Source organism: Mastigoproctus giganteus, chromosome 5, assembly GCF_048544385.1.
Source record: "Mastigoproctus giganteus isolate SK-2022 chromosome 5, ASM4854438v1, whole genome shotgun sequence".
Lineage (NCBI taxonomy): Eukaryota > Metazoa > Arthropoda > Arachnida > Uropygi > Thelyphonidae > Mastigoproctus > Mastigoproctus giganteus.
The window spans coordinates 200,984,904-201,119,460 of record NC_143579.1 but is presented as its reverse complement, the minus strand read 5'-3'; the positions used below and the strand labels follow the sequence as shown (position 1 = coordinate 201,119,460).

General features: G+C 36.9%; 1 protein-coding gene across 1 annotated transcript; it reads left to right on the top strand.

Moving 5' to 3' along the window:
- Window positions 1-67,556: 67,556 nt before the first annotated feature.
- Window positions 67,557-125,819, top strand: LOC150086006 (GTP-binding nuclear protein Ran-like). The gene is made up of 6 exons (XM_090374767.1): window positions 67,557-67,652; window positions 72,566-72,650; window positions 94,781-94,906; window positions 107,523-107,710; window positions 119,861-120,031; window positions 125,488-125,819. Exons 1-6 carry the CDS (start codon window positions 67,557-67,559, stop codon window positions 125,533-125,535), a joined length of 714 nt encoding a protein of 237 aa, XP_090230893.1. The 3' UTR covers window positions 125,536-125,819.
- The last annotated feature ends 8,738 nt before the right edge of the window (window positions 125,820-134,557 follow it).

Below are 134,557 nucleotides of genomic sequence, written 5' to 3'. Positions count from 1 at the left end.
GACAAAGTCATAACATTGATGCTAAACTCTGGTTTTATTTCACTAGAAATAAAGGGAACCTTGAGATATGTATAATTGGCATTATTTTGTAGTGTTCAGAGAGTGAACTGGCCATTGTCTTTCAGAAGATATGTCGAGGCATTTGTTGGCAGCAATTCGAATCTAGTGGACATACGTCTGATCAGGGTCTCCATAATGTGGAATTGATATAGAAACATTTTTAGGATTAGACAGGCAAAGCCTTGTCTGATAGATGGGTCTGGGTGCTAACACAGGCATTGTTTTACACTATAACATTTGCTGATACCTTAGTTTCACACTTTTTTACCTGATGCAAGTGTAGCCCATTTCTAAGATTATAAAAGAGCATAGTCTAACATATATCCTATGCATGCATGCATCAACTTTTTGGCATTACTAACCAGTTATAGTTTCATGATCTTTGCATTCCTCATGATTCTCTATGTAGTATTGAATAACTGATGGAATGTTATACTTGGAATCTGCATTTAATAAATATCCTTATTACTTCAATTATGTACAAATCGTGAGCATGAACATTGGCATAAATGAATTAAATACTGCACACGGATGTAAGAAAAAATGGATGCAAAAAAAAATTCAATGATTTTCTTCTACCAATAAAATTCTACAAACTAATTTAAACTCAGATTTCTAAGAACTTGTTAATGAGCATTCAGGCTTAACTAAACAATATTAAATATTTACTCATTCGGAAGTTAATATACTAGGTTAAGACAGTGAAGAGAAATTAATTCGTGGTCAGGATACAATTTATTAATAATTTTAAAAGTGGGTATAAGAAAATCTGTGAAGCACAGCAGCATTGAAAAAGAAACACTAAGGGGGGCTTCCTTGTGGTATTCTTGTGTGGAGGATAGCCAGGTTAATTTCTGCCACTCATAGGAAATATGCCAGGTGTGTTTAAAGTATGTGATAGTAATAAGTGACTTTACATGCAATAAGGTTATATGGTCCATAACCTGGGTTATATATGGCTCTTCTGGATATTGTAAACTGGCTTTAAAAAAGTTAAAGATTTTAAGATTAAATTGTGTAGCATTGTTGGTAATGTTTGGACACATCTCATAATTAGTAGTCTGTCAGAAATATGCACAAGATACTGTTTTACTGGCCAGATACTTTTCAAATCACTTGCAGTATTGTAGGCTCTGGCATTTTGCTTTTAATGTGATCACCTGTCAGTGGAGTTGAAAGGCAAGATTTAGATCTTCCCTTGTTATAGACACACACTGATTTGTGTGAGGGTTTGGTGGAAAACTCGAGCCACATGACAAAGCTTGTAGATTCAAAATGAATACATGATTATTATAATTCCCTGAATAACTGACGAAAATAGTTATTGGTACTTCCATATTAGCAAGTGACTTCTTGTAAAAGCAGTACCCTCAAATTTAAAGTTACCTTAAGTTTGAAGTACTGGTTTATTTAAAACAGCCTCTGTCCTGTGGAATGCCTGTAGAAACAGTTCTAGACAGAGTAGCTGGAAAACAGACTGGGGGCTCCATTTTATGATTTTGAGGTAAAATGGAGAATGTTCCAGTAAATGCCATTGTAGACTGGGAGACTGGTGCAGAGTTGCAAACAAACATGTTGCATGATTCTCGCATGTTTGCTTGCCATTTATTTAGACTAATAGGATTAATGGTACCAAAGGTGGGAAGTATAGTCTATTTATTTTTTCAAAAAGATACATGTACTGAATGATGTACAGGGCATACCACTCCACTCATTTAACATACTGCATTATTGCAAAAAAATAAATTGCACAGTTCTATTTCTTGAAATGCAAAATAGGTGGCATCATAAAATGTATAGTTCTAAACTATTTTTTGCCTTTATTCCAAAATAAATAGATACCATACAATGTACATCAGGCATGCCAAACTAGTGGCTTGTGACAGTTCGTTGTATGGCTGCAAGTGTTGTGTTAACTTTTAGAAGTTTATATCATTAAATGTAATGATAGTGAATAAACAACAAAGGTAGTGTTAAATGGTGATAAACCATGAGAGTAATGGTAAATGGTGGTATTGGAGATAAATTAAATTTAAATAATTTATGAAAAGTGCCTTTTTGTAGTGTGAAAAACTCTCAAGCAAGAGAGGTGTTAAATTCCACTCTCTTCCGGTTTGGAAGAGAGTGGAAAATTATAGATGCTAATTCAGATGAACAGTGCCCATGGAAGTATCTATAGAAAAGACATGTAACTGTACATGTCTTTTCTATTCAGGAAGATTGTTCCAGAAAACAGAAGTTGAAGAGAAAAAAAAAAAAGTTGGTTCCCTGAGTTGGGAATTTATCAGTGAATGGATGCTGACTGTTTGAGGCACCGGTTTGGAAGAGAGTGGAAAATTAGATGCTAATTCAGATGAACAGTGCCCATGGAAGTATCTATAGAAAAGACATGTAACTGTACACCGAGACACAATGGAGAGAATTTGTAAGAAACAGATCATTAATTTTGTTGCCTTTGTTTGAATAGAGTACAGAAGCTTGTGAGAGGTTTTGGGAGCATCACCACCGGATGTGGGAACAATATTCCCTAGTGGGGCAGATTTGAGATCTGTGTAGAGTGAATAGTTTAGAAGAAAAGTAATGCCAAGAGAACCCAGTTTTTTGATGAAGGGGAAACAATATTTGAGAGAGGGTTGGAAAATCAGGGTAGTACCTAATAGAGATGCGATCTGACCTGATCTAGAAATCTGGGTCATCAAACATGAGCATTAGATCAGTTGGCTTTTTTGTAAGAAATAAGACAACTAAAGTGTTATGAGGATTGAAGTTAGCCAAGTTCTTTTCTTGCCTCATTTCACAAATGGTGGGAGATAGTATACGAGGAGTTGAGGCTGCTTTTGCATGTCAAGGTTTTTCAAACTGGAAGGTGGAGTGTATGGTTAAGGTTCCAAAAAAAGCCTTAGAAATTGACTTGAGTTTTATCAGATTTTTCTATTGAATTCGTCCAAAGATGAGTAACATAAACAATATTGATGTAATGCTGAACAAGTGGCTGAGGTGAGCACTTTGGATTTACTTTCAACAATGTGATAATTGAGGCAGATGTGTTATCCTTTTTACTAACTGGCTGGGAATTTTCAAGAAATTTCCAAGCGGAGAGGGAAACACCAATGGGTTTGAGAACAAATGTAGAAGTGCCACCAGGAACTGGAGCCTTACTTTCAACAATGTGATAATTGAGGCAGATGTGTTATCCTTTTTACTAACTGGCTGGGAATTTTCAAGAAGTTTCCAAGCGGAGAGGGAAACACCAATGGGTTTGAGAACAAATGTAGAAGTGCCACCAGGAACTGGAGCCTTCTTGCTATCAAAACTGTTTAGAATTCTAACAACCTTCTGTTGGAAGACCATGGGAGTCATTGAGTATAATGGATTGGATGTGACTGGAAGTGGTTTACCAAGATTGCCAATACAAGAGTAAGAATTAAAAAACAAAACAAAACAATGCTTTATCTGAGGATGCAATAGAACTGTTGGTTTTAACACAGATGGGAGTATTGGACAGAAGTTGTATCTGCTAAAGAGCAAAATTCTTAACTGCCATTTGGACAAGAAAAAGTTTTTCCTGCTCTTTCAAAATCAAATTGCTTTGATTCCACTAGTGTTCCCCAAATGGTCTCCCTTCTTTACCAATACTGTGTGATAACCTTTACTTTATTTTCTGATATCTCCAAATATTTCTAGCATTCGTAATTCCAAAGATCCATGAGCATAAAGACTTTGGAATCTGTTTTACTGAGAAATTCCTCTTTTAATATGGCTCTGAAGTTGTACTGCCATTCCAATCTGAAAAACTTTCTAGCAGTAGAAAATCAGCTCCTAAATTTGTCCTGAAACTTGATTTTCCTGGTCTCACTCTGAAATCTCTACCTCTGCTAAATTATATAGCCCAGAAATACTCCACACCTCTTAATTGGAGCAGAATCAGGTAGTATATTCCCCTAGTATTTCTAGGGGAATATGCCAGTCAGTATAGAAGATACTAGCCATGACCAATTCTTAACCTTATTAAGGTAAGATAATGATAAAAAGTACAAAACCAAATCATCCACAAAATTTGCACTGAAATAATTGATACTTTTTCATATATATATCATTTCATTTCATGTTTTAGCATAGCTCTCTAATGGGCAGACCATAACATTTAATTCCATAACTCTTTGCATATAATATAATGTTTTGCATAAAAAGTAAAAATTGCAAACTGTTCCTGTTACAAATTTATTTGGCTAATTGCATATAATGCTATTCTGCATACCCAAGCTGAGTCAAATTTTGCATTTTCTAACACATTTTGTAATGGTTAATTAAACAATGGTTTTTTTTTTTTTTTTTTCTAAAAATATGTTTTTCTTTACTTTTCTCTTGCACAGAAATTACAATTGTACTGTTTTCCTACAAGCTGGTAACATTTTTAATTTTTCTGTTTTAAATTCTGTTCAATATTTTTATTTTGCTGGTTCTTGAAGAAGTTTTCTATATGTAGATAGAAATACAATGTAATACATATAATGTATCTGTGTTCCCACGTTACATACTGTATTTCCCCATGTATATAAGACGCACCCTTTTTTGAAAAATTCGGGGTCTAAAAACTGGGTGCATCTTATACAGTGGTTGTAGGTTTTTTTTATTTGTATTTCCAGCTTTTCACGCTTGTTGTCTTTGCGTTCTCTTTTTTCTTTTTTTTTTTTTTTTGTAGTTGTTGGCGCATAGGCTTCTGTGGCCATAATGCACCTCCCAAGGTTTTTGCAGTACTTTGATCCAAGCCCGAGGCGGGAATCGAACCCGCGACCTTTGGGTTGCCAGACAGGCATTTTACCCACCCGGCTAGCCCGGTCGGCTCTTTGCACTCATTGTTTCGCACTTGTTACCGGTATATTAGGTTACGTTTTGCCACGTTCTGTCCAGAAATGGCTCAGAAAAGATTTTCGTACAGTGCTGAATTCAAGTTAAAAGTGAATGGAAATCGTGCTGCTGAACATAAGTTTGGTCCTCCTCCAACTGAGAAAACAATCCAAGACTGGCTATGGGAAGAAGAAACCCTACTGAAAACGCCACGGCAGAAGGCCATGAGAGGCAAGTCGGCAAAATGGCCTGATTTAGAGAGGGAATTGAAGATTGAAGAGCAAAGGCCAATTGGAATTCCTTTGTCCACAAAGATGGTTCAGCATGAGGCGAGAAGAAGAATTGCTGATGAAAAAGAAGTTACTGATTTCAAAGGAGGACACAGTTGGTGCTTCAGGTTCATGAAACGGAATGGACTAGTAAGCATGCACGCACCAGACTTGCCAGTGCATAGCGCACGCTTCCTGATTAGACCGGGGTTCAAGCCCGTCACCACCAAATACAGTGGATGCGGAAAGGTCGGGGAATGACCACCGCATATTCCCGGAGCAATATGGCCTTAGTTGCTAATGCTCCTAAAAACCAAACAACAACAACAACAACCAGACTTGCCCAAAAGATGCCTGAAAGCTATGAGCAGAAGGTCCTTGAATTTCATCGTTTTGTCATTCGATGTCGGAAGACACAGTTTGAGTTGGGACAGATTGCAAATATGGGAGAAGTCCCTCTTCAATTTGATGTCCCAAGTAACAGAACTGTTACTTGGGACATTAAATGCAAAACAATGTCAAAAGAAGACATTCCTCGAGGAGTGATTGTCCACGTTCGTGACAAGGGTTGGATGGATCAGGATAGGATCTGGTTTGAGAAAGTTTGGAGTAGGAGACCAGGTGGGCTCTTACACAAACCTGCCCTATTGGTACTTGATCAGTTCAGAGCACACAGAACAAAAAACACAAAGAAGATTGCCGCAGAGCAAAAAACAAAACTTGCTGTCATACATGGAGGCTTGACATCCCAGCTCCAACCACTTGATGTCAGCATTAACAAACCTTTGAAAGCTGCCATGAGAGACGAATGGAACCAATGGATGAAGTTTTCTGGGTACAATTTGACACCAGCAGGAAGAGTGAAGAACCAACTATAGGAGAAGTTTGGACCTGGGTGAAAAGATCCTGGGATAATATTAAGATTGAGATCGTTGTCAAGTCATTTAAGAAGTGTGACATTTCAAATGCCATAGATGGAACTGAGGGCAAGGCAATATATGAAGACAGTGATTAGGAGTTGTATGAATTTTATGATGAATAAAACTTGAGTTCAATAACTTTATGTAATACATTTTTTTTTTTTTTTTTTTTTTTTCAAATTTTGGGCCCAAAATTAAGGTCTTATACATGAGGAATTAAGGTAAGTACATGTTGTAACAGGGTAATTCCTTGTGTTGTAAAACAGCTGTGTGTAGCCTACGGTCAGTAACATTTTTTTTGAATGAAAAACAGTTTGTCAGTTAAAGCATATTTTAAGCATTTTATTTTACCAGTCATATAGTTCCCTGAGGAGCTGTTGTGGCCACCAACTGCATCGATCGTGTGCTATATGAGCAGCATCGCAAGGTGTCATGCCCAGAAGTTCACTGATCCCATCCTTCCACCTAGTTGCAGGTCTTCCTCTTCCCCTCAGTTTTTCCTTCCATTATATTCTTCAACAGAAAGTTTTCCCTTCTTACTATATGACCAAAAAAACTTTTCTTTTGTTGATGCTATGAAGAAGAATTTTAGGCCTGCCAATTTATTCAATACCCACTCATTTGTTCTTCGATCCAAGTAAGAAATACGCACCATTCTCCTGTAACACCACATTTCAAATGCCTCAATTTTCTTCCTGTCAACTCTTTTCAGATTCCATCCTTCACATCTATAAGTGGCAACTGGAAAAATTAACGAATCAATGATTCTCAGTTTCGTCTCTAGGGGCAGATCATGATCTCTCCATAATTTTATCAGATCATCAACCACTGTTTTAGCAATTGCCTGTAGTCACTTTACATTGTTTGAGCAATCAATTTTTACCTAGTGATGTCAAAAAAAGAGGAGTTATAGTTATTGTAAAGTATTTGCATTTTTGTGTGTTTTTTCTTCAATAAACAAAAAAAAATTTGAAAAATTCCCTTATTTATGTTATCAATTTATTAATGCAGTGGATTCCGGTTATTTGGGCCGCCTGTAATCGGGGCAGCCGTTTATTTGGGGCAAATCTTAAAAAACAGAAACCAATCAAGAAAATAGCCAGGGTTTACTTTGCTTAATTGGGACAAGATGCCGTTTATTCGGGGCAGGAGACTGCAGCACTGGAAATTACGATTGTCTCCGACATTACCACGTGGTTCGGTCGAAATTCTGGAGGTCACAACCATAAAACAATTAAGTCACCTGTTTATTGGGCTTTTCTGTTAGTGAAATCTATCGGACAGTATACTTGATCTTACTGAATTACACTTCCATGAAATCTTCAATCATATAAAAAAATTAATTTTCAGATCTTTTCTTCATTCTTTTTTTTTTTAAAGCTTTGTAACTTGTTACTCCGTTCTCACTTGCACGTATCGTGTTACTTGCAATTTGTGTGTGTGTGCCGTGTTCTTTGTTATTGATTACTTATCTTTTTACTGTTTTAAATTTTAACGTCCCCCCCACAAATGTCAGTGACTAGAAATGTCAACTAGTTCGTATGTACATATTACAATACATATTAATTATTCCGATTTTCACATATCATTTAATTGGTAAGGTAATAAAGGGTAAATTTGTGCTTAATATATCTTTACTTTTATAGCCTGTGGATAATATTCCTCATATTTTCTCTAATTAGAATCGCTGTTTAATAGAATTAAAATTCAATTCACAAACGTGATCATAATGACTACACATTATGATCGGCGCTTACTACACATTGTATAGTGAACTGTACTTACTATGGTGAGTTTGTTGTAATATGATTTGATTGTACAATGAACTAATTGTAAAGGAGGGTACATTATTTTTTAACTATTTACGTGAAACTTCGGATAATTGGGGCAGCCGCTTAATCTGGCCAAAATTCACTAGTCCCGATGGGTCCCAAATAACCGGAATGGACTGTATGTCATTACATAAACAAATCACTACATGCATATGAAAAATTCCTACTGCCAAAGCCATGCTGCTTTGGCACCATGGCAACTCTCCACCAGTAATTTTGTAAGGTCTGTCCCAATAATTGCATATTTTACTTTGAAATTATTACTGTACAATTATGTGTTACAATTGTGTATTAACTCTGTTTAAGTACAGTATTTTTATATTTCAAGTGTTTCAATTAAAAGACACAGGCAATCTAACTTATTTTTGGGTTCATTCAAAGTTAACTTTTTTGTCATATTTGGGCTGAATTATTTGAATTTGATGTTAAAATTGAACTATCTTACTGTTTACATTTAAATATTGCCTAAAAAGCCACTTCTTTTCTCACACTCATGGAAAAGTTGTTTCCCTTCATTGATCTAAAGAGATATTGGTCTACCTCCAAAATGGACTTAGTCCAGTTTTAATTTGAAGGAGGGGAAAATGAACAACAGTTGTATAGTTCAGAGGTGGCCAACTTAATTTGTGATGCAATCAACTTTTGTTCTTCAAAGTGTGCCAGGATCTACCATCTCAAGAATTTCATTGCACATGGTTAAAAAAGTTAATCAACACACATATTGAAAAATGTTTATAAATTTCAGAATTATTAATTTAAATTCATACATGCTTAAAATTTTAATTTATGCGAAGTTTTTGTCTTCCTGTCATCTGCCAAGCTTTCAGAATTGGAGATAGTAGTAGTAGTAGTAGTAGTGGCACATGATGCAAGAAAGCAAGTGTAGGAGCTTATGCAGCATCAGCCAAAAAAAAAAAAAAAAAAAAATCATCACGCCATTCCCTCCAAATGCCTGTCCAGTTCCTCCTTAAATTTATTTAACCTATCAACTTCCACAACGACAGATGGAAGTTTGTTCCAGCAATTAACCACCCGCTGGCTAAAGGCAAATTTCCGCACATCTATTCTACATCTGTCCTTTCTTAATTTGAACTTATGTCCCCGTAGGTTCGTAATCTGAACAAGTGGAAGGATCCCATCAGAATTCAGCGTGCTCAACCCATTCAAGGCCTTATAGACCTCAATCAGATCACCGCGCAGGTGCCTAGTCTCCAGCCACTGCAATTTGCAGAACTTAAGCCTCTCTTGGTAAGAGAATCCCTTCATTCCCCTCACCAATCGTGTTGCTCTTCTCTGTACACGCTCAAGCAAATCTACATCCTTCCTAAAATGAGGCCTCCAGACCTGTACGCAGTACTCAAGGCGTGGCCTGACCATTGCCTTATACAGAGGGACAATCACCTCCTTTTCCCTGCTAGCAAAATTCCTATATATCATTGACAAAACCCCATGACCTGCCCTAGCAGCCTGTCTGCATTGCTCAGAAAACTTCATATCTGACTGCACAATTACTCCCAGGTCTTTTTCATTTTCTACCACCTTAAGTGTAGTACCACACAGTTGGTACGTTTCTCTGGGGTTACTTCTACCCATATGCAGTACTTTGCATTTGTCAAGGTTGAACTTCAGTTGCCACTTCTTAGCCCATCTGCCCAAATTATCTAGATCCTGTTGCAGTAGCACACTGCCATTACTGTCATTAACAACCCTGCCAACCTTTGTGTCATCTGCAAACTTCGACATTAAGCCTGATATACCTTCATCAATATCATTGATAAATACACAAAACAACAGTGGACCCAACACCGAACCCTGTGGGACTCCACTAATAACATTAGTCCATGAAGAGCAGCACCCATTGATTACCACCCTCTGTCTTCTCCCACTTAACCATCCTTTTATCCATTGTAGCAACTTACCCTTAATACCATTCTGCTCCAATTTGTACAGTAGTCTTCCATGCGCAACAGTGTCAAAAGCTTTCCTGAAATCCAAGTATATGATATCAAAATTATTTTTCGCATCCAGTTCCTTTGTGACCACATCATAATAACCAATCAAATTTGTCAGACAAGACTTTCCCTTAACAAACCCATGCTGTGTTTGAATTATTGCTGCAGTCTTGTCTAGATGATCCTGCAATGCATCTTTAACCAGTGACTCCATTATTTTACCCGGAACAGAAGTTAAACTAACTGGTCTGTAATTACTCGTGTCACCCTTCGATCCACCTTTGTGAATTGGGGACACATTTGCACATCTCCAGTCCGTGGGAACCTCCCCTGAGTCCAAGGATGCTCTCATAATTATGGCTAAGGGTTTGCTTAGTTGCTTTGCCGCCTCCTTTAAAATAACTGGATAGATCCCATCCACCCCAGGTGCCTTTCTTATGTTTAACTTCAACAATTTCTCCTCCACTTTGCTCTCAGTTATTACAAAATCATTAAGCACACTGCTACAATTTGATAACCTTCTACTGATATACTTTCCGGTTGGCCTTATCACAGATATACTGTGATAAGGCCAACCGGAAAGAATCTTCTGTATGCAAGTCCGTAAGAGTAGAGCAGTTCTTTGTCTTCCTGTCAAATATGAAAAGGCTGATTCATTATCATTATTAGCCATATGGTGCAAGGGAGCCTGAGGCTTTTGCTGCACCAGGCAAAAAAAAAATTTGAGTTACCCTGAAAGAGAGAGGGGGGGGGCATCACCAAGAAAGAGAAGAATGATGATATCCAGCTTAGGACCCTGGGTGTGCCAAACCCATACCAGATATGAGCCCCTTATGTGGAACCATAACAGGAATTTAAAAGTTTCTGCATTTTCTTTTCTGCAATTTGTTACGTATCTAAATCGACATTAAATGGATAAGAAATATACCGAACAATGTCTTCAATTGTTTTAAAATCACTGAATTTGATAATCATATTTTTCACTATTAAACTCAAAAACAAGATATTTTTGCAAATGATATTGCATATTTGCAAAATGATCGGATTTTTTTTCCTTTGAGATCCTTAGCCATTTCCAAAAATTGATATTTATATGCATATCAGAAATGCTGCTAATCAGTGCCTTTCAAAATTTCCTTTTTTGGGTATGGCCATGGAAGCATTTCAAATGAAACAACATTTTTCTTTTATCATTACAAAAAAGTATTCTGGTTCCCACTTGATGAAAATAATACGTTTTGCTCTTTTTCGTAGTATTCATTTTAAATCAAAGGTTATTAAATTAACGTTAAATACTGTCCAGTTATTAATATTTAGTAAGCTAAATGAGAATTCGGCGCTCACTACTCTACACAACGTTAACTGCGTGAATTTTCACTAGACAGCCTATCGGCTGCTCGGCAAACAAGAGTAGTCACATAGTTCAACGGATTTGTAATAAGTGTATGCAGTGGAGCACATAATGATGATATTTAGATTTTAACTAATCAATTTTTTATATATATTTAAAATTCATCGTGATCGACTTGTTGGCCACCCCTGGTATAGATGTTTGCTTTTCAGTATGCATATTCAGCTGCACAAGCTGTACAGTTGCATCTCCTTGTGCCACAGCTTATCGTATAAGCTAGTGTTTCTCAACTTTTTTGTTGTTGCAGCACACTGCAATTTTTGGTGGGTATATTTAATAATATACTTATTATTTGTTTTAAATGCTTTTAATGTTTCATTTTTGAACATATGAATTGCATGAAATTTAACAGAAAATACATAAAAAATTAACATTAGTAAATAAATAAGAGGAGTTAACCTCAATATAGTACGTGGAACACTTCCGTATGATACCCTCCAGAAATTAAAACGGAAAAAACGAAAAAATCGACAACTTACCGGAACATTAAAGTAAAATATAAATAATTAAATAATCAATTTAACACAATTCAAAATCAATTTAAAACAATTAAAATTCAAATTAACGCAATTAAAAGAATCTAACGAAAATATTCAAAACGATTTTCCTTCCTGAAGCTGACAATGCTTTTCGACCGACTGTCGTGATCACAGGAACGAAAATTTCAGAAATTTTCGTTCCTGTGATCACGACAGTCGGTCGAAAAGCATTGTCAGCTTCAGGAAGGAAAATCGTTTTGAATATTTTCGTTAGATTCTTTTAATTGCGTTAATTTGAATTTTAATTGTTTTAAATTGATTTTGAATTGTGTTAAATTGATTATTTAATTATTTATATTTTACTTTAATGTTCCGGTAAGTTGTCGATTTTTTCGTTTTTTCCGTTTTAATTTCTGGAGGGTATCATACGGAAGTGTTCCACGTACTATATTGAGGTTAACTCCTCTTATTTATTTACTAATACAGTAATACCCCGAAGTTACGCGATAGGTGGGTCCGACGAAAATCGCGTAAGTCGGGGTACAACTTTGCATATAAATACATATAAATTTTGCTTAATTGGGACCAAGGACTAACAAAAACACTAGTTTAGAAGAAAAATATTAATAAAATTGCAGTTCTTTATACATATTAATACAAAATATGTATTAAAAAAACAAATGACTTCCGTTAAAAAGTTATTTCGATGGCTTCATAAAATCTAACAAATTCGTCTGACGACACAGCGCGTTCCTTTTTTTCACGCAGAATTTCTTCGTAGCAAGCTAATAATTTTTTTATTCCTTGCTTTGTAGCTATAACGCGTTCTTCGTTGGAGTCTATGTTTTCTAAAATTTTTAAGCCCTTTACAATTGAGATCTTTTCAATTTTCAATCTGTCAAGTTTGCAATTGTCATGTGCTTTTCGCCGTTGCTTCATTTAGGCCTGTAGCACGTGCAATATCACATGGTCTTTCATTTCGCTCAAAGCGTTTCGACAGAGGCGGACTGGCCATAAGCCTTACCGGGGAAACCCCCCGGTGGGCCAGTGTGATTTTGGCCATAAACCATAGTGTGAGGCCACTATAAATTTTCCCGGGTAAGAATTTTTGATCCAGTCCGCCTCTGTTTATCGATAATTGCTTTTCTTTTTCTCTCTGAATCTGCAGTGTCTTCACCAGGACGCTTCCTTTTCACACCTTTTAATTAAGTATTTTACTAATTTTTAGGGAATAAAGCACAATTACAAAACGAGGAGCACGCTTGATACGCATAAACAAAGCTGCGCGCATGTAGCAACTGAATAAACAACACCATAAAGGCAGAGATACACTATTAACACCTCACATTTCTAGGGGTTACTACCATAAAACAATAAAAATCCAGTTGCGTTTCTGCTAGTGAAATCTGTTATAAACTGGTAGTAAACTCGATCTAATTGCATTTGCGATTATACCGATAGCTGGAATTGTGTTGGTTTTTACGTTATTATGGTGAAATGTGTTTCCCCTTCACTGATATAAAAAACATAAAAGCAGCAAAGTTTGAATTTTGTTCATCTTTCGCTCTCAATCTCCGCCGTCGCACTGGATATCGATAACATATGAAAAACGACCTTGAAGATAGTGGGCGGCAGCGTTGCCAAACGAAAAAATCAAGAACCGCGTAACTCCGAGTTCGCGTAAGTCGGGGTATTACTGTATTATTATCAACGTAGAACATATTGAGTTATTACAACTCTGATTCATACTATATAAAAAATTAACATAATTATATAAAAACAAAGTGTACAATTATAACTTTTTAATCGGTGAGACAGTTGGGTTTGATGGGAGGCACACATTTTTTAATCCGATGATTTGTGGATAGGCTTACTCTCAGCTCCTCATCTACTGACTTTAGTCTGTGTTTAATCTTGTTTAAACCAGAAAACATTGTTTTGCACAAGCAGGAAGTGGGAAACAGTAATAAAATTCTAATTGCCTTTTCCGAAATTCATTTTGAATTTTGATCCAAAATTTGCTAATATTAATGTTAGGTGAATTTCCAGTGGTCACTACAGAGTTGAGCTAATTCTTCTTCCTCTTGCAAGTTCTAACGTTGGAAGGTTTCTTGTTGCAAATGGTTCTCTTGCCCACAAATGGGCCTTGAGGGTTGGATCAAGGACCAATGATCCTCGATCTCAGAGGTTGTCGCAAACGTTCTCAGATATGCCAGTCAAGCTGTACTTACTACCTGGGAGTCTACAACACTGATGGAACTGTGGGTGACCACCCAGATGTTAACATAAGTAAGCAGGGGTTCAGGTGTGGCACCCACACCATATGGAGGAATGCTGCCACTCTGTGTTAAATGGCAATACTAGTGGCTCTCATCAACCTGTGCAATACCACCACTTTGCTTATTGGAAGTTGAAGTGGTGGAATCCATGAGCTAAGTTCTGGTTAACCCTTCCTATTTCTTCATCATGTAGTATGTCATCATTCATAATGATGACTTTTGAGGTTATAATGGACATCATGGCGGGATCCGATCTTCCTTATATTTCGAGGGTACAGTTCTAAAATAGTATTTGCAGGCCAGCCGCTAGTTAGTACACCGGACCAAACCTATTGGTAACTCTAGGAGGCTTCCGGATCAGCTAGTGTATAATCTTGCTACCTCTACTCTGCTAGATAGTGACTGGAGCAAGTCTGAGTAGTGTATGTGGAGGGCATTGTTGAGGCCACGTTATGTCAAGGATCTGGGTATATTACAGTGTGTACGCCATGTCCAAAAATTTCATTACTTCATGTAGCGTGTCCCCCCCCCCCTTTTTTTTTCTTACTATTGAATACATCATGAATTGTCAAACTAATAAGAGTAAGCTTATCTGTGAAAAGATATAAACCTCCCAAACACTTCCTAGTTCATTTCACAAATATATGTGGTCTCAATGATGTCCATTTCCACTTGCAGTCTGCAAAACCCCATGTACTTTTTCTGACAGAATCTCAGTTATCGGTTGATTCAACTACTGCTCATCTCAGTTGCCCAAATTATTCACTGTATGATTCCTTTTGCCTCAAAGGTGGTACTTGTGCATATGTCCGTTCCAATATTCCCTGTCAGAGACCTGGTAATTTGGAATCTCCTCTTTTCGATCTTCTCTGGCTTAAAATCTCTCTACCTCATTGTGTCAAATTCATGTTTTCTCTACTGTTCTCCCAACTCCACTGATCACTTGGAGCTCTTTTACTTCCTCTCTTTGCAACTTGACTTTGTCCAGTCCAACTTTCCTAACAGTGAGGTAATTTTCCTTGGTGATTTTAATGTTCACAACTCCAGCTGGTTTCCATTTTCTAGTCACACAGACCCAGCTGGTCGAGATGCAGAGGCTTTTGCAATTACTAATGACCTCACACAGATTTTTCATTTACCTACCAGAATACTGGACAATACTAACCATGCAGCCAACACACTCAATCTTTTTCTCACAGACAACCTTCTAAGTACATGGTCGAATTAAATGGTCCTTTAGGAGATTTATTTTCTTTTATTACTGGATTACTGTTTCAAAACTTCTGATGTCAACGTTTGCTGAGATTGTGTCAGTCAAATTATTCTTGTAAGAATGAAATCCTTTATTCCACACTCCACTTTAATATCTCGTCTTTATCTAAACCTTGGTTTTTCAATAAATGTGCTAAGGCGGTTCAAGAGAAGAATGTTGCATATCGTAATTGCCTTGTTTTCAGTTCTTCAGTTTCATTTTCTGCCTACACCAAAGCTCGCAACAATTATAAAGCAGTTATTAATCAGTCCAGACTAGATTTTGAACAAGCTAAGAGTACAACACTTGCTTCTTGCCCTAATGGTAGCCAAACATTTTGATCTCTTGCCAGAGCTAATAGTCGCAAGTTTTGCCCACCTTTGTCAAAACCAGATGGTTCTATTGTCACTTCAGCCAAGGATAAAACTGACCTGCTAGCATCCCATTTTTCTTCCAACTCGTATTGATGATCTTAGTAAAACACCTCCCTCCATTCAATGGCTCCTGTGGTCTTCCGTCAAAAGGATGTCAGAAGGATTTTGACGAAACTTGATGCTCAGAAAGCTCCAGGTCCTAATGGTATTTTTCAACTTGTTCTCAAAACCTGTTCTCCTGAACTTTCTTCTGTTCTTTTCCACCTTTTTCAATTTCTTATTCCAGTGGCGTTTTTCCTTCTGCTTGGAAATTTGCTCATGTACAGCCAGTTCCTAAACAGGGTGACAAATCCCTCCCATCCAGTTGTCGCATTTCAATTACTTCTACTCTTTCTAAAGTAATGGAGAAATCAATTAACTGTCAACTCCTAAACTATCTTGGAACCTTCCATCTGATCAACGATCGTCAGTGTCAATCCAATGTTGATATTCTGGCTTATGTTAACCATTTATGGACAAATTCAATGGAAAAGTTTGGTGAAACATAAGGCAGTGGCTCTTGACATCTCAAAGGCTTTCAATCTTGTTTGGCATAAAGGTCTTCTAAACAAGCTTCCATCTTACGGTTTGCCAATGGTTTTTTGTAATTGGTTATCCAGTTTTCTCTCTCAGCGATGGTAGATTGCTCTCTGTCCACTAATGCTGGTGTCCCTCAAGGTTCAGTTCTTGACCCCCATTCTTTTCCTTTTTTATATTAATGACCTTCCAGTGACTGGAAATCTTGTCCATAGCTTTGCCGATGATAGCACATTTCATTCCGCTTTCCAGTTTGAGAAACATTGGCCTGCTCAATCAGCTTCAACTTCTCGAATATCCGCTACCAATTCCTTGAATGCCGATCTCCAGTGGGGAAAAGACAAGTTGATTCCAATCCTTTCAAAACTAGTCTTGTCTTATATCTTGCAAAAAGGATTCCTCTGCTTCTATGCTTATCTTTGGTGGCGTCTCCGTAGCCAGGAAGACAGGAGCAGCAGTGCATAGCACATGCTTCTTGATTAGACCGGGGTTCGAGCCTGTGCCCCCAAAATACGGAGGATGCGGAAAGGTCAGGGAATGACCACCGCATATCCTCAGAGCAATATGGCCTTAGTTGCTAATGTTCCTAAAAAAAAAACCAAATAATAAATAGCTTATCTTTGGTGACACTCCAATTTCTAGGCAAGGTTGATATATCCCTTTTGGGGATTACCTTGACTTCTAATCTCTTTTGGCACAAACACATTACAAATATTGCTTTCGGTGTCTCTTTTCTTCCAAACAACTGTTCACTCTGTACAAACCGCAAATCTGCGCTACCATGGAATATTGTTCCCACATCTGGGGTGGTACCCCCAAAACCTCTCGTGCTTCTAGATTCCATTCAGAAGAGAGCAGTTAGGTTAATTAATGACTTGTCTCTAACAGATTCTCTCCACTTGCTGTCTCACAGATGTACTGTTTCTTCTGCATGCCTTTTCTACAGATACTTCCATGGGCACTGTTCTTCTGAATTGGCTTTATAATTCCCGCTCTCTCTCTCTTTCAAAACAGTCGGAACACGTGCCGCCACCAGTCAACATCCATTTACTGACCAACTTCAAACTCACAGAACCAACTTCATTTTCCTCGTTGATTCATTCAGCTGCTGTTTTCTGGAACAACCTTCCTTCTTGGGTATTTCCTGAAAATTACAGTCTACAGACGTTCAAGTCTAATTTCAACAAATATTTCGTCTTCTCAACCTCCAACCCCAGCACGGCACTAAGTACTATAGGTTCTAACACCTCTCGTTTGGTATATATGCATAAGTACGTTATTTTCTTTCGATAGCCACCCAACCTCAGTATGCATTATTAAAGAAAATTGATCAGATTCCGGTTTTTTGGAAAATTCGAATAATTTTCCAAAAAATACGTATTATTTGTGGCCTGTTTTTGATATAATTGATTATTTTAACCTCTTGATCAAGTACAAGTTGTAAATCAGGTGCAACTGTCTTCACTACAAGAACTTCTTTCTGTATAAAACAGTGTGTTGTAATAAAATTCGAATTGTGTCGTTTTACTAATTTTACAAATCCGTTTAATGCTCCTTTCATCGTGTTAGCACTGTCGGTACAAGTGCCAAAACATTTCCATAAAATACCATACTTTTATAAATAATTATTCATTACTTCAAAAATATCTTGGCCAGTTGTTCTTTCAGTTCTTTACAAAAAAAAAAAATATTGATTAATAATTGTCGTTTTTGATAAACCTGACAAATGCTATTAATTGTGCTTTCCCACTAATATCTGTGGAATTATCTACTTGCAGTATAACCAGTCACCCAAAATTATTAATATGTTGAACAGCTTGTTCTGTTTGAAAGCAGTACGTAATTTTTTTTTTTTTTTTTTTCCTTCTTCCCCTCTTCCAAAATACTTTTCACAATTAACTGACATGCTGGTAAAGTGTCAGACTCTGCAATCTGGTGAGGTTTTTTTTTTTTCTTTTTTTTTTTTTTTTTTTGCCACCAGTTCAGCTACTAAATAGCTAGCTTCTTGCACTTTATCAGATACTTTAGCCATATTATAAAATTCTGTACATTGTTTTCTAGTAGTCTTATAAAATATTCCATAGTTTTGGATGATAAATTCTCGTGTTTTGTAGAAAATGACTGCAATTTACTTGGCATCATTGATTCATTCGACAATTTTAAACCACACAAAGGTTGAAGGCAATCTTGGGTACCAGTATAAGAAAATCCCATCACCAAATAATAATCATATTTATGACATGTTTTCTTCTTTTTTGATGTTGATGGTTGCTTGTTTTTGTCATTTTCTCTAAGCTCATTATCAAGTTACCTCTTCTGATTTTCTTTCACTAAATATTTATCTATCGCTAATAATTTCTAAAAAAAATTAAAATTACCTCTAGAAACTAATACAGTTTTGAAAATATCTGTTCTATACAAATTAACTGAATGAGGTTTTAGAGATGAAAACACAAAGGAAATTTTGGACTGTGCTGCTTACGAGCTGCCCTTAATTCATAGTCCTTTGCTTTATGCACATAGATACAACTGCGAAATGCACTGTGGGGTGCTTGGGAGAGACCCTCAAGTGATAAGAATGGCAGAATAAAGGTGAACACTTCTAGTACTAGGAATTAAACGTGTCACATTGACCGCCAGAAGTAACTGATTGACCCAGCATATATTTATATTAATAAACATTTTTTATTTGAATTAAGTTTTATTATAAAACTAATTTATTAAATTTTATTTGCATTTTCCGCGGCACTTGTAGCTTACTCATGGCACACAGGTTGAGAAACACTGGTATAAGCATTGCATAAGGTATAAGCAAACGGCCTCCGTAGCCGAGTGGGCAGGAGCGGGAGTGCAGTCGTACACGCTCTTTGAGTAGACCGGGGTTCAAGCCCCTGACTGCTGAATACGGTCGATCTGCCAACCCGCACTGGACCAGCGTGGCAGATTATGGTCCATTTCCCTCAGCATGAATTGTTGAGGAGGCTTCCACCCTGCAGTGGGTTGATAATGGCTGCACTTTACTTTTTTTTTTTAAGCATTGCATATAAGAAATTCAGTTCATATAAAATATTTTTGATTTTTCATACGTGAACTGAATTTTAAACCGTAAATTGTCTATAATGAAGACTGATAATAGTACAAACATTGTATTCTCTTAATTTGAATTTTTTAAATTATATTGAATTTGCATGAAATCATGTCTCAGACCAGAGCAGTAAAGCAAAGGGATCAAGGTAACGGTAGTGTTGGGCTTGTGGAGAGAACTGGAGAGGGAGGCGGTTGTCCTCTGAATCATTAAAAAAACATTCAAAGTACATAGTGAAAGTCAGTGGTCCTCTTGGTGCCTCAGATAACAACTTGGTTGATGGTCACTTCTCCAGTGGAGCCTTTCTCTTATGTCTATTCCCAGTCTTGTATTGTTTGGCATTACAACAATGTGAAATGGAATGATTTAAGAAGTTCCTATTCCTCTCTTCCTTGGGTGGATTACTGTTTTAAATCTTCTGATACCAATGTTTGCTCAGATCATGTCACTGAAATTATTCTTGTAGTATATATATTCTTGTATATAATATATATAATCCTTGGTTTTGCAATAAATGTGCCAAGGCTTTTCTAGATAAGAACTTTGCATTCCTCAGTTGTATCACATCCAAATCTTCCCTTTCATTTTCTGTCTATACCAAAGCCCAACAATTGTAAAGCAGTTATTAATCTAACTAAACTACATTTTGAACTAAGTGTAAAAAACTTTTCTTGTCCAAACAATAGTTGAATTCTGTTGCCTTTGCCAAAGCTATTGACTGCAGCTTTTTACCATCTGTATTACCACCTCTATTAAAACTGTTTCTATTGCTGTCTCAGTTAAAGATAAAGCCGAGTGACCAGTGTTCTTTTCTTCTAACTCTTGCATTCGTGATGTTGAGAATGTAGAAGGTGGTTACCTTCTACATTTTCAGTGTGCTCCAATTGGTGCTGCCTGTAATCTTCCATCAAAAGGATGTCAGCAGAATTTTAAGCAGTCTTAATGCCAAGAACAATATAAGTCCTGAAGTCATTTCTCTAGTTTTGTGTCACCTGGAATTTTTTCTTTTGCTTGAAAATTTTTTTGCATCTAACTAATTTCTAAAATGGCTGGCATCTCTCCCATCCAATTATTGCCCCATTACACTTACCGCTACTCTTTCCAGAGTAATGGAAAAATCAATTAACTGCTGACTTCTAAACTATCTTGGAACCTCTTATCTGATTAATTGCCAGATTGTGACAGTGTTGTTCCACTGGGGATATGTTGGCTTATATTACTCATCTGTCGATAAATTCAATGAAAAATTCTCAAACGCAGTTGGTCTTCACATTTCTAAGGCTTTTGATCGTGTTTGGCATAAAGGTCTTCTAAACAAAAACAAACTTTTGTTTTGTGGATGGTTGCTGGTTGTTTTTTGCAATTGTGTATCCATCCAGTTTTACTCCGACTGCTTGCTACTGGTGATGGCCAGTCTTCTAACTTTTCACTAATGCTGGTGTTCCCTCAGGCTCAGGTCTTTTTTTGCACTCTTTTCCTCTTATATATTAATGTCCTTCCATTGACTGGAAATCCTATCTATTGTTTTGCTGATTATCACAATCTGTTCTGCCTTCCAATTCGAGAAACCTTGCCCTGCACAAACAGATTATCCAGTTTAACAAATTGGCAGTGGATATATCTGAATCATCACCAGCTGTTTTCAATCCACTGCAGGATGAAGACCTTTCCAGTTTCTTCTGTTTTGTGCAGTGGCCATCCATTTACTGCCCACAGACTTGAATTTCATCTGTCCATATTCGTTGTCTTCCAGGTTCTCTTTTAGCTCCTTGGGTACCATTCTGTTATTTTATTAGTCCATCTATCATGTCTTCAAGCTTGTGTCCTGTCCAAGTCCATTTCAGTTCTTTAGTTTTGATAAGAGTGTCCTTTACTTGGGTTTGCTTCCTAATCACTTTGTTTCTTTTTTTATCCAACAGTCTGATTCCTAATATAAATCATTCCATTCTTTTGGTGAGTGCCCAAGTTTCACTTACAACCCTGGGGGGGCTCACATCTGGTGAGTATGGGCTTGGCACACACCCAGGATCCTGAGCTGGATATCATCATTCTTCTCTTTCTTGATGATTCCTTTCTAATTTTGACACACACACACTTTTTTTTTTTTTTTTTTTGCTGGTGCAGCAAAAACTTCAGATTTCCTTGCACCATATGGTTAATAATAAGTCGTGGTGGGGAGTATATATACACTGGTTCATTATTTTACGTTTCAGACAAATTGGGATATTGCTCCTCGATATGTGACTATATTTCCTGAATGCTATCGATCCAAAATTTATTCTTCTCTTGACTTACAGCCATTTATCAGGACTTGTCCAAGATAAGTATATGAATCCACCTTTTCAATTTCTGTTCCTTCAGTGATTATAGCTCCTTCTGTGGCATACTTGTTCGTTATTACTTTTGTTTTAATGATAATCTTTAGTCCAAAATCCTCACTAGCTCTGCATGACCGATTAAGATTTTCCTCTAATTCTTTGGAATCGTGGCTTATGATCTCAATGTCATCTGTAAATCATAAATATTTTAGGTAATCTCCATTCACATTGACTCTTTTCTGCGACCAGTCTAAATCTTTGAAAGTTTCTTCAAGGGCAGCAGTAAACAACTTCGGAGATATTGTCTCCCCTTGTCGAACTCCTTTCTCAATTTTAAGTTTGCTACTGTCTTTTTCTAGTCTAATAAAGGAAGTAGCGTTCTCGTATATTTTTTTCAAAATCATAATGTGCGGTGTCTATGCGTAGTCTTTCCAGTGTCCAAAACATTGTATTATGCTGTATGGAGTCAAATGCCATTTCATAATCCATACGTGCCGGGCATAATGGTGTTTTATATTCATTCGCTTTCTCCATTAGCTGTGATATTACGTGAAGGTGAATGTTGTCCTAAAGCCAGCTTGCTCTTTCGGTTGATTCTCATCAAGTATTCTTTCTAAACTGTTAGTAATGACCCTAGTACAACTTGTAGATATGGGATAACAAGCTAATTGGCCTATAATTTCCAATTACTGATTTATCTCCTTTCTTATGCAGCAAAACTGATTGCATTATTCTACTCCTTAGGTATCACACCTAAGCAGTGGAATAATGCAGTTTTCTAATGCATTTTGCCATTTCAAATGTCATCTGTTCCTCCCAATTTTAACAACTCTACAATAACTTCATCTTCCCCTGGGGCTTTTTGATTCTTTGTTTCCTTCAGTGCATGTTCTACTTCATCAGGAAGCATATCGGATATGTTGTATACGTTGCTAATTTGTGATCCGTCTTTCCCGCATATACAGTAAACCCTCGCTATTCGCGATCGCTGATTTAATATAAAACGAAACCTAAAAAAAATGTGAATTTTAAAGTGCCGTGAATATTTTCCGTCATAAAAAAACATGGGCGTGGCTAAAATTATCTTTCCCGGTCAAAACAGCGCTCAGTGGGTGGGGGAGAGGGGTGACAAAATCGTGAGCGTGGATGTTTCTTGCTAATCCTTGTTCAGTATGTGTTATGCACTTGTCATGGAAGGTTTCGTCGTTTGCTTTTAATTTATATGCTTATAAATTGATATGCTTACAAAATTGATAAATCTACCATTTTGCAGTGTAAAACAGACTTTTTCGAGTGTGTTAACGGAAGAAAGTGACTTTATTGTGGACAAGTTCTTTCTAACCCGTACAAAAATATAGCTACGAATAACAAGGGAAATGTGAAAAGATCAAAGGTGATATATTAGCGAATAAAATTGAGTTATTAGTTAAAATTTCTAATGGTGAAAGTGTCTCCTCAGTGGCAAAACATTATAAAATCAATGAGTCAATGGTACGATCAAAAAATCGGAAGAAAAAATCCGCCGTAGTGTCCGTGAAAACGCGCTAATTGCTTCAAAAATTTTCTCTGTAACTCGTGATGTTAAATTATAAAAAATGGAAAAGGCTTTAAATCTGTGGATAGAAGACCGAACTCAAAATAAAATTCCGTTAAGTTCACTCATCATTCGTGAAAAGGCAAAACTCCTTTATCAACACTTTAGCGAAATTGGTGATAGCACTCACGTGATAAGGTTTTTTAGCTAGCAAAGGCGCTGGTTTGAAAGATTTGTTTGAAATTTCTAATAAATATTACATTTAATATTAAATTGTTTCTTATTTTCATTTTGATGCCATATGCTTGCATTTCACTATGTAATGTCTATGTACATAGTCATATTATGAAGGTACATATAATACATACATAGACAAAATTTTAGACTAGTTTTTCTTATATATTATATACTTTGGAAAGGAACCCCTTTATTACTATGGGAGCCATAACTCAGTATTCGCAACATTTCTCAGGAATGTAACCCCCACGAATAGCAGGGGTTTACTCTACTTTATAGTAGTCTTCTGCTATTTATAAGTACGCCATCACTATTCTTCACATTCAGTATCATTTGTCTTTCACTATTACTGCTCGCGACTGCTGATTTAAGTAATTTGTTTCCCCTTAATGCTTGTTCTACTTTTCTTGTGGTAAATCTTATGTTCCCTCTGAGTCTTTCTAATAGCTTTGTATAACTCCATGTACTCTATTTTGTCTTTGCCAGTGTTTATCTTGCTTTTCATTGCTGTTCATCATGACAAGTTTTTCTTTGGATTTCTTTATACCTATAGGTTTCTTGGGTTTTGTCAATTTCAGAAAGTTGTATTTATCATCGATATCTTGGTTGTGAAAGGCTTATACAGTGGTACCTTGGATTGCGAGTAACTTGGTCTACGAGTGTTTTGCAAGATGTGCAAAAATTTTTAATAAATTTTAACTTGATAAATGAGCAAGGTGTTGCAATACGAGTACAGTTAGTCCTCGTATAACACATGTTCACACTACACAAATTTGATCATACACGATTTATAAATACGCGAACGATAGCTTATATAACACGAACCGAATTCGCTTATGCATGATTCGCCTTTGTGTTTACAAGAAATGGCAGTCGAACGCAGAATCACCCCAACCGAACGCAACACGATAGGAATGAAGAGAAGATTCTGAAAATGTATTTTTTTTTATATCAGTGAAGGGGAAACACATTTCACCATAACAACGTAAAAACCAACACGATTTCAGCTATCAGTATAATTGCAAATGCAATTAGATCGAGTTTACTACCAGTTTATAACAGATTCCACTAGCAGGAACATAACTGGAAATTGTTTTTATCGTTTTATGGTAGTAACCCCTAGAAATGTGCTTTAGTAAAATGTGAGGTGTTAATAGTGTATCTCTGCCTTTATGGTGTTGTTTATTCAATTGCTACACGCGCGCAGCTTTGTTTATGTGTATCAAGCGTGCCTCCTCATTTTGTAATAGTGCGAGCGATGAATCTGTCTAACGACAATGCAATGTCATATTTCCGTGAAATCCTCAAGAGGAGGCAAGTGTCATTGGAGAGGTTCCTTGTTAAAGTCGCACAAAAAGAGAGTCAACAGATAACAGTGATTCCGTTAGTGAGAGTTAAAGTCGTCCTAACATAAATTCGATTGCTTTATGTATATTAAATTTAAATATCAAAAATATGAAAAGGTATGTATTTTGTATTAATCATTTTTACAGTATATGAATATTTTTGAGTTTTGGAACAAATCATCTGGGTTTCCATGATTTCTTATGGGAAAATTCGCTTTGATATAAGAGTGCTTTGGATTACGAGCACGTTTCCGGAACGAATTATGCTCACACACCAAGGTACCACTGTATCTATATCAAGTGTGCAGTTTACCTTTCTGTGATTACTTCTAACATTTATCTTGTTCAGGACAGCAACATTGTTCCCAATATATCTTCTGTTAATGAGGATGACGTCAGGTTCATTAGTTGTTAATCCATTTGGGCTTTTCCAAGTCCACTTTCTGTTCACCCTTTTTCTTGAAAAAAGTGTTCATTACTGACATTCCTCTAGATTCTGTAAATTCCACAAGTCTTGTTTCTTTCACCATTCCAAATTTTCCTACAGTTCCCCTTTCTGTGCTGTTTGGTCTCTTTCCAACCTTAGCATTGAAGTTTTCCATAATGGTGGTGTAGTGAGTTTTCTGTTCATCCAGAAGTTTCATGGCTCGATGTTGGTGCATATATCATTATAACCTCTAGTTTCTACCTCTTAGAAATCCTGAATTTTAGTCTAGACACCCTTGATGATGTACTTTTGAATTCCAAAATGTTTTTAATATCTTTACAGACCAGAAAGCCAACTCCACCTTCACTCTTTCTGCTGTTTCCATTGGTGTACAGCAGATTTTCACTTGATAAACTTGTTATTCATTTCTTCTTGTTGTTGTTTTATTGCTTAAATAAATTCCAGGCAGAACTAGACAAACATTTGGAGTGAATGGAAAGTGGGTTTTTTTTTTTTTTTTTTTTGCTGATGTTGTATAAGCTTGCTTTCTTGCATCATATGCTTCTGCTAATGTTTCAGCCAAGCCACTGATATTCCAATTCACATTTTCCAGTTTTTTTTTTTTTTTTTTTTTTTTTTTCAGCTCTAATGTCCTGTCTTGGCCGATGAGCAATCTTACGTTGTAACGGGCCAAGTTCAGTTTCAATGCATGGGAGCCTGGTCATACCCAGAGATTCTTTGCACTTTCTGCTTCCACTCTGATCCTCTCACTGCCTTAAGAGTAAGAGCTGCTGGGGACTGAAGGCCGTTTGTCTCATCGTGTTGTCATTTAATATATTTCTGGATGATTTGGTCTTTTCCTCTCCATGCTGACCAGTCATCTTGAAGAGAACCACTACGCGTTCATTGCCACCAAAGCGGCGTAACAGGGCTTACCAATGAGAAGGTGTGCATGAGTAGAATTTAGGGAGGCAGGCCAACTGGACTTCTGCTAAATCTTCCAAAATAGAAAGATATTGGATCCATCAGTGTTTTAGACTGAATGTCTGATAACACAAAGAATGCCTGTTCTCCTCTAAGCCCCTATATTTGAATACCCACCGCCAATTCCTTAAACGATTGTTATTAGTAGTAGTAGCATAATGCAAGCTTATAAATTCATTGGCCAAAATCATCCCCTCTGATAATTTGTGTAGTTCTTTCATGAATTTATGCAAACTGCCCACTTTTATACATCATATGGAAGTTTGCTCTAACAACCAACCACCTGCTGGCTGAAGCAAACCTCTATTCATCTATCCTGCAACCATCCTTCCTCTTTGAATTTATGCCCCCTCGGTGTGTAGTTAAATGATGATCACCAGGTAATTCTCCAATGTGGCAAAGATAATTTCAATCCTAAAATTCAGTCCTGTCTTATATCTTGCAAGAAAGGTATCTGCTGTTTTTGGCGACACCAAAGATCTCTAGGCAAGAGCACTTTAAGACAACTACTCACTCTGTACAAATCCACCCTTCCATGGAATATTGTTCCACCATCTGTAATAGTGATCTACAAAACATTTCTCTGGCTTGTAGACTCCATTCAAAAGAGGGCAGTCAGGTTAATTAATAACCCATCTCTTATATAGTTAGTCTGCCTGTCTATTGCATTCCTTTTCTGTGAATACTTCCATGGGCACTGGTCTTCTGAATTGATATCTAATCTCTTCCTCTCCTCCAAACCTGTCCAATCATGGGTAGCAACCCATCAGCATCTGCTTACTATCCATCTTGAAACTCATAGAACTAACTTTTCTTCTTTCTCATTTATTACTTCAACTTTTTTTTTCTGGAACAACCTTCCTTCACATGTATTTCCTGTAAAGTACAGAAATTGAAGTGTAATGTTAAAAGTACCTTCCATGTTTGAGGTATTCATATATTTAAAAAATTGTCACGAGGACAGTTATCTTCATTAATGAGAATATGGTTCATTGATATACTTTTGGGGACAATTCCATCAATCTTTCAGAAACTTAAAACTTTTCATTGTAAGAGGACATGAAAAATTGCCAATGAAAGGAAATATTTGCATGTTCACATACCTGTGCTGTTTTTAATTGTTCGCTCATTTTGTGTATTATGTTGTTATTGCACAGAGAGAGAACTCTTTCACTTTTTCACTACTGCTGTTGCACTGCATGTTGGAGAGTTTGAGAACTTGACAACCAAATACTGGGGGAAGATATAACAGCAAAAAATATGAAGTAATATATGGTAAAAAATTTTAAAGGGCCAATTTTGGTTACTTCAGTTTAGTTACCAAGGCTTATAAGTGATAATCTGAGTAAAGAAAATAAAACTTTTGAAGAAAATAAAATAGTTTTGTCTATTTGTGATGTTTGAGGGTGGGCAATAGAGTGATATCATATAAAATGATAATGTAGAGGCTATGACATGAACTCTGAAGCAAGTCACAGTAAATATTATGCTTACCACTGTATGTGAATTACCCCATTGCAAGTTTTTTTCACCTCCATAATTATTTTAATAATGTGCTTAAAAATAAAGTTATGGGGGAATAATTCTGTCAACCTTATGTATACAAGAATTTAAAGTTCAAATTGTTTTAATCAGTTTATCTAAAAGAAATGTGTTATTCATCCAAGATGAAATAATTAAATAGCAGTAACTTTGTTGATGGCTAACCTAAGCAAGTTGTACTTTGTATAGCACAAGCTTTGGAAATGTAAAGGAATATACTATAAATTGGTGGGTTTAAAACCGACCTTTCTGGCAACTTGCTGGGGAAGGAACAGGAAAAGGCAAACTCATTGTAGTTTATTTTTCTTTTCTCTAATTTTAAGAGCTATTATTTAATGTTGAAACATTGTAAGACAATATATAGTGTAAAAAAAGGTAATGCTATCTTTTTATTTGAATAGTTCTTCAGAAATATATTTTTGTTTTCTTTAACATAATTTACTTTGCAAACTCAGTCAACCATTTTTCTAATGAGGTTTCATGTTTTAGATCTGTGTAGGTGGGAATCCTGCATGGCCACATAGGAACAGAGAAATATTAAATAGTTGAATTAATTTTAAATCAAGGTGCTCTAATTTGGAAATACCTAATAAGTTGTAACTGTTCTTTGCAAGTGATTGCTGCTGCTACTTCCTTCCTTGTTATGATATCTTTTATTCCAGGAGATGGGCGTAGGCCAATCATTGCATATTTCCTGAATTTTATTTGCACAGCATGTCCCCAGTATTCAGTAGCACATGGTGATAGACAGCATCCCTGGTGTACTTACAGATAGTATTGGCAGCAATGTTTTCATTGAAGATTCACTGATATTTGTTGACACCCTCACCTGCTGAATGAATAGAGATGTACGATATCTAACACGGTCCTTTTTTTTTTTAATTTGTATGTTCCTGGAATTTAGTTGTTATTTAGGAGAAATATTTAGAACTTATTTTTAGTCATTCAACATAAATTATGCAGCACTGGCTAATTTTGGTTATTTTGTATTATTAGTGGCAGATGATGCATGAAAGCAAGCTTATACAGCATTGATGAAAAGAAAAAAATCCCACCTCACCTCTCTATCCCTCCAATAGTTGGTCTAGTTCATCCTTGAATTTATTCAAAGAACCCACTTCCATAATAACAGGTGGAAATTTGTTCCAACAATCTGCTACCCATTGGCTGTAGGCAAACTTGTGCATATCTATCCTGCTACCATCCTTCCTCAATATGAATTTGTCCTTTCACGTGTAGTCTGAGCAAGAGGAAGAATGTCATCAGCATTGAGCTAGGTTAATCCATTCAAAGCTTTGAACACCCTCATAGATGCCTAGTCTTCAGGTGCTACAATTTGCAAAACACTGAATTTTTTTTTTTGTAACTGATAAGTACCCTTACATTCAGTTTGTCAGCAGTCTGAGCAATATCATCTGCACTTCTAGTATTTACATTAGTAAAGAAGCCTTTGCTTTGCTGCTCTCTCCATCCTCTGGCCTAAGTCTTCTCATAATGTGTCTTAGCTTGCCTAACCTCCATTTATTAAGTTATTCAGTTATGTTTCTATGCTAGTTCATTCAAATGTAGAACTTATTTACTGTATTCTAAGTACCCCTGATAACTTCAAGAAGAGAAAATTTGGAAACACGCGTATGATGATATTACAGTTTTTATGAACAGTTGCTGGCTATTATGATCAGTTTTCTTACGAATGAAATCAATAAATTCATATGTTACCATTTAAAAAAAGCATAAGTAACTTAGATATGGGAATAAAGAAAGTCATTTATAACAAAATGTCTTCATTTATTTGCATACGTTGTACAAACTATATAAAAATGCTTATTTAAATTTTGTCTTATCATGAGACAGGGTCTATATCTGAGTTGAGAAATACAGTAAAATCTCCCGGCAACCCAAAGGTCGCGGGTTCGATTCCCGCCTCGGGCTTGGATCAAAGTACTGCAAAAACCTTGGGAGGTGCAATATGGCCACAGAAGCCGATGCGCCAACAACTACCAAATCAAAAAAAAAAAAAAAAAAAAAAAAAAAACAGTAAAATCTCATTAATACAAACTTGTTTTATACTGTACTCATTTATATGAAGTACATATCACTCTCCTGCAAAAGGATAGGCTTTTCTATGTAAATATTTGTTTATTATAAAATTCGGTTAATGGGTATTACAAAGTTCTATTTCACCCTGTGAGAATTAAATATTGTTATTTTGTATGTTTAATACAAATCTTGGCAGAGCTGTCCAATTATTGCCTCTGGCCACTTGGCTCCCTACTTCCTGAAGGAAGATCACTGACTTGTTAGAAATTAGTTTTGTGTAAACAAAGGCAGTTTATGGTAGCTACAATGGTCAAGTGCACTCTGAAAACATCTTTCTGCGGGATAAGTTGTTAAATTTAACTTATCTTCCTTCATGGATTAGGCGATCTGCCTGTTCCGATCTCAAAGAGGTCTGCCCGTCTTTTCTTTGGTCTTCCTCTGTCTCTTTTTCCTTTTGCTTTATATGTATAAGCTAATTTAGGAAATCTTTTATCTTCCATTCTTTCCATCTTTGTCTATATTCTATAATTTTTCCATTAATTGAGTAAATCTTTAATTCCTTTCTAATATTTACTTTTGGTATTTTATCTAATTTTGTAGATCCTTTAGCATATCTTAAAAATTTCATTTCTCTAGCTTGTATTCTATTAATGTCTCTTTGTTTGTGTAAATGTTTCAGAACCATATAGAAGTGTTGGTATTGCCATTACTTTGTAAAATTTCAATTGTGTTTCTTTCCTTGTTTTCTTAACCAGAGTTCGTTTTATTGTTCCACATATTTTGAAATTTTGTGGATTTCTGGTTCATAACTTCTTTGACATCGTATGTTATCACATCCTAGATATTTAAAATGTTTTACTTGTTCTAATATTTTATTGTCTATAACTATTTTTGCTCTCACCATATTTTTCCCTTTAAAAGCCATTGTTCTAGTATTCATCTTTGATATTTTAACTTTATATTCTTCTGTTATTTGTTTTTATTTAAATACTGCTCTTTTTAAATTATCTTTACTATCTTGAATAATTACTTAATCATCTGCAAATAACAGTATATTAATCCTATTCTTTGTATTTAAATATCTACCTGTATTAATTTCTTCTTTCCATTTACATATATCCTCGATATATGTTGAACCGCATTGGTGACAAGCTACATCCCTGTCTAACTCCTTGATTCTGTTAATTTATTACCTGTATCTATTACTATTTTTGTTCCTTGATATAAACTATTTTTTGTAAGATGCTTTGGGTATCCTTTATTACTCAATATGTCCCATAGTTCCCATTTCCCTTTCTGTGTGCTGTTTTGTCTCTTTACTCGATCAAATGCTTTTTCATAATCTCTAAATGCTAAATGCGTTTCTAAAACTCTTTGTTTTTCTATTATTTGTTTTAATATAAATATATTATCTGTACATGATCTTCCTTTTCTGAATTCTGCCTGTTCTATTAATATTTCATCAGAGATAATTTTATTCTATTTATTATTTTGCTATACATTTTATATTTAGTATGCTAATCCCCCTATAATTCTTTGTACCATTTCTATTTCCTTCTTTAAATATTGAAATTTTTGCTATCTTTCATTCTTCTGGTACTTTATATTGTTCCCAACATTTATTAAATAAATTTAGTACCCTGTCTTTTAAAAATATTCCTCCATACTTGATCAGCTCTGCATTTATACCATCCATTCCTACTGCTTTCCTATTTTTTGTAGCTTTCAATGCCTTTTCCAATTCTTCCTTTGTTATCAGATCTATGTCACTAACTAGGTCTAACTGTATCTCTTCTGTTTGATATGTTGGGTCTTTCCACAATTCTTCCTTTATTATATTTATTTTTGAAGTGTCTTTCTCTGTGCTATTCAAGTGTTCCAGCTTTTATATGCCAAATTATCTTCCATGCACATCATGTTCTATTGTGCTTATAAATCTATCCCAGGACTCTGCTTTAGCCTTCCTTATACCATTCTTCTATTTGTTGTCTTCTCTCCCCCCCCCCCACCGATGTTTTACTTATTTCCTCTTTAATACTTTTTTCATATAAATTTTGTATACTTTCTTCTTGGAGTAGATATGCTTTATAACCCAACTCCTCCTTCCCCTGTTTAATAGCTTTTCTCGTCCATTTAGCCCATAATTATTTTTGAAGCCACTAAAAAATGATCTATATATCCTCTAAACACCCTAGTACCTTGACATTGTTTTGCTAATTTTTGATTTACTATTACAGTCTATTATTGATTGTGTACCTCTTGCCGACCACATATATTCATGTATGTCACGTTTTCTAAAAAAATGTATTTATCTTTAAATTATTAAATGTTGCAAAATCTCTTAATTTATATCCATTTCCATTTACTTTTTCTCCAAAACATCCCATATTTTTTTATTGGCTTTTTCTCTACCCAAGCATTATAATCTCCCAAAACTACATGGTCCTTTTTTATATTCTTATCTAGTTCTTTTTGTAAATCTAAATAAAATTTATCTGTTTCTTCCTCTTTTCCGTCTTCTGGAGCATAAATTCCAATAATACATAAATAACCTCTGTCTAATTTAAATCTTACCATTATTATTCTATTATTTATAAATGTGTAGCTCTGTATTTTGGTTTTCCATTTCCGATCTATTAATATTGCTAGCCCTTTCTTTTTGATCTGCTCCACTGTATATCATTGTATAAGAATCATAATCTTTCGTACCTTTTAATTTTTTCTTTGTTTCTCTTATTACTGCTATATTTACTTTCTTCTGTTTTAAATGTTTAAGTAGTTCGACTTCTTTATATCCTAATCCTCTTATATTCCATGTTGCAATATTTAAAACGTCTGTTATTCCTTTTCGTTTCTTTTTTCCGGTCCGAGTCGTATCCCTTTGTCCATCCGGTTTTCCTCTGAGTTTTTATTTTTTTTTTACATGGGGAGGGAACCAGCCTCCGGCACAACCCCCCAACCTGGAGGACCAGTATGTTACTCTTCGTCTGATCCCTACCCTTTGGCCTGTCTGGCTAGGGTGGCCCTACCGGTAGTCTAGCTAACACCAGCATAGCTCTCTGGGTCATTGGGATACTCATGCCTCCTCACCACGACAAGGTGGTAACATTTCAGGGAGGGTTAAATTAACAAAGGAATAAAAAGTTTTAAGTTGTTTACATGCACTCCCTAACTCTCCGTGGGGAATAAGGTTAGTTGCAATTGTTACCTCAGTTCAGAGTCTTGCTACCGTATACAGCAATCTATTTTTTGTGCCATTTATCTGAGCTGATATCTTTTTTGAAACTTGTCTTTAAATTAATTTAAAATTTGTTTATATTAAATCTTATCTAGCAGTGTTATGGCGAAAAAACGTAAAAGGATGGGATTAAGTCTGGAAATTAAACTACAAATTATACAGAGGCTGATAGGATGGAAAGAAGCAAAATGGACATTGCAAATACATCCCTTTACCTATTTTATCTACAAAACTGAAAAAGGCTTGAATTGCATGGCACTGGAGCAGTGATGGAAAAACTGGAAACGGTTTTGTGGTGCAAGACATGAGGAGCTTGAAACAAAACTTTAAGTGGTACCAACAAATGTGTGCATCTAATTTGCCAATATCAGGTCTGATTTTGCAAGAAAAGGCAAATTATCTAGCTCAGCAACATGGAATTAGTGACTTCAAATGCAGCAGTGGCTGGCTCCAAAGATTTAAAGACAGGATTAACTTGGTTTCGCGAAATGGTTGTGGTGAGTCTGGATTAGTCGACAAAGAAAAGGCTACAGACTGGTTGTGTTCCGTACGGTCCATTCTTGAAAAATGTGAGGCAAAGGATATTTTTAATCTTGATGAGACAGGTTTATTTTATAATTTGCTGTTCGAGGAGAGTCCTGTCATGGTGGAAAATTTAGTAAACAAGACTCGCCATTCTGTTATGCTGCAGTTCAGATGGCAGTACAAAACTACGCGGCCGACCGGGCTAGCCGAGTGGGTAAAAGTACCTGCCCGGCAACCTAAAGGTCGCGGGTTCGATTCCCGCCTCGGGCTTGGATCAAAGTACTGCAAAAACCTTGGGAGGTGCAATATGGCCACAGAAGCCGATGCGCCAACAACTACCAAATCAAAAAAAAAAAAAAAAAAACTACGCCCACTTGTGATTGGTAAGTTTTCCAAGCCAAGATGGTTTAAAGCAGTTAAACTTCCCTGCGATTATGAGACAAATAGAAGGGCTTGCCTTACGGTCAAAAATTTTCAGTCCTGGTTATCAAAAATGGACAGAAGAATGGCTTCAGAAAAAAATGAACATTTTGATGTTTCTGTCTAAAATCATCAGACTGTTGTACAGTACATTCTGCTGACACACTTAAGTTGACAAATATACAGCTGTTGTTTTTATCCCCCCAATACCACCACTTTAACGCAACCACCGGATCAAGGCATTTATAACCACAAGAGAGCATACAGAGCGTGCCTGGTAAGATACTTGATCTGCAACATAGAAGGAGGGTACGATATGCATTGATCCCAGGGGCTTGCATCTGGTGAGCATGGGCTTGGCACACCCAGGGTCCTGAGCTGGATATTATCATTCTTCTCTTTCTTGGTGATTCCCCCCTCTCTCTCTCTCTCTCTCTGGCTGGTGCAGCATAAGCCTCAGGCACCTGTACGTGGTGAGGGGACCTCCCAGTGACGCTGCTGGACTTCCAGACTAGCATCACTGGGATCCAACGCCCAGGTTCCAGGCTTACATCAATGGAATCCGGCGTGTTTGCCGTGTGCTGCGACCTGTGGAAATTCAGAAAGGGGGATCCTGGTGGTTGAGGGGCCCAGCTTCAATACACCACTTTGGCCCCTGCTTCGACAAGACGGGAGGTCCTGGAAGGCCCGGCTAGGATTAATCGGCTAGTAGGCTCGCCTGCGAGGGTCAACCGTGTCAATGCCATGCCCCTACCCTCATGGTCCGAGGGACAGGATTCAGGCTGGCGGCGGTGCGGGTATGGTGTCCGGGTAGCCCTGATGTTCCACTCCCGAGCGCGTTTATTACATGCCAAGTAGTGGGCGTCCCTTTGGACTCCGTGGTGGGTGGGGAGCCCGCGCACCGAACCATATAAAAAACTCTATGAATCCTGATAAACTAACTTCTTCAGGGGCCCCAACCCGGTCCCTATCTGAAACCATTGAAAAAGAAGCAGATAGCATTATTGCCAAAAAGAGGCAGCGAACCGAATTACCATCAGGGCCAGTCCCAAGGTTCTTAATCATGCATTCTACCAATGAAACACCGATTGGTAAAATGTCGCCCTTTTTTAATCAAAAAGGGTTAGATGGGTTAGCAGGTTCACCCAAATCAGTTAAGAGGCTTCGTTCTGGAGACCTTTTAATTGAAACTAAAAATGACAGGCAATCGGAACATCTACTTCGAGTAACATCAATTGGAGGAGTACCCATAACAGTGACACCACACAACACTCAATTCATCGAGAGGTGTCATTTCGGAGTGGGACCTTCTCGACGTAACCGAGGAGGAAATCTGCTCCGAATTAAAACCACAGGGAGTTATTGCCGTCAAGAGAATTACTGCGCGAAGGGATGGAAAAATTGTTAAAACCAGGAGCGTTATCCTGACTTTTAACTCTCCTAAACCTCCTGACGAGATTAAAGCTGGATACATCAATTGTTCAGTGCGTCCATACGTTCTGAACCCTTTACGGTGTTTTAAGTGCCAGAAGTATGGACATTCTCAAATGGCCTGCCGTGGAGTCCTTGCATGCGCTCGATGCGGTGCAAAGGACCACGAAACAACAGCATGTTCAGCTGCAAAACCCACCTGTATTAACTGTGAAGGCGAACACCCGGCCTACTCACGAGCATGCCAGAGGTGGAAAGAAGAAAAAGCAATTCAACGGCTGAAGGCAGAGCTAAATATATCATACCAGGAGGCAAGGAAATCGGTGAAACCCCTGAATACCAACAAACCTACCTACGCCCAGAAGGTAGCAGGGAGATGTTCCGTCGGAATTCAGGCGGACATGACCATTCCTCCAAAGGAGTCTTTCACTCCCATCGCGCGTTATCTCTTAAGTTCTCAAAAACCAATCAGCTGCCACTGCTATATCAGTACCTCCTAATGCTCCACAAGTAACCAAGGTAATTACGAAAGAAAAGAATAAGAAAGGGGAAGTCCCCCGTAGTACCCAAGAAAACATGGATGTCGAGCAGAAGGAGGTACCCGAAGATTCAGTCTTGGAACTCTTTGCGGAGGAAGAAATGGACACGGGACAGCGTCCATTCTTTCCCAAAAAAGATAAACCCAAGACTGATAAAAGTAAGCCCTCAGCACCTTGGAAGCCGCCTGATGGACCCACCAAGCCAAAATAATGGCTAAATTCCTGCAATGGAATTGTCGTGGATTCCGGCGAAGTATTGATGACATCAAGGCCCTCCTGCAAAAGCACGAGCCAGTTTGCTTTTGCTTGCAGGAGACACATCTAAAGGCAAATGATGATACCACCATACACAACATCAATTTTTCAAAAGGACAGAATTGCTGATGGCTCTGCTCATGGGGGAGTGGCTATCCTTGTGGGTAACCAGACCCCAGTGCAGCCCTTGCTAATTACAACTAGCATAGAAGCTGTTGCAATTTGCCTTACGGTGGGATTTTTATTAACACTCTACTCTATCTATTTGCCACCTGGGACTGACATCTCCCAGGAAGACCTTGATGATCTTCTAACGCAGTTGCCTCCCCCTTTCTTACTTCTCTGGGATTTTAACGGACATAACACCCTGTGGGGTAGTGCTAACATCAACGTAAGGGGACGAGTCATAGAGCGTATGCTCAATGACAATGACCTTTCCCTTCTAAATACTGGAACAAACACCTTCTTCCACATGCCTACCCGTACTTTTTCTGCCATTGATCTGCTCCCCTTCTCTACTCCCTTCACTCACTTGGGAAGTGGAGGAGAATCCATACGGAAGTGATCACTTCCCTGTGATAATCTTGTTACACAGTGGGGGGCCATGTCTTCCTTTTAGGTTACCACGGTGGAAGTTTGATCACGGTGACTGGAATGCCTTCCAACATCAGGCAAATTTTGACCTCAGTCAGTCGGGAGCCTATCAATGACGCAGTAAAGTACATCACAGAAATCATCGTCCAAGCAGCTGCGAATGCTGTCCCAGAAACCTCTGCCCGGTTTCCACCATTTCCCAAACCTTGGTGGAATTCAAAATGCACAGCAGCAAAAAAGGTTCAAAACAAAGTGTGGGGGATATTTCGCCGATATCCTACCACAAACAACCTTATAGCCTTTAAACGCGCACAAGCCAAAGCACGCTACGTCCGTTGTCAGAGTCAAAAGGAATCGTGGATCCGTTTTACTTCATCAATTACTCAGTCCACTAGTACTAAGGTGGTCTGGGAAAAAATCCAGAAAATGAAGGGAAAATACACAGCACACCCCTCATCGGTCCTTGAATATAATGGATGTACTATTGCAGACTCTACTGCAATAGCCAATGCTCTTGGGGAAACTTTTTCTAACATCTCTGCAGCATCATCTTACCCCCCAGAGTTTCTGGTCTTAAAGGGCAACACTGAAAATCAGGCTATCATTCTATTGCTCTGACCAGCTGTCTGTGCAAAATATTGGAGAGAATGGTCAATGCTCGTCTCTTATGGTATTTAGAATCGAACAACCTTCTCTCCCGCTTTCAGTGCTGCTTCCGAAGAAACAGGTCCACACTGGACCACTTAATTAGACTGGAAACATCAATCCGAGATGCTTTCCTAAAAAGAGAACACTTGGTGTCCATCTTCTTTGATGTGGAAAAAGCGTATGACACAACTTGGAGATTTGGTATTTTAAAAGACCTTTACAACCTCGGTCTGAGAGGCCACCTTCCCATTTTTATTAAAAAATTTTTATCCTGCTGTTATTTCCAAGTTCGTGTAGGATCCTCCCTTTCGCGGCCTTTTTGCCAAGAGGAGGGGGTACTGCAAGGATCTGTCTTAAGTGTTACGCTTTTTGCCATTAAAATAAATTCTATTTCTGAACAACTTCCTCCAACTATAAACAGTGCACTCTATGTCGATGACTTCAGCATATTCTCTCAATCATGCAATATGAGGGTTATTGAGAGACAACTGCAACAAGCTATTGACCGTGTTAACACCTGGGCCACGGCCAATGGTTTCAGGTTCTCACCGGAGAAGACCGTTTGCGTCCATTTTTGTCGCAAACGTAACCTCCACCCCAAGCCTGAATTACGACTTGGACAAAACACCATTCCAGTTGTATCAGGGGTGAAATTCCTGGGATTCTTTTTTGACAAAAAGTTGACATTTGTTCAACACATTCGTCAGCTTCGTACAAAGTGTACGAGAGGGCTTAACATCCTTTGCTCTCTCTCTCTTCTACCTCTTGGGGTACAGACCGATGCACTCTACTACACTTGTACGCTCAAAATTAGTTATGGGTCTCAGGTGTATGCATCTGCCAGAAATAGCGCTGTTCGTTGGCTTGACCCCATCCATCACCAAGCCATTCGTATCGCTACTGGTGCATTCAGAACATCACCTGTCCAAAGTTTGTATGTCGAAGCAAATGAACCATCCTTGTCACTTCGACGAATGCAGTTGTCTCTACAATATGCCTTCAAGCTGAAGTCCCTGCCGGACCATCCCACGTGGACATCCGTTTTCGAGCCACGATGGGAAAATCTTTATAACACACGACGGACCGCCAATCGCCCATTCGGCATTCGTGTTCAAGAGCTACTAAATGAGCTTAACATCTCGGTAGACAAGGTTGCTCGATCACCAAAGGAGCCCATTCCACCCTGGAATGCACAAACACCAGCATGTGACTTCTCGCTCAAGATTGCGACGAAGTCTAATACTCCGTCTTCTGTCTACCTTCAGCTCTATTCACAACACCGTGCAGAACATTCTGACTTCTTGCCAGTTTACACAGACGGCTCAAAGTCAGAATCGTATGTGGGATCTGCTCTCTTTCCAAATAATACCATATCAGAGCAGATACCCCTTGACTGCAGCATTTACACTGCAGAGCTGCATGCCATAGAGTTAGCTCTAGATCACATAAGAAAACACCGTTACCAACGGTGTATTATATATGCCGATTCAATGAGTGCACTACAGGCTTTATCAGCGATGTCACACACCAATCATCCAATCCTGTCCCGAATTCAGCAGATAATATACAGCCTCTATGTAAGTGAATTCGATATCCACTTCTGCTGGATCCCCAGTCACATCGGGATTAGAGGAAATGATTTGGCTGACACTGCGGCCAAATCGGCAGCCCTGATCGATAATCTTGACCTGTTAATCCCCTATACAGACTACAGGCAAGTGATCCGTAATAATTTACAATCTCAGTGGCAATATTCGTGGCATCGACTGATTACTACAAACTCTGTCGAATTAAGCCTGTGATCCATCCTTGGCGATCCAGCTTACGCAGGGATCGCAAAGAGGAAGTTGTTTTGCTCGGCTCCGCATAGGACACTGTCATATTACACAAATTCTTTTTTGCTGAGGCCTGATGACCCTCCTACGAGCAGTGCGACACCATTTTATCCGTTGAACATATTTTATGTGACTGTACCAGTTTTATAAATGCTCGTTTTACCGCTTTAACCATCTGGCTGAGCCGTATACACTCAGTCAGATTTTATCCGACAATGACCATGTGTCTACTATTTTTAGTTTCCTAAAATCAGTAAGCCTTTTTACTCATATTTAAAAAAAAAAAAAAAAAATCTTATTATTTTAACATTTACTATTGTTACTTGTTTATTGATCTTTGTCTTTTATAGCTTATACTTGTTTTTATACCCTGACTTAATGACCTTATTCATTAGGTCACTGAATATTTTACAATTTTTTTTTGACGAGGTTTTGGCGCATTATAGCCCAAGTTGCTGATGCGCCAATAAAACTCAATCAATCAAGCATAAGCCTCAGGCTTCCTTAGACTATATGGCTAATAATAATAATAAGAATAATAATCAACTGCTTCAGAAAGAGTGGCTTTGGAGAGAATATCATCGAAAAACTTGGGCCAGCAGATGAAAGCTGATAGAAACATTGAGGAATGGAAGAATTTGAAGGAACATATGAATTTTGTTGGTGGATGATGAAATTTCTACCACTGCAAAGCCAATTGCCAGAAAAGCTGCTGAGCATCAAACAAAACAATGATGTTTTTGTTACCAGCGAAAGTGAAGAAGCGTGCGCACACACACTGCCGTCTGAAAAAGATGCCCAAAATGCATTGAACATAATAGAAAATGTGTTAGCCTGCAGTAACGTTGATAAAGAAACTACAGCATTTGATAATGTTTGTGCTGTAATTAAAAATGCATATAGGACAAAAACTGTGCAAACAACATTGGATTCTTTAAATTAGATTAATTTATTAAATAGTTAATGGTTTGTATGTCTCCTTTTATATTAAGGTTGTAAATTCTTTTACTGTGATACTAAAATATTGTATATATCAAAATATATACTGTACAATATTTTCATTAATTGCCAATTTCTTAGTTTAAATTACAAATAAAATCTTTAAAAAGTATGTTATTCCTATTACTGTATTGTTAGACAAGGCTTTTGTTTTTATTTTATTTTATTAATTTATTTTTGATATTATTATTATTAGATATACAGTATTTTTGATATTATTCTTGGATATACAGATATACCAAAAAAAAAGGGTAAAATTGACACTTTTGGGGGACCTCATTACTACAAACCTTGTTATTACAAAATGTGAAAAATTATGTCCCTTGAACTTTATTAAAGAGATTCGACTGTACTTTGAATATTTCTCTAACATAAAAGCTTGTTTCTTTTTCTTGTTTCATTGGTGTTATTTTCCATAGATTTTTTAGATTTTGGCATTATAATTATTTATATTGTGTAGCACTAGGCCATATTGTACTGTGTGTATTGTCTCGACATGTCTATGTTCGTTGGCTGATTTGCATGCTGTGAACACCCAGAATAAACAAACTGAGCTCAGCTAAATATAGCCTCAATTGTAGAGATCTTTAAGAATTCCTCCAAACTCTCCAAATGATTAAGTGGCAAAAACAGTCATGGAGAAGAGAGAAAACTGTGTCGTTATAAGTAGAATAATTCAAGGTGTAAGTATATGGTTATATTTTTAATAATCATGGTCATAATATGGCTTAGAGGCTTTGATTTTATCCTGTTAAATATATAAATGTGCAAATGGACCCAAGTTTTTCCTCTTTGCTACTGTCATCTTCATTTAAAGTAGGCAAATCAGTCAAATTCGCTTCCTGAAAATGTGCCCTTTTTCATCAGGGTGTGAAATACGCTAAGGAACATGTGAGTGCAGGATTAGAAAAATATGGATGCTGTACCAATGTCACTTCCAACTAATATTGGATGGCTTTTAGTGTGGTACAGGCACTTTATAGTAGTATAAATTTTCATGTGGTTTCAAGCCCATGCATTCTGAAATTCATAATTTTTAAATGAACTAAAAAAAAAAAAAAAAAAAGTAGTTGTCTAAAACTGTTTCTCAACCAGTGCTGTGCTCTGCAAGTACTCACATAAGATTTGTACTGAGGAATAAATTTTTACGTAATTTATATGTATTGTCTGGAAATATGGGTGAAGTTTTATTTAGGTCATTTTTTTTTTCTGAATCGGTTTTATGCTAGAGTAATATTTGTATACTGTAAAATGTAAAAAAATATATCTACATATTTGTTCTGGTGCTCTGCCTGAATTTGGCAATACTTTGTCGTGCTCCAAAGTCTGCTAAATGTTGAGAAACAGTGGTCTAAAACAAAAGTTAGAAGTAAAAATCACTGAATACTACACAAACTACTTCACATAGCAGTGCAAATGGGTTGTTGAACTATAGATAGACAAATTACTCAAAAATGAGAAATAGTTTTACCATATGGGAAACAGTGTTAAAAAATCAACTTAATTCCATTCCACTTTTGTCTTCATTAAGTGTGTAAGTGGGACTTTAATAAACTGAAATGGGCAGCAGGAAAAATGTATGGCAGGAAGAACCATATGTTCATGCTGCACAAGCATCAGTGATCTGAAATTCTAAAAAAAATACAATTAAACTTTATTATTATTGTTTTTCCTTGTGTATTTTGTTCAACATATTTTTATGTTGAAATTAGAAAATGGTAATTAATAAATCACTGTTTTCAATTCAGTAAAAAGGCTAAAAAAAATTGCAGTTAACACCGAAAGGAATGTCTCACATATGCCATGCAACCATCTTTGTTGGATGGAAGGTGTGAGCCACAGAAGATTTTAAAAAGTAAAATAAACAGCCTTTTTGAAATACTGTATTAGTTCAGAATCTGTCAGACTACCTGATACCACTCGTATTATGAAATGGCAGTACCACTGCTGTGTTAGAAAATGAGAGTAGCTTAAAATAGTGGAGATATTAAACTAGTAATACCTGGCCAGTTATGCCATTTGCGTATTATGTAACACCTATCTTTTTAACTTTTGACCTTGTGCATGACCTAAAGCATCCTTGTTGTCATATTGACTTAGTGCATTATAGCCTCAGATACTGATGTGCCATAAAACCCTTAAAGAAACAAACATCCTTGTGATATATACATAAATTTCTAATTAGCAGGTTCACTGCTGGTTGTCACATGTATGTTTGAATGAGTTTTTAATCCATTTGGATGAAAAACCACCTGACTTTTAGAACCATTTTCTTGCAATTTGCCAAAAGGAAAACCAGACATTTTTGTTGAGCAACTTTGCCAGTGGCTGACTAATTCCATAGTGAGAATGAAGCCCAAAAAATACCTCTTCCCTCCCAAATCCAGATTGACTCGATCCTGTGATTTTTGAATTCGGTTCATTGTGATCGTGTCAAGCCAGCAGCAAACATGTTAACCTAGGAAAAGTTTTGATTTTTAAAATTTTAAGCTTGATAAAACTGAGACATTTGAATTGGGTTATTTATTTATTTTTTTTAATAAATTGCTGATTTAAAAGAGAACATTGAAACCAACAATAATGCATGATATAAAATTGAAGTACAGTGTGACCTCAATATACTGATCCTGATTATATTGCAGTTTTTGGCAAAACAGTGAACATTGCAATAGACATGAGCAGAAACAAACTGTATATCTAGTAGTGTGGGTCTGCTACTGCAGTGGTTTCCAGAGTGTGGAACACTGAGCTGTTGTATTCTCATCTGGTATGTTCCTTCAATTAGACAAATTGTCTCAGAGTAACTTACTGTGTACGTTCAGCTTCATCTGTCTCTTGCACTCATCTGCATCTCCATATTCCCGTCCTCAACCCTGCTCATCATCTACATTATTATACTGCAGTATTGTAAAATTCAGTTATGTTGTTTATAACCCAAAGTAATACATCCTTGGATGGGGAGAAGGTCGCGTAGACTGATCCGGAATATAACCCTGTTGTTTCCTGTGGAAATGATTTCTGAGGTGTTGGTTTTCACCTATGCAATGATTTCCAGACATAAAGCGTGGAATCGTTATAAGAAATTGATGGTTTTGAATTTTTTTTATTGTTATTTCTCTTTATTTTACAGTACAGCATTATATTAAAAAAACTACAGTAAGTGTGCAGTTGTCGCGTAAGATGTTTAACTCGTGTGAAATGAAATCCGCTTATATAAAATTGTTTAATAGGCTGTCTTTTAGTCATCATTTTATGCTAAAAAATTGGGAAACAACTGGTTACATTTTATTTTCAGCTATAACAATGTTTACTTATAAGTTGTCTCCTGATATTTGCTTTACATCAAGGTTACACTGTTAAAATTGGTGGGTTTTTTTTTTTTTTTTTTTTCACTTCCTGAAGAATACAGTTATTGAATGTTATCTCTGTTTTTTCTGAACCTTTGTTACTACTTAAATTCATCTAATTGCCTTTTATGTGGTCAGGTTATCTTTAGAGATTCCATTTGTTTAAAACTTCCCTTTGCTCTTTTCCAGCGATTCTCGTTGATTGTTGACAGTACAATGCAGTTGATCCTGCAAGTTATAGCATTGATAATTGTGGGGAATAAAGTTGCACCATCTCTGTTTTTGGTGAACATGATGTTAGCAAGTTTTAGTTATGTATCAAATTCCAGAAATCCTACATTCTACAGCAAACTTTCATAATGGTATTTGGCCTCTGCAAATAATGATGCATTAATGTTTGGGCCTCCCAATCAATTATTTGGTCTTCCCAAATATTCCACAAATGTGGCTCTTAAACAGTATTGGTAGTAATCAATCCCAGTGTGATAGTAAGGTCAATTGCTCCTGAATAGCAAAAATAGAAATTTCTGTAATCCAATAATAAGTTAAATATATTATTTTCTGCATTGAAATTTTGGCAGCTGCAAATAGCTGTTGTTAAAAACAAAAATGTCCAAAAAACCATTGAAGATGGGTTTTTAACTGGTGATAAACAATATGAATAGTTACATGTTTATTATGTTAGGTAATTATCTGAATTTCTAGGAAAATGATATGCTGTGCTCTTGACAGGACAAATGTTTTCATGATCTTTGCGAATATCTTTTTATTTGATCCGGCCATGATCATTTGGGACTTGGCAAGTTTTCAAAATAATTATTGTACATTTATTGGTTGGTTCACTGCCATTGGCCAAGACTTTCAGTACCTTACAAAATGGAAAAACCTATTTGAGCAGCTTTGGGAGGGTATGATTTTGCTTACTTTGAATTTTATGTTCAAAGAGCCTGTCGAAGGGGGGGAGGGATCCTTGCCATTACTATTTTTGCATTCCTTCGGTGTTGTAGTTTTGGTTTTAACATAAAGTAAGCAATACATTGCTCACCCATTGTTTATCATATCCCGTACATAAATTAGATACTGGTTCTTTTGTATATTATTATTTATTTGTATATTCCTTTATCTCAGGGATTCCCAACAGGATCACCTGCTGGGGATCAGTTGTCTGGGTATTTGCCATTGTCAGTATGCTAAAGAGTTTGACTGGCAAATTGTATTATAATAAATCATTATCTTAACAGATTTTTCTTATAATCCATCCATTAAAATTAAGTATTTTTGGGATGAGGTGATCGACAAAGGAAAAATTTGTTTTTTAAAGGGGCCAACAGGTACAATAATGTTGGGAATCCTTGCTCATGCACTAGTCAACTAACATCATTGCTCAGGGAAGAGAACGCAATCACTGGTGAGATCCATGATACCATGGAAATGTTGGAATTAAGGCAATAAATGATTTAAAATTAGCCACAATCTTAGTGCAGTCATTATCTTGACAGATAGTGGATGTAAGAAAAAAAATAGTATGTAAATTTTTTAAAATTATTATTTTAACTTATTTCTTTATATATAAATTAACATTAACATTAAAAATCATCAAAACAGTTAGTAGATTTTTCATAAGCATATAAATTCACAGAGATTCTTTGATGTGCATTGTTTAAATTTGTTAATTTGAAGGTTTTTAAAAATTAAAGAATAAAATAGGCAGATTTGCATGTTCACTCATGCTTTAAATTTCTGGAGGTCAAGTTCATAATATGAGTTAGGTCACAAATGAAAGTTAATAAATCTGGAAATGAAATCAGTATTGTACAACGTTTTTAAAATAAAAGTTTTACTATTTTTATATTTTAGTGTCTTAGAGACTAATTACGGCCAATTGTGCAATTGAATTGCTATTGTATTCAGAAATAGCTCATCGGTAACTGCATTATTTGACATGCTAAGTTATGCTAACTGAACACTAGCACCAAAAAATGGCAAGAAAGCTTAACAATTTAAATTGGAATTCTGCTTCACAATCAGCTGCACAAAATATAGCCGTTAACAACAGTCAATCAACACTGACCAAAAACTTGTAATCCAAATTATGTTATCTACCACAAAATTATAATCCAGCTGATATATTAATATAATCTTAGTAACAGGGGTCACCAATCAGTTTTTGTCACAGTCAAAATGCTTGAAATTAAAATAAAATTAATAAATCATCTAATAAATATTAGGTGATATTTTTATTTATTTATGTACATACACATTAATGAGAAAAATGACTTTTTTTTTTTTTTTTTTTTGCTGAAACAAGCCTTTGTACTTTACATTTACAGCAAATTTCGCAGATGATTTTTCATTAGCTGAGATTAAAACTTGTTCATTTTTGAAAACTTTAATTCACACATATATATATATATATGAGTTAAGTTGATAGTGGTAGGAGTTTTTAAAGTTAATTCTAGCTTATCAGACAAACCATAAACCATGGCGGGTACCAAACGTGACCTGGAAAAAAAAAAAAAAAAAAAAATTCCAGGTCACGTTTGGTACCCGCCATGGTTTATGGTTTGTCTGATAAGCTAGAATTAACTTTAAAAACTCCTACCACTATCAACTTAACTCATATTTATACAGACCGATGTAATGTTTAATCGTCCTAGATGGCATTAATTGGTTATGTGACTACTTAATATTTATTATAATATTTATATTTATTATAACATTTAATATTTGCTTTTTCATACTTGGAAATATATATGCTGATCCGACATTGTACATAATTGAGTACACCGTTTCCTTATTTCAGGATACTTTTTATCTTGCACATTTTCCCCAAAACTGTTACAAACCAGTCAAGTCTATTAAGTAATGAACTTCATTACTTTTGAACCATTTTGTGGCCTCATTAGTCCATTTCCTATTTGGTTCAAGTGAAAATAGACATTTGAGGTGTGTTAATTTTCCCTTTTTTTTTTTTTTTTTTTTTTTTATCTATAAACCTTTTGCTGAATTCGTGTTTCAGTTTTTCTAGAAAATTATTGTATTTGTTTTTATCTAATTGTATATTAAGTTCAGTCAATACATCTTTCATACACAGAAAGTACAGCACCTCATCATTTAAATTAGAGGGAAATTGAGTTTCTTGCAAAATGATTGAACAACCGATAGCAATTCAGAAATAATAGAAAGATTTGTTATAAAGAAGTTAAACAGAGGTCTGACTGTATGTTTAAATTAATGATTTTAGGTTCATTTACCTCATGAACCCTGATGCGGCACACTAATTGGTGAACCCTGAACTGGTATAATCTTTTTCCTGATGTATAACCTTAGTTTTTTTTTTTCTGCCATTGAAATCAAAATCAAATATCTAATACACTTAAATGAAATAGTGATATGTAAAATATGAAATGAAAGCCAAAGATTAACATCAGATACCTATTTTCCTCTAGGATAAATTTTTCTGATCTGTGATTTTCATTTTTACTACAAACATACCATTCTCGATAAATGCTTATACAAGCATTTGTCGAGAATGGTATGTTTGTAGGCATATAGGCTCACAGAAAGCCTTGGGCTATCTGGTCTGTGTGGTTTTTTTACATACATCTCAGATTCAACAAAGTCAGCAGCATAGCTCAAAAGTTAAGAATATGGTGAAGAAATATTAAAATTCATGTTTATGCTGCTTTGATAGACTTCTTTTTTCTCCCTCCCCCTCAGCATGCTGGGGCCATTGCTGGTTTAAAACAAAATTGAACCAAAATGTCTGTGCTTCCAAAAGCAGTCTGCAAGTATATATAGTTTTTTAAGTGGTGGTGGGGGATAGGTGGCAACAAGCTTGCTGGTACTAAAAATTATTTGTTCTTATCCAATGTCATTCCGCCATAGAGCATAGAATTATTAAGTACACTGTTTGAAGCTGTTTCTTGCCTTTTATCTTCAACGTATTTTCCAGATATCAAGTTGAATACAATGCAATGGTATGCCTGCTTGAATGAATTTTGGCCTGTGCTGCTGGAGGGATAATTGCTTTTTACACTTTCAGTAACTTGAAGTAGTCTCCTCCCAACTTCAAGTTATCAGGGAAGTCGGCAACTCAGATGACTACCCTGGCTCAACAATCTTGAAAATAAGCTCCGTCAGTGAGGGTGTGTTATAAGGTACTGTACAAATGGGTTATTTGAGTATTTTTAGCAGGCTGCGTAATATACAGGATAAACTATACAGTATTTTACAATAATCACTATTGGATCATAATATTTTATTGAAAATTAAAGTAAACTTATAACATCATTAAGTGATAAACTACAAATCCTCATCAACTGAATCTGAATTGCAGTTTTCAACATTTGAAGATGAATCATCTGCTCTATTAATAGGTCTGTCAATTTCCTCATCAGTTCACCTCTCATTTTCCCAATATTGGTTTTCAATACTAATTACATGATCACAACATTTCTTCCTTTATTGGGAGTATACTTCACTAAAAATTTTCAGACAATTCTTTAACGTTGCCTGTAGTGAAAGAACTGTTATTTTGGTTAACGTGCCGTGTAATTTTTCTCCGTATACAGGTTCAATAGGATTTAAATCAGCATGACAGGGAAGAAGTAAAAATACAGTATGACTATGCATTTTCAAAGTGTCATTCATTTTATATTTGGGTTGAATTAGGAATTTTGTGACAAGCACATTTTGTGAAATCATTTATTTCTATATTTTTAATGCGGTTATTCTTTTTAATAATAAGAGTAGAAAGTTTTATTTCCCTGTGGTTTGACAAATTCCTGTTGCTTCACTTGATATAATTCTTTATATCAAAATCTGACTTTCTTAAATATAAATACAGGTAACCCTTGTATAACACGATAGTTTGGTTCCTACAAAATCTTGTGTGATACGAAACTGTTATACGGCACTAAGAACCGGGGGGGGTTGCGTTCTAAAAGCTAACAAAATTGACTTTTTATATATATATAAAATCCCAAACATGAGAGGTATTAGAATCTATAGTACTTAGTACCATGCTTGGGTTGGAGGTTGAGAAGACGAAAGAAGATATTTGTTGACGTTAGACTTAAACTTCTGAAGACTAATTTTCAAGAAATACGTACGAAGGAAGGCTGTTCCAGAAAATGGCAGTTGAATGAATAAACGAGGAAATGAAAAGTTGGTTCTGTGATTGTGAAGTTGGACAGTAAATGGATGTTGGCTGGTGGCGGCACATAGAAAGTGGGAATTATAGAAGCCAATTCAGAAGAACAGTGCCCATGGAAGTATCTGTAGAAAAGGCATGCAGCAGAAACAGTACGTCTGTGAGATAGCAAGTGGAGAGAATCTGTTAGAGATGAGTCATTGATTAACCTGACTACCCTCTTCTGAATGGAATCTAGAAGCCTGAGAGAAATTTTGGGGACACCATCCCAGATGTGGGAACAATATTCCATGGATTTGTGATTTGTACTGAGTGAACAGCTGTTTTGAAGAAAAGTGATGCCGAGAGCAAAAGAGAAAACCAAGCATTTTTTTAAATGCAGAGGAAGCAATATTTGTAATGTGTGTTTGTGCCAAGGGAGGTAATTCAAGATAATCCCCAAAAGGTATATATCACCTTGCCTAGAAATTGGAGTGTTGCCAAAGATATAAGCATAGGAGCAGAAGAATCCTTTTTGCAAGATATAAGACAAGACTAGTTTTAGAAGGATTGAAATCAACTAAGTTGTCTTTGCCCCACTGGAGATCAGCATTTAAGGAATTGGTAGTGGGTATTCAAGAAGTTGAAGCTGATTGAGCAGGGCAAGGTTTCTCAAACTGGAAAGCGGAATGCAATGTGCTATCATCGGCAAAACTATGGATAGAATTTCCAGTCAATGGAAGGTCATTAATATACAAGAGGAAAAGAGTGGGGGAAAGAACTGAACCTTGGGGAACACCAACATTAGTGGAGAAGTTAGAAGACAGCCGTCTAACATCACCCTCAGTGAGGGAAGCCCATGCCCACCAAATACGGAGGATGCGGAAAGCTCAGGGAATGACCACCGCATATCCCCGGAGCAATATGGCCTTAGTTACTAATGCTCCTAAAAAACCAAACAAAGAACAATCGGTGATGGGACAAAAATAAGATGGAAGCTTGTTTAGAAGGCCTTTATGCCAAACACGATTGAAATCCTTTGAGATATCAAGAGCAACTGCTTGTGTTTCACCAAACTTTTCCATTGAATTAGTCCATAAATGGTAACATAAGCCAGAATATCACCTGTGGGTCGACACTGCCGGAGTCCATACTGGCAATCATTGATCAGACGGAGGGTTTCTAGGTAGTTTAAGAGTTGGCGGTTAATTGATTTCTCCATTACTTTAGAAAGAGAAGTACTTGCATGGGAGGGATTTGTCACCCTTTTTAGGAACTGGCTGGATATGAGCAAATTTCCAAGCAGAAGGGAAAAAAAAGGTGGCAAAGAACAGGATAAGGTTCAGGAGCACAGGTTTTGAGAACAAATGGAAGAATACCATCAGGACCTGAAGCTTTTTGAGCATCAAGTTTCGTCAAAATCCTTCTGACATTCTTTTGATGGAAGACCTTAGGAGGCATTGAATGGAACGTGTTGGGAATTGTTATCAAGATCATTAATATATGAGCTGGAAGAAAAATGGGATGCTAGCAGGTCAGCTTTATCCTTGGCTGAAGTGACAACAGAACCATCTGGTTTTTACAGAGGTGGGCAAAAGTTGTGGCCAATACCTTTGGAAGAGACCAGAATGCTAGGCTATCATTAGGGCAAGAAGCAAGTTTTGTACTCTTAGCCTGTTCAAAATCTAGTTTGGACTGATTATTAACTGCTTTACAATTGTTGCGAGCTTTGGCAGAAAATGAAACTGAAGAATTGGAAACAAGCCAATTACGATATGCAACATTCTTCTCTTAACGGCCTTAGCACATTTATTGAAAAACCAAGGTTTAGATAAAGGACGAGATTTTAAAGTGGAGTGTGGAATAAAGGATTCCATTCTTTGGAATTTGACTGACACAGTCTGAGCAAACGTTGACATCAGAAGTTTTGAATGTTTGCATAGTTACCAAAATTTGTGCAATTTATCCGTGTAGTACAATTGTTATAACAGTTAGTGATTGTATGGAAATGTGTAAATTAAAATTGTTATGGGTTTTTGCTCATTTCAGCCGTGATTTCATTATATCCATGCTCGTTATAATCAAGTTCAATTGTAGATAGCAGTAAAAAAACAATATATATATATATATATATATATATATATATAGCTTAAATTGGAAGAGAACTACAGGTAGGACCTGTTTTACGGCAGGGTTAGGTTCCAGCAAAACAGTGTCGTAAAATGGAAAGTCATAAAACAAGACCAATTTATAATGTAATTGAATGAGGTTCCAAAATTCTCAAAATTTTTCCAAGTATGTATGTACTAATATTTCTGTTCTTTCTGTAAATAATTAAATATTTTAAACATTTAGTTGCACAGTCAGTTCCTCCAATTCCCCCTTTGAAAGTGGCTCACCATGACTCTCCAGCAACTGGTCAACATCATCTGGATCAATGTTGTAAATGCCAATGGCCTTAGCCATGCGAGAAACATCTTTAGCCACTTTCAAAACTGGCTCAATCCTTACAAAATCAATCATTGCTTTGGGCCTCAATTTACGCCAGACACCATTCATGCAGGACTGACACTTTCTCCCAGGCAGAATCAATGTTTGTGATGGCATTCAGGATGTTATATGACTTCCAGTAGTCCCTCACAGTTATATTATCAGACTGCACAGCCTCAACAATCCCTTTGAAAGTTGTACGTAAATAATACACCTTAAAGGTTGCAATTACACCCTGTTCCATCAGTTGCAAAAGTGAAGTTGTGTTTGGAGGCAAATTCACAACCTCAACTTCCAAATGTTCGTTGTGGATTTCTTGGAGGTGGGCTGGGTGTCCTGGGGCATTGTTCAGCACTAACATGACTTTGGAAGGCAAGCCATTTGCTGCACAAAACTGAGCAACCTCTGGACAAAAGTATGAGGTGTACCATTCACTAAAAATTGTCTGAGTCACCCGTGCCTTTTTGTTAGAGTGCCAAAACACAGGAAGTCGTGTCTTCACCATGCCCTTCATTACGCAAGGTGTCTTTGAATGGTACACCAACATCGGTTTGAGTTTAAACGTCCCCGATGCATTGCCACCCAGAAGCAATGTCAACCGATCTTTTGCAACCTTGAAACCAGGGGAAGACCTCTCCTCACAGGCGATGTACGTGCTACTTGGCAATTTTTTCCAATAAAGCCCCATTTCGTCAACATTAAAAACTAAATCAGGGTGGTAGTTGCCTTCGTGTATTAAGCATTTAAATTCAGAAGGATACTCTTCCACCACTGCAACGTCAGCACTAGCAGCCTCACCAGACACTTTCACATTGTCCTACCTGTATATATGTTATCTTCATTTATTCAATTTGGGCTTCCAAGGGACAATTTATTCAGGCAATACATGAATATAGATGATATTGTTGCCTCAAAATAAAATTAAACTGGGCTTTTTTATATGTTTATTCTTTGAAAATTTTTTTTAATTCTAATTTGGTTCTTGGCAGTTATTTTGCTCTAATACTGGACAAATAAAAAAAATAGTATTTAAAAGCATTTTTACAAAACTTTAAAATTCCTCTAAGAAACTCACTCTGTAAAGCCTGCCAATGTTAAAAATTCACTGCCCATGCACTTTCAGGAAATTCATGCAAAATTGTCAAATATTCAGTGTATTAATAAAAATTTTCTTAGTGTACTTTACTGAATTCTGTTTTTTTTTTTTTTCCCCCTATATATATAGATAGATAGATAGAATAATATCGTTCAACTATGCAGCAGACGCCAGCTCAAACATCAGACCAAGGCGATGGCATTCCTACATTTAAGGTAAGTTTTGTCAATTAGGGAGGAAAAGTTTTCTGCTTAATTAAATATTTTCATTAGTATTTTATCAGTATAGGTATCCCTTGAATTAGGTGGCTAATACATTCTTGAAAATATAACTGTTTGACAATTTTTCAATATTTTAATGAAAGTATTAAAGGGTTTGTGTGATTTCCAGGACCATCCTTAGCTGTAAAGATAGTATTCATGTATTCCCAGTATACACGAGTACTCATGTCTATTTTTATAGCCTTCGTGTACTTTCTCTGAATATTTATTTTAACACTGCTATTATTTATCAGAGGAGCTGTTTATTTCTATCTTAAATCATTAACTAATTTTTCCTGCATTCTGCATAAATGCTAAACATTAACTTGTGACCACATGACCAAATATTTTAGGCAGATTTGTGGAAAAATTGAATATATGCCTATGACATACCTATCTGTGCTGCACTGTGTGGGTAAATCATGATATCCTCTTTAAAAAAATCTAAAAAGAACACAACTGTAATAATTTAAACAAATTGATATAGGGTGTACAGTGAGTGGCATGTAAATCCTTGACAAAAAAAAAAAATTTGGTGGGCAGTTGTTTCTAATATATAGCTTTACAGTATCACTTCCTGTTTTTGGGACAAACCTCTCTGTCAGTGAGTACAGTGCTCATTGGGCCATCAGTTCCAACTGTATAACATACTTATTCAATCAAAATGTGCAGTATGTCCACATATAGTATTCATCACCCTTTCATTTAAAGGGGCTAGGTGTTTTATTTTATCACAGCAAAAATGTAAGAGCAACATTTAACAAAGGAACTGGATATTATTATAAAACCATTCTTTAATTACAAAGTTGTTGCACCTAAAAAGGGTTTTAGGTGCAACAACTTAGGATACCATGTAGCACCAACTGTATATTGTGAGTTGGAAAACCTGTAATGATAAAGTGTGTATCATCAATGCTTCCTTGCAAATAGTGCAGAAAGTGAAGACCTTGAATAACATAGTAGGCATAAGTGCATTTATAAACATTGACTTGCATGTGTTGCAGCATATTTCCATAAATTAAGAACCTACGTGTAACCTCCCATATCCAGTAATGATAGGCATCTGAGCTGAAGTGTGCAGTTGCATTGTCTGGTTGAAAACTGAGGCTCTGCGAACTTAACAGCACATATCTCTAATGTGTATACACCATTCAAGGATAGTATATATGCATTAAAGGTAAGAGATGCGGTTTATTGTTGTTCCCGTACAGTGTCAGATTTGCCAACAAACATTAATTGAAGCCAGAAATCTGATGGCACCTTCACAGATAACATGGGGATTGTTTTTTTATAGTACATTCCAAATCTCTGAGGGGGGAGTTTATCATGGGCATATGCACAAGTAAACATTTTAAAGCAGATAATTAGAGCGATGTGGTTGAGGAAATCAGTAAGTGAGATTTCATTACATGTGTTTTTAGCACAAGTCTGGCGTTTTCTTCGGTGTCATCCACTCTAATGAAACAACTCTGAAGCCCCGTTTTCAATTTAGAGAACAGCCAGAAGTCAGATAGTATAAGTCAGGGGGAGTAGGGCTATTGCGTGACTGGTTGCATTGTCATGGTGCAGGATCCTGCCATCCTTCCATTTCTGAGGTTATCTTTGTATCACATTCATATCTAAACCTCAACATAGTGAGCAGCAATAATGCTTCTCCCCTGTCACAAATTCGTGGTGCCCTCATCACCAAAAAAATAATCATCATGGCTTTGGTGGATTTTGTTGCGTGAGACTTCTTGGGCCATGTGAACATTTTTGTGTGCCATTCAGATGTTCCTAAAACCCCAAGACCTTTGTCTTGGGGTTGTAGGTACACATTCAACTCTCATCCCCAGTGACCACTTTTCTTAGGAAGCTCAGATCCTTTGTAGATTTTTTGAAAACATTACCTGCAATGCATTTGATTGTCTGACAAAAAGCATGGAACAAACTTTGTGCACAAATGATGCATCCCTAAATCTTGCATTAGGATTGTGTGTACTGGGCCTCCAGACAGTCCAAATTCACAATCTGAACAAGTCATTGCATATTATTTTGCATGAGTTCCTTCACTTTTGTGTTGTTGAAGAGCATTTACTACGAGGTTTATCTTCCACTGTTTTTAAATTGATTTAACCACTCTTAAACTGCTGTTTTCTTCAAAGCATCATCTCCATAAACTTTCTGTAGTATTTGCAGTGTATTTATAGCACTTTTCCAAAATTTAAAGAAATTTGTTAGCACACTGTTCAAACTGTGACATGCTGCTATCAGTCAGCTGTGACAAATTAGTGAAGTGGTCGAGCCAGTTCCCGCTTAGCATGCATGTTCACCAAGATCACCGTTAATCGCCCCATGAAACCTTTTAGCTGTAGGGCAAGCCATTTAAATATTAGCATGCAATCCCGGAAATTTTTTGAATGTACTAGGCATTTGTGAAGTGCATAGGAAAGTTGGGGGTGGGGATTTTCTAATTATACAGAATTGGGTAGAAAATTGCAGGTAGCCCTTGATTTATGTCTGTGTTAGATTCCTGGGGGGGACAGGTGCAAATGGAACCCTTTATATAACAGAGTCAATCAGAAATCACAGGGTTAGGTTCCGGGCACCAAAAATTTTACCTACCACTTTGCATTGCTTGTTTTATTTTATTAGCATTCTTAATAGTTCTAGTAATAGTTGATAGAGGCATATTCATAGCCCTACACACATTAGGGTGGCTTTCACCGGATTCCATCCTCCGAATATTCACTAGGATTCAATGAACTTCTTTTACCAGGCATGGCGTTTCTTTATTATATTAAATTAAAAACTTTATAACACGATTGGCAAGAACTGCACACAGATATCACTATATTTATTTGATTTATTAATAGCAAAATTAATAAAAAATGCTAGCGTAAACAACAACCAACTGAATGGTTCACCACATGGACCTTTACTACCCGCATTCACGAGTGGTTACTTTGAGGGCAGGAATCTTTCTCATCTGGTATTGATGTACTAATTGCTGATTGATTCAGATTGTCCTAAATCATGTGAACAGTGGACAGCACAGTATGATGCCAATAAATTTTGTCTGACAATTTTAAACTTTCAATTTATAAATAAAATGGCGTGGTTAGTGATCGGCGCAAATCGGACCAGTGCAAAACAAGGGCTACCTGGTGTATTAGCAGATAAAATATTATTTATGGCAATTTGGCACATTTAAAAGCGACTATAAGTGTTTGGTGATAAGGAAGAAATTCTTAGTGAAAAGTTAATTGTTAGCCTGCCTGCTAATTTGAATTTGTACCCCTGCTTTTAAATAAATCAGTTTTTTTTTTTTTTTTTTTTGTTTGTTTTTTCAGTACCCTTCCTTTGGTATGAAACCTTGTGTTATCATAAAATTTATTGCTGTTAATGTGATTAGTAATTAGCTTCCTAAGATTTTTACTTTACCTGTGATATCTTGGTGTGACTAAGCTTTTCAGATTCTTGGTCACATAAATATATGCAGGGAAATCAGTAGAGGGCCTCGTGCTGTTCTGTGTAATTTAGTTTCAGCTCCGTTACCCTCAAACAGCAATTTTCATAGTTAACTTTCTTTCTCCTTATCTGGTAATATTCTATTACAGTACACTTTTAAGGGTGGATGTGAATCAATTTAGCTCTACTGAAAATTTGTTCTACTGTTTACCATTAATTTTTTTCAGGACTCATTACATTCAACAGCAAAATCTGATATCAAATTTTTTATTATGCTCTGAATGCTCTTACAATCTGAGTAGAGGTGACATACAGTCTTTGCTGGTTTTAAACTAGTGTTAGTGTATCTTATCACTTCAGTGACAGATTGCTATTAATCTTAGTAACAACATTATGTACATAGATATACCGTATTTCCCCATATATAAGATGCACCTTTTTCCAAAAAATTTGGGGTATAAAGATTGGGTGCGTCTTATACAGTGGTTGTAATTTTTTTTTACTTGCATTTTTTGCGGTTGTCTTTTCGCTCATTGTTTTGCACTTGTTACTGGTATATTAGGTTACGTTTTGCTACGTTCTGCCCAGAAATGGCTCAGAAAAGATTTTTGTACAGTGCTGAATTCAAGTTAAAAGTGATCCAGTTTGCAAAAATGAATGGAAATCGTGCTGCTGAATGTAAGTTTGGTCCTCCTCCAACTGAGAAAACAATCCGAGACTGGCTACGGGAAGAAGAAGAAACCCTACTGAGAGGGCCATGAGAGGCAAGTCAGCAAAAATGGCCTGATTTAGAGAGGGAATTGAAGATATAGATTGAAGAACAAAGGGCAATTGGAATTCCTGTGTCCACAAAGATGGTTCAACATGAGACAAGAAGAATTAGAAGTTACTGATTTCAAACGAGGACGCAATTGGTGCTTCACGTTCATGAAACGAAATGGACTAAGCATGCGTACACGCACCAGACTTGCCCAAAAGATGCCTGAAAGCTATGAGCAGAAGGTCCTTGAATTCCACCATTTTGTCATTCAATGTCGGAGACATCAGTTTGAGTTGGGACAGATTGCAAATATGGACAAAGCCCCCCTTCAATTTGATGTCCCAAGTAACAGAACTATTGATAAGAAGGGGTGAAAAGACAAGTGGATGTGAAAAGAGCCATTATACAGTTGTTCTGGCTTGTTGTGCTGACGGAACCAAGCTGCCTCCCATGCTGATTTTCAAATGCAAAAGAAGACATTGCTCGATTGTCCACGTTCATGACAAGGGTTGGATGGATCAGGATGGGATGAAGATCTGGTTTGAGAAAGTTTGGAGCAGGAGACTAGGTGGGCTCTTATGCAAACCTGCCGTATTGGTGCTTGATCAGTTCAGGGCAAACATAACAAAAAACACAAAGACGATTGCTGCAGAGCAAAAAACAACTTGGCATCATACCTGGAGGCTTGACATCCCAGCTCCAACCGCTTAATGTCAGCATTAACAAACCCTTCAAAGCTGCCATGAGAGACGAATGGAACCAATGGATGAAGTCTTCTGGTGACAATTTGACACCAGCAGGAAGAGTGAAGAACCAACTATAGGAGAAGTTTGGACCTGAGTGAAAAGACCCTGGGATAATATCAAGATTGAGATTGTTGTCAAGTCATTTAAGAAGTGTGGCATTTGAAATGCCATAGATGGAACTGAGGACGAGGCAATATATGAAGACAGTGATTCGTAATCAGACAGAGATGAGGACAAGCTAATGGATGGGAGTTTTGACGTATGACGAGTTGTATCAATTTTATGACGGATAAAACTTGAGTTCAATAACTTTATGTAATACTTTTTTTTTTTTTTTTTCAAATTTCTGGCCCAAAAATTAAGGTGCGTCTTATACATGGGGAAATACGGTACATACACCATATATCAAACTAGAGTGTAATCAAATAGTCATTTTTTGGGTATGCTACCTAAGTAGGTCTCTCTCTCTCTCTCTCTCTCTCTCTCTCTCTCTCTCTCTCTCTCTCTCTCTCTCTCTCTCTCTCTCTCCCTCTCTCTCTCCCTCCCTCTCCCTCTCCCTCCCTCTCCCTCTCCCCCCCCTCCCCGTCAAACCAACCTGGATTCACCATGGCTTGTACTGATTGAGGCATTGAAACCATGGCACACTGAGCCAGATTGGACCAGCAGGAATGCTGATCCACTCTGGCTCAGTTTCTTCCCACATATTATCAATGGATTGAGAACCTATGGCAGTGGTGTCCAACCTTTTCCCTTACAGGGGCTGTATTCAGAATTAGATTTGTTTCACGGACTGCACAGAGTGATTCAAGAAAAAATTGTGCCGCATTTGCCATACCCTGTTACACGTAAAAGGAAGTTTCTATTTTCATGTTACAGTTTTTTCTTTTCAAGCTATATATAAAAAATGCAAATTCCCAGCACTTTTATGTACAACAAATCTATATCAGTGATTTATTATTTAGATTTTATTAAAATTATAAAAATATGACTTACTTTTTTTGAGAGGACAGTTAGGTTAATTAATGACTCATCTCTGATAGTTTCTCCACTCTCTGTCTCATAGACATACTGTTTCTGCTGCATACCTTTTCTACATATACTTCCATGGGCATTGTTCTTCTAAAACTGTTTTCAAAACAGTCCGAATACGTGCCGCCAGCATCCGTTTACTGTCCAACTTCAAACTCACAGAACCAACTTTTCATCTTCCTTGTTTATTCATTCAACTGCCGTTTTCTAGGACAACCTTCCTTCTTACATATTTCTTGAAAATTACAGTCTACAGAAGTTCAAGTCTAATGTCAACAAATATCTTCTTTTGTCTTCTCAACCTCCAACCCTTGCACGGTACTAAGTAGTATAGGTTCTATTATCTCTCGTTTGGGGTTTCGTAAAAAAAAAAAAATGCTCGTCAGTTATTCTGTTTCTTTTAAAATATTTATTTGATTTTAAGAGTGAAAAAAATCTGCTTGCAAACATACGTTGATCCGAACAAAGTAGCCATTTTCATGGTATTTTATTTTATTAGCGGAAAATCTTCAGATGTTAAGTTCCAATCTGGGATTGTAGTTTTCAGCCATAGAGAAGTAAGTTTGTTCTCAAACAAAAGCTTAAAAGTCTTTTTCATGGGATTTTATATCAGCAAATCAGCTTTCAAACTTGTCAAAAAGTAATTGTAATAACGAAAGGCAGCGATTCTTTGGAAATGTGTTTTCTCCTTTAGCTCAATACTACATTCAAAAAGTGAACTAAATTGTCTTGCTCAACTGAGATTTAAATAATAACTTATTCTGAAATGATTTGATGTCACCAAACAAATCAGACCAATTTTCCTTTCCCGTGTAGTTTTAAATTAAGAGCATTTAAATGACTAGAAATGTATGTATGAATTACAAGATCAAACAACTACTCCGTATTTGATAGTTGTTTTATTGGCCTCTGTAGCAGAGTGGTCAAGAATGAGAGTGCAGTAGCACACGCTCCATGAGTAGATCGGTACAAGCCCCTCACTGCTAAATACAGTCGATCTGTCAACCTGCACTGGACCAGCATGGCAGATTATGGTCCATTTCCCTCAACGTGAATTGTTGAGGAGGCTTCCATCCTACAGTGGGTTGATAATGGCTGCAGTTTACCTTTTTTTTTTTTTATTGGTTTCCCCTTTTCTGTGTTGAAACATTCAGTGATGTTTCAACATCCACATTAAGGCCATGTGGTCTTATAAAATTTATAGTTGAAATAATCACATTCATAACATGTTGGAGATACAATACTTTTCCATAAAGAGCTTCTTGATGCAAAATGCAGTGAATTTAATCTGAGGTTCAGCTCCGATATCTATCATTTTCTTGGTTATTCTACCCATAAGCCCAATGGTTTTACCAATCATATTTTTTGCGCTGCCAGTTGTGACTCCTACCAGTTTTTTTAATAATCAATCCTAACTTTTCAATAGATTGGCAAAAATTTTCAAAAAAATTTTCACCTGCAGTTCCGTGCATACTCTGTAGATCCCCTAAAACTCCACTGGCACAGAATTATGATCAATTCCACGTATGATGAGGAGTTTGGCTGCGTCATTTACATCAGTACTGTCATCCAGTGTCACATTTAATTTGTTTTATGTTTTTCAAAAGTTGCTGGAACAAATACTTTCCAATATCTTCTACTCTTCGAATAATTGCTTGTTGAGACAAACTAATGTCTTGTATCATTGTTCCTCTCTCCGGACAAATTTCTTTCACAATTTAACTGACACTGTTTAACAAATTCACCATCAATGAACAGTTTACTTTCAAAAGCAATCAAATGTGCAACTTGATTACTGGCACGTACAGCAGATAAATTTCTTGACTGATTCGTTTTCAGTGTGTTTTGTTGTTTTCTTAATTTGTTTTGTGACTTTGAACACTTTTTTCTTTTTCAACACTCCTCTATGTTGATCATAAGATTTATGCTTGGAATCAGTGTCATTTTAAATTATATTCTTTAAAAACACAATCTCCTGACACACCGAACACTGCTTTTTCATAGTAATCGATGTAGAAATAGTCTTCAGTCCACCTTGGATCAAAAATAAACACTCCAAATCGATTTTTCCGTTATGGAACGTTTTTAAGAATGATTTTTTTTTTAATTCAATGCAATGAACAAGCTATATCAAAATACAAAACTATTTAGTGTACATATGAGTGCACTGAACCAAGTGTACATGTTTGATACAGTCTAACTGGACGCTTGCATGCTTGTACATGGAGTGGCGATCGATGCTGTTTTAGTTCACTTTCCTTGTGGGCCATAGGTTGGACACTACTGCCGTATGGGAATCATTTGGTGATGGGCAGACCAAATTGATAGGCTGAAACCAGTTCTGGCCTTGTGACATGGTGCATTGCATGATCAGAAACAATTTCCGGCTATTGTGTGGCATACGGTGTTTCTGTACTAGTATCGAGGGGTTCAGTGTGCACCACAAAGGTGCTCCCCACACCATTTTGCCACTAGCCAGCATTGTGGGCATTTTGGAATGCATAACTTGCCAGGCAGACAAATTGTGTATTCTTAAATGCCTCTTTGGTTACCACTCGTACTTTTTTTTTTTTTTTTTTTTTTTGTTTACATATACAGTAGAATCCCGTTAATCTGGACTGGATTTTCTGTCAGAGTTAAAATTCTAACTATCGAAAATAAAATATATGGAAGGAATTATAAAAATAACTGCCTTGTGAGTGGTTTCTGCAAATTGTACGATATATTTCCAAGCGTGCACTCATCTAGTTAAGTTTATATTGAAGACATTGTAAACAAGAAGAGCGGGGATAAGGACTACAACTAGTCCATGTATACTAAGCTATAACTGCCCGCTGCACTGGATAAGAGCGAATGCGATGGCATGTGATCAGTGGAGGGGAATGAATCATGCATTCATTGGAAATGACTCACAAAAACAGCTATTATATTCAATTGACACCTACCGCTAGCATTGTTATTGTTCATGCATACGCCTTGCCTCAGTTTTTTACCTACTGTATTACTTTGATTTTACTGCATTTTTTGTGGTTTTGGGTTAACAGAAGATGGCAACAAAGAGAGTTACCGTGTTAATGGAACAAAAACTGGATGCACTTTTTCGCATTGATAGGGGGCAAAGGTTTAAAAAAGGTCTATCTTGATGTAGGGGGTGGCAAAACAAACTGTTTCTGATTGGAAAAAAATAGGAAAGCAATCAAACTTTTGTGCGAAAATGGTGGGCAAAGACAGCTTAGGAAATAGAACTACCATTCAGCAGGCAAAAAATGGAAATTGGGCAAGGCCTTATACATTTGGTTCTGTCAAGAATGAGAGCGAGGAGTTCCTCTTTCAGGCCCTATCCTTCGATCAAGGGCCTTAGCCTTAACGAAAAGTTAGGAGGTGAACCTTCTTTTACTGCGAGTTTGGGGTGGGTATCAAGGTGGAAGGAGCATCGTGAAATCTGACAGCTCGGAATTACAGGTGAAAGTCTCTCTGATGGTTGTGTTGCAAGCAAACAGTTTAAAGCAGAGCTGTAAACCACCTAAAATTTTGGACCGCTTCAGTTCAAAAATTTCTCAAGTGGTTCGGTACATGGTCTGGTTCAAAAGGCGATTTTGACCACTGGTTTGGTTCGGTTCAGTCAAGTATATCGTCTGAAATTATTCATATAGTTTCTTAGTTCATTAACGATAGTAATATCACATTATAATAAAATATTACTATAAAATCTTATTGTAAATAAAATTAAATTATATTAATAATATATTTGACAATAAAATCGCATTTAATCATTTTAAATCTGATTGAAAAAGGAACAGCAATTACCAAAACATTAACTCTGAATATTAATCTCTTCTCGTATTCAGTACTCCTAAACATAGCCGTAGCCTAGTGGTCAGGCGCGCGGGTGCATAAGTACCTGTGCCTTGAGTGACCGGGGTTCAAACCCGTGACTGCTGAATACGGTGCTGTTTCTTGTATTCTGTCTATCATGCGAACTCCTCTGACCGTTTGATCGTCCCAGAGTATAAACAGAAAATTTATTTATATACAGGAGACCGTTTAATTTGGAAAGAAAATAATTATTGAAACAATTTTTAATATAATTTAATAATACTAAGTAAGACCGATATTTCCAGATATTATATAAAAAAACTGAAAATAATCACAATAAAACTTTAAGAATAGAAGAAACAAACATGAATTACAAGTGAAATATTATTAGTTACTCAGATAATGGACATAAGGAATTAATGTAGCAAAACAATTTTACTTTGAAAATTGATCATAAAATCTTAACAACAACATGATTACAATAAGCAATTTTAAAAATAAAATGTCCTTCATTAACGTTCTGCCTAAACAACTCTTATCGATCAGAATGATCTTTAATGTCAAAAGGCATCTTTCTACACTTGCTTGTGTGGCAGGAACTGCAAAGATTTTGGATTACTTTGATAAAGCTCTGGGTGACTAAACTCTTTTGCTTTCCAATATCCTAAGATGCTTGTTTTTGTTGGTACCCTTTCGATATCGTCAAAATTGTTCATGTGAGCCATTAAGTCAATTCTTTGTTTCCACTATGTCTCTTTTTCATTTCTTTTTCAAATAACAGCTTTTCGATATCATCCATGGTTTCACGTGTTACAGTAATATGTGCAATTTCATCTGAACTTTTCATTTCAGGATTTTTTTCTGTAGACTGTAACTGGCAGAAGCTATCATAAATGTTTCTTAGCTTTCTGTTGTTGGATATTATCTAGTAATATTTATATTTCGTACCTCGGATCCAGACACACACACAAGCTAAAAAAAAGTCTCATGTCTCATTTTTCATCAAATTTACTTCTTGTAGCCTGAAAGAGGTTACAAAAAAGATCACAGTTCATTTTCAATTTTTCTAACTTCCATTTTACGTTTCATCCATGTGTAGTAAAAATCAGTCATTGTGAGCTGCTCTGACTGCACTTCACATGCTACCCGAACGGGTTCCAAAACTTCTATAATATTTTCAATCTTTTGCCACACACTGGCTGACAAATGCAATTCCTTTATGGACACAGACAAATCGATATTAAAATTGTTTTAGAAGTCCCAACGATTGGATCCAGTGATTTTCGGAATCCTGAATCTTCAAGCAGAGAAAATGGTCTACCATTTACAGTCACTAATTCTATACATGCATCTTTAACCGTTTCTGCAGATATTTCAACTGATATGGTTTTTCTAACACTAGATGTAACATTTTATAATAGTAGGTAGCTGTGGAGACTATTTTTGCTTTCTTTTTTAAAACATCCTCATAATTGGTGACATGGTTTCTTTTTAAATGTCTCAGTAAATTTTCTGAATGTTTTCCCTTCAAGTCCATTTTACAAACAGTGCATTTACTCTTGTCTGTGTCACTATTATAATGAAATTTTTCATGGACAGGATGCCCTTTTCTGTTGCCATTCATTGTTATCTGAGGAAGGGAAAAACAGAAATAAATATTTATTTTTAAACTGTTACAAAAATATTTAAGAGACATGCTAACAAGTTGTTGTAAAAGTGAAGTATGTACATAAAATTAACAAAAAGATTATCATTAAATTACTTAGAATATTCTTTATTTCTTAAATATTACACAGTACTTAACAGTAAATAAGAGTGCATAATCTTTGATTAGCAGCAGTGCTACATTATTGATCTTTTCTGAGCTTATCTGCCACAAAAAAAGTGATAAATACATAATTCCTTAATACCTATTTTTCTCTAGAACTAAAAATTGAATAATAATAAATAAATAAAAATCGAATAACTAATTTAAAAAATTTGAATAATGCACAAGTTTGTGCAAATGCAGCAATTCTAAAAAAGGCTAAAGATGGTATCGTTTTAGTTATATATTATATTGTGAATACCTTCACAATGAGTTGCCATAATATTGCACTACTTTGAATAAGTAACGCTTCTCTAGTAGAGAAGACTACTACACTTATTACTTATTCTCAGTTGGCAACATCACCCAGACGGCACTGCTTCAAGGCTTGTTTATATGTGCGAGATAATAATTCTACTGTCTACTTGTCCCCATTAGACTTAGAAATGCCAAAAAAGTAGAGAGAAAGTAATAGTAGGAAAGGAAGAGAGAAAGACAGTGTAGAAGAAAGAAAGACAGTAACTCCTTCAACTCATCCCACTTAAACTCAAACTCCTTGAATAGGCAAAGCTTCCCCAGTAGAGAAAACTTGATACGTTTCTTGGAAACTCCGGGCCTCATCAGGCTCCCCTCATGATTGTTTCAGGGCTATTCGGCCCTCATTCGGTGGCTTACTACCCTGCTGATGTGATGATGACAAATAAAGCGAATTAGACTGAAGCACTTTTAGGGTTGAGGTCTCGGGCTGCGACAGAATTTGACAAAGTAGAAGTTTGTGCAAAAGCAGCATATTAGTACGCTGCAAACTCTAAAAATACAGTTAAAAATGGCATTGTTTTAATTATCTCATATTGTGAATGTGAGAAAATGGGGGAAAATTTAATATTAAATAAAATATTAAAAATAATAATAAATAAAAATACTGCAGAAAAATTTTCCATTTTTGCACATAGTTATTAGAACTATATTAATATTAAGCATGCTTAGATATGTTGAAGATTCTCTATAATTCAGTCTGAGTTTCTCATCATTATGATTCAAGAATATCCAAATATAAATTAAAAATTCATCTGATACAAATTAGAATTTCCAGGACTTATTATAATTTAATAAGTAATGGTAACCAACCAAGACAACTTGAACTGCACTATATGGCGGGGAAAAATAACTTGTAGGCTCAGGAAACCCATTGTAAATGGAAGCACTCCTCTTGATGATGATGATAATAATAAGTAAAGGTTACAATAAAATAATACATATACACCTGCCGAAGACACTTCTTTTGGAAAACCTTCCTCCAAGATGTCCACGTGTAGCCTAATATTGCTGCTGAAGTGCCCTATGCCAGAGTGGAAACAGGAATGATGAACCCTCAGAAACTAAACATGCTAATCTTTTCAAAGAAAATGCTAATGAGTGATTTGCAGTACTATGCCCTTTCACTTTCTTATCACTGATTTGATCGGTGTTCTGTTGCATCGATAGCGTCCCTTCCCACGTTCACCTCTGCAGAGCTTCTAATAAAATAGCCCAGCTGGGACCCTGTTGCTCATTTCTTGGTCAAAGCGAAAAAAACTCTTTCCCTACCCCAGAGATGGGCTGCTAATCAGATGCAGTGCTTTTCACGACTTCTTAGTAACCATTTTAGAAGCCTAGCCATGTATAATGGAAAAAGAAAGGGGAAGGAGTGTTTCCTACTCGTGAAAATTTTCGTTGACCAGTAGGCTGTAGTCTATGTTTGAACCAAAAAAAATCCGTTTTGGTTTCGCTCAAAAAAATGGATTCGGTTCAGTTTGCAGCTCTGATTTAAAGTACAGTTTCTCAAGTTTATTAGTGAAGAAAGTTTAGTTCCATCCTTTTAAATTTTTTTTTTTTTTTTTTTTATTAAATTTTTAATGCTGAAGAGACTGGTTTATTTTTCAAAATGTTAACCAAAAAAAACACTTAGGTAACAAGAGTGTTTTTTGTTACCCAAATTACATAAATAGATTTATGTAATTTGGGTAACAAAAAACCAAAATACATTGCTTTTTTGCAGTAACACTTCTGGGGATTTAAAGTTACCACTGTTAGTCATAGGAAATCTGATAAGCCCCATGCTCTTAAAAATGTGAACTTCCCACAACCACCTAAGGCAATGTTAAATTGGTGGGTGCTGGCAGATTTCTCTTGCTGCCCATACTAGAGAAAAAAAGAAATATACTGAAAGGACATAATTCGTGGGATACCTGGTTCCTGGACAATGTGCTGTCACCTCTCTTGCTAGTGGACGAACCCACAACTTGGCAGGTATATAGGTACACTGCATTCACATAGGTGGTAATTCGATGTCAGTGTGGATAAACATTGTGTTTAACCGACTTTGAAAGAGGGATGATAATGGGTGCCTGACGCATGAGTCACTATCGTGGAGATGGTACAGAAATTGCACTATCCCCGTTCAACAGTATCAAGAGTATATAGCGAATATGCCATTCCCGGAGTAACATTTCATCGTAGACAGCACTGTGGTCGAACTTGCATCATATGACTCTGCTAACTCTAATAAGATTGCATCTCCGGACGGTCCAGATTACGTGTCCATCCTTGCAGACCATCTGCATCCCTCCGTGGTCATTGTGTACCCAAAGGGCAATGGACTCTTCCAGCAAGACAGTGCATCTCCCCACAGAGCCTTGGTGATTAGAACATGGTTCGAAGAGCATTTGGCATATTTTACCACCATGGAATGGCCTCCCCGTTCACCGGACATGAGCCCTGTGGAGCATCTTTGGGGTGCTGTGGAAAGGTATGTTTGAGTTTTTGATTCGAGCCCAGGAATACAATATAAATTATGGACAGCGGTGCAGCAAGCATGGATGGAAATGCCTGTGGAATGCTTTCATGAACTAGTGGACTCACTGCGTGACTGCCCTTATCCAGGTGAAAGGTGTGCCTACCTGTTACTGGATAGGTATCCCATGATTTCTGTCTACTTGGTGTAAAAAAGTCACTGAATTCCAGTATTACGAAGGATAATCCTGAAAGGCGAGCAGGATGCAAGAAGAAAACTGTTGAACTGGGTTATTTGACTGAATTAGGCTTTCTGTTACCATACACAAGGTGGTTTGCTTCTTGCGTTGAGCCATTTTTAACCGTAGAATCGCCATTGGCTGTGTGCTATTCAATTACTGTCTGGTCTTGGTTGAAACATTATATATGAAACTCTAAGAGGGCTTGTAGTTTACCAGCATGTCAACCATTGACTCGTGCTAGCATGTCTGGTGCCAATTTTCAGTCACTTGAATCTTTTGTTTTACCCATTTCCACACTGGTTTATACACATACAGTAAACCTGCTATACAATATATTTGCTTTTACTGCATGATACAAATGTGTGATGCTGTTACAGAGGGAGCACCTGATTGTCCCAAGTCTAATCAGGTTTATATAATGCTTGGATATGCAGATGTTGCAGGAAGTTGTGAGGTCTGAATGCCCATATATAGTTTTAGCTCTATTACCTTCAGATGTGATTGTCTAGTTCTAAAAATTGCGGCATTTGCAAACTGGTTTAAAAAGTATTTTCATCAATAATATAAAACAGCCTTTGAAATTAGACCTTGTTACCACAGTTTTGGATAAATCAAATTATATTCCTCTTCTGCTCTCCCACCCCCTTTCCCTACAAAAATATTACCATAAAAGTCAAATATTTCTATGCATCATATTTAGTACTTCTAGCGTGTACTAAGTTTGTGTTAGCCAGTTGTAGTATAAATGTATTATATCCTGAATATAATACAAATGGTTCTAAAAGGATTATCATTAGCATTTGGTTGTTCTTCAGGTATTCTTCACCAGTTCACTGTTAAATCTTACATATTATGCCATGTAGTTCATACCAATAAAAATGTGTTCAGTTTTAAAATTCTATCTACATTGGAATCCTGTGGAGACTTGGAATGACCAGGCTTGTATAATGCTTGGAAATTCAGATGTCACAGGGAAATCACTAGTTGAGGGACTCGTGCTCTACTATACAATATAGTTTCAGCTCCATTACCCTCATACAGAATTTCATTAATAATGCAAATAAATACAGATGATAAAACAGCTTTTGAAATAATTTTGGGGTTATGTTTTATTCTTAGTAAAATACAAATGGTACTAGAAGGATTGGGATTAGCATTTAGCCGTTCTTTGGGTATTCTTTATCAGCTCACTGTTAAATCTTATATATGTAGTTCATACCAATAAAAATGTGTTCAGTTTTAAAATTCCATCTACATTGGGGATCCTGTGGAGACTTTGAAAGACCAGGCTTATATAATGCTTGGAAATTCAGATGTCACAGGGAAATTACTACTGAGGGACTCGTGCTCTACTGTACAATATAGTTTCAGCTCCATTACCCTTATACAGAATTTTTCATTTCTAGAAATTGTGGCAATTGCAGACTGGTTTAGATTAATATTTTCATTAATAATACAAATAAATACAGATGATAAAACAAGTTTTGAAATAATTTTGGGTATATTGAATTATGCTCCCCATCCAAAAATATTACCATAAAAGCCCAAATATTTCTGTGCATCACAGTTGCCACTTCTTACTCGTTACAACAATAGAAACTGAATTAATTTTACATTAAGCTGTAATAGTGTGTTAGTTTTCTGACAGCACCAGGGATTTCAACCCCATCTTTGCATTTTATTCTTTGTAGGTGTGACACGGAACTTTGTGGAGAAATTTAAAATGTGTGTGTGGGGAGTGGTTTGTTGTGTGGTGTTATGTTCTGTTGTTTCTCTGACCATTTAGCAGTTGCCCACACTTTGTCACAAGGAGGCAGGCCCCGTCACCTAATTTCCGAGGATTTCAGTGGCACGGCCTATCTGTATACAGGGTGATTCACTACCAGTGCGACAAACTTGCCGGAGGTGTAGGGGACACAACGACGAATCCGAATCACATAGCATTGCAGGGTCCGAAATGCCTTCATGTGGGAGATCGTGTAAACAAAGAAAAAGAACAGAAACAGCAGCTCGTTAGTGTAACAGAAATCATTTTAATGACAAGTTTTACATTGACAAAAAGCCCATGCTACAGAAGGTGTTCGAAAGTTCGCCCAGAAGCAGTCACACAGGCTTCACAGCGCCGCCGCATGGAATCCCTAACGTTCTGGAAGATTCCTGCCGTGTCTCGAATCTCCCCGTCAGCTACAGGGATGCGAGCGACGAGGTCGTCAACTGAATCAATGGGGATCTCGTACACCAATGTCTTCATTTGACCCCCAGCAGAAGAAGTCCAGGCATGATAGGTCTGGCGATCTAGCAGGCCAATGAACCGGACCACCACGACCTATCCAATGCTGTCCAGATGTAACGTTTAGGTGTTGGTGGATGTCATTGGTGTAATGTGGGGAGTCCCATCATGCTAGAACCACATTGAGTGGCGCAACGACTGAGGAACATGTGCTTCTTCAATAAGTTCGGGCAGGACTTTCTGTAGAAATATCAAGTATGCCCTACCGTCCAGACGAGGGGGCAGAAGGTACGGTCCAATGTGGTAGTCTCTAACAATGCCGGCCCAAACATTGACAGAGAAACAGCGTTGAGTTGCATGTGTTCGCGTACCACAGGGGGTTCTCCAAAGCCCACAAATGGACGTTATGTTCATTGAAGGTTCCCTCTTGTGAAACTTGCCTCATCCGTGAACAATATGCACGCAGCAGATGCGCTGTCTGCTGCACTCTGTTGAAGAAACCAAGTAGCAAAAGTCCTCCGGAGTGGATAATCCTCAGGCTCCAATGATTGGACGTGTTGCAGATGGTATGAACTCATTTGGTTGGTTGACAGTATCCTCCATACAGTGGGTTGGGAAATACCCAATCGTTGGCCTATCGCTCGAGTACTCATACTCGGATTGCCTTCTGCAAGACGTAGGACATTCTCCTCATTGTCTGGCGTCCTCGTCGTTCACTCTCAATTCATGGTACCTCTCGTGAAACAACCAGTCTCACGTAACCTTCTGTGCACACGTGCAAAAATCGTATGATGAGGAGCATGCCCGTGTGGGAAACATTCCTGGTACAAGCGCAGAGCAGTGCACCCGTTACAGTCCGCAGCTCCAAACGCGAGGTGCATGTCGGCCAGTTCAACGTTTGAATACTCGCCCATCCTACTGCCTTGGGAACCGGTTCGCAAATGCTGACTTCTAGCGGGATTGCTGTTCACACGACCTCCTGTTCAACGTCCTCTACCACATGACGAAAGCATTTCGAACCCTGCAATGCTATGTGATTCCGATTCGTCTTTGCGTCCCCTACACCTCCTGCAAATTTGCCGCACTGGTAGTGAATCACCCTGTATATATAAGGTGAACATTAGAATTTGGTGGCATTGTTATGGGTGTATTCAATTGGTTTAGTTAGTGGGGAGGACAGGTAGAAGGATAGAGACAATGAGTAGGCACCCCCAAAGAGGTCAGTGGGGACGAGCCCCACCAGGCAAAGAATGGGGGGGGAGTAGTGAGAAGACAGACTCATTTCCCCTGGGGATGGGGTTTTAAAGGGAACTGGGTTTGAGTACTGAGTTCAGATCAGTGGAACTGCAGTATGACTTCATCGGTGATCATTGTTTGGTCCATGTAAGTGTTTTATCTGGTAGGATGGTCAAACTGCCCAGCCTGTGCCCCGGGTAGGATATGTTAGCTGGTGGTGTGGGGGAATCTTCCCCCCCCCACACACACACACTTCTGGGGAGTAGGAGACACATTTACTTTCATAATCTGCATTCTCACTCTACTTGCATTCTATTTTTATACTTTTTTCTAATTTTTTTTTTTCACTCATCTTTCTCACACACCAGTGGGGGAGTGCAGTGGTGTGTAATGTAATTTTAATACTAATGCACAATAGTTAAGCTAAATAAGCAAGAATATAAATAATTAAAACTAGGGTTAGTGTGTGCTTAACTAACATTTATGGTTTGTGTCCTTTTCTCACACATACTCTCGTTCATTCTTCTGGCTTTTGTTTTATTTGTTCGACTCTTGCTTTCTGCAGTGCACTCTCTGGGTACCTCAACTTACTTTATCCTTCAGTTGTGGTGCAGGCCTGGCCACAAGGTTTTTTTTTTTTTTTTTTCCCAGGCCAGGGGAGGATGCAGTGATAGTATAGCGTTTGTGTCTTTAGTATGTATAAAGTAAGTTATTATGAACTTTGTATTCTTTCGTCCAATTACATTTGCTCTTCCACTCATTCCCATCCACCATAACACTCAGTCACTCTCTCTTTCCCTCATGCTAGGTCACCTTTCTTTCACCAAAAACTCACATCTATTTCCTTTTACCATAATTCCTATTTCACTTTGCCCAGCCTATTAATTCTGTCTTTGATTCTACATTGCATCCCCTTGCTACTAGCTTACTGATATTTTTCAGTTAATCTGCTTCCCTGGCTGCCTGTACATGTTCCTCCCCTACATACTTAAAGTCATCGTCTTGTTGTGGTGGGAAACATGGGCAATTTTAACTATTATTAATTGCTTGGTGGCTGAATTTCAATTCTTTGGACAGTTCTGCACATTTCGAATACTTGCTGTGTAAAGGTTGTATAGGCTTTATAATTATCCTCTTCTATGGTGAACAGATGTTCTTTTCCCCTGGAAAGGCGTTCAATCTGTACTATTAGCTGTGTTCTGAGGATGTCATAAATTATACATTCATATAGAATGTGTGCCCATCTTCACTCTCGCCACAGGTGCAGTTTGGGTCATCAGTCAGCCCAAAAGAGGTTAGTTTTTTCTTTAGGGAGCCTTGACTTGTCAATATAAATGTTGTAAAAAGTCCGGGGGCATACCACTTAGGTGCATTAATTCCTGGCATGACCTGCCGGAGATTAATTGCCAGCCTGGCTTCGAGGTCAATGCATATTTGCAATCTCAAGTTTCGTGGGCAGAATAATTATTATTTTTTATTTATTGTTTATTTTTCTTTGAGACTTCATTAAACCAATGTTGCCAATCACCGTTACTAGTAAATTTGCATAAGCTGAAATACAGCCTTCAGGTCGAGTATATCAGGACATTGACTTTTAGTAAGGGAATTAATAGAAATATTAATGTCCTTAATAAAAGTTAATATTTTTATTTCTCTTAATGTCCTTGGAATGCAAGTTGCCTGGCTAGTTTTGTCACTAGTAAACTGAAGACCGTGGCTTCGAGTGCTTGGCATACTTTACGAGGTTAAAAATATCACGATGTTTTTTTGTTGGCTGTTTTAAAGCTACCTTTGAATTACTCTGTGGGGTAATTCAAAATAAAATAATTATATGTATATGTGTATTTTGGAATTTAATTCTTAGTCATGTAATACACTCTAAATTCTTAAACATGTTTTAGTGTGTTCTTGTTGGAGATGGTGGAACAGGAAAAACTACATTTGTTAAAAGACATTTAACAGGAGAGTTTGAAAAGAAGTACGTAGGTAAGTACAGTTTTCTTTGTCACATTTTAAGTGTTCTTAGATTAGGACTCGAGAAAGAGGGTAGCCTATTGCTGCTCCTGAAACAGAGAGGTTTTTTCTGATTTATTTTCTGTTTTATTAGCTTAACTTAACTTATTATATTAACTTATTTTCTAGAACTGAAGTCATCATTTTTCTTTAATGATGCTTACTGAAGTTTGATGGCTATCAGAAGGGAATGTACTTACGTGTATGGACGAATTGCATGAGGAATGCTCATTTTTTTTCACTGGAGCAATCAGAATTTTGCGATTATTTAAGTAATGAAATTTGGTGCTGTAAATTAGATATGCTAGCAGATTTATGTTGCTTAATGAATTAAATATCAGTATGCATGGCCCATTATGAAAATTTACTCACAACTACTGACAGGTTAGAAAATTCAAGTATATGGAAAAAAATTAAATGTTTCCCTTGATTGCCAAAATTAATTATACTAAAATAATTAATTAATAAATAATAAGCAAAAAAATTAGAACTGTTAAAGACAGAAATTGAGTATTACTTTTCATCCCTTGATACCAAAAAATATTTGTGGGTAAGAGACCGTTCGCAACAAAGAAACCTTCCAATGTTAGAACTTGATCTACAAGAGGAAGAATTGGTTGAGATACGTAGAGACTAAAGTCGGTAGAAGAGCAAAGAATAACCGTATCCACAATAAATCCTTGTATTGAAAACTGTGCTTCCATCAAACCCAACTGTCTCGCCGATTAATACAATGTTAGAATTGTATATTTGTTTGATTTTATATTTAAATGTGTTAATTTTTTTTACATATTTTCTTTTAAATTTTATGTATGTTCTTTTAAATAATTTTTCTTTTAAATTTCATGTATGTTCAGAAAAGAACGTTGAAAATATTGTTTTCAATGTACTTACAGTTCAAATAACTGTGTGTGTGTGTGTGTGTGTGTAAACAGTCCATTCCGGTTATTTGGGACACATCAGGACTAGTGCATTTTGGCCCGATTAAGCGGCTGCCCCAATTATCCGAAGTTTCACGTAAATAGTTAAAAATACAATGTACCTTCCCCCCTTTACAATTAGTTCACTGTACAATCAAATCACGTTACGACGAAGAACTCAAAATAGTAAAGTACCATTCACTATTCGATGTGCAGTAAGCACCAGTCATTGTGATCACATTTGTGAATTGAATTTTAATTCTATTAAACAGCGATTCTAATTAGTGAAAATAGGAGGAATATTATCCACAGACTATAAAAGCAAAGATATATTAAGCACAAATTTACCCTTTATTGCCTTACCAGTTAAAAAATTAATTGATACATGAAAATCGGAATAATTAATACATACTGCAATATGCACATACGAACTAGTTGACATTTGTGAGGGGGGCATTAAAATTTAAAACAGTAAAAAGATAAGCAATCAATAACAAAGAACACGGCACACACAAATTGCAAGTAACACAATACGCTCAAGTGAGAACCGAGTAATGAGTTACAAAGCTTTAAAAATAGGGATGAAGAGAAGATCTGAAAATTTATTTTTTTATATGATTGAAGATTTCATGGAAGTGTAAACACATTTCACCATAATAACCCTCAGAATTCCAGCTTTCGGTATTATTGCAAATTCAGTAAGATAGACTTTACTATCCGTTTATGATAGATTTCACTAACAGAAAAGCCCAATAAACAGGTGACTGCTAATTGTTTTTATTGTTTTATGACCTCCAGACCTCCTGGAGGTTGTGACCTCCAGAATTGACTGAACCACGTGGTACTGTCGGAGACAATCGTAGGGTAATCTCCAGTGCTGCGGTCTCCTGCCCCGATTAAACAGCATGCTGTCCCAATTAAGCGAAGTAAATCCTGGCTATTTTCTCAGTTGGTTTCTCTTTTTTTTTTTTTTAAGATTTGCCCCAAATAAACGGCTGTCCCGATTAACCGGAATCCATTTTGTGTGTGTGTGTGTATAATAGTGATTGTAGTGTGCTGCGACAACGAAAAGTTTGAGAAACACTGGTCTAATATGAGAGGTGCATTTTAATGGTGCCATGTTTATCATTCTAAATTCTGTATACCCTAAAGAGAGATGTCATCCATACTCTAGGATATAATTTTCTTGTAATCCGTGCAGGATGGTGTTTATTAACTAAATTCTTTAAATGTGTTTATGCTTCTACAGAACTCGCCTCCAAAATCCATATAGTTCAAGTGAAGTGAATGGAAATAAGACCTGTGATTGCATATGCTTAAAATAAAGTTGAGTTAAGAATAGCCCTAAAAAAAAGAGAAGTGCAACACTCTTTTCTCGGGTTGTTGTAACATTGTTGGTACCTGAAATTGTTCCAAAATTATCGAACAAATCAGCTGTGATATGGAAATAACTTTGATACACTTGTGTGCAAAACTTAAGGACCAACACTAGTTTAAAGGTTACGACCACAAAATCAAACGAAACAGACTGTGGCAATTTGCATAACTGTGGCCGTTCAGTAGAAAGCTGGTGCACATACAAAATTTTGAATTGTGTTGAGAGGGCTCACATAAACAGATAAAAGCAGCAGTTCAGCAGTTATGTGCAAATTACCAAATGGTGAGCACAATTGTTACAGACAATGAAATGGCCAGTGGACAGCATCTTGAAGACTTTACCCGGGGTTGAATAATTGGGAAGGTGGAGGAGTGTCTATAGAGTTCGGTATCGCCGTAGCATCATTCCACGTGCATGGTCGGCCTTCAGAACGATAGGTACAGCTGTTCGAAGGACTGGTGGTGGTCGTCCACAAAAAACAATGCTCAATGATGACTGCTATATACTCCTACAGGCCAAGAGGGGCCAACACCAGACAGCAAAATCCATTGCAAACCAGCTGCACAGGACGGAGGATATCACAGTTTACTGTGGCCGAGCGACTCCACAAAGGTGGGCTGTTTGCCTGATGGCCAGTACGCTATGTCCCTTTAACACCTTCCCTATCAAAGATGCCATTTACATTGGTGCATCCAACACAAGGACTGGACAGCAGCACAACGGGGCAAGGTACTCTACTGATGAGAGTAGATTCAGTCTCAGGTGCGATTCTGGACGTCAGCTAATCTCACGAGAGGTTGGCACATGGTATCACTGAAATGGGTCGATATGGCGATCAAGGTGTTCTTGTCTGGGGAAGCATTATCTTGGATGGACGTACACAACTCCATATACTGGAAAGTGGTACTGTAACTGGTGCATCTGTTCCGAGGTGCCATTGGCCCCAAGTTCATGTTTTTGGATGATAACGCCACACCCCATCACACTGCAGCTCTTGATATGCTTTTGGAAATGAGTACATTGTTCGTATGGTTTGGCCTGCCCATTCTACTGATCTAAATCTCATCGAACACATGGGATGCTCTAGGGAGACGCCTACCAGCACATCCACACCCACCAGAAAATGTTCACCAGCTGAAGATGGTGCTGACAGAGGAATGGACAACATTACCAAAACTTATCAACAACACTGTTCTAAGTATGGACAGGTAGTGCAAAGCCTGCATCAGCATTAGGGTGGCCATATCTCTTACTGAGGACCATCTTTGGCAGCCAGTGCTATGTTGCCATTTTTCAATAAAGTCCCTCTGTACCGTTTTGTTTTCATTGTTCTGTCGGTGCTGTTTGCTTCATCATTTCTTTACCTCACGAGGTTCCTTTGGTATGCTTTTCCCATATCCAGGCACCTGTACGTGGTGAGGGGACCTCCCAGTGATGCTGCTGGACTTCCAGACTAGCATCACTGGGATCCAACGCCCACAGCCCAGGTTCCAGGCTTACATTAATGGAATCCAGTGTGTTTGCTGTGCCCTGCGACCCGTGGAAATTCGGAAAGGGGGATCCTGGTGTTTGAGGGATCCAGCTTCAATACACCACTTTGGCTCCTGCTTCGGCAAAACGGGAGGTCCTGGAAGGCCCGGCTAGGATCAGTCAGCTAGTAGGCTCGCCTGCGAGGGTCAACCGTGTCAATGCCACGCCCCCCTACCTTCATGGTCCGAGGGATAGGATTCAGGCTGGCGGCGGTGCGGGTATGGTGTCTGGGTAGCCCTGGCGTTCCACTCCTGAGCACATTTATTGCATGCCGGGTAGTGAGCGTCCCTTTGGGCTCCATGAATCCTGATAAACTTATTTCTTCAGGGGCCCCAACCCGGAACCTATCTGAAAATACAGACGGAGAGGCAGATAGCATTATTGCTACAAAGAGGCAGCAAACTGAAACATCATCAGGGCCTGTCCCAAGATTTTTAATTATAAACTCTACCACCACAAAACCGATTGGCAAAATGTCACCCTTCTTTATACAGAAAGGGTGTTGTTGCCGTCAAGAGAATTAGTGCGCATATGGATGGGAAACTTGTTAAAACCAGGAGCCTTATCCTGACTTTTAACTCGCCCAAACCTCCTGATTAGATTAAAGCTGGCTACATCAACTGTCCAGTGTGTCCATATGTTCCAAACCCTTTACAGTGTTTTAAATGCCAGAAATATGGACATTCTCAAATGGCCTGCCGTGGAGTCCTTGCATGCGCTTGATGTGGTGCAAAGGGCCACGAAACAACAGCATGTTCACCCATAAAATCCACCTGCATTAACTGTGAGGGCGAACATCCAGCCTATTCACGAGCATGCCAGAGGTGGAAAGAAGAAAAAGAAATTCAACTGCTGTAGGCAGAGCTAAACATATCGTACCAGGAGGCAAGGAAAGCGATGAAACCTCAACATGAAGAAACCTACCTACGCCCAGAAGGTAGCAGGGAGATGTTCCATTGGAACTCAGACGGACATGTCCATCCCTCCAAAAGAATCATTTACTCTCATTGCACGTTATCTCTTAAGCTCCCAAAAACCTGCACAGAAGGACCAATCAGTTAATGCTCCACAAGTAACAAAAGCAATTCTAAAAGAAAAGAATAAGAAAGGTGAAGCATCCCTTAATACGCAAGAAAACATGGATGTCGAGCAGAAGGAGGTACAAGAAGACTCGGTTTTGGAGCTCTTTGCTGAGGAAGAAATGGACACTGTACAGCATCCGTACTTCCCCAGGAAGGAGAAAGCCAAAACTGAAAAAGGTAAGCCCTCAGCACCTCGGAAGCCACCTGATGGACCCACCAAGCCAAAATAATGGCTAAATTCCTACAGTGGAACTGTCGTGGATTCCGGCAAAATACTGATGACATCAAGGCACTCCTACAAAAGCACAAACCAGCTTGCTTTTGCGTACAGGAGACTTATTTAAAGGCCACACCATGCATAACATTACCATCATTCGTAAGGATAGAATTGTGGATGGTCCTGCTCACGGAGGAGTCGCAATCCTCATCGGCAACCAGATCCCATTTCAGCCTTTGCAGCTTACAACTAGCATTGAGTCTGTAGCAATTCACTTTAAAGTGGGGTTCTTATTAACTGTCTGCTCTGTTTATTTGCCACCTGAGATTGACATCCCCCAGAAAGGCCTTGATGATCTTATCATGCAGTTGCCTTCCCCTTGTTTAATCTTGGGGATTTCAATGGACATAATACTCTGTGAGGTGGTGCTTACGTCAATCGAAGGGGACGAGTCATAGAGCATATGCTCACTGACAATGACCTCTCCATCTTAAATGTGGGAACAAACACCTGCCATTGATCTTTCTATCTGTTCCCCTTCTCTCCTTCCTTCACTTACTTGGGAGGTAGAAGAAAATCCATATGGAAGCGATCACTTCCACGTGATAACCACCCTAACTAGTGGTAGACCGTGTTTGCCATTTAGTTTACAGCGGTGGAAAATTTGATCAGGCTGACTGGAATGCCTTTCAATATCTGGCAAAACTTGACATCACTACAGTCAGTCAGTCAGGAGCCAATCGATGAAGCAGTCATGTATGTCACAGAGACGATTGTCCAAGCAGCTGCAATTGCAATCCCAAAATCATCCAGCCAGTTCCCACTATTTCCCAAACCTTGGTGGAATTCAGAATGCACGGCAGCAAAAAAAGCACAAGACAAAGCATGGGGGATATTCCGCCGATATCCCACAACTGAAAATTTAATATCATTCAAACGTGCGAAAGCGCGTTATGTACATCGTCAGAGCCAAAGGAAATCTTGGGTTCATTTTACATCTTCCATAACTCAGGCTGCTAGCTCAAAAGTAGTCTGGGATAAGATCCGGAAAATGAAGGGGAAATATTCACCATGCCCTTCAATGATTCTCAAGCACAACGGACGTCTAATTGCAGATCGAACTGCAGTTGCAAATACTTTAGGGGAAACATTTGCAAAAATCTCTGCAATAACATCTTTTCCCACAGTGTTTTTGGCCCTGAAAAAGAAAATTGAGAAAAACCCACCGAACTTCTCTTCAAAGGGGCTTGAATTGTATAACAAGCCCTTTTTACAAGAAGAGTTAAATGCAGCACTCTTTCTCACGCATCCAAGTGCTGTGGGGCCTGATGACATCCACTACGAAATGCTAAAACTCCTCTCACCACAATCTAAGGATCACCTTTTAGTTTTGTTTAACAGAATTTTTATTCACAAACAATTTCTGGAATCCTGGCAAAGGGCTATCGTCCTATTGCTCTGACAAGCTGTTTGTGCAAAGTAGGCGTGCATTAACCTGGAAAGAATGGTTAATGCACGCCTCATATGGTATTTAGAAACAAATGGTCTGCTTTCCAGGACACAGTGCGGCTTCCGAAGAAATAGATCCACTCTGGATCATTTAATCTGATTGGAAACGTCCATTCGTGATGCTTTTATTAAATCCGAGCATTTGGTAGCAGTTTTCTTTGATATTGAAAAAGCGTACGACACAGCCTGGCGATTTGGAATTTTAAAAGACTTCTATAACTTTGGTCTTGGAGGTAACCTTCCTGATTTTATTAAAAACTTTCTTTTGAATCGCCAATTTCAAGTCCGTTTAGGATCCACCCTCTCTCCAGTTTTCTCTCAGGAAAAGGGAGTACCACAAGGATCCATTCTAAGTGTCACGCTTTTTGCAATCAAAATAAACTCTATCGCAGAACAACTTCCCACTGTAAACAGTGCCCTCTATCTAGACGACTTTACTATATTTTGTCATTCATGCAATATGAGAGTCATTGAAAGTCAACTGCAGAAAACCATTGATCATCTTACAGCTTGGTCTTTGGCTAATGGGTTCAGATTTTCATCACAGAAGACTGTTTATGTACACTTCTGTCGCAAACGTAATCTTCATCCTGACCCAGAATTAAGGCTTGGGCAAAGTAACATCCCAGTTGTAGCAGAATTCAAATTCCTTGGACTTATTTTCGACAAAAAGCTGACATTTTTACAACATATTCGTCAGCTGAGGACAAGATGTGTCAAAGGGCTTTAACATCCTTCGTGCCCTTTCGTCAACTTCATGGGGCGCAGATCATTCTACCCTTCTTCATCTTTACCGAGCACTTGTCCATTCCAAACTTGACTATGGGTCTCAGGTTTACGGTTCTGCTAGAGATAGTGCACTTCGGTGGTTAGATCCAATCCACCATCCGGACAGCCACTGGAGCATTTCGCACATCTCCTGTCCAAAGCCTTTACGTTGAAGCAAATGAACCATCTCTGTCTCTTCGACGTAAGCAGTTGTCCTTACAGTACGTCTTCAAATTAAAATCCCTGCCCGATCATCCCTCGTGGCCATCCAGTTTTGAGCCGACGGGTGTTGTAGAGGTTTTCCTCTATAACATCCGTCGGACTACCAACAAACCTTTTGGTATTTGCATTCAAGGGCTGCTGAATGAGCTAAACTTGACGGTTGACAACATTGCCCAGTCACCAAGGCAATTCTTTCCACCCTGGCATGCTTATTTTCCAACTTGCGACTTCTCCCTTAAGATCTGGGAGAAGGCTACCACACTGCCATCTGTCTACCAGCAACTCTTTGCATCACAGACAGCAGTATTCTGACTTTCTGCCAGTCTATACAGATGGCTCAAAGTTAGAATATTATGTAGGATCTGCTGTTGTGTTCCCTCACAAACCATTATCCTATAAGATCCCACGAAACTAGCATTTATACTGCAGAGTTGCATGCAATACAAACAGCCCTAGATCACATTAAAAATCGCGACTACTAGAGGTATATGATTTATTGCGATTCATCGAGCGTGTTACAGGCTCTGGTATCGTAGAGTTTTAACCTTCATCCGATCCTATCCAGGGTCTGGCAGATTCTTTTTTCTCTCAAGAAATTAGAATTCGATATTCGCTTTTGCTGGATCCCAAGCCACATTGGGATCGGGAAATGAATCGGCTGATGCCGCTGCCAAATCAGCCATTACCCTGGATAGTCATTGCCTGTCAGTCCCCTGTACAGACTACAGGCAAATAATACGTTCTAAACTACTTTCCCAATGGCAAGATTCTTGGCACGGACAGGCCACAAATAAACTACATCACATTAAGCCTGTAATTATGATGGCAGTCCAGTCTACGCAGGGTCCGAAGAGAGGAAGTTGTAGTCATAGTAATCTAACCCATTCCTACTTGCTGAGGGCGGATGACCCACCTATGTGCGAGATGTGTAATGTTATTTTAACCATCCGTCATATTTTAACAGAATGTCCTGTTTTTATAGAAGCACGACGCTTGTGTTTTACTGCTTTTAATAATTTGACTGAGCCATTTACACTCAGTCAGATAATTGGTGACAGAGATAAAGTGTATGTTTCTAGGAACAAATATTTTTTGGTATCAAGGGTTGAAAAGTAATACTCAATTTTTGTCTTTAACAGCTCTAATTTTTTGCTTATTAAAGTGTATGTTTCTAGCACAGGAGGTTGTGTCCAACATGTACGACTTTGATGCTGTCATTTATTCAGTGAACTTTCATGTAACGTTTTGAGTAGCTCTTGTTTGTAGTTAACCTGACTATGGTTATGGCGTGACCTTGCTCCCGTGGGCCTGTATATACTGTTTTTATCTTCTGGGTCATCTTTAATCCATTGTTTACATGACATCCATTGACCACGCTGAAATGTTTCCCTAGCATGTAGAACAAGGATATTAAGCAGTGCGTGATGGGCTGATTTCAGGTATAGAGTAGAAAATTGATTATCTGAACCCCTCCCCCCAAAAAAAATTACAATACAGTCAGTCCTCATATAGCACGATAGTTGTTCCTAGAAACCCTCGTGCAATATAAACAACAGGCCCTATGGGAAAAATAGGGTTAGGTGCCGACCACCTAAGATTGAACACACATTTGTAACAAAAACATTACCAAACACAATAAATAATCGTAATAAAATGCTTACGTGTTTTATTACGTAATAAAATATTGCTAATGCTTTTGCTTCTATCGTAAGCAGACTTGTTTTTTGTTTGATTTTCTATCCAAACAGATGACAGCGGTTCCATCTCTTCCAATTCTTTGTGTCTTGATCTAATGGATTTTAATTACGCTTTGAGTTGTTACTGCTGTGAAAGTTGTTTTTATTTTCTCTGCATTCTTTGTAATTCTCGGTGTTGCCTCATTTAGGTCTGTAGTACGTGCAATATCACATCGACTTTCATTTCGCTCAAAGCGTTTCACAATTTCATATTTTTTCTCTATCGACAGAGGCGGACTGGCCATAAGCCTTACTGGGGAAACCACGGGTGGGCCGGAGGCCGGTGTGATTTTGGCCATAAACGCTAGTATGAAGCCACTATACATTTTCTGGGGTAAGAATTTTTGACCCAGTCCACCTCTGTTTATCGATATTGCTTTTCTTTTTCTCTCTGAATCTGCAGTGTCTTCACCAGGACACTTCCTTTTCATATCTTTTAAGTATTTTACTCATTTTTAGGGAATAAAGCACAATTACAAAACAAGGAGGCATGTTTGATACACATAAACAAAGCTGCGTGCATGTAGCAACTGAAAAAACAACACCGTAAAGGCAGAGATACACTATTAACACCTCGCATTTTACTAAAGCACGTTTCTGCTAGTGGAATCTGTTATAAACTGGTAGTAAACTCAATCTAATTGCATTTATGATTATACTGGTAGCAGGAATTGTGTTGGTTTTTACGTTATTATGGTGAAATGTGTTTCCCCTTCACTGATATAAAGTTATAATCCATTGGGTTGATTCTGCTTTTGACTACCATTTCTTGTAAACACGAAGGCGAATCGTGCATAAGTGAATTCGCTTCATGTTATATAAGATTGTTACCCTATTTATAAATCATGTATGATCGAATTCGTGTAGTGTAAACACATTTCTGTAAATACGAGGACTGACTGTAAGTACTTTTAGTGCACTGGTTGTTATGCTGAAATTTTACTACTGCCGTTTAATGCATTCATTTCTGAATATTTATTCGAAGATATGTGCAGTATAGCATAGAAATCTTGATTTGTCCTTACAGGAGTTAAAAATCAAATGTTGGCTTTAGCAACTGTGTAGCCCCAGGACATTCTCTGGTGACCTTGATGCATCATTTGTTGTCCCATTGTGAGTGCAGGAGCGGTGGTGGTAGTAGAGGGGGGGGGGTGGCTTTCACTCAGTCTGCTGCCAGCGACTGCAGTTGTGAGGTTATTGCAGGCGTTTTGTTTCTAATCAGTGTTCAAGTTTTTGTTTTGTGGATATTTCAAAGTCAAATACTGCCCCATTTTGCTTTTAATTTTTAAATTCTGCTGCCCTTTTATGTTAATAATGGCATCTACAAGCAAAAGAAACTGCAATGCATTATCAATACAGGACAAGATAACGATTATTAATAGAGTGGAAAAGGGTAAAACTGTATTCATATTCAAAATACAGTAGTAATAGCCTTGGGTACTACAACAATTTAATTGTAGGCCTAATTACACTTTGTTTTATATAAACTGGTTATTCTCGTGTATGTTTGATCCAAATCATTGATTGGAACCAATCAGCCTTGGTCCCAATCATTCGGATAATCGACATACTTTATTTAGTTTCTAGTTAAAAGAGTAATTTGGAAACTTATATGTATATATATATACGCCACAGGTGTGGTCATATTCATATACAGTGAAACTTCCCTTTAACGGACAGCCATGGGGAACGAAAATTTATCCGTTAGAGAGGTGTCCGCTAACAAGAAGTCTGAGGGAGAGAGAAAAAAAGGGAAAAAAATCGTTAAACGATTAATGTAAAATTAAATTAAAATATATACAGATTTTGAACAATATTTTTGTAAAATAATGAGTTTACCTCAACATAGTACGTAGAACACTTCCATATGATACCCTCCAGAAATTAAAACGGAAAAAAAAATCGACAACTAACCGGTCTGTTTTTTGTCAGTGGCATGAAAGGCTAATTTTGACGCTGCTGAACGAGAAGCACGAACCGAGGCTTCATGTTGATTTACACGAATATTAAGAGAAAATCACGTCGAACCTTGGTAAGACGAGTCGCAATCACCGCAAGAAATGTATACCAGATCATTAATTTGTGTTGCGAACGCGAAAAGAACCGAGCGATTGTTCAGTGTAGTGTGTAACTTCCATATTGGCCTAGCTACAATTTTAAATTCGGTATCTTTAAAGAATCTGTTAAGCTGTTTGTGCCACTGTTCAACATATGGGACAGAAATAAAGTATTTTTTGATATTACTATTGTTGATTGGTGTAGTATTTTGTATCCTATCCTTAGCCTGTACTCTGATTCGGTTTCTTGTGGTAATGGAATAACCCCTGTTTAAGAATCTGCTAGTTAATATTTGTATTTCTGAGTCCAAATCAGATTCCGTCGTTGAATATTTATAGGCATTTAGAAATTGATTAAAGGTAATCTATCTTTTGTAGGTGAACGGGTGATAGCTATTATAATGTAGAAGCATACCAGTGTTTGTAGGTTTTCGATAGATGCTAAATTGAATTTTATTCGAGTCCCGGGTAAGCGTGAAATTTAGAAAGTTTAATGGCTTTGTATTCGTATCCTCCCTTTCCATGCAGAGTTCCTGTAGGAATTAATTGGTGAAAGGAAATCCAGTCTTGTGTAATTTTACCTAACCGAAAAGTGCAGGAATATTGTATGTTCTGGACTTCGATTCCTTTAACTGAACCATAGTAATGTAGTCGTTTTTTCGATATGTAGTTAATGTATCGAAAAACAATATTTTTGTAAATAATATACAATTACATACACGAGATAAACAAAAATCGGTAAAGGTTTAATTTAAATTAAATTAAATTATATACAGATTTTGCACAATATTTTTGTAAATAATATACATTCAATTGTGCTATGCATATTATGACTTTATCTTAAGAAAAATACATACAGTAATCACTTATTTTCTTCTGCACCTTTTTCCGGCTGATAATTTTGTTTTCAGCATTTGTTTGGAGTGAAGAAACCATCGAAAGTCCTTCAGTATCTTCTTCAGCTGCGAAAAACATTTTTAAACGATTGATTTGTATGAGCGCTTCTATTTTCATCGGTGGTTCGTCGTTAATATGTTCTTCGACAGAATGACCTCCTTCCATTTCTTCATCCTCGTGAGCAACTTCTTGAAAAATATCGATGATAATGTCGTTGATATCTAGAGCACCATCTTCTGTAGTGAGGTTCGAGTCTATATCTTTGTAGCCAGGGTCACTTGTAGCGGACGTATCGTACATTATCAATAGATGAAGTTCTTGTTCTTCTTGGTGCTCCACATTGCTGTTCACAACTTCAATTTTTGCGTTTGAGAAGCCAGACTTTACAAAACAGTTCACGACAGTTTGTTTTCTAATTGCGCTTACTGGAGAGGAAATACATTGAATCGCATCTAGGATGCTGAGTTTCTTGCAAGGTCACTCGCACATGTTACATCGTTCATGTTTGCAATGAGATGTCTTAAAACACGTTTTCTGTAGTGAAGTTTAAAATTTTTTATTATCCCTTGATCCAAGAGCTGACACTCTGCAGATGTGTTTGGTGGCAGAAAAAAGATTTGAATGTTGGACAATTCAATGTGCAGGTGAGATGCAGCATTATCCATGAAAAGAATAATTTTCTGTTTTGACGAATCATGTTTTAGTTAAAGTGACTTATCCATTCACTCATGATATCTCGTGTCATCCAAGCTTTTTTATTAGACTTCCAGTCAACATTCAAAAGATTCAACTTTTATGCCCTTGAAACAACGAGGATTTTGTGGTTTTCCTATAACAAGAGGTTGTTCAGTCTCCCAGCATATTTGTACACAATAGTACAGTCAAGCATTCCTTAGAAATTTTTCCACCCTGGCACTTTTCGTTTTTTAGACGTGTTTTTTCAGGAAGAGCTTTAAAAAACAACCCTGTTTCGTCACAGTTGTAAATATCCTTCGCTTCAAAATCACTACATAAATCTTCCAATTTGACGGTCCACTCTGTTACAACCCCAGTATCAACAGATCCACCTTCACCACTTACGGTTTTCCAAGAAATTTTATGCCGAGTTTTGAACTTGTCTTGCCATCCCACAGAAGCTTTGAACTCACTTACTCCCATAGATTTTGCAACCTCCAAAGCCTTTTCCCTGATAATAGGCCCATTAATGGGAATTTTTTTTAGCACGTGCGCAACAAAACCACTCATGCGTAACATTGTCAATTTGAAGTCCAACAGTTTTCGGGAATGATTTTTGAACCTGATCATTTCCGTGTTGCCAAAATTGTTTGAGCAGTTCATTTCTTTCCTTTAGGATGTTGCTTACCTGCGTCTTCCTGATTTTGAATTTTGCAGCGAGATTGCGAACACTGTTTTTTTGCCGATCATATGCATTAATGAGTTCAACTTGATCTTTTAAAGTTAAATGTTTACGAGAAGACATTGTGCACTTCACACGACACTGAACAAAACTGAAAACTGAAACTCGAAAAAAGACGAGACCGACCAAAGCCCCCCCCACACACACACAATACTCACACACACACCGAATTCATCAGAAGTTTTACACGTGCCTTAAAATTCTTGAAAAAGGGTTTAGAACCGCGACGTAAACCTTGCTAAAATTCAGAGAATCAGAAATAGAAAATAAAGACACGATTGAGGCAATACGTGGAAGAAACGTTCCTAGAAAAAGGGCTGTGAGCTCGCCCGCTGTCCGTTATGGGGAGATCAAATTAAGTGCTAATCTAAACAAAATAGTGAAGATTGCCTGTCCACGTCCGTTACAGAGAATATCCGCTAGACAGAAGCTGAAAACATGTTAAAACCAATAGAGGAGAGTTGGGGAATTTGAAAATGTCTGTTGTAGAGAGGTGTCCGTTAGAAGTTTCACTGTATTTCGAAAGGGGGGAAAAAAAGACGTGTACTACAATGTTTCCCAAAGAATAATTCAGCTCACTGGGGAACAGAAAATCTGGTTTAAATTAGGTGAGCAGAAAGATATTTTATATATCTTAATTGAACCCTAGCAGAGATGGCATGTTTTGACTTTAATTAGATTCATTTAGGTAACTGAGAGCTTGCTTAAGATATTTTGGAAAACTAGGGTTGGGGAATGGAGGTTGCAAGCAGGGCTGTATATACATATAAAAAATAAACATATTAGAATTTGATTTTTAGGCGGTACTTAGTTTTATTATTTTTTATATATATACCCTATACAGTCTAACTTCCCTATAACAAATTCAATAAATCCAGCGAAAAAATTCGTTAGAAATTTTGTTATACAGAGAATAACTTTTTTTATTAGAAATTAGAAAATGAATCTACGTTTATTTTTAATGTATTTTATTTAAATTACATTTACACAATTTTTGCCGGTAAGTATCACATATTTAAAGAATGTAATTTTCTTTTGCACAGTACAATTAAAAAATGTCTGATTCTCAAAGAAAACCTCACATTTGTTCAGAGCATTAAACATCAGGAACATTTTCACAAACCTAGACCCATACGAACAGTTTTAAAAGCGTGAATCATTTTTGGCAGAAATACTGGCAGGATTTATCAGACGGTTGTTGGTTACCAACACGATTTTCCTTTTTTCTTTTGTTATACACTTGTCTAGTTTTAATATCCAGTCTCCAAAGATATCGATATCACTTGTCATCCGTGCTTTTTTATTAAAGGAAAACTGGAAATATTTGAAAGCAATTAAATGAGTAAACAATTTCGTGGTATCGTTAGCTGAAATCAATGAATGACTGATCATAAGAATTATTCAGATCATTTGTGCTCTTTAAAAGGTGAAATGAAAAGATTTTCAACTTTATTTTCTTTTGAAGTGAAGCTATGGGTGTTTGATCCAACTGGGTGTAATGCTGAGTCTGTTAGTGAAGAAATTCAAGAACTCATTGAATTAAAATGTAATGAAGAATGCAAATATAAATTCAAAAAAGATGGAATGGCTGAGTTGCTGAATAATGACCAAGGGACAGAAATTAGAACCAGAATTGGTATGGCCAAAGAGGTATTTAAGAATCATAAGAGCTTCCTGTGTGCCTGGATTTCCAGAAAAGATATCGAATGGCCAAATGCTACACATGGAGCACTCTTTCTGTGTGGATGTGAAACCTGGGTCATGCAGAAATCAGAAAACTGGAAGCCTTTGGACGCTCAAAAAAAAGTGCTCAAAATTCTGTAGGCAGATTAGATCACCAATGAGCAGGTCTTTAAGAGGGCACTACTAACTACAAATCGCAGAGAAAGACTGCCTACCTCTGTTACATTTAAGAGGCCCACAATATGACCTGCAGAGACTAATCCTGCAAGGGAAGGTTAAAGGCAAAAGAGCAAAAGGATGACAAAGAAAAAAGTGGCTTGATGATAACATCAAAAGAATAGACAGCGGGTCTTATAACACGAACTTAGTCACAAAGCAAGAGACAGTTGGCTGGAAAATGTTGGTCTCCAACTTTCAAACTGAACACAGAACCTGAAGAAGTAAACAGGATAATCAGAATGTGAACAGCCTGAAAGTGCAAGAATGAATTTAGATTGGAGGACAGTGATGACTGATAGCATTAAAGTAATGACACAACCAAACCAGTGCTCCAAAAATATAACATAGGTAGATAATTAGACATACCAGTTTGAACTGCAGCACATACAGCACTCTGATTCACATAATTCTGTTAGTCAAATGAGATCGCAGAATTATTAAAATAAGGCTGTTTGTACTTAAGATACAGTGGCCTAATAAGTAATGACAAGACAACTTCTCCTTTCTGGTTGCCTGTCTACATGTTTTTCCATAAGTCGCAGGACGTTGCACAAAATGCGCCCGCTCCTGCTATGTTTTGCTTCAAATCATTAATACCATGACTTAGTACAATTGAACAACGATATCTCGTGCTTTAGACATCAGGTGCACCTGTATGGCGTCTGCTGCTGTCATGGCACAAGATGATAATTCTCCATGTACAGTGTGAAGACTGATGTTCTGTACTGCCCTTGCTAATGCATCCTTAATTAATTGTTTCAGTTCATCAAAAGATGTGCATTGTTCTGCATTTGCCTTATTCCCACAATTCATTATCACTAGTTTGTTGGGTAAATATTGCATCAATCCAGTGGGTATGGAAAATTTGGTTGAGATAATTTTGAACTGCAGATGCCCCATCCTGCTGAAAATAAGTTTCATGGGCTATGCCACATCTCAAATTCTGGTATGAAGTAATTTTTCAGTGTGTTCAGGTATGACTACTGGGTTGACTGGCCCATCAAAAAAATAAGAACCAATGAGGTGGTAGGCAGATAATGTTGCCAAAACCATAACATGGTGAGTGGTCTTGCACTTCTTCCCTTAATGTGAATTGGCATTGTGCCAAAAGTAAACACTGGAGATAAACTGAGGTAAAGAGCACACTAAACACGACCTTTGATCTTTTAGGAGTGGTATCGAAATGCTGCAGCATTCTGTCACAAGCCGTCAGTCTCCCCTTTCATGATCTCCATATGATAATTCACAAATGACAATTGGTTTATATGGAGTGTGGTATAATGTTTGCAAAACACCCAACTCTGCAGGCTGTTTTTGTTATGAAGTTTTTAGATATTTCAGAACAGATGCTTGAATATTTTGCATTTCTAGGTGCCAAATTTTCACCTGTCCACTGCATTTGGTATCTGGTCCGCTTCCAGTCTGAGGTGCCTTGGACAGCAACAATGAAAATTCAATTTGGAAGGGGCAGCTTTCTAAATCTTTCTGTGAAGTCTTCTTGCGCCTGTTTTATTCTTGTTTGAACTCATGTACTCATGTTAGCACATCACTAATATTAGCCTTTCTTCTGCTGTAAATGGGCTGGTAACTATTATTATCAGAAACAATGCCAAGAATAAGTCCTCCATGCCTGCTCCTATAATTAGTGATTATTAATTTTAAAATGTAACTAAATTAGGAAATAACCACTTTATGAAATGGCAGGTCCACTGTCTTAAATGTTATTCCTAAAAGAATAAACTTCCAATCACTGGATCAGGCATGAGGTTTTTCTTGGCTAGCTCATTCACTTTTTTTTTCTTTTCTTTTTTTTTTTTTTTCCCCTACATTTTTCTACCACTTGCAGCAGCGGTAGATGTCAAATAAAAGGCAATAAATAAGACCTGTAGGGCAGCATAGATGTACATGATGTCTGATAAATTAAAAGTGAAATTTAAATTTTTCTTAGCTGCTTTTCCACCATAATGGAAGGTGCTTCAATCAAAAACTGCATGGGCCACAATTGGCAAATTTGCCACAGAATCCTCCTGGATTAAGAAAAACTATGTGTGGCTTTTTCAAGAGTTGTTTAAAATAAAATAAGAGTTTTTAAAATAAAAGGTGTGTCTATCTAATTTTAATTTAAAATGTAAACAAGCTAGTCTATGGCAATAGACTAGCTTGTTTATATCCAATGACAATATTAATACAGTGGAATCTCGTTAATACAAAGTTCAAGAGACCTAAATTTTCACGTTTTGTTATAATGAGGTCCCCCAAAAGTGTCTTTTTGTACATTTTATTTTATTTGTAAAATAAACTCAGAGAAAAGCAATATTGATAGAAGTGAAAATGTTGTAGTGTATATTTTGATATACAGGGTGATTCACTACCAGTGCAACAAACTTGCAGGAGGTGTAGGGGACACAAAGACGAATCAGAATCACATAGCATTGCAGGGTCCAAAATGCCTTCTTCATGCGGTAGAAGATGTTGAACGGGAGGTCGTGTGAACAGCGATCCCGCTCGAAGTCAGCATTTGCGAACCGGTTCCCGAGGCAGTAGGATGGACGAGTATTCAAGTGTTGAACTGGCTGACGTGCACCTCGCGTATGGAGCTGCGGACTGTAACGGCCACGCCACTCTGCGCTTGTACCAGGAATGTTTTCCGCACAGGCGTGCTCCTCATCATATGATTTTCGCACATGTGCACAGAAGGTTACGTGAGACTGGTTGTTTCACGAGAGGTACCATGAATCGAGAGCGAACGACGAGGACGCCAGACAATGAGGAGAATGTCATACGTCTTGCAGAAGATAATCCGAGTAAGAGTACTCGAGCAATAGGCCAACGATTGTGTATTTCCCAATCCACTGTGTGGAGGATACTGTCAACAAACCAAAATGAGTTCATACCATCTGCAATTCGTCCAATCATTGGAGCCTGCGGATTATCCACTCCGGAGGACTTTTGCTACTGGGTTTCTTCAACAGAAACGGTTCGCAAATGCTGACTTCCAGCGGGATTGCTGTTCAAGCGACCTCCCATTCAACGTCCTCTACCGTGTGACGAAGGCATTTCGGACCCTGCAATGCTATGTGATTCCAATTCGTCTTTGTGCCCCCTACACTTCCTGCAAGTTTGTCGCACTGGTAGTGAATCACCCTGTATACAATATTTTAGTATCACGGTAAAAAGAATTACAATCTTAATATAAAAGGAGGCATGCAAACCATTAACTTTTTAATAAATTAATCTAATTTAAAGAAAGAATCCAATGTTGTGTGCACAGTTTTTGTCCTATATCCATTTTTAACTACAGCACATGTTATCAAATGCAATAGTTGTTTCTTTATCAACTTTATTGCACGCCAACATATTCTCTATTATGTTCTATGCATTTTGGGCATCTTTTTTAGATGGCAGTGTGTGTACTTCTTCACTTTCGCTGTCACTGGTAACGAAAACATCATCGTTTTGTTTGGTACCCAGCAGCTCTTCTGGTGTTGGCATTGCAGTGGTAGCAACTTCATCATCCACCTTCACAAACTCTTCAAATTTCTCACTGTTGCTATTACTTTCGTCTGTTGGACCATGTTTTTCGATGATGTTCTCTCCATAGCCACTCTTTCTGAAGCAGTTGATTATTACACTTGATGTAATATTTTCCCAAACAATAAGATTACGGATAGCATCCAAGACATTCCAATTTGGCTAAAAATTGTTTCCTCCTATATTGGGGATCAAGTACCTTATCAGGCAGGCTCTCTTGAGGTTATAAATAATGCCTTGATCCAGTAGTTGCATTAAACTGGTGGTATTGGTGGGTAAAAACAACAGACGTATATTTGTCGACTTAAGTGTCTCGGCAGAATTTGCTGTGCAACGGTCTAGAATTATCAAAATGTTCCTTTTTTCTGAAGCCATTCTTCTGTCCTATTTTGATAACCAAGACTGAAAAATTTTGACCGTAAGCCAAGCACTTCTATTGGCTTCATAATCACAGGGAATTTGGTTAACCGCTTTAAAACATCTTGGCTTTGAAAACTTACCAATCACAAGTGGGCATAGTTTTGTACTGCCATCTGAATTGCAGCATAACAGAACTGTGAGTCTTTGTTTACCTAATTTTCCATCATGACAAGACTGCTCAAACAGCAAATGCATTTTTTGGCAGCAAATTAAAAAATAAACCTGTCTCATCAAAATTTAAAAAAATCCTTTGCCTCATATTTTCAAGGATCAACCATACAGAACACAGCCAGTCTGTAGCCTTTTCTTTGTTGATTAATCCAGACTCACTGCAAACATTTTGCAAAACCAATTTATTCCTGTCTTTAGATCTTTGGAGCCAGCCACTGCTGCATTTTGAAGTTGCTAATCCTGTGTTGCTGATCTAGATGCATGCATTTGTTGGTACCACTCAAGGTTTTGTTTCACGCTCCTCGTGTTTTGCACCCCGAATTCGTGTCCTGTATTTCATCGCTGCTTCAGTGTCACGCACTTCTTCAAGTCTTTTTCGGTATTTTAGATAACTTAGGTAAAGGGATGTTGTTTATTCCTTTACAATGTCTGTTTTGCTTCTTTCCATCCTATCAGCCTCTTGTATAGTTTTTAGTTTAATTTCCATGCTTAATTCTGTCCATCTACGTTTTGTCACCATAACACTGCTAGTTAAGATTTAATATAAACAAATTTAAAATTAATTTAAGGACACGAGTTCCGAAAAAGACGTCAGCTCAGATAAAATGGCACAAAAAATAGATTGCTGTATACTGTAGCAAAAGACTCTTTGAACTGGGATAACAATTGCAGCTGACCTTATTCCTGTGGAGAGCGAGGGAGTGCATGTAAACAGCTTAGAAAAACTTTTTATTCTTTTGTTAATTTTACAACTTATCCTTCGGAAAGATGTTTCTCAGAGTGCGGTTGACATAGCTACCATAAACTGCTTTTGTTTACACAACTAATTTCTAAGAAGCAGTGCCGTTCTGGAAGTAGGGTGCCTGGAGGCAATAATTGGATCACTGCCAAGATTTGTATTAAACATACAAAATGACAATATTTATTTCTCACAGGGTGAAAAAGGACTTTGTAATACATATTAATCGAATTTTGTAATAAACGAATATAATTACATAGAAAAGCCTAGCTTTTCGCAGGGGAATAGTATATGCTTCATATAGACGAGTACTTTGTATTAATGAGATTTTACTGTAGTGTAAAATTGACCATTATAATTTGTTGCAACAGTTATAAGGATATGGAACAAAGTGGTTTTTAACTCTCCACAGAAAGAAAGCATTTTAGAATAATCCTCAGTGTTTCCCCCCAGAAAATTTTGCCAGCCGGGTGGGGAAGTGTAATACTTTGCAATATTATAAAATTTTCTGTTCATAAATGTGACTTAAACGATCCAGAGCAAAAATTTAATATTAATGTAAACATTAAGTTAACAATAATTTAACATTATATCCTGCTGTCACATTGAACTCTATTGCATAGTATGTTCGAATTAATATTGATATTGATCGGTGAGTGGTGCCATACGTTACTGTGAGAATCACTTAAATTTTAGCCGGTCAGCTAGTTAAATTCACTGGGTGGTGTACCCATTTGATAGGTCCTGGGGAGAACACTGATCCTGAAATTGCTTAACAGGTATTTCTTTGTGTAGTAAGAGGAATGATGCCTTCATTATGTTGAATTCATGCTTGAGTAAATCACTGCTGTGTTATAGATTAGTGAGATCCTTGTGGATCTCACTAATTTCTTTTTTATTTTAGAAGTGAACTTTCCATGGCCCCCAATTTTACAACTTTTACCTGTGCCCCCTCAGAAATAAGGCATGCCCCCCATTGAGAACCACTTTTCTAAATAAATGACGATCCACCAGAAAGTAATGCTGTTGATAAACTGTTTTCCATATTTGAAACCAGTGATTATTAACTGTACTCTAAATTCTGTTTGTTTTGTTATTCAACTAAGGCCATATTGCTCCGGGATATGCGGTGGTCATTCCCTGACCTTTCTGCATCCTCTGTATTTGGTGGTGACAGGCTCGAACCCCGGTCTAATCAAGAAGCATGTGCTACGCACTGCTGCTCCTTTCCCACCTGGCTACAGAGGCGCCTTCGAAATTCTGTGACAAAGAAGTTCAATAACCATGGTGCACTTTGCATGTTTCCATGCTTGCATATTATTTGGTGTGTCTTTATTTGTTTGAATTCTTTTGTGTTCTAGATTATTGAAGATCCAGCTAAATATAAAATAATGTTCCTAATGAACTTTTTCATAAGTGTACTGTGAATTCTTATCTAACAAAATTTGAATAGGCACAGTTCACTTCGCATGTTGTCAGGCTTTGCAAATATGTTTTATGTGATTTACATTTGTTTAGATAATTTGTCCTTGATCCTTGTTAATGACAATTTTGAATCTGTATTATTAAATGAGGTGTGTCTAATATTTTTAATTTCTTGTTCTTAGCAACCTTGGGTGTTGAAGTGCATCCATTGGTATTTCACACAAATCGTGGACCAATTAGGTTTAATGTGTGGGATACAGCAGGTCAAGAAAAGTTTGGAGGTCTTAGAGATGGTTATTATATTCAAGGTGAGTTTAGTTACATTTTTTCATAGTTTAATAATTATAAAAAAAAAAAAAAAAAAAAGTCATATATTAATGTGTGTATTAGATGAGTTTACAAATTACAGCACCCACAATTTGTAAAGTTCTGATATGTGGTTCTTTCCTGAAGTTCTATTTGTATCATGGCATGTAACCATGGATGTCAGATCAGTAATCTCCAAAGGAGCCATTGCACGAACTTTCCAAAACAGAATTGGTGGTGACTGCAGGAAATATGCAACAGTCTCTTTGGGAGATTGATGAACACAGTGCAGGTTGTGTTGCATTCTTCTGCAGCACAACCCCCACCTCCATTTCACTAAAGAGCCAGAAATTGTGTGGACTTGTGGTTTGTATGAAGCTGGGAAAAGCAGTTCAGACTTTTCTGTGAAAAAGATAATCTCCCACCATCATTCTGTTGCAAAGCCAGAAGGGTCTCTCTCGCTCTCCCCCTCTCTCTCTCTCCCCCTCTCTCTCTCTCCCTCCCTCCCTCCCTCTCCCCCTCTCTCTCTCTCCCTCCCTCCCTCCCTCTCTCTCTCTCCCTCCCTCTCCCTCTCTCTCTCTCTCTCTGCTTTACTAAAAATAACCCTTGCGAATCCTAGAAAATGATTACTACCCTTACAGGTATAGAGTAACAATCTGTATATTTTTGATACCTTCCTTGTGGTTGTGCTCTGCTAAAATGCTGCTGTTTGCCCCAAATGTCTTAACAGTTGGTGCTTAGAAATCTGAGATGCCCCATCACAAAATGGGGACATAAAATCTAGTCACCCTTTAGATTTTAAATTTGATTAAAGTAGCAAACATGATATGGTTTTCTTGTAAATAGGTATGACATGCAAAAAATTGGTTTCTCTGTTAAATATTTGACATTTAATTGATAATTAGCAAATAAGCACTTCATTTTTGACCAAACTTTAAAATATAGATAGATTAGAAGTCTACACAGGCCAGTGCCTGCTCCCTAGGTCTGGTGCAAATAATCATAATGATTGTTTGAAACATTTGAATTTTTTTTTAGCTATTTCACACACGTTTTTTTTTTTTTTATATACACTTGAGTGATCACTGAATTATGACCACCCCTATTAAAATTGAATGTGGGGTAACCCCATTGACCACGTGAGGTATGAGAGTGCAGAGTTAGTTGACCTACGTAGCATAGATAAGGTGTCAGTGGTTCAGTAGGTAGTAAAATTCCAAGCGTGATGGGTAAAAGGAAAGATTTATCGGACTTTGATAAAGGACAGATTGTGGTGCTCGATGAGCTGGTGCCTTAATTTCCCAAACGGCTGAACTGGTGGGGTGTTCGAGAGCTGCTGTAGTGTACCGGGACTGCTGTCAAAATGGTCAAACAACGACCCGGTGGCAAAAACTGCAAAGGTCAACGAAAGGTTAATGTTAGAGGTGAGTTCCGGGTCTAACAACTCGAACAGGCACAGCACTGTTGAAGAGTTGAATACTCAATACAACATGGGCCAACCCAGAACACTGTCTGGCATGACCGTGTGTCGCATGTGTTGGCTATACCAGCAAACAACCCCTACGGCATCCTCTCCTAACCAAGTTTCATCGGCATAAAAGATTCGCCTGGTGCAAAGAGCATGCAAGTTAGACGTTAGAAGACTGGAAGAAGGTGTGCTGGTCGGATGAGTCATGTTATTTACTCTACACCTAGGATGGTCGTGTGTGGATTTGGCATCAACAACATGATGCTCTTGATACATCATGCATGGTATCAAAAGTGCAGGCCGGTGGGAGCGATTGTATGGATGGGACATGTTTCACTGGCATGAACTTGGACCCCTGGTGGATGTGGAACAACGTATTAGTGGTCTCTGCTACACCCACTATGTTACACTTTTTTCCCGCGTGGCAATAGTGTCTTCCAAGATGACATGCGCTGAGCCATCAGGCACTTGTGCAAGAATGGTTTGAGAAACACAGTTCTGACTTCCAGCATATCGATTGGCATCCGAACTCCACTGATATCAATCCCATAGAGCACTTGTGGGACCCTATGGAAAGGCATACGAGGTATCTGGATACACCAATCACCTCCATATCTGCATTGCTCACCGCATTATGCACAGCTTGGTTGGCCATACCTCCCAGACACTTCCGACATCTTGTTGAATCAATGCCACATCGGATAGCTGCTGTACTGAGAGCAGAAGGACCTACAAAGTATTAGGTAGGTGGTCATAATTCAGTGACCACTTGGTGTATGTTATGTATTTAATTTCCTCAACTTTTTTAGAAAAAATTTGTATTATTTGTCTGTTGACACTTTAAATTGACCAATAAGGCACGCTTTGTAAAGTCTCCAAAATTCATCGGAATGTGTACTCTTTCATGGAAATGACCCACCAGTGGTGCAAGAGTGTCAAACCAGTTTAAGTAACGACAGTGCTGACTGTATTTTATTTCAGCACGACAATTTGATAAAAAGTGTGTGAACAGAAGGTAGCTGGTAGGGGTGGATATCAATATTCGTTTTGGAATTATATTAACCCCTTCCCTGAACATTTTTTCCAGAAAATGTGCCATGACGGATTGACTTTTTATTTTACTGGAGTTTAAAAGTATGCATCATGCAAATATTTATTGTATAGTTTTTTGTGTTATTTATTAATTTTTTTCGAACACAATTAACCCATTTGGGCTATTCAGAGTTATCTCGTGCACGCCCAAAAGTGTGCAAATTATACAGATTTTTTTAAATAAATTAGTGCTTGAGCTAAAAGAAAGGCACAGAAAAAGTCTTCATTACTCATTATATAAATAAATTTAAAAAATCAAATGGAATGCACAAGCAGTAATCTTGAACTAACTACATTCTGATACATGGCCGCCACAAGTGGACAGGCAAGGTAAGTGTCACTTTTGGGTGGTAGTTCAAGAGGGTGCCAAAATATTTTTCGAAATTGTTTTCATGGGTTCAGAATTCTGCATTTAAGATGGCAAATTATATTTTGCTTACTGCCTGCACAGGAACGTGTGCTAGTGTTCTGACATTGCTGTCATAAGTAAAACGAAAGCCAGTTGTTTGCTTCCAGGCATAAGAAAATCCTTAGAAAACTTGGAATTTACCTGTCTAATGCAAAATTAGCCAGATAAATACCAGTGAAGATACGTTTCAGTCCTAAATTTGGTGGTATTATTGTTTGCTTCGAGTATTATTGTATCCCGAGATATTTCTTGTAGTTCCAAATAACATTTAAAACTAAAAATGATATCTCGGGATAATCCATGAAGGGGTTAAATATGGTAAATTGAAATTTTGTTGCTTTTTCTATTATAAAACTTCAGAAACTAAATGATAAGCAATTTTATTTAAAATAAAAGTTTAAGTTGGGCTGGGGGAAAAAAGTTTTCTTGTAGTTGAACATTCATGAATAGACAGTTAATGCATTAATTTAGTCAATGTGAGAAAGGTTGTGCTGTGGAGAAATTCAATAAATTTCTCATACAGTTTCTTACAGGTTATAAGATTACTGTTTCCTTTTTCCACCATTACTAGCTTTGCTGTTCAATGTGTATATGATGTAATAGGCATTTATTATGTATAATTTAGAAAATAAAATTGTACTTATCTGCAACAAATCCATTTCTTGTGATATTTGTCTAATACATGTAATCCATGCAGAAAGGTCACCTCTCTCTCTCTCTCTTTCTTGTGTTATTGCATTCAGTAAATTATATAACTAAAGCAAACTGCTGTTCCTAATTATGCTAGATGAGCTGGTGAACAGACCAAATTCTCTTTGGTACAGCCGGAAAAAAATATTTTGATTACAGTTTCAGAATTTTACCTTGTGTGGAATTAAAGCGTCGTGTGTGGTTTTGTGAAGTCACTGTTTTCAAAAAAAATTACCATATAAAAAAACAATACAGTGCTGGTTTTAATGTGCACTTCATATATAATGAACTTGATGGGGGTTTAAAAACTGAAGACGAGCAATCTTTGCTATTATATCTAAGGAACTGAAAAAATTTCATGATTGTGAATGTATGATCTTAAATTCTCCAGTGTGAAAGTATTTTTCTGTGAAGCACATTCATTGGCATTCTTCCTCAAATTGGGCATGTATATTCAGTGAATATAGTGTTCGAAGATGTACAGCACCTGCATTAGGAAATCTACCATTTTATACTGTCACAAAGGTAGTCCCTTCCATACTACCTCCAGCAGCATAAACAAAGTGGATACTTCTATTCTTTGGAAAGTTGAATAGAAATCCAAAATTAAAAGACAAGATAGCACTGTATAATGGTATTATATGCAGTGCAGCAGCAGATTTTTTGTTAAACACCATTCAGTTATGTTATTTTATCAGTGTTCACATGAAGCTATTTTTAAATTAGGCATGCTGTTCATAAGTTTTTTTTTTTTTTTTTTTGTGGTTTTTCACTTTAAGCCTATTCTACACATTTGCTTTAAAATATCTTTCTCTTTTGAACTTGTCTAGTAATTGCACTGGTGATTACATATGAAGCAATAGTTGAGTCAGGTTTGAACCTTTTGTCATTATTGGGTTAAGTGTACAATATGCATTCATTTTTTACTGTTTTTGTTACAGGATTCTTTTCTGGTTCATTATTACATGTTAGATAGCAATTCTTGAAAACAAATGCCAGGATCAGGGATCTTATTAATTTTCCTTTTACTGCAGAAGTTGTGGAACTTGTGTTATCTGTACTACTTTTCAATTGATTATCATTTTGGCTTTAATATCTTTCAGTGTACCTTCTTACAGTTTCACTGTTGCCTTTTGTTTCTCTTTCTAAAGAATCCGTTTCTCATCCAATTGCACTTGCTCTAGTGATTCTAAGAAGACCATCCTAAACAGAAATTGCCATGTCACTCAGGTATTTAAATGTGATTTTTAACGATATCTTTTCACCAAAAATTCCTGCACCCCCTTTAACTTTAAGATCAAATAGACTATTTCTTTAAAAAAAAAACAGGAAATTGCTTAGTATGAATAAGTCAGGTTCCCCTTTGATATCTGCACAAGTCAAAGAACTTTAGTGAGTGTTAGAAGACTTAGATTTTACCAAATCTGTGTCTTCTAACACAAAGACACTTGTTTTTAAAAAAAAAAAAAAAAAAAAAGAAAAGAAAATATTTGGTGTGTATTTACAAGATTTGGCCTACAAAGAGATACAAAGCCTATAACACATACGTTCTAAAAGAAACTTGTTTTTTGTTTGATTTTCTATCCAAACTGATGACAGCCGTTCCATCTCTTCCAATTCTTTGTGTCTTAATCTAATGGATTTTAATTTAGTGGCTACCTTAAATGCTAAAACTAAATATGTAGTAGCATTAGTAGAGGCATGTGATGCAAGAAAGCAAGCTTATATAGCATCAGCCAAAAAAAAATTAAAACCTTTCCCATTCCACCCATCCATTAACTCCAGATGTTGGTCTAGTTCTGCCTTGAATTTATTTAAGCTGTCAACGACAGACAGATGTTTGTTCCAGTAAACAACCACCTGCTGGCTAAAGGCAAATTTTCACACATCTTTTCCTACAACTGTATTTCCTCAATTTGAATTTATGTCTCCTCAGGTTCATAATCTGAGTAAGAGAAAGAATTCCATTAGAATTGAGCCTACTCAGCCCATTCAAGGCCTTATAACCTCGATCAGGTCATCTTGCAGTTGCCTACTCTTGCACCTGTCTACACTGTTCAGAAAACTACATATCTGACTGCACAATTACCCCAGGTCTTTTTCATTCTCCACTACTCTGAGTGTAGTACCACACAGTTGGTATATTACTTTGGGATTGCTGCTATTCATATGAAGTACTTCGCATTTCTCAATGTTAAACTGCAGTTGCCACCTCTCAGCCCATCTGCTCAACTTTTCTAGATCCTGTTGCCGTAGAGTGCTGTCATTAACGCTGCCAACCTTTGATCTGCAAACTTGGATGCTAAGCCTGATATACCTTCATCAATATCATTAATAAAGAACAGTGGGGCCCAAGACTGAACCCTGGGTAACTATACAATGTTTATAATGCTATTTAAAAAATGTAAAGGACAATAGCATACACACTGACCCTTGCTGTGGATAGAGACTCTGGGAATGAGTATGGGGTGGTGCAGTGTCACAGCCGCCACATTTTTTCAAGATGGTAGCAAAAACTCGCCTCCAATCAGTTGGGACTTAGTGTAATGTTTGCGAATTTCTCTCTAATAATCCTATGAAATACTATTTCGCTATGGATTAGTTTACAGGAGGGAAAATTAATCCAATTTTCCAGTGATATTATGGTCTTGCCATTTCTTCCATCTGTTGATTCCATTTATTTTTCATAAAACTCATTTCCAATTATTCAAGTTTTTTGATCAGTCTTTTTTACCCAGCTTTTTTCTAATATCTCCATTGCTCCAAATGAATTTATCTTCCTACACTTTCTGCTTTATTTATTACAATGTTTATTTTCCACGTTCTAAATCATCCACTTCAAATAAGACTTCGTACAGTCTGTCCTCGTATAGCACGATAGTTGTGTTCCTAGAAACCCTCGTGCAATATAAACAACAGGCCCTATGGGAAAAGTGGGGTTAGGTGCCGACCATCCAAGATTGAACACACATTTGGAACCAAAACATTAGCAAACACGATAAATAATCGGGTAATTTTAATCGTTATAAAATACGTAAGTATTTTATAACGATTAAAATATACGTAATAAAAAATATAATATTTTTTTTATTATAATATAATAAATAATAAAAAATATAATATTTTTTTTATTATAATATAATAAATAATAAAAAATATTTATTTTTTATTATTTATTTAAATAATAAAAATTGATTAATAAAATAGTAAAAAATTTATATTAAATAAAATATTCGTAATAAAATATTGCTAATGCTTTTGCTTCTATCGTAAGCAAACTTGTTTTTTGTTTGATTTTCTATCCAAACAGATGACAGCCGTTCCATCTCTTCCAATTCTTTGTGTCTTAATCTAATGGATTTTAATTACACTTTGAGTTGTTGCTGCTATCAAAGTTGTTTTTATTTTCTCTGCATTCTTTGTAATTCTCGGAGTTGCCTCATTTAGGTCTGTAGCACGTGCAATATCACATGGTCTTTCATTTCGCTCAAAGCGTTTCACAATTTCATATTTTTTCTCTATCGACAGAGGCGGACTGGCCATAAGCCTTACCCGGGAAATCCCAGTGGGCCAGAGGCCAGTGTGATTTTGGCCATAAACCGTAGTATGAGGCCACTATAAATTTTCCCAGGTAAGAATTTTTGACCAATCAGCCTCTGTTTATCGATATTGCTTCTTTTTTTCTCTCTCTCTCTCTGAATCTGCAGTGTCTTTGCCAGGACGCTTCCTTTTCACACCTTTTAAGTATTTTACTAATTTTTAGGGAATAAAACACAATTGACAATTACAAAACGAGGAGGCATGCTTGATACACACGTAAACAAAGCTCCGCCTGTGTAGCAGCTGAATAAACAACACCGTAAAGGCCGAGATACACTATTAACCAATAGCATAAAGTTTTACCCTAAAAGGTTGTTATGGATCCACAACATCATCTGCTTTTGCCCTGTTCCACCTATCCTTTCTGCAATATATTTCCCATTTACCTGACAATAGAGTCACCAGTAACTACCTACTATGGAACAGAATCATTGTGGAATAATGATGCTAATTTTGGTCCTTGGACAACAAATCAGGTGGAAGGATGGCATGTCTTAAATAAATCTGTGGCACACCATCATGTTAATATATGGAAGATGATTACCCATTTAAAAAAAAAAACAAGCTAACTTGTAGCAGAATGCTAGTCCACCTCATAAAAATAAATAGGGCATTAATAAGAAATTATTGAAATTAACAGCAGATAGACAAAACTGGGACATCAATTTACATACTTTTGTACCAAGCATTGGTTACTTTGTTCTACAAAATGATTGATATAATTTAAACTTTAATAGTTTGTATTTGTATAAAGAAAATAAATTGATTATTATTTGTTTATTTTTTTGTTGTTTTTGAAGTCCATTTTTATAACTCCGAAAACATATACACACAATAGAAATGTGATTAGGGCAAGTGGGACATAGAGCATATACTTTTAGTATCAAGTGGGAAATGTGGCTTAAACTCTCAGGGCAAGTGTGGTAATGCCAGATCATATATATATATATATTTATTTGCAATTACCCTGACTTCTAATCTCTCTTAGCATAAGCACATTAAAAATATTGATTCCTCTACATATAAAAAAACTGTTTTCTCTTTTGCTCTTGGTGTTATTTTTCTTCCAAACAGCTGTTCACTCTACAGATCACAAATCCGCACTACCATGGAATATTGTTCCCACATCTGGGGCTGTGCCCCCAAAACCTCTCTGACTTCTACATTCTGTTCAGAAGAAGGCAGTTAAGTTTATTAATGACTCATCTCTAACAAAGTATCTCCATAATTCTGTCTCTTAATGTTCTGTTTCTGCTGCATGCCTTTTCTATAGATACATCCATTGGCACTGTTCTTCTGAATTGTCCTCTCTCTCTCTCTCTCTCTCTCTCTCTCTCTCTCTCTCTCTGCCAAAGCAGTCCGAACACGTGCCACAACCAATCAACATCCTTTTACTGTCCAACTTCAGACTCACAGAACCAACTATTTAGTCATTCAACTTTTGTTTTCTAGAACAACCTCCATTCATACATATCTAATATCAACAGTATCTTCTTTCATATCTCAACTTTCAACCATGTGTGGGACTAAGTACTATAGGTTATAATAGCCTTCATGCTTACGATTCTCATTTTTAGAAAAATAAATATGACTGATTGAATGCACTAATAAGGTTTTAAATTTTCTGAAAATAGACACTGAAGGCATCCAAAGAGGTGGTATTCAGTTCAGCACGTTACATATTCTTTAATGTCCTCAACAACCCAAAATCTCCTTCCTTTGAGGGAGTTTTTACCTTGTGAAAGAGAAAGAAGTCTCCTGGGGCTAGGTCGGGAGAGTGGAGTGGATGGTTAATCTACAATACCATCATGTCTTCAAAACATACACAATGGGTGGAGGCTTTGCCCTGCAATAAGAACCAGCTGCCTTTCTCTCAAAATTGTTTCCTCGCCTGCAAAATGTGCTTCAATAATTTTTGAAGTCCACTACATACTGTGGGTCATACTAAAACACCAAACACTGAACTGCAGTGATAGTGAAGTCTTTACTTGATGACACCCTGTATATCTTCTGCTCATTCGTGAGGCTGTGTGCCGTAAATTTTGTTCAAACCTTCCCTTTCCCTGCACCTTCGTGCAGAATTTGACAAACCATTTCCTTCTTCATATCCAACTCATCAGTTGTCATTCTGGGGCTAAAATCGTGATCTCTTGCAAATTTCCAGAACTATTGCAGCTCTGCTCGTTTCAAGAGGTTGTGTGCCCACTTCGTGGGTCATTGCAAACATTCTTGCCTCAATCTTTAAACTGCTTATACCATTTGAACACACTGGTATGCCTTAACATTTCATACTCTATTTCAGATTTTCTCAAGTTTAAAGCAAAATTTGATGTTCATCCATTGAGCAATCAATGACACAGAACATTAATGCTACTAACAAAACTAGATGTTACTTGTGAACTGTCAGCCTACCAGACAATCTATGTAGCACCATCTGTTTATTTACAGACATCATTGAACTTGACCACAACAATACCAATTATAAGAACTTTGTCTTATACGATTAAAGAGGCCTGTGCGCTCTGGATTCATTATTATCAAAACTAAAATTGCTGTAACACAGAGCGAAAATGGATTGTGACAAGTTTAATACTAGGAAATATACATATATTAGATTAGATACATACAAACAAAAAGCTTTTGGTTGTTTTGTCAACCTTTGTCAGTTAAACTGACAGTTAAGAATGGAGCATGAGGGCATGTACTGCCAATCTTGTACGTGCAGTGCGTGATTAATTGTTGGATATTGAACCCTGTGGCTGTGATGCATGCGGACGTTGCCAGTGTTTGTCAATAGCCAGGATTGCTGTTTCGATGATCATCACAGCCATAGACTGTGGGAATCATCGAAAACATGAAACACTGAAACAAGATTTCAGTGGGCTTTTGATAGAGCCCTGACTATGCCCCATCTCTGGATGGTACCGTGTCTCCATTAGCTCTACAATATCAACATTAACATAATCAAAAGTTTAGGTTTGTTTAATTTTTTGTAATGCTCCTGCCATTTGTGTAAACAAAATAATTAGATTTTGTATTTTGACTTTTTTTTTTTTTTTCCTGATAATATTGTGACTGCTTGTTGTTTTTGCACTTGTTTCAGTGCATCTTTTTCATAAGGTAATTGCAGGTTGCACCCAAGTACTTTCAGGGAGGGTGCGGGTGTAATTTTAGTTCATGCCACGAAGCTCTATCATACCTAAACCTTCCCCTTCCCCCCCACTCTAAATAGCCATTTTCATGAACCATTTGGGCCTCCTCGTTGACAGCCAAGCCTCTTACACCTGCCCTATTCAAATAAATTCCTTCTTTGAGCAGACCACTATGCTGAGAAAGCCTTCCCTTCATAGGTCTTGCATAGTCCATGTCTGAAGGTAACCCATAAAGCTTTCATCATACACTCCCTTTTTTTTTTTTTCATGCTTGAGAAAAATTGCACGCACAACATTTTGTCCTCTCAACAGTTTTCTGTGTTCCTTGACAAAGTTATCAGTGTTTCAAGTAATTAGTTCCCTGAACTTTTGCTATTGCATCTGTTTCTCAAACTTCACCTCCATACACATTTTCAATGTGAACTGTGTTGCACTCCCTACCTCTAGCACAGAGAAATAAATCTATCAGCTATAAAAAATTGGCATATGTGGCAATGCAAGTACAATAATTAAAAATATATATAAAATAACTCGCAGGTGAAAAACTGTTACATTCAAAACTGGTTGTAGTGAAGGTTTTTGAGACAGATTGGTCACCTTCAAAGATAACTATTTGCACTGGGGGGGGGTATATATGTATACACACATAGAGATTTTAAAAATCAATTATCAGCGTGTACTTTGTATAATCTGATACAATCATTAACAAATACCTAGTAACTAGATTATATAAAGAACAGCATAATGAGTTTTTAAAACCTGTGTGTGTGTGTGTGTGTGTGTGTGTGTGTGTGTGTGTGTGTGTGTGTGTGTGTGTGTGTGTGTGTGTGTGTGTGTGTGTGTGTGTGTGTGTGGACCTTTTTAAATAACCATATTAGTTCATAAGTCAAATCTTTTTCCTTTTTGATCTATGTAACAGTGGAGAGCAATGACAGCGAATGAGTATATGGTTTCCCACATTTAATACAGATATGCATTAAACGTGGGGGGGGGGGAATAACTGATAATTTTAAATTATTAAATTGTGCTGTTATATTATAGTAACTTTATCTCTCAATTTCTGCCCTTGCATTAACTGATAAAGTGGTATGAATATATCATGAAATATCTGATTACCATCTGTATGTAATTTTCAACTGGAAAAAAGCAGATATTCTAACATAGATTGAAGTGCTTTTATTCCTCTTTTGAAATGAATGAAGGTCTGTCTCTCATAGGTGACACAAAAATCTCTAGAATAATGGAAGACGGGATCTCGTGAAGTTCACTTATGAATTGCAGATTGTTAAACACTGGAAATGGGTTTGGTTGAGTTCAAAGCAGACTTGGATGGTTATGCCGACCAGGCTAGCCAGTTGGGTAAAGTGCCTATCTGGAAACCCAAAGGTCGTGGGTTCGAATCCCACCTAGGGCTTGGATCACAGTAAAATGCAAAAACTTTGGGAGGTGCATTATAGCCACAGAAGCTGATGCGCCAACAAAAAAATATATATATATAACTTGGGTGGTTACCTTGTTTGAGTATGGTGGGGTTTTTTGGTTTTTTTAACTAATGTAGAAGTCCACTTCCTTGCATCATTTGGTAATACTAATATGATTTGCAGTTCTTGAGTTAACTTTCAAGGGACACATTCTGAAAATCAGGGTCATCTGTTGACATTGTATTAGGCCTCCACTTTTGAGAAGGTCAACGGACATGTGATATGCTGCTTGCCAATGTTACTTTGTCCCTTTACATGCTAATCACTACAACAGAGCATGGCTACATTCGCATTGCAGTTCTCAACCATAAGCAGGTGGGGTGCTGCGTTGTACAATTCGAATAGTGAACATTTCATTCCTTGAGTTGAACTGAATCTTTTACTTTACTTTGGGTATATTGAGGGTTGGGATTTATCATGCTGTCATTTTACTTTCTGCAAATGACAGCTGAAGCACAACCACACTGAATAACTATTGCCCTGAAATTGGGCATCAATTCTAATAGCACTTCCCATGAGTCCATTCTTCATAATTTGGTATGTTTAAATTCCAAATTTTAGTGCAATCTCACACCTCAGAGTATTGAAACTTCAATTATGAATACATTGTACTTGAAATTTAAAGTTTACTTCATTTGAGATTGAACTCGAGCAGAAAATTTAGTTTTCACCATTATTTTTAATGTATGTGTTGTAACAGTTTGATTCTTTTTAATCTCTCTGTAGGACAGTGTGCTATTATCATGTTTGATGTGACATCACGAGTAACATACAAAAATGTTCCAAACTGGCATAGAGATCTGGTTAGAGTGTGTGAAAATATTCCCATAGTATTGTGTGGAAACAAGGTGGATATCAAAGACAGAAAAGTCAAAGCCAAGTCAATTGTTTTCCACAGGAAAAAAAATTTGCAGGTTTGTTTGATGTATAATTTTAGATGGTAAGGTCAGTATATTAATGAAATATTTATTTATTGTATACAGTAAAACCTAACTAATTTTGAACTAATATGAGAATTGGTGGTGCAAGATGACTCCTGATCCATGGGTTATCATTTATCAATGCTTGATAAATGGTAAAATTTCAGTTAAGGGATTTGCAGGTGCATTATAGCAGCACACCAATTTCATAATATTTTCATTTTAATTTAATTTTTCCTCATGAATGGATTTACTTTTATAGTGAAGTCATTTGTGAAACCTTTTCTTTAAAAAAAAAAAAAAAAGGTGGAACTGTATTGAATTCTTCTTTGGAAAAGTAACTGCTCCATGTATTTAAAATAGCTGAGTAGGGGGGGTGCATTTGAAAGATCAGAAGTGATGAGGTTTTGCTGTAAACTGGATTATATTTTAGAGAAAATGTGGTAAAATAGTAGCTATAAAGCATTCACAGAGCAGTGGGTGATAGTTTTGGGCTATTTGTTAGTTTCTCTCACCATTCCTTTATAAATGGCAGTCTTAGCAGTGCAATGAATCATTAGTCTGTACAATGAACTTTTTCGTATATATACAGGCGACCCCCCCCCACTCAATGCTGATAATTCATTCCTGAAAAACTGCTAGGTGAATCAGCACTAAACCAGTGTCATATTCCCATATGTATTTGGGAGTTGTGGTCTGTGCCATAGGATATTTCCTAATCAATAATACATGGTAGTGAAAAGATGCAAAATGTCAGTAAAAATATTTAATATTCAGAAATTTGTACATATAAAATATTCTATATTACATATGTATATAATTATGTGATAAGTAGCTACATTATGTATCAAAATTAAACTAAAAATGCCAATTAAATCATGAATTTATTAATCTGATGGCCCTGGGCTGTCAAGTTTAAGTCCTTTTGCAGTCAGTGACTTTATTGGTTCTTAATCTGTAGGATCTTGATCATCTACTTCAAAACTTTCCTCTGCACTCCATTCATGGTTTTCTGAGTCACTTCATCCCAGGAATTTAAAATGTAGGATTTCCAAAACTCCTTTAGGCTCTGTACATTTTCACCAGTGTTGATGGCTTTAATAGCTTGGAAAAGGGTGTTCCTTATGTAGTGTTTGGAGGAATGTAAACAAAAATTTATATGATTGTTCAAGTCTTTGCTTGGATATCCTGGCAAGTTGTACATGATCAGAGTTGCTTTGTAATCAAGGTTATTTTTTGCACAGTATCTTTCCACTGCAGGACAGAAGAATTCAAAGATTTTCGACAAAAAGAAGTCTGGTTACCCAAGTTTTCTTAATTAGCCTTCCGAATTACAGGTAGGTTTGAATTAGTGAAACCTTTAAGAGCCCTTGGATTTTACATTTTCCGAATGGTAAACTAAAAAGGGTTTTAATTTAAACTCCCCTGTAGCATTACCACTCAACAATAAAGTTGACCGTTCCTTTGCTGCTTTGAAGCCTGGCATATTTTTTCTTCTTTTAGGCATTCGTTTTCAAAAAAAGTCCGGTTTCATCTATTTTAAAAACTTGTTGAGCAGTATAACATCCATTTTCAATAATTTTAACAAGTTCTTTTTTTGAAAGTTTCTGCTCCTCCTTGATTTGCACTTCAGTCTTCTCCCTGGGTTGCTGTGTTCTATCTATTGAACCAGCGCCCTTACTGGTGTTAAATGGTTCCACATATTTTTCCAGGTGAGCTTTCTTCAGATCTTCATATAGGCTAACTGCTTTTTCTTTAATAATAATTGAAGTTTTTTTTTTTTTTTTTTTTTTATTAAAACCCCAAACACGAAAGGTATCAAAACCTATAGTACTTAGTACCGTGCATGGGTTAAAGGGGGAGTATGGGGGGGGGGTGCTGGAAACTTTGCTCTAGAGACTAAACATGGGTTTCACCACTTCAAGCCTCCAATAAGCAAAGTGGTGGTATTTCACCGGTTGATGAAAGTCATCTACCACCTACTTAATGGAATTCTTTGTTGGAGAATCTTAGAGAAAATTATTTAGAAGTCTCTCCATTTCAATCATAATAACCAGCCCTAATCAATTTAGTTGCCTGCAGTGGAACAGCTGTTTCCTGCTAAAATTGATTATTTTTTATAATTGTTCTTACAACTGAACTTGCCAGTCCCAAATTATTTCACACATCCACTTGTTGACTGGAATCGATTCGCTTTGAAACATCTTAAAAAATTTAATTTTCAAACTCAGTATTTTTCTTACCTTTGTAGTCTTCATCCAGACGTTGCTGTTTCATTCTTATCCGCCATTATTAATTAACTCTTCGAAAATGTAAATGCGTTGCATTTTTCTGATTGAATGCACTTACTTTGTCCTCAGTATGATGAAATCTTTCCTTTGAGAGCAGTTTTCACCTTGCGAAAGAGGAAAAGGTTCGTTGGTCCTAGGTCAGCAGAGTAGGGTGAATCATTATTCTGTGCAATGCCATGTTTCATCAGAAATCTTTACAAGAAGTGCAAACTGGGTGAGGATATTGTGCAACAGGAACCAGCTGCCTTTCTCTCAAAATCGTGGCCTTTCCTACAACAAAGCATTGACTCTCCCTTCAGCTACAGGCTCCTTGTGAATCTCTGTTTCTCAAAAAACATAATCAGTTTGAGGCTGGACAAAACATTTTGGACCACAATGTTTTGAACTCCACTGCATACTTCGACACTTAGTCCCTGGGTCATACTGAAACGCCCATCTCCAGTGACAATATAGTTAAGAAAATTAGATTTGTCTTGTTAAGTCTGGTTGAAGTCTTTGCTTTTGCTCCTCTGTGTGGCACAAATTTTGCATATAGACCTTCCTTTTCCCTAAATCTTCGTGCAGAATTTGATTAAATAGTCCTTGTTTTTTGTTCCATTGCAAAATCATGACGCAGTGTTAATGCTACTAACAAAACCTTGGATTACTTGCATATTTCAGCCTACTGGACAATCTACTACCATTATTGGAGGAGGTGTAAACTACAGCATACCACAGCAGCACCATTTGCAGGAACTTTATATTTGTACCATTACCTTTAGTTTGGCTTGTACTCTAGCCATCTGTTTGGTAAAGACTACTATTCAAAAGGAATTAGCTGCTTATTTTGCTAATATGGGGTGAATGGAGTCTCTCCACATACGATATTCACTTTATTGGCAGTTTTATTTCATGAAGCATTTTAGGTAATACAGGCAGTTCTTGCTTTGAGTTCCCAGGTTTACAAGGTGGTTTTTTTTTTTTTTTTAATTCAAGGTATCACAAAATCGAAAATATGAAGATTAATTGCAAAAAATGAATGTTAAAAATTAATAAATACCGCATTTCAAACCACGTGCATAGTTTATACCAGAGACACCCTTGTATTGTGAAAATATCATAGTGTGAACACATTGGGGTTTTTTTTTTTTTTTTTTTTTTTGGTAATTCTTTCTACGACCTCAAAAGTTGAAATTTTTGCTATATATGAAAGGTCCTTTTTATAGTGCTCATTGTTATCATATGTTCTATTATAAGAACTAATTTTGAACACCTTTGTGACATTTTTTTTTAAAGCACATTTCTGGAGGTCACGATCATAAAACAATTTGCACTTTCTGGTTTGTTGGGATTTCCTTTTAGTGCAAGCAATTTATAAACGGATAGTAAACTCGACGTTACTGCATTTGCAATAAGCTTTGTAAACTTGTTACTCTGCGCAAATTGTGTTAGTTGCAATTTGTGCGTTCCGTTAAAAAATGCTTATACATCTATTGAAATTTATAAAGGAAAGGGAAGGTTATCTTGGAAACAAACACCTTGAAGCATTTCTGAAGAACACAAGTCCTTGTGCAACAAACCAACGAGTGCCCAGCCAATGATGAGTGATCAACGAATGTGCATTTAGTCAATGATGATGATGATGAAGAATAAACATTCTTTAACATTTGTAAGTCATAAATGATTTCTTTGGATAAATCAATATTGTTTAAACAAATTAATTAGCTAGCCAATTTCATTGTTGAGAACATAACCCCTGTTTTTAACATTGTCTATGGGATTTAATTCCCACTTTACGAGCGTGCGCTAGGAACGAGTTAACTCAGAAAGTCGAGGACTACCTGTATTTACACACACTGCATACATTGTTTAGAGTAACTACTGAAAGTGCTGGCTACAGTTTTCCTGACTCAAACTCCCATTATTGCTGAATTAAAAAAAAAGATAAGTCATGGAAGATGTTTGCCAATAGTTACTGTGTCTATATATACACAGGGTGTCTCAAAAATACACGGCATAACTTCAGGAATGAATTCCTCATATGTAGACAATAAAAATATTTTATATCTACGTAGTTCCGGAAATGCTTGGTTCCCGAGTTATTAACCGGAATGTCTTATCTCCCGCAGGTGATTTCCTTCATCACAAGGTACTAGTATATGTGTGTATATTCCCTGCTTATGGTGGCCCCTAGGCATATGCCTATCTCCACCTAATGTCTCTGTGAGGAAATAATCCCTGTTCAATGGGCCTGACATAGTATTAACACACACTACAATACTGCAGTATGTGTTATCCATGTCAGCCCATTTTACCACCAGGGAGCAGCTGTCACTGGACCTCCTGGACAGCCAATTCCTGGCACATGTTCGACATCATGTAAAGCCGGGTCTGTGCTATAGCACAAAGTCCTGCATCCACCGGTGGGTGTGCCATTACCAGTGGATGCCAGCAATTCCCGCACTCGGTCTCAATCCTAAGTACCAGCAAAAGAAAAAAAATAAATTTTATATATATATAAATAAAATAATTAATTAAAAAAAATGGAAATATCAAAAATAACTAAAAAAAAAAAAAAAAAAAAAAGACTGGGATCACAAGGTACTGACAGAATCTGGTGGTTTTCCATTCCGACCATGTGCTCAAATCAGGAGCAAGCGGATATGCACTTTATGTATGGTTTGACAGGCGGCAATGCTCTGGAGGCTTGTCGTTTGTATCGCAAAAGGTTCCCAGAATGAAGATGTCCAGACAGGAAAACATTTGAAGGTATCCATCGCTGCCTTTGTGAACATGGGACCTTTACACCTCGTGCTACCGGCAGAGGGCGACCAAGATCTATGACTCCTGAAGTAGAGGAGGAGGTTTTGGATGTTGTGCATGCCACTCCTGAAATCAGTACACGCAGAATAGCAATGCAACTGGCTGTTCGACTATTTGGAGTGTGTTGCGAGAACACCAACTGTATCCTTACCAACTGCAAGAGGTACAGGCCTTGTCACCAGCAGATTAACCTGCACGAGTAATTCTCACTTTCCTGCCTTAGTGATAGATAAAGCACAGTTCACACGAGACGGAATCCAAAACTTTCACAATGAGCATGTATGGGCTGAGGAAAACCCACATTCAATTCTTCCATCACATCAACAACAGCGGTTAAGTTATTTGGACCCCCATGTACTTCCAAACAAACTTACAGGTCAGACGTAAGAAACTTTCTGGAAAACAGCATGCCTGATTTCTTGGACGACATGCCCCTGATCATTCGTCAACAAGCACACTTCGTGCACAGTGGCGCTCCCGCACCTTTCAGCCGCCTAGCCCACAATTACCTGAATCGAAGGTTTCCTGGTCGGTGGTAGGTAGAGGTGGACCCAACTGCCTAGCCTCCACTCTCACTTGATTTAAACCCACTAGATTTCTTCTTGTGGGGCCATTTAAAGTCATTGGTGTATTTGACTTTGGTAACTGATGTGGAAACTCTCAGCAATCAAACTGTGGCAGGTTGTGAGACAATGCTAAACATGCCAGGAATTTGGCATAGTCTTCGAGAGTCCGTGATACGTCGATGTGAGGCCTGTATTCAGGCAGAAGGTGGACATTTTGAACAATTACTATAAGGTGACGTGAACATAGACAGACCTTCAAAACTCGGAAACCAAGCATTTCCAGAACTATGTTGGTATAAAATATTTTTATTGTCTACATATGAGGAACTCATTCCTTGTTATGCTGTGTATTTTTGAGATACCCTGTATATAAAGGAGAGTTCTGAAATTTTTTTTTGCTAAGAAATGTTGCACATTAGTACTGAGGTCGAGAAGCTTTCAAAAATCGAATGTTAAATTTGCTGTCTTCCTTAACAAAAGAGAATGCAAAAACTGCATACACCCACTCTTGTCGTAAAGGGGGGGAAGTGCAACCTTCTTGTAGCAGTATTTTTAGAAGCATATTGTCATAATACCTTAAGTATATATAAGATTGGTAACTTGTCAAGGAAAAAGTTATCTGTTGATAACTGCAGTGTAAACTGTCTAAATTATATCAAATTGAGAACTGTCTGCTTACGTTGTGTGTGGGGGGGGTGCATGCTACTTAAATGTCTTTTAAATCCATATTGTTATCATCTGTACTTCATGTAATAACAAAATTTCAAAGAAAATGATTGGGCAAGTTACTCGTAACTGATTTTTACTGGGGGGAGGGGGCATTTTATACAAGATGCCTCCGTAGCCAGGTGGGAAGGAGCAGCAGTGCGTAGCACACGCTTCATGATTAGACCGGGGTTTGAGCCAGTCACTACCAAATACAGGGGATGCGGAAAGGTCAGGGAATGACCACCGCATATCCTGGAGCAATATGGCCTTAGTTGCTAATGCTCCTTTTTATACAGTTTATGACAGTATAAAACAGCATTTTATACTGTCATAAACTAGCATCAAATTGAAACAATGTTTTTATATACATGTGCTAATCTAACATTAATTCCACATATAAACTTGTATTAGTTTATCACAATGTACCTGAAATTTTGCTTGCTTTTTTTTTTTTTTTTTTTTTTTTAATGAAATATGATTATAAACAGTACTGTTACATGATAAACTAATCCTGTTTGAAAATTTTCCTGAAAGGAAGCTGATGAGTAACTTTGTCATTGTAAAGATTCTTTATGATGACAAGAACACACCACCATGTGCTAATCTAACATTAATTCCCCATATAAACTTGTATAGTTTACCACATTGCTCCTTTTTTTTTTTATTATTAAATATGATTGTATCCTGTTTGAAAAATTTATTCAGAGGGAGCTGATGTCATCATGAATCTTGTGGCAATGCCACAAAGGCCTCTGGCAACATTACTGCTTCTTTGAAAATCAAGATTGACCCCCTCTGTCTCCTATTTCCTTTCTACTTCATACTTTCTCTTGCCCTTTTGTGAGGTTCAGGCTCTTTCAAGAGATGATTAGGTCTTCTGTGAAGCTCCAGCAACTTAATAACATCTTCAGTATCCATTTCCAGGTTCGTATGATTTGCTGTATCTAAAATTTTCTCTGATATTTTCTTCTGCTTTTTAGAAATCTATATAGGCATGGAAGACCTGCAGGCAAAGCTTTCTCACTGTTATAAGAAGGTTATATCCACAGTACGAGGATGACCAGAATGATTGTCAAGAAGTAACAGTGCCTTAAGTGACATGATCTTTGCCAACAAATATTTTGTCCTATTTATAAGGCACATTAGCCTTCTAATCTCAATTTTCTGTGTATATTCTGGAATGATCACAGGGATCAAAGGAGTGCACAATGGATGTGTGCATACATCGGACAGATGCTATCAGTATGGAATACATGTATAATTAGATGTGTGGCAACTGGGTGTTAGGTGTGTGTATATATATATAAAAGGTATTTTAGTTTTGATAAGAAAATGCCAAACTATTGAGGTTTTGGATGCATGTATGTAAAGTGCCTATGCACATAAAAGACGTCAATTTGTGATTGACCATTTTTTAACCAGTTTTTTTTTTTTTTTTTTTTTTAACATACTGCAGTTAGTAAATAAATAGCTTTGATGTAGAAGTTTTCAGGATACCAAATTGTATTTAAAAATACTCACGTGTTGCTGAGTTATACATTATTCGGTATTTTCAAAGTCATGGTAATTCTACCGATTGAGCCATTTGGATGTTTCCAGGGGATAAAAGAACTACAGCAGTCCCTCGTTCAGTGGTGACTAGAAATTCGTCATAAATTGCATAAAATTATTAAATTGTAATCATGAGGAAGCTTCATCACTGAATAGCTACTCCATTTATATGGCTGCGGCAGGTTTAGTAGATCGGCAGATTAAATCCCAAGCCCGGATAAATGGTGAGGGTTGACGTCAGGAAGGGCATCCGGTCGTAAAAACTATGCCAAAACCAATAGATGTGTTCCAGTTAAGAAGTTAATCCAACTAGAGGAGAAGAAGAGGATGTAAAGTGTAAATTGGAACAGTGAATGCCGATCCCATATAACGTGGGAAACGGCGAAGACGAGGAAGAAGTTAGTAAATAAATACTTTATTTACTAATGTTTTATGATTATACAGACTGAACGATATAAAGTATTAAAGGCTATATCATTCATTTTGCGTTCTACTAATACACGTACAACGTTGCTGTGGACTTGCATTTTATGCACTTGTTCTGAAATAGTCATGAATTTAGTTTTCCAGAACTGATAGTGATTTTTCTGTAAATAATACTTAATAGTGTTAGGTGCAAAAAATGAAGGTGTTTTCTATCAGTCTATCCTCATTATCGTCTGATTCACTTCTATGTTACTGGCCTTCTGTTTGTCGATTGTCTTCCCACTGTTCAGAGGCTGTGGTTTCTTTCTTGCTCGGGTAATACACAACTGGAGCTTCTGCATCCACTTCATACCAAGCAGTCAGGTCATTTGCTGCAAGACTGCCACCAAGTATGTTACAAGCAGCCTTGACTTTGTGTTCTGAAATTGCTGCTAATTCAAGAGTGATCTGGTCTTTTTCAATACATTTTTTCCAGCAGTTTTCAGTTGCTGTTAGGCTTACTTTCTCCAACACTAATCCAATATTGTGTGCATCTTTTAGTATTACTGTTTTCAGAAATTCGTGAATTTTTGAGTTCACAACACCAGTACGTCGCTCACCACAATAGTAAGCTTTGAAATTTTGAATAATGCCCTAATCCGTGGACTGAATTAATGCTGTTGTGTTCCTTGGCAGAAACATGATTCTGATCTTGCCATATTTTGATTTCAGGACATCAGCTGAAGGGTGAGCTTGGACAGTGGTGCAATGGTAACAGAGCCTTTTCAAGTTTTTTGGAAAGCAGGTGGCACCTCACCAATGGTACAAACTCACTTTCAAACCATGAAACAAAAATATCAGTCATCATTCAAGTGTTGAACTATTTTTATAAATTGCAGGTGGAAATTTCGTGTTGACATGCTTAAAACACCGGGGACTTTGCCTTTTACTGATGCACAATGGCTTTAGCTTGTGATTTCCAGCCTTGTTTGCACATAGTAATTCTGACTGTCGGTTTTATGCCTGCTTTGTTGGGTGCCATTTTAATATTCACTGACTTGTCGGAGAGAAGTTTATAGTAAAGCACTGTTTCATTACAGTTGTTCATCTGTGAATTCACCACCTTGCATCATATTATGCAGGAATTCAGGACACATTTATTGAGCATTATGAAATGTATCAGGTTCTGACATGTACGTAGTTCTTGAGATTTGAAAATGTAGTGACCTTAACTAAATGGCATGTAAGGACGGTTATCATTCAGTAATAGCTGGTGTGCGTTATGTGAGCAATATGAATGACTGAATGGGCAAATTTTTAGAAAATACTAGGTTGCAGTTCTGCAGTTGTATTCTGTGTTTTGTTTGGGTTGTTAATTCTTCGTGATGTACCTAAAGGTGAGGAGGACATGGTTTTGAATAATAATAATATAGTATTGAAAATAACAGATGAGAAATTTGAACTTTTTCCTAATCAGCAGATGAATGTTAATGTTTTCTAGCAGGAAAGAACTCCAGGGGCTTACATCTGGTGAGTGTGGTCTTGGCACACCTACTGTCGTGAGCTGGATATCATTATTCTTCTCTTTCTTGGTGATTCCCTTCTGCTTCTGACTCTTCTTGTTTTCTCTCTCTCTCACTCTCAGGGTAACTCAGATTTTTTTTTTTTTTCTCTCTCTGGCTGGTGCAGCAAAAGCCTCAATCTTACTTGCACCTTATGGCTAATAATAATAATAGTGCAGATTTGCCTACAATACTAACCTGGGATATCCCACGACAAACCTTCAGAAGCTTTAAATGTGTCATTCTATCAAGTAGCTTGTGAAATTTAAGTGCCTATGCTTTCGAAATTGAAATTGGAACACTTAACACCAGGTACGTCGAATTTTACCAATGTACAGTGGCTTTAGCTTGTGATTTCCAGTGTTGTTTGTGCACAGTGACACAGTAATTCTCTCTTTGTTAGTTTTCGTGTCTTGTTGGATGCCTTTATAATACCCAGTGACTTGTCGGGTAGAAGTTTATAGTACGGTACTGGTTGATCAGTTGTACAACTGTTCATCTCTGAATTCACCATCTTGCATCACATTACACAGAAATTTGGAAAAAACCTTTGCTGCTGTAATGTCACCAAATGCAGATTCACCTACAAGACTAACCTGGGATATCCCATGAGAAGCCTTCAGAAGTGTGTAATGTTAAATGTGTAATCTCCACAAAGTATCTTATGAAATTTAAGTGCCTGTGCTTTCAAAATTACCACATTTATTGATACTCCAGTATGCTTCTATACAAACCACTTGTATAAGCATTGATCCTACTTCACTTCAGTGGAGTCTAAAAATGAGTGCAGTTTTTGTTCCTCTTTCAACCAACTATAGATCGTTCCTTTTGGAATTCCACACTTGCAAAATATACTGCATTTTGTTTTGCCGCTCTTTACTTTTTCAGTATTCTTCAACTGTGTAATTCTTTCATTTGGCAGCCAGTTGTGGTGACCATTACTTTAGTCCTACTGATTTTCTAATTTTGCTGTGTATTTATCATGTCATTTTATGTATATTTTTGTCTGATTTAGCCCTTAAGCAGTTTTTGCTGTTCTAGGTGTCTAGTCGAAGACGGGACGTAATGTGGTGTTAGCAAAAATTTACTTTGTGACTAATATAATGCACTTGACAAATGGTAGCTATTTGTAATTAGCATTCCGCTGATACGTTTTTGTTGCATTTCTAGTTGAGGGGAGAAACTGAGTGTCTATAGCAATTAGTCAGAATCCTGTTTCTGCAACTCAGTACTGAATATGTCAAAGCAAATATACAGCCAATATTTAGCTAATTTCCCACTCATGGAAATACGATAGTAGGATGTACAGTATAGATAGTATGCACTTTTTGCCAGTTTTCCAATAAGAAATTACTAGTTCTTTGAACACTGGGTTTTTTTTTTTTTTTTCCCCATAATTGATTTTGGGGGTCACAATCATGCCATGTTATATCAAGGTTGCACTGTATTAACATCCAAAAACTACAACTTGCTCATGGCAGAATTTCATTCTCACTTTACTAAGATCTGTGCCGATGGTTCAAAGTCTGGCAATAAAGTGGGTGCATCTGCTGTCTTCCCTAATACAGTTATTTCTGTTTCACTTCCCACCTCTCAACACCGAAAAGCATGCTATATACTGACTCGCAGAGTACTCTCCTAACTTGAAAAGCACGTTCTCACCTAACAATTCCTTATTAAAACATACAAGGTCTGAACTGCTATGGCGCAATCAGCAAAAGCAATCTGTTGGATTCCAGGTTGTCAACCATCCATCCAGCACAGCTCCGGCAAATTTTCTAGTCCCATATACTGATTGCAGATGCAAGCACATTAACATTGTTTCGATTTAAACCTGACCACCGTTGTGGGCCTCCAGCTTTCATACATATAGAAGAGAGGAAGTAATCCTCTTCCTCTGTAGTGTACACACACTGCCACATACCACTCACGGTAAAACATCTGCTGATCGAATGCATCATATTGTTCAGAAATGCTCAACAATATGCATTTTGTTTTCTATCAGATCTATAATAACCCTTCTCACTCTGCCATATCATATGTAATGACAAAACCTGTATTTTCCTCCCTTCTCCCTAAAACATTCAATTTTTACAATCATTTCTGACAGGTGATTGTGGCCTATAACAACATCACTTATAGCTGCTTAAGCTTATTTTTTTTAAATAGCAGTTGTAATTACTGAAACTGTATTAGTTATATTGCATTTGAAACATGAAATTATTACATAATAGTACAAGAAATGTATTTATTTTTTAGTATTATGATATTAGTGCCAAGAGCAATTACAATTTTGAGAAGCCTTTCTTGTGGTTGGCCAGAAAATTAATAGGAGATCCTAACTTAGAGTTTGTAGCAATGCCTGCTTTAGCACCTCCCGAAGTTACAATGGATCCAGAATGGCAAGCAAAACTGGAAAATGATATGAAGGTATGTTTAATTTTTCATGTTGTGCATTATATTATTTATTATTAGACATAAGAAATATCACTGTATTCAGCAGAAAGCAAAGAATGAATGTGAAATTTAAGTGCCTATTCTTTCAAAATTATAAATTGGAATTGGCACACTTAAAACACCAAGTACATCGACTTTTGCCAATGTACAGTGGCTTTAGCTTGTGATTTCCAGAAATAGTAAAACCTTGGGATCACTTCATTTTAAATGTGAATTTCATTGTGTACGAAGTAATTGTGTATTACTATTCGTGATGTTTTGGTCTTCTTTTCCCATTAAGCGTACTACTTGTTGGGTTTAGGTTAAATTTTTTTTTTTTTTTTTTCCCATGTTCTGATTTATTCACTTTAACTTTCTCTTAATGTTTCCTTAGTGTTTTCATTTCTATGCTTTTATTTTTATTATTGTATTATTTTAACACCCCCCCCCCCTAAAAATATTCACTTTTAATGCTTCTTGTTATTCCTGAACTATATCTATATTCCTTGATGGTTAAATTTCATTATTTGTCCTGCCATTTTTATCTTCTTAGGCCCTTTGTTTTCCATATGGACAGTTCCATATTATGCTCTTGCTTTTTTATTAAAATTATGTAGCCTTGTTTGCTAATCATTTTGTTCAGCCATTAGTACTGTATGAGATGCATAGCAGATCGGTGTCTCCTATCAAATGGGTGCGCCACACATCGTGTAAAATTTCCACAATTCTCGTGTTACCGTATGGTACTGCTCACAATCAATATTAATTCAAACATTCGTTCGGAATCAATGTGGCAGGAGCACATAATGTCAAATTTTGCAATTATTTTTCTCTGTATCGCTTAAGTCACATTTATAAATAACAAAAATTTCATGTTGTGAAGTATTACACTTCCCCACCTGGATGGCAAAATTTTATGGTGAGAACACTGCAGATTATTTTTTTATTCTGGTTCCTTTACTTACTCTTATTTGATATCGATGATTCAACTGTTGATGATCCTGCTCAGGTAGCCACCCAAGAATTCACCAGTTAGTTTCAAAAATTTGTTGAAACCAATGAACTTGTGCTGGGGCAAATTTACAATGCCAGTGAAACAGAATTGTACTGGAATTCATCGAAAATTTTGGCTTATGAAACCAGAGTAGGCAAAGATTTGACAATTCTTTGCTGTGCTAATGTCAGCCTGGATAGACTACCTGGGTTTAGAATTAAATTTGTGCCTTCAGTGCACCAACATCTGTCACTGGACTTTCCAAAGAAAGCTGTCTCCTGCCATTAGACAATGCACCAATTCATCCTAATGAGGAAATTCTGAAATCAGACAATGGAAATGTTTTCGTCAAATATTTACCCTCCAATGTGACAGCTTTAATACAACCTGTAGAACAAGGTGTCATCCAACAAATGAAAGCAATTTATTGCGGGAAGCAGAAGAAAATTATTGTGATTTGTTGGCATTTTGGGAAAACCTGACTATATTGGATACAATTTATGAAGTTTCGACAACTTGGAAATCAATAAAAAAGCATAACCTTGAAGAGGGCTTGGCATAATTTTATCTGGAAACAATGAAGGATTTCTAGGATTTGAAGAAAACTGAAGATCTTGGTACCAGTGGTGCAATGAAATTTTTAGAACAAATTGGGGGGGGGGGGGGTCACAAGCAGTCACCTCATGATTGGCTTAATTCTGGAAAAGATTTAGCTGTTAAACCAGTAAATAATGATGGTGAACCTGGAGAAGAGGAAGAAGATGATTTTTGGATTAACCAGGAAATCGAGAGTCTGCTGTATATATATATAAAGGGTTGGCAAGCAAGAACAAAAAGTGTTCTTGCTTGCCAGTTCATCTGCCCTATTCTTTTAGTTCTAAATATTGTCACAAAAAATTGGCCACAGTGTTGCTTTAAAGCATGCAGAAGCACTTCTTGACTACCTGGAGCAGCAAGACAATAGTTCTGTCGGGGTTGGGGGAATGGTTTTAAGAAATATTCATCAAAAAGTTACGGATGGAGAAAGGTGATCTATGCTCAGGAAGTTGAAACAACTTGTGAAAAAATGCAGTATTGTGAAAAGTTATTTTGCACTCTCGGCAGCTGACACAAGCATACACCTATAGGTATGTTTTTATACCTATCTTGAAGACTAAATGCTCAAGGCATATGTTATGGGTTGAAATTAACTATATAATATCGGTGTAAATATACTATGCAAGCATCGTATTGGACACGCGAGTAGTGCATGGTGAGTTTTTGATTATTTATCTATTGTCATATTTTTTAGGTATATTGCTCGATATTTTTGGATTAACCAGGAAATCGAGAGTCTGCTGTGTATATATATATATATATATATATATATATATATATAAAGGGTTGGCAAGCAAGAACAAAAAGTGTTCTTGCTTGCCAGTTCATCTGCCCTATTCTGTTTCTTTTAGTTCTAAATATTCTTTCAGTTGATTTACATTGATTTCTAGTACTTTCATCCTGTAATAATTAAATTTAATGTTTCTGTATTCCATATTCATAAGATGAGAAACACTGTCATAGCAATATGACAGTATTTCAGAACTAACTGAACCATCATCAGACAAAAATCCATATAAAAATGACTAGTGTTTTGGGAAATATCACCCAGTTATACTATTTTTGCAAGATGCAGAGTACAAAAGAGATGGGAGTCAGTTGTGGATGATCCAAGATCTGGTCAGCCATCTGAAACAGTTGCCGTGGTTGAGGAAAGAATTTTGAAAAGAGAAGTATTAAAATGTCTGAACTTTAAAACACCTGGAGAATCATCATAGAAACAGTATTTAGGATGTCCTAAGTTGTACAAGGTGGCCCCCACCCTATCCAATAGTGAATAGAAAGCTTTCCATTAGGGGGTGCAGTCATCATAAGAGAAGTTAAAATTAATTCTTACTAATCCAGATAGATTTTTATCCCATTTGGTGACTGGCGAATGAAACTTGGCTACATTTTTACGATTCTGAATCTAAAGTAGAAAACAAGCTATCAAAGTTTAGGGAATCTCCAACCCTGAAAAGGTTTTGATCCAAAAGGGTTGGCCTCAATTTTCTGGGACAGGCCACTACTGTTAACTGATTTTATCTAGTCAGCCTTCAAACCATGCACTATACAGGCATTCCCTGGCTTACATACTACTCAACTTTGTGTAAGTTTTTGCTGGCCAGAGCAAAATTTAAAAAAAATCATGGAAGTGTATTTTGCATCCTGTGGGAATAAATAGAGGTCATGAAAATATTGTAATGTAAACCCCTTGTTACTTTTCAGTCCAAAACCTCGGAAGTTGAAATTTTTGCTATATAACTAAACTCTTTATCTCTCTAAAAGGTCATTTTTATAATGGAAATTGCACTACACTTCTATCGTTAACATGTTCCGTTATAAGAATCATTTTTTGAATGCATTTGTGATATTTTTCTAAAGCACATTTCTCGAGGTCACAACCAAAAAAAAAAAAACAATTTGCATTTTTCGGTTTATTTAGCTTTTCTGTTAGCGCAGTCTATTATAAATGGGTAGTAAAGTCGATCTTATTGCATTTGCAATAATACTGATAACTGGTATTCTGTGGTTTTTATGTTATGGTATTATGGTGAAATGAGTTACTCTTCTCTGGTATCTTCAATCATATAAAAAAAAAACAAATTTTCAGGATCTTCTCTTCATTCCTATTTACTTATTACAATGGTGAAGGGAAAGGGACCACTGGAAAGTGCAAGTGCTTGCAGTGCTAGGAAATGAAACAAAACTGATTTAGAAATGAAGTTGATTAATTAAGATGTATGAAGCAGGACGAAATAAAGTTTGTCGTCTATTACATGGAATTATGTCTCATCTCACTGTTCAACATCTATCAATAATATGGATGGAAAATCAAATTCCAAAGCAAGTGCCAGAGTCCAATGGCCATTCAAGCAAAAGCAAAAAGTATTTATGGATAAGCACGGCAAACTCCGAGCCAAGTGCATGGCAAGTAATGGGTGGTTTGATAGGTTCAAGCATCATGCTGATTTCCTAAATATTTAAAGCATGCGGTGAAGTTGCCAGTGCCAATTCTGCAGCAGCAGAGAAATTTTGTGGTGTGTTTGAAAAAACCTTTCTAAATCTCCACAGCTGTGTGCTTATCAGCTGAAGAATTAATTCTGTCCCTCCCTCTCTCTCTTCGTAATTTTATAATTTTGAAAATTTTCCTGTGCATGAGAGAAAAAATTGAATAAATAATTCCATTTACATTGTCAGGCATTTCTTTTTTTGCTTCAATCAAATTCAGCGCACGTAGTTGTGAGTGCTGCATAAGCATTTAGGGAAATTCTGACTTACGTAGAGTTCCACGGAATGCAAGCGTTACATAAATTGGGGAGTGGCTGTATGTTGTACCTCTCGTGCTTGGCATTATAAAAAAACTTATGGGAGGCTTGAAAGTTGGATTAAAAACAAATTATGAATTTGTAGAAAAGAAATTAAGCATATTGACAATTGCCCATAGCATGCTGGGGATGGGGAAGAATTATTTGCAATTGCCAAATCTCCAGATTTTTGAAAGGGGGCTATTAGTCTTTGTTGTCAGTACCTTCGGCAGAAGGCTCAACCTTCATTTGGTCAAGAAATGAAAGTCGCACCTTTCATCTCTTTCCTTCTTTTAATGATTTCAAAATCCAGGTTTGGATTTATTTGTTTACAACCTTTAGTCAGAAAATGAAGCTGGAATACAGTATTGAAAATTTAGAATTTCATCGCTAAATTATTATTTAACTGGCATCAACTGAGCAGATATTAAAACAGTAGTCCAACCAAAGAAAAAAATAATAATAATACAAATCAATCCATTTTGCACTCTTGTAATGCTCTGTGATACAGCTGAGTGGCATTGGACAGAAACTCTATTGGAGAAGAGCCCAACTTGCTCTCAGGTACTTTTATAAACCAACAAACATTGTGTAGTTTGCAGGATTGTTGATGATAAACAGATTGAATTTTAGGTGAGCAGTTAGGATTGTCTGTTCTTCTACTAGAATATAAGACCACACAATTTGTGTGAGGTCTTTCCTTATAGCAAAAAAGCACAGCATCCTTATTAGTTGGAGCTTTGAAGATTAAAAACAAGAAAATTTACTTCTGTTCAGGAGAGTTAGATTGTAGATTGAAAAAAAGTGTGGTTTCAAAGAGTTTTTTTTTTTGTTGTTGTTGTTGTAGACAGAATAGCAGCAAAAAATAATTTCATGAATGGGACAGAAAAATTAAATTGTAGCAGCAAAACATGCCAGATTCAAAAATCTAGCCAGTAAAAGTCTGTGGGAATATTGGCCAAATTGGTTGGCTTGCTTTATTAATTTACCTGGCTTATTTCATATATCAATTTTTGAAATAGCTGAATTGTTTCCTGTTCATATATATATCTGTTTGCATTTTCTCCTTTTAGGAAGCTCAGAACACATCCCTTCCTGATGAAGATGATGATGATCTCTAAAGTTGCCTCATCACTCCAATCATTAATTTTGTACAGCAGACTTTCTTTGGCATTATTATACAAGATAAATGTACATAAAATTTGTTTTCCTTCTAAATTCCTACATTTTGTGTGGGAGCTTTGTCAACACAGTTTAGCTACTTAATTTAAAACTGTGTGTTTGTGTGTGCATGTTGTGTAACTGTCAGAGTGAAAGAATATCTCATATCAGGGTTGAGAATGAATAAGTATGAGAGTCATAAATTACTTTATTGCACTGTATGTTAGTATGCAGTTTAGAATGAGATGTGTATTTGAACTTAATATGTATAATAAATTCACAGCTGTATTTACTATAGTTGCAAATGTTTCTCTGCATTTGTGAAGTAAAGCACTTTCTTAAAAAATTTAGTGAATTGCTGCCTACAGAAATTCATATAGAAACACATTCTTTGCCATCTCATTCAATTATGACAAATTTATAAGCTAATTGTTTTCGTTTTTGTATATTATTTAATAATACTTATGACAAGTTTGTGGAAAGGAACAGACTAGGTTAAAGTATTTTTACTGTGGCACATATGCTAAGAGGGAAATCTTCATTAACCTTTCTGCTGATTTATAAACTCAAAATAATTAGTGGGGTATATTTCACACACGATTTTAAAGTAACAGTGACACTTCTCTTTATGAGATGCTTACAATATTATTTTATATTAAATCTTTCTGCTGCAGAAAAACAATTTACTTATGTGCAGTTTAAATTATTGTTTACAATGTAATTGTAAATGACAATTTAAACTGCATATATAATGAAATGGTCTTGATTCTCAGAGTAAAACAAACTTGCCTGGTGTGGCACTGCTTTCAAGCCGAAGGCCTCCCAAAAGGTTTATCAGTCATCTCTTTAAAAGATAAGCCTGCTGTAAGAGCCTGGTCCCTCATCAGATAGTGGCTTCTAGTAATAGTACAGAGACATAATATTGTAAAAAGGTTCAATGTGTTGAGATGCCTTGTGGTATGTGAATTGTAATACAATTAAAGCTCTGAGTGACAAAGCAGTCCAATCTCACCTTTTAAATGAATAGTCAGACTTTAGGCAAGGGCAGCTCATTAAAGGCAGTTTTGTTCTGTGAAAATTAAGACAGTTGCATAACTATTTAGCTGGGCAGATAGTACTTGTGTGAACTGGTGACTAACATCAATTTAGAATTGGTGAGAGAAAAGACAGAAAATGCCCAGTGTAGGTACAGCTGGGGAAATGTATTCTTTAAATCTATGGTTAACTCTTCCATAAACAGCAACTTACTGGCACAAACTAGATTTAATTCCATACAAAAAAATTGATAGAATAGTTTTTAACCCCCCCCCCCCCCACAACATTCTCCATTGTGAAAGTATTTTTTCCTTGAATATTGCAGTTGATGCATACTGACAGTATTGCCATTCATTCATATTTAACAAATTGAATTATTTCAATTTTAATTACTGGAACTAGTAGTTAAACTATATTTTTGTCAATTCGGTTGTTTCCAGATATAAGTTCTGTCTTTAGCCCTTAATATCATTAGTAGAACTGCTCAAGTAGGTATTCCTCTTTAAAATCCAGAAAATTTTGAAAACCAACACTTCTCAATCCCCGGGGTTCTGATGTTTTTTTTTTTTTTTTGTTTTTTTTTTTAGCTGGCGTTTATGGGAAAACAAATAATTATGCCCGTGAGTTAACTCAAAAATAATGAATCTACTTTAATCGTTGGCTGAAAATAAGTGTTATTTTCTGTACCTTTGTATCTGCAAAATTTTACTTGATCTTTAATTTTTATTTATTGCTTTCCCGGAGTTATAATAGCATGAGTGCACCCCACAAATATTTTCACCACTTTTGTTCTACTTTTAAATTGTAGTAATACTACCATGGAGAACCTTTGTAGTGTTGGTGTTAAAAAATATACATCAGCTAGGGGTGCTTCCACTGTAAGGTTAATGGATGAAGGACGGGCAAAGATGTTTTCCACGTTTTTTCGGCTTTACAACTTGCACACACATGCTTGTACATGATAAAGACTATATTGTTGGCAAATTATAACCACTGTAGTTGATGCATTGAAAACCAACCAACATCCTATTTCATTTTCCCGGTTTGGGAATCAATAAACAATTCAGTAAAAAAACAGTGACGGTCTATTTTAACACTCCTATTTATAGCAGTCTTTTCTTTTTTAATGGCTCTCTCCATTTTGATTTTGGAAAAGGGATGATAAAAAATTAAATTCATAAACTGTTCTTATGTAATTAATTTTAAATTCTAATTCTGCTGTTGGTTTTGATAGTCTCATGCTATTTGCATAATTTTTTTTTTTTTTTAGTACATAATTAAAGCAGCACACTACGTTGTGCAAATTTGAAGTCCAGGCCTAATAATAGTAATAATGCAAACTATACTCAACCAGTAAGAGACTCAAATCGGGTAATTAAAAATAGAATTATGGAAAGGTAAATCCGGGAGATTACCATAAGTTATGGCCTTCAACAGCAGAATTTGGGGGGCCAGGTGGGCAGGAGCAGCTGTGTGTAGCATGCAATTCTTGATTAGACCAGGGTTCGAGCTCATGACCACCAAATACAGAGGATGCAGAAAGGTCAGGGAATGACCACCACATATCCCTGGAGCAATATGGCCTTAGTTACTTAATGTTCATAAAAAAGAAAAAGAATTTGGGTGGGGGGGGGAAACTGCATGGGATGTATTCGACTTGATTGCAGCAGCAGCAACAAATGTTGATAGAACAGGGAGAAATTTCTGATTGGGTCATACTTGAGTCAGGCATCTGATGGTGTCTACTGTTTCATAGAGATCTGTGATTGGCAGTGTGGCCTTAAGGTTAAAGCCTGTTAGCCAATTTGGTTCTAGCCTGTCTGTTTTGAATATGCAGTGACCTTAGGATGTAGCTTGATTCTGTTGGCTGGCTGTTACCCTTCTGGAAAATTTGTCTGTCTTAACTTTGGGGACCTCCTAGGGCTGGCAGAACTAACTGGTTTTGGTAAGATCAAGAAGAGCGGAGTGAATCTTCCACTGTTGGTGTTGACACCTGTGCTGTGTTGGATGTCCAAGCTTCTAGGAACTCCATCTCGCTATGATTGTGATACCTGGAGGATTTCAGGACCTCAGTACAGTGGTGCCAGCTCTATGGGCACTCACCATACTGAAGCCCTTCATTTGGAGGAGAGGGGGTTGAAACTGGAAGTGGGGGGGGCTGACTACAAGATAAGTCAAACCCACAAAGCTCTCCCATTTTCATTTTTCCTTACTACTTGGAAGTTGGAGAATCTTTCAAAATAGCTAAACAATACAACATAGATGTATTTTACAGGCAACTGCAAGCTTTTCCAGATACTGAGTGGATTGCCAGTGAAGTAAACATTATCATTAAGAGCAGCTGTGTGATGCAAGGAAGCCTAGGGTTTAAGCTGCACCGGCCCAAAAAAAAAAAAAAATAGTATAATAATAAAATTGTGTCAAGCATGCATAGCAGAAGTTAAGTGAAACTTTTATAGGCAAATTTTTTACTTGACCAAGGATACCATATGAATGATGCAGACGACAAATCTGCATAAATAGGAGCCTCTGATATACGAGACATGCGTTCTATTACCAAATCTAATTTCAGCGAGTGCTGTGGCACCAGATGATATTTAAAACCATTTGAATTTGATAGAGCCGGAATCACTTTGTTCTTGAGAGAGTCATGACTGCTGTTTGAAGAAGAGTGTGATCTCGAGCTTCTTCAATCTTCACATTGTCCGTGAACCAAAGCCGATGACGTGGAAGAGACTGAACTGAAATATATCCAGGTCTGTGCGTGGCTGCTTCGGTGTTTCTTAAAATCCTGTTACTGTTCCTGTGTTGTGTTAAACAATTTTACAGAGTACTTCTGCAGTTTTGGCTTCTTTGCTTTTCATTTACAACTGGGATTCGACGACTTCATTTTCAGTATCTCCTTCCAAATTCACTTCTAACATTTCTGGGAAGGTGTAAGACCTGAAAATGTGGATGAACCTTCTCTGACTTTGTTCAACTCCATTGCACGCTGTAATTTATTCTGCTGTCAAAATACTTTTTACTCAATGGAGGTGGTTTCGGTGGTCACATTGCATGTATACGCAAACTCTATACGCCCACTATTAGTGGGTGTGATTTTTAAGGTGGAGAATGATGAAAGAAAAAGCATGATGCAATCAGTACGGGTACTGATTGGATCTTGTGGTCCAGTGGTGGGGGAGCAATTTTTTGTCAATCCATGGGCACACTACATGTATGTGTGCTATATGCCTTACAATGCCCCCCCCCCCCCACAAGTGTCCATTGTAAAGTGATTGGTTCACTTTGCGATATGTAGATCTGTGTGCTCACATTAATTCTATTTAGCAAAAATGGGAAGAATATTATCCACAGGCTTATAAAACAAGATTTACTTTATTACCTTACGAATTAACAAAATTAAATACATGAAAATTGGAAGAATATTTTCTACAGGTTAACAAAAAAGGCAAAAAGTTGCCAACACTATGTATTCCAAGGTGGTCGCCCTCTATTACTAACCAGGTATACTGCTGCTTAACTTCGGTGATTGCATGAGAACCGGGGCAGGCATTTAGCTAACACAATAGTTGACTGTTCAGATTGTCTATAATGCATTTATTTATATGGTTAATTGTTGCAATTTCATTCCGTTTTTTGTCAATCCATGAATGCAGTTACTCCCATCCGAAAACTGCCTGGAGCGTGTCAAAAGGTTTCACTTAAATAATAAAATAAACCTATGCATTTCCCCTTAAAGTAACTGCTCAGTAACATTGGGCAGTAGTACCACTGGCTTAGTGCCTGCACACTGGGACAACTTGACATTTCACATAATCTGTAAGGTTTTTAACCTGAAGAGCCCTAAGCTCCTGTAGGAAATTTATAAACTCTGCCTAAAATAAAACATCCTGCAATCCAGTATAAACATCCCCCCCCCCCCCCATGATTTGAAATTATGGCCCGTAGTTCTAGAATCACTTATAACTGAATTTCGTCCTCATTCATTTTACTTTTGCCTCAGAGCCTCAATCAAGTTGCCTTTAAGGTGCCTAAAGACCAAGCTATGCAATCCACTGGTTTGAAGTCTCCCCTTTTGCCAATCTCACCAGGCAAGTTACCTGTCTTTGGACTCTTTCATTAGGTGCAGTCAGCATACTTGAACACAGTATTCCATGTGTTTATATAAAACCTTATTAGGTGTCCTTATCTCTACTATCAAATGTTCAATAAGTCATCAATAGGGTACCATTCGCCTTCTTGGAGAACTTCATGCCTGCCCGTGTAACTCACAAGTCCCTTTCTTCCATGGCTGACTGTAGTAAGTACAAGTCACTTTGGGGTTACCATTGCCCAGGTGCAAGACCACTTTTTTGGATTAAAGCAAAGCTGCCACTTTAATCCCTGATGTCTATCTAGGTTACTCTGTGAACAGGTCTCCTTGGTGGTGATCATTAACTACTGTGCCAATCTACATCATCTGCAAATTTAAACATTACACCCTCTTTCCCTTCAATGTCATTTAAGAAAATCAAAAAGAACTGTGGTCCCGGTATTGAACCTTGGGGACCCTACTTCTTACATTAACCCAAGCCGAAGAATAACCATTTATCACAACCCTCTGCCTCCTTCCCTGAAGCCAATGAACAGGCACACAGCTGGGTAACATTGGGTAGTGGTACCACTGGCTTAGTGCCTACACAGCTGAACACACTGGGACAACTTGACATTTCGCACTTTGTAATGCTTTTAACCTGAAGAGCCCTAAGCTCCTTTAGTGTATCACACAGTTCCAGGAATTTCCTAGAGACTGACCATCTAACACTGGCCAAATGCTGTCCCAGGATGCACCACACTTTTCTCTACCACTGTCTAGTCACTTTTGCTAGCAGTCAACCAACTGAACTAAGCTCCATACATTAATTCCCCCCCCCCACACACCAATCATCCTATAAAAACCATTGCTGTTACATAACACACAAGAGTATAAAAATTGAACATACCTCAACTTTATATTTACTGTATTCTGAAATTCCTAAGTTTTCTTTGTCATTCTGATTTTAAATGTTTTCAACTGTTAAAAGTGCTTATAGTGGCCAAGATATAAATACCCAGCCATGCAACCAGAAATAATATAATGAATGCATATTTGTATGTTCTCAAATATTTAAATTAAAATTCTTGTATCTGGTATTTCTAATTATAAATTGGTAATGTGTTATTGGTATGTTTGTAGGTTAGTACCCGGGGGTGGGCATTCCCCCCCTGAAAATTAATTGAATATATCATTAATATTGTATACCATCAGGAACCAACGTGCCTTCCTTTTTCAGCTGCTACAAATAGAGTAGTGCGGTATGACATTGTTTGAATTAGTTTTCTCACCTTTCTGTAGAATCAGGCCTCTTTCTCTTGAAATGGGTTATATTATTTTACTTCTGTGATTAGAAATATACATAGGTTTTTAACATAGTAATTAATAATTTTAAATATAAAACAGGAAGATCTTGACTAAAAATAATCTTAATTTTGTTAATTTTTATTGCAGGTATTTGAAAAGCACAGAATACACAAAGGATTTTATACAGTAGTTTCCTTGTACTTTGTGTCAAATTGCCCTGTTCACTATTTTTGAATAAAGGCAAGAATATCTTAAAATTGTGCACTTTGTAATGTTATTCTTTATATTAACTCTGCTATAAAGTTTTTTTTTTATTCGCAACAGGGAGTAATCACGTTATTTAATACTTCTGTGCTGACCTGCTTCAGCATAACCACTGATACAAAGTGAAAACAAACTAAAGGAATATTCAGTTGCATCTCTCTAGTCCAGTGGTTCTTAATGTTTACCTCCCAAAATAGACCCATCCCCACTTGTTTATTTGAAAATTGTTAACAAGATTTTCAAAATTAGCTTTCCAATGATGCATTTTATAATGTTTGAAAATAGAATGTGTAAGGTGGCAGGGCAAACCCTGCTCTAGGCAAAGTGCTTTTTACTCATTTGAACCTTATGCTGAAAAATTACCCTCCATACTTTGAGGAGTTTTGAACCACATCGTTGTAGGGCAAAGCTATCACTGCTGTTAGACTTACAGAAAGAACATTCAGTTATTGTGAGCTAGGCTGAAATTACTGGTTTTTTTTAATGGCATTTATTAAAAACATTCTGGGCAACACTGCAAATCAGTAGTTCATAATTTACCAAGGAATATAAATGCCTTCATTTACTAAAAATACCTTGCAACTAAATTCCTGTAGGGCACTAAAATAAACATATTTGGTTAAAAGTTTGTTAGTCATTATCAGCACTTAGTTCTGGTATGACCTGCCTTAAATTGTATGTGGTTAAAGGGGTAAATTGGGTAACTACAGAGCTGTAAGTTTGACCTCTGTGCAAGGAAAAACAATGGGGGCAACAGTTAAACAAAATGATTTTATTTTGTTTAACCCAGTGAAAAAAAGGGTTCAGAACTTTGTTCGATTCTTGACATAAGCATTTCACAAATATAGCTTTCTCTTTTGCTGTTACTCTTTATTGGCCTGTCTTTCATACTTTGAATATATAAAGCTTACCTAATAGAGAAGACTACTGTTATTTATTCTCACGGGTATAGATCAAAAAATTTTAGTATTACACTGTTTTCCACCAAGTCAGGACCAGGAGGACGTTTATTAACATTAAGTTGTGTAGCCACAATTTTAAAATCATAAGTAAATAATGAATCATCTTCAGGGCCAGTATAAGACAAGTTATCCAGTCTAGTCTTAGCCTGTTCCTGGGTATCATTTTCAATGTCATCCTTAGGAAACAACATTAATCACTGTAACCAGTGACTTCATTAATAGTGGTATCCCAATCAACTGTATCCACCTTGTCAAACAATAACTGTTAAAATATTACTAGCTAAGTTATTTGTCATAATCTTATGAGACCCCATGGGTCATTATCTATAGTTAAAACTAAATCCCTCCAAACCTTAATTTCACTGTCAAATTTTTCATATATATATATATATATCTTTTTTTTTTTATCTTATATATTTTTATTGAAATGATCAGTCTGATAATTTAGCAGTCCACCATGGGACTTGCTTATTACTTTTTTTTTTTTTTTTTTTTTTTTTTAAGCATAACATAGTGCTCTAAATAAAGAATTTTGTACATATTGAATATTCCACTGCATCTAACAAATTTTAATGTTTGTATTTTATCACTGCTAAAGTCATTCTGTCAAGACTAACTTTAATCCAATTAATCTTTTTATAGGAAAATCTTTTAAACTCTTCTATATAACCATTAGAAATGCCAATTTATCCTGTAAATTAATAATAAAAGAAAGAGCTCTGTGATCACTATTAGTACAAGTATCATCCACATACCAATTTAAAATTCTCTTAACTCTTATTTTGGTGTGACCGAACTTTCCAGTGTGCAGTGGTTTTTCCATCAAGACGATGCCAGATCCCATATGGTTAATATGGGACCTGGCAGGTTCTCAGCACTTAACATGGCAGGTTAAGTGCTGAGGTTCTGCCACATTCCCCTTATCCTGGACTTAGCCCTAGGTGATTTCTTCTTGTTTTCAGGTGTGAAAAAAGCTCTGAAAGGCAAGAGACATCTGACGCATGATGCTCGCAGAGTCACAACAGAAGCACTTGTCTTTCGAAAATGGTTTGCAAGAAACATTTAAATGCATGGGTATTATGATGATGCCAAAAGTATGTAAAATTCGAGAGATAGTACTACGAAAAGAAGAAATCCACAGAAGATTCAGATGATGACAATTAAGATAACAGTTCTTAATTGTCAATTAAGATAAATGATCACTCCCTCATAACTCCTTCACCCTCCAAAAATGGAAAAGTTTTAGTAACATTTTTTTTTTTAAGATGATAAGTTAAATGAAGGTCTTTTCCTATATGGTGTTCATCTTATCTTTTGGCTCTTGCTAAAAATTACACC

What these genes read in the sequence shown, in the direction of transcription:
- LOC150086006 (XM_090374767.1), top strand. Translation starts at nt 67,557, where the DNA reads ATGTGTGATGCTGTTACAGAGGGAGCACCTGATTGTCCCAAGTCTAAT. An exon ending in GTTTGAAAAGAAGTACGTAG is followed by an intron (nt 72,651 to 94,780) that starts GTAAGTACAGTT and finishes TCTTGTTCTTAG; the next exon opens with CAACCTTGGGTGTTGAAGTG. An exon ending in AACTGGAAAATGATATGAAG is followed by an intron (nt 120,032 to 125,487) that starts GTATGTTTAATT and finishes TTCTCCTTTTAG; the next exon opens with GAAGCTCAGAACACATCCCT.